The sequence below is a fragment of the Sander lucioperca genome, chromosome 8 (genome assembly GCF_008315115.2).
Source record: "Sander lucioperca isolate FBNREF2018 chromosome 8, SLUC_FBN_1.2, whole genome shotgun sequence".
In the NCBI taxonomy this organism is placed as follows: Eukaryota; Metazoa; Chordata; class Actinopteri; order Perciformes; family Percidae; genus Sander; species Sander lucioperca.
Window position 1 is genome coordinate 38,344,420 of NC_050180.1, and position 121,896 is coordinate 38,466,315.

Sequence of the window (121,896 nt, forward strand, 5' to 3'; positions counted from 1 at the left end):
ATTTGCTATATAAAGTTGGACTCCTTTCATTTGACAAATAATTCTGCGCACTTAATTTGCTACTTCCAGACAGAATTGAGCGGTGTTCAATTTCTAAAACATCCAGATACGCACAAACACAACAGGCTCAACAACATCTTCGCTGTGTCTCTTGTAGCTTGAACCAGGAAGTTCCCATCTTTGTGTGCACCATGGCCTTCCCCACCATCCCCTGCCCACTGCACGTGTTTGAGCCGCGCTACCGGCTCATGATTCGCCGCTCCATGGAGACGGGCACCAAGCAGTTCGGCATGTGCATAGCTGATGAGCTCAAAGGCTTTGCTGACTATGGCTGCATGCTGGAGGTGAGTGTTTCTAGAGTCGGGACAGGATAGTACTACTTTGCTGTATGCGGTCAAATAACAGGTATTTTACCAGTGTAAATACAAGATAAACTGTCTTTCAGGTGCGAGATGTGAAGTTCTTTCCTGACGGTCGTTCAGTGGTCGACACCATCGGCGTGTCGCGGTTCAAGGTCCTCAGCCACGGCCAGAGAGACGGCTACAACACTGCCAAGATAGAGTACCTGGAAGATCAGAAGGTGGGCTGAGAAGATCTTTGCGTGGGTGTGTTGTCTGTTAGAGCTTGTCATTCCGGACACTTTGCATCATGCTGCTGCCAATCAAATGTCACACAAAGTAGAACTTAGGTTTTTGCCCCAAGCCACTCTGTGACAGCTGAGCAGTGAGGGAGAAAAAAAAGCAATCCTGAGTTCCCCTCTCTGGGCCACTGGTAAATTCAGTCTTCCCAGAGGGGAAAAACTATCCCTCTCTGCACTAATCACACATAGGCAAACACATAAGTTTGCTGATGTTAATTAATATACGCCTAGTAGGGTTGGGTACCTTTCGCATCTGAACCAATATCAGTATCGATACCGGTACCTGAAATTCGGTTCCCGGTACCCAACAGTACTTTTTCCGGTACTTTCCCTCTGTAATTACAAAAAAAATATTTCAGTTGTAAAAATAATTCCAAACCTATTTGTCCTATTTACTTAGAACTAGGGCTGTCAGCATTAACACGTTAATCGCGATGCGATTAAGGGCCGAGCATAATGCGTTCATTTTTTTTAATCGTATTAATCGCATGCCGCCATTTATTAATTTATTTTCACCTCACTCGGCTTTGCGTCATGCCTAACAGGCTACTATTTTGCCATACTTCCTCGTAACACATCCTGCTGCTGCAGGAATAGCAACGCAGATTTCGGTGCCTCATTCTGGTGCCACTGATATGCCTGCACTTCTCTCTGATGCTCTGAAACAGACATTACATTGTGGTTATGACACAATCGTTAGCTTATTTTTACAAAAACGTCTGCTACGGAGCCATAACGTGAGGTATGAGGTAATGGAGTCTTTTATACATTGTCGTGTTTCTTTAGAAATAAACAATGGACAAATAGAGTCTTTAAACGCTTCAGATGTAAAGTTATTCGCTGTCAAAGTGGCGCCAAAATGAATGGCAGTCAATGGAATGCTAACAGGGGGTGATGGCTTGGTAGCATCAAAATGGCGCCATAGGAGCTACGCGGTCCGAGGAGAAGCTTACCCCCTTGAGGTATTTCACTGTAGATGATTCCGACACCGGGATGTAACAATCTGCAGCTGCTGTTGTCGGAAAAACACAGACGGTGCGTTCAATGAAACTGGTAATTTACAGCTTCATGGTGCATTCAAAGTTGTTGTTAAATGCCCTTTTCCCATCTGGTGATTGTTTTTGTCATTCAACAGCTATTTACTAGTGAAATAAGTTATTGTTATAGTGATTACATTATTATTAAACATTTAATTTTGACGATATGGCCTTATCAATAAACAAGCCATTATTTAATGTCGCCAACTGTTTAGTACCCTTCTTTTTTTAACTTTCTTAAAAAGTATCGGTTCAGGCACCGTTAAGGCACCGGTACCGTTTTAAAAGTACCGCTTTAGCACCAGTATCTAAACCAAACAATACCAAACCCTAATATTGACTCTAGATTCAAATGTGTGACTAGATTAAATATATAATAAACAAATACAAATCTTAAAATCAAGTTCATAAAGTCATTTTCTTTGCATTCATTTGATTCCCAATCAAGATACACTGGTAAGAATTGCTTTCCATTGTTAATATGTACTTAAAAACAGTTCTGAAATGCAAAATAATAGAATTTTAATCATGTGATAAAACATGCGATTAATCACGATTAACTATAGAAATTCAACGATTAATCAGATATAAATAAATAATAAGAAAATTGAATCGTTTGATAGCCCTACTTAGAACATTATTTATTTAGAATATTTTACACTGACAGAAATTAAATAAAAATAAAACCCCTCCCTCTCTCCTCTCAAACCTGTCTCTACAACCTATTAATTGAATAATTATTCAACTTTTATTCTTGTATTTGTATATTATTATATTTTAGCCTGTTTTATTTTCATGACCGTTTTTAATTGCTCTTTAATGTTTCATGTAAAACACTTTGAATTGCCTTGTTGCTGAAAGATGCTGTAGAAATAAAGTTGCCTTGCCTTACAACCTCAGCCCTGTCAGTCAGTCCCCAGGGCATATAAACCACTGTTGTGCCTGCTTGTCTCACAGGAAGTGTAACGTCAACAGCACAGCAACTGCTTTCGGCTCGCCATTGATAACATATCACAGTTAAAGGTGTCTGCGTGAAGTTTTAAAAAACTGTAACCACAAAAAAAAAAAAATAATAATTCACCTCTCTATCCTATCAGATGGAGGGGGAGGCGCTGGAGGACCTTCTGAAGCTGCACGACTCTGTGTACGAGCAGGCCAACAACTGGTTCACCTCCCTGAAAGACAACATGAAGAGCCAGATCCTCAGCCACTTCGGACACCTTCCCAGCAAAGACCCCGATCCACAGGTCAGCAAACGCCTGTTAAGCACACTTTCACCACGTTTAACACGATCACTACAGATTTAAACATAAATACATGATGAAATAAGATGCCCATTTGCAGGTTAAAGGTATAGTAAATGATGTTAATCCAATACACTTTTTGTCAAATTCAGTGAATATTTCCTCACGGTCACTCAGCTCTCCATTTTGCGTTGAAATTTTTTTTTATTAATTAATTAATTAATACACAGCCCTGGCTGTGTAAATGAAAAACAAACGGAAAGGTGCGCAAGAGCCACAAAACACTATTCCAGCCAATCGGCAACAGGCAGCGACAGTTGATGGTAGGGGCGGGAGGCGGGGAGGCAGCATTTGAATATCCCAGCCAGTAGTTATCTGTCTGTGTCTAACTGCGTGTCAATCACTGCTCATGCACACGCATTCATTCTCCCTTGTGGGGGGAGGGGCTTAGGAGACTGTTTTGGGCTTTAGCAGAAAGGGGGGAGGGACTGAGAAGTTGTCAATGTTCAAATTTTGGCTAAATCCTGGATCTTCCCAATCCTACCTACAGCACCTTTAATGTGTATGCTTTGTGAGCAGTTCAATTGAAGAGGTTTTTTTTTTATTTTTTTAGATATGCATAATTCTTAAATGCCTGAAGAGGAATTTAAGTATTGTACAAAAAAAAGAAAATGAAAAGAATTGTGCAGCCAATTTTTCTTTTTTTTCTTATATCTTACCCCAGTAATCATCTCGCCACCCCCTGCATGAAGGTAGTCTCACATATAAAGCTGAGCACTTAAAAGAAACATGTTTTTGTAAGTGCTCTAGCCACTGAAATCAGATTTTTCTTTTAAAGATGCTCAAGAAAGATTGTCCAGAATGTCCACACAGCCTTTCTTAAGCCCTGTGAGCAGTGAGCGATACACAGAGATCAACCGTATATATCTTTTCTCTCCTGCAGGGCAGTCCCAGTGGTCCGGCCTGGTACTGGTGGCTGCTCGCTGTCCTTCCGTTGGAGAATCGAGCCCAGCTCACCATCCTGGCCATGACCTCCCTCAAGGACCGCCTCATCGCCATCCGCAGGGTTCTCATATTCGTCACGCGCAAGAGGCCGCGGTGATTGCCCAGCTGCTCGGGTTCATTTGTTAATTAGGTCACTCATTGACTGATTCATTCAATCAGTTACACATTTTTGTTTACTCTTTCATTTACTTGCCCCATACATTAGTTAATTCTCTCAGATGCCCATGAGCTCCTCGCTGTTTCATGTACATGAGTACATGTCAGTTGTGTTGAGAGTGTCAGCTGGGCCAGGGTGCTGGCGTGAGGGCATTCCTGGTTTCTCATCTGTCTGTCTGTCTGTCTGTCTGTTCATCCAGCCATCCTCCCCACCTGCATCGTCTCACTGGATGAATTAAGCTACATCCCGTCACGATTGACCTCTCTTGTTCTTTGTCGAGGCCGGGGATAAAGTCAGGTCAAGCTGCTTTACTTCCATTCAGATCATTCACGTAATTTACCCGTCTCTCTGTTATGAAAGGAACAAAAACCTGTCCTCACAAAAGCTGTGTGAGCGGAAAGGATCAGGTTCAAGAGGATTTCATTTTTCTTATATATACTAAGCAGTATTTCACATAAGCTGAAACAGCAGTGTGCCTGCCACAGAGCCATGTGGCCCAACGCATCTACAAGTGTGACAGTTTGTACAGGTACAGTCAAAACAAAAACTCAACTAAAATATAAAGCAAAAACAAAAACCCTTGCTTAGTGGCAACACACTAATGTGAATGTACTGGTCCGGCTGTAGTATGTGGATGTTTTTCTTTCTCCTTACTACATTTACAGAATCCGTTTGGCGAGGTGCACATGAGGTCAGATATCTGTATGTGCACCAGCAACAGCTGCTACACTAAATCTTCCTGACTGAGCCAAAATTCACGTGCAAAAACCTGGAGCTTTCTATCTGCTACCTCACCCGGTGGTGGGCATGTACCTCAGACTGTCTGATAGAAAGTAAAGGGCACCATGGGAGTCGTTGTATTGAGAGGAGCCCAATTATGCCCATGCTAACACTAAAAAAAAAAAACACATACTACACTGTGTGAGAACAAGTGCAACTGTACAATTTGTTGTCAAATGAGATTAAGATTTAAACATAAGTCTGTCTATCACACAAGTTCTAGTTGTATTTAGGAAAATGCACATAATACTTCTTCCAGATACAGTTGATCTGGAACTGTGTCCTATTGTAGCATATCTCTGACAACTTTAAATACAGACTTAGGTATAGGGGTTGATTGTATATTTTCTTTTATTTTCCGTTTCTCTCTCTGCTATGCCCTTAAGTGTACGTGTTTGAAATCTTAAGTTGGGTGATTTATATGTATATCAATGTAACTGAGGCCTTTTTGATGTTTTATTTAAGGAACATTTCACCCTTTCTCTTCCTTTATCTCGTTCTCTGTCAGTACATTTACATGCACACGGTTATGCAAGTACAGAACATAAAGTTGCCATGTGAAGTTTTCTTGTAAACAACTATGTTTATATTAAATGTTTCTCACCAGAACACATTGAGCCTATCCTTGAGGCCTGACAAACATGTTGAGTAATGTTCGTTTCTCATAAACATTTTTGGAACTTGCATAATTTTTTTACTGGCACAATGAAAAAAAGTCCCTCGGCGCATAGCATCACCAACCATTGATCAATTAAGGAGCTTGAAACTGTTGACAGGAATATGTTCTCTCCACAGCGCTACTAGTGGTTAAAAACTATGAAGGAAAATCAACCCTCTGAAGATGAAAGACGCACCGGCGCGTCCACACGATGTTTGACAAAACTCCTACTCAAAAAGTGATATTACTAAATTTCATTTAAAACATTTATTTACTATTTTAATCATATGTAACCTAAGATTTTGGTAAACTCCTTTCAAGCACCGAAACAATTCGTACAACACATCATAATTTAAGGTTGGTTTTCAAAAGAGATTCGAGGACTTTCAAAAAGCCAACATTAACGCCAAATTATCTCTTTACACATTGCTCTAGAAAAAAATGTGGGCGTCACTATACGGAAAGCTGAGTTTGTTTTGAAAATTTTGATAGGAAACACATGGGGACTAGTTATATGCAAATACCCTTAAAAGGTCAATTTAAGGGCGCCTGGTTAGCTCACCTGGTAGAGCGGGCACCCTTTGCTGCATGCCATTCCCCCTCTCTCTCCCCTTTCAAGTCCAAGCTGTCCTATACAAATAAAGGCCTAAGATTCCCAAAAAATAATCTTTAAAAAAAAAAAAAAGAAGGTAAATTTAAAAAGATCTGTGAACATGTCCTTAGAGCTCAAGAGGGTTAATGGGAATTGGTAAAATGTTGTACAATAATGACCATGTAGCCCAAATGTAAAAGTTCTGTTTTAAACAATGGGTTCCTGTTTTGTTTGCACAACAGATGCACACAGATGACCCAATACAGGTTCCTGACACTTCCAAGCACTGATCAACGGTTGGTTGTGATAACAACTGTGCCAGTAAAATGCAGGAAAGAAGATTGGTAGGTGATGTAAAAAAAAAAAAATGCAGGTTTTAAAAATATTCAGAACAGCAGCTTTGCAAATGTTTTTCTCAGGATTCAAATTGTTTTGGTGAGAAACACTGAATGTAAACCTGTTTGTTTACAGTCATATTTGACAGCATACCTTAAAAGGAAGGATGAATTGTAATAGGAAGTGTTGATGACTTAAGTGTAACTAATTTTGCAAGTTATAAAATGAAATCAAGTTTTTACAGTAACTCTCAAAGAGTGAGTAACAGTGTAAGTCACATGCTTGACTTTAAGCTGGTTAAGTTCTTTTAATATGACCACTGTTGTGATTGCATTCTTAGAGTGCATTTAAATGCACCGTTTCTCTGTATAATTCTGTCCTTCCAAATGTCTGAATCCTATGCAGTCACTTGCTCTCCGTACGGTACCGGGGCTCACAATGTGCTGCATTTCCCTGGTACATTTGTAAATTGAGATCTTATACCTATTTTTTTATAGCAAATAAAGAGAAACACATTCTGTCCCGTTTCTACCTGTTGTTAGTTTGTAGCAGCTGATTTTATATTGTAGTTAAGAAGAAAGAACACTACACTTTTTTTGTTGATTTATTTCCATTGGAAAGTGAAGAAGATACACATTCCCATACAGGAGCAACATCCTCATCTACACATATCACACTGTCGTGCTCACAATTGTATAGGTTATTACGTGGATGCTTGTGAATTATCAAACCGGTAAGTTCACGAGGTTTGTAATGAACTAAACTACTAAAAGTTTAAAAAAAAAGCAACTAAAAATGACTAAACTAAAACTTTTTTTAACTTAATGAAAGCTTAACATGTTATTTATCAGAACTTTGTTAATGCTGAACTCTTCCTACACAAATTGGGAGGGTGGGAAAACACCTGGCCAAAGTCAAACGAGAATGTGACTTGCTTTAAGGCACCCTGGCAGTGTTTTTTGATCTGTGAGCCTGACTACCATCAGATGTTTGTGTGATAAATCCAATCAGGTGTTGATCCAGTGGTAGTTAGCTGCATGGGCAGTTTGTAAATTGTAAATTTAAATTAATTTCACATGGTGAGGTGCACAGTTAAAGGTGCAATATGTAATATATTTACTGTATTTCATTAAAAAAAATGACCCCAATGCATCATCATTTATTAAGGAAACATGCTAAGTTGAAATACTATCTTTTCTGACAACAATGCTAATGCAAGTATTTTCTCCTTTTGAAATTTCTGTTCCATGACGGAATGTCTGTGTTTTGGCCTGTGTTTTGTTATCAACTGCCCAGTTTGACAGCCGGGCCTGGTTGCCAGATATACCTGTAAACACGTAAACCCAGCGCGCTACAGCTGTAGTACAGCCATGGAAGCAGCAAAGAAACAATATACCTGTCCATCAAAATGAAATGCATCACACGACTCTGCTACAATATACCTTCTATTTCTCAAATCTTCTCTTACTTTACAAGAGAAAGAAAAGTTGCAATTAATACACAATACCCGGGGTCAAGATTAAATATGGTGAAGTTACATGCCTCATTGGATGGTATATAAAGAAGTTATTAAAGAAATATGCATACAGTATACCACCCTGATGAAGGAAAGATTGTTAAAAACATTTGGGGAATAAAGCGTAGTATCCTGGGTAGAATAAACGGTGAACATTGTCAACATTAGAAATTGTATATATTTCATTAAACAAGAAAAATAAACTCGCCCATGTGAAATCTGCTCAAGATAGGTTTTCCATTAAAGTGGAAATTGTGTTGATGGAAGATTTAGGAACAGAATTAAATATGTACTGCATGTGCAAGCATGAATGTTGTGGCCAGATGCAGGTACAACCACATGCCATTTGATTTCTCAGAGGGAAATGCATATGCACTACATGTTGCCTAACCTGGTTTGAAACTAGATCATTTCAGGTCTAAGAGAGAAAAGTAGGCCTGAAACGTCTGACGTGAACTGTCAGGATGCACCACCCCATCACCAACATGCTTTAAAAACTTAAACATGTCAGTGAACAGGGAGGGAAAACACTGAGAAGACTCAGGTGCTCCTTTTACTTGGCTGGTGTCTGTATCAGCCACTGTAGTCTAGACAATAAGCATCTTCCAGTTTTTTCTCGTCTCAGGCTCTGTCACTTTATATAGAAAGCACAGTGTGACTGTTGCTGGGCAATGTGAATGTAGGAGGGTTTTTTTTACATTTCTCTCCTTCTCTCTGCTTGGCTGTAGGACACAGTAGAATCTGTTGGCCACAGAGGGGCAGTGTTAGTTAGTGAAATAGCAGGTGAGATGAATTGCAGGGGCATTGAGTTCATACAGGGTTCATACTGAGAGGGACGACATTCACATTCATGAACAACATCCAGCATATTTTGATACCGTTTTGTTTGTGTAAACTGAGCTCTAGTCAACATCCTCACAACATTGTCATCAGAACTTTCTATCATTATCTACAGCAATTAGTAGTCACACACATTTGTAAACACACAGTATGACACCGTTTCTTAGTATGATTGATCAAGGAGCGTACACTCAAACATATCTTCCAAAATATTTACTGGACTTTCATTTTACTTTGCTGTATGTTTAAGGGTTGCTGTGAGGTAAGTTTCCCTTGAAGGAACAATGAGTTGAAGTAAAGTTAATTTATCAGAAGGTACCAGGTTGTGTTGTTAATCCGTCTTAACATTAAGTTTCTTTTACTGCATTCTGTTAATGTTTTTGTGATGAGAGTGAAGAAGCCAGAATTTAGTCAGCAACAGCGTGGACTGCATTTGTCAGGTGTGCATTTTTTTCTCTTTGAGATATTGTTTACTTTACTACTAGTAGAACAGATGTTAGGAGCTTCTGAATGGCAAATATACTATCATTTGAATTATTAATGGCGAGAGAAGAAAGATTGAACTACAACTTACTCACCTTCTTCACACACACACACACACACACACACACACACACACACACACGCACGCACACACACACACACACACACACACACACACACACACACACACACACACACACAGCTTCCTCTGATGGGTCCAGAGTGAAGCATAAAAGAGGAAGCCGTTGCATATTTAACACAAACAGACAGTGTTTGCTCATTATTTGAACCCAACCAAACACAGAACACCCCACACACACACTTGGACACACACCATGGAGTCAGAAAAGAAAGAGGAAGCAGACAAGAACATTCATTTGATTATTTTTCCAGAACTAATAACAATACATAAAGAGGAGGAAAAGTGTGTTAGTAGTAATATGCATGTAATCTACTGTCAACTGTTTTTATTGGAACTATACTGTATTTCTTTGATAAATAAAAATAAAAATAGTTCCAGTGAGAAATTGCATTGGGTTTAGAATTCTCAGAGACAATTATTTCAAAACCTCACACATATGGCTGGAGGGTAAATAAGAAAATGTGTGTGTTATTTTTATTTGCCTAAACATACCTTTAAACCCTCAAACTGCCCCAAGTGAGAACCATCCGGAATGTTCTAGGTGTAATATAGTGTAGGCAATATAGAACATGATATAAATTATAGAATAATAAAATAGGAAATACAGAGTACAGGATTTACATACAAAAAGTGCAAGGTTTACATTCTTTCTTTCTTTCTTTCTTTCATTTATTATACAGGAAAGTTACAATATAAATGGGCCTGACTCAGTTTAAAAACTGGTTTCCAGCAGGTTCCTGTTCTGCAGAAACATAAAACACTGAACACAACTTACAGTACATAAGGACAGAAACATTTGTACAGGACATCTGGATGGACTAGACAGATACAGACAACTAAATACAACAATATAGACAGTGCAAACAAGACTTGGACAATACATGAACAATCAATGTGTGCAATACTGAAGCAATCATTAAAACATTAAAGTTTTATGTTCATTTTGCCGTAAAATAAAGTAACTTCACATCACTTTCAAGATACATTGGATTGACTTGCAGGATTGTGATTGGACTCCTATGATGGCTACACACACACACACACACACACACACACACACACACACACACACACACACCAGTCGGACAAGCTAGCATTAGCCAGTAGTGGATAATACACTCAGTTTATTTACTGTATAATCACCAAAGGAACTGTAAAACCATCTATAATCGTATTTATTTAGTTATCTATTTGTTTGTTTGTTTGTCTGTTTGGTGGATGTTCATACACATCACCTCTCACACTTGACAAAGCTACCAAGGTGTGGATGCATGGAAGTGGGTGTGTTTGTAACAGAGATTAAGCAGCATTGTTGTATTTTCAGGTTCAGCCAGATTGCTTACACTGTTAGAAATGAAGCAACATTATTATTCATCTGGATTCTTGTTTTGTTTTTTTTCCCCGACAACCTGATCAATCTAAGTCTAATATTACCTTTCCTTTGAGCTCTCTTTTTGGTCTCCACCAATCCCAAGGGAAATATCTGTTTATTAATCTTCTGCCATGTTCACCAGTTAGTTGCTAACGTTGTCTGTCTGCTGTTTGGGGCTAAGCAGGTAGCGTACTGTGTGTTTTTACAGCTTTTCCTCTGAAAACAGCAAACAGCTGCAGCTCAAAATGACACCAGAGAGCGATGAGAGTGAACCAAAACAGTAAAATTGCAGACCATAAAACTAAAACAATGAACTGAAAATGCTGTAAACCTCCACAGAGCTGAGGAGACCTGCAGACATGGGTACAGTGTGAGTTACTCAATGAGCTGCACAGAGCCACTGGGAGTGTACTCTCCAGGTCTAGAATAAACTCAGTAATTTAGATGTCCATACAGCCTGAAATCCTTGAAATATCCCTTCTATAGATAACACATAAAAGCCGGGCACACCCAGTGGGTGATACTTTGATGTGTGTGGGTCGTCCCCCTCCATCATTTTCAAAGGAAAGACTCACTCAAGAGTACAGACCAAAGCACAAGTTTCAGGGCAGTGAACCAATTTCTTTTTTTATCCCCAACATGACATAATACAGCAGTTCTTTCCTGGAAGCTTTAACATAAAGCAAAATAATGTATATTTAACTGCTTTAGTCAAAGTTACATAAAGCAATTAATGGCATCTAATGTCTTTATATTTTACTTTGTTCAATGCTTTTGCTTCTTAAATAGGTTCTTTCCTATTTTGTTATTATGTGGTGTTGTTGTTGTTGAGTGTTTGCAAAATCTGTGAACCATGATTGCTTTTCAATAAAATAATAAATAAAAGGGGTTTGAAGTCCTTTTACAAAAAACTACAATAATAATTCACTAAAGGTATGTCTGTTTGTTATTACCCATACTGTATAAAAAAGTAACACTGATGATCAGCGTGTGTATGTCCTGCTCTTATCCAGTTTGATGACTTTGAAGTCCTGTGGTTTCTGTTCCATGTGTGCCAACAGATGTTCATTTTTGGGCATTTGTGGATAGCAAAATTAAAGTGAGTGAGGCAGTGGAATAAGCTCTAACATCTGGATAACCAACATCATTAACAGCCAATGGTAAAACTGTGTTAGAGAGGGGCATACATTCCTGTGGAAAAGAAAAATGAAAGCATTGACATTACAGCAGAAGACGGGTTGAGAGCAAAGAGTGTTGGGATGTAGGAAAAAAAAATCTCCTGTGCATAAATGCATTAAAAACAGAACTGAAAGGGGTGCAGAGCTTTTAAGACATTGAGGGCAGACACAAGTTTTCACAGACTGTGGAAGGATGAAGAGGAGGAAATGGGTCTTTGCAGTTAGGTGAGACAGTTTATATTGCTGAAACTTGGATATTTGCTTGTCATTTTATGCCAGGTAGATTTTTTAATCATAGTATATACTGTAATATAGTACTATAGTATAGTACATTTTTTAGCCACACTAGCAGCTCTATGGATGGCTCTGTCTGTCGGTTGGCCCACCATTTTGGTCCAGACTGAAATATCTCACCAACTATTGGATGATTGCCATAAAATAATTAATTGTAATAATACATTTCATCTGGAGCCACCATCAGAGAAAAGTTGTTTTTGTCAGTTTGGTTTATGACCAAATACATGCAAGACTAACTAGCAAATGTTAGCATGCTAACACGCTAAACTAAGATGGTGAACATGATAAACATTATACCTGTACTGTAAATCAGCATGTTTACATTGTCATCGTGAGCATATTGATGTTCGCATTTAATCAAATCCCTTTTGTGCCTTGTTTTTCAGTTTACATATCACAAATGCATTATCTGAAAATCACTTATAAAATGTTTTCTTTTCCACGTGATAAATGGGAAATGTGTTTCACATGTGATACATTCACATTTGCTTCCGATGGCTTTTACGTTTTCAAGATACTTGTTTGTTTTCTTCCCAGGATAGGCTCCACCTATTTATAGAAGCCACTGAAGATTTGTTTTGCCACATCGGCAAACTTAATAAAAATCAAAATAATGCATTCAACTAATTCATCACAGAATTCCGAATTGTTATGTTTTATTAAAACAAGAACGTTTCGGGACCTTCTGGACCTTCATCAAGATTCTTTTAAACAATTCTTACAACATTCATCTTAAATAGATAATGTTCCGCCCATTGATTAAATACTTAGAAGAGAAAGTCTACTTGATATTTAATTTGCAAAACTCTATCCCCCATGGAATAAACAACAAGATACCATGGCATGTCATGCTCTAAGGGGCCTTGTAGACCTGCTTATGGAACACTCAATATACTAGTAGTGCATATGATTACACAATTTTGAATGATGTATAAAAGCTGCAAGACATGCAATTTCTGTAAATATTCTTGTAAATAGACTGTGCTGTGCTGTGTCTAACTTGTTCCTGTTTTTCTCTTCTTTTTCTTATATGTGGAATATAATGTGACAGACTGTACACATGTTGTCAATTACTGAGAGACACTGCCACAGAAGAATAATTGTCCCACACCTGTGCACACAGAATGGGCGGCGCATTATCTATTTAAAATACTCTTGTTGAAGTAAGTGAAAAAGGTCTATTAGTACCTTTCTAAAAACACTAGTTCCTGTTATCTCTTATCCTGGTTTTAGTCATAGTCAGGCAATTGACCATCTGTGAAGGAGTGTCTCTGACGCCTCAACATCATAGTCCATCTGTCATTTGTGTTTTTAACGTGCAGATATGTGACTATACCATACTATATAATACTAACTTTACTATTATGTAGAAATTGTGATGCTGAGCAAGAACTGTGTGCGGGATCTTCTTTTTTCTCGAGTGATACTTTCCAACCCACCTGCATCTGAGATAGTTGGATGTGCGAATATCTCTTTTTAAAAAATTAAAATAAGAACACCATATCTCTAGGAGACTGCTTTTAAAGAACATTAAAAGTGCAAAGTAACTGTGGCCGCGTTGGCTCAGTTGGTAGAGCAGGTGCACACATATGGAGGTGTATGCCTCGACGCAGAAGGTCCAGGGTTTGAGTCTGACCCGGACGATTTTCCTGCATGTTTTCCCCCTCTCTCTCCCCTTTCATATCTAGCTGTCATTTCCATTAAAGGCTCAAATGCCCCAAAAAATCTTTAAAAAAACCCTGCAAAGTAACCTCAAAAGGTACCTTTACTTACAAAGAGTATCTGCATTAGCCTTCAACATCAGGGGCCAGCAGGCCGACCTGATATTTGTACTGTTGGATGACATTAAGTTGAAGAAATTAACACTCACACCAGTTCACACAAAAATTTAGAAACCAGAGTACTGAAATCACTGTCACATGATGTGTTATCAGCATTTGGTTCTAGTGTTTTTTCTTTTAGTGTTAGCCAAAATCATGGAGGCAGATGACAGGTAAGAGCGATGGCAGCAGGATATAATGCAGCCTGTCTGGATATCATACCTGCCAACAGAACAGCAGAGCAGTGAGAGCAGTACTGAAATATTTATCACTGTTTCCATTTCACATGCTCTAATTGCCCTGCATCTATCTGATGGAGAGACGGAGGGAGAAGTACAAACAGAAGCTGAGAGAGAGATAGAGATGTGGAGAGAAAAGAGGAAGAGAAGATAGTTATCAGATATATTTACATTGTAGGATTCACTGTGCATGTTTTCCAATATTTCACTATAGAACGAGATTTGTGAATTCCTTTTTCACAGCAAAAAAATGCAGATTTAGTTCCTAAGTTTAGCTCTTGTGGGTTTATACTGGCTGAAAGACAGTCATGGGTTTGGTGTATTCAACTTGCTTAATGTCCTGACCGTCAACAATCATAATCGACATCTGAAGCAGGAAACACCAGCAGCTCAATTTCACCAATCACAGTTTTTCCACATGTGGTCAGGGGAGTTTCTGGACATTTTGGTGCACTAGGCTAAACTGCCACTGGGGGACTTGAGGGGATTGATTATATTATTATATTTTATAACATTTATAATACTTGTCCAATAATTTTCATTTAACATCACTCACGTTCTGCTCTGTCATCAACATCAACTGTCGAATGATGACCTTTTTCACAGCAGCTATTTTGACATGTCATAGCAGGAAAAGCACAGGTGTTGTTGACACAACATTAAAAACAACTGTATTCTATTTAAGTGAGCTACTTCCATGGTCCCTGGTGTTGTGTATGCTGGCTCATTGGCATTGCTTATTAGACCATTATTAAGAAAGTTGGTATTGCATTTCTGAAAGTAAAGTCGGAAGTTCGAAAGTAACAATGCTTGCTATGGTTGTCTGATGTTAAAGTCGGAAGTTTAACATTGTAACTTTGTATTTGCAAAAGTTCAATGATTTTTAAGAAAACAAAAATGTTGTACTTTGCACTTGATGTATTGTTTCGGGATGTTACATTAAATAATATACATTTTTGGATGGAAAATTGTGAGATTTAGTCTTGGTTATTGTTTTATGTTTACCTTAAACTAAGGCAAAAAGTGAATTTTCCTAATAGTGAGTGCATGTATGTTTTTTAAGATGTATTTATTAGGACAATGCACATTATTCAACTTTTCTGTAAATGCCCAGGTGTTAGCAAGCTGGCTAATTTTCTACTGTAGTCCTGAGACCATCGTTAACAAAATGTGCATCACCTGGGCTTTTCCTGCTTTGACAAGTCTGTCTTTCTCCTGCAAACACTGCTGCTCGCTGTCATGTAATTTACTAAAACTAACTGACATTTTGTTTTAGATATGTTGTGGCTCAGTCACTCGCTCACAACTCTGCAGTAGCACTCAGGCGAGCGCCTATCAGCATGTCTAAATTAAAAGGGGCCCTGCACATGGTATCTTTGTAGCTGCCAGAGCTCCAAAAATGTACCTATGGTGGCTACATGTGTAGGTATTAGGCTACCTTAACACACAACTAGCCTATATAAATGCATTTTACAGGAATGTTAGTGGATTGGTCAATTTACAGTTCCCCTTTTTCAGATGCGAGGGGGCATTCAAATTCTCTTCAGGGCCCCAAAAAGTATTTAGGGCTGTTCCTATTTGAGAGAGAGAGTGAAGGGGCGGAGAATGAAGAGAGAGAGGGAAAGAGAGATGCGGACAGACTGGGCAAGAGAGAGGGCGGAGAATACAGGCAGAGAGACGTACACACACAGGGGAGGGAGAGAGAGAGAGAGAGAGAGAGAGAGAGAGAGAGAGAGAGAGAGAGAGAGAGAGAGAGAGAGAGAAGCCTAGAGCAGACAGGGCTCCAGCAGTTGGTCGGTATGTAGCAGCAGAGCTGACCGTCTGCCCGGGATTACAAAGAGGAAAAACGCGCCTTGGATAGAAAATATCACCAGCAGGATTAAAAATAAAACCACCCGAGGATGAGACACATACCGTCCGACTAAAGGAGACTGAAAACACGCCGATATTTCGCTGATTTAACACCGTTTTTAACGAAAATGGCGAACGAGTCCCCGGCCAAAAGTCTGGTGGATATAGACCTGGCATCTCTGAGGGTAAGTGCGTGTCTCAAAGACATTTTCAGAGTGCATTTTTTTTTTTCGTGCTCAGAAATAAAAACACAACCATGTTGTAGGCAGTGCTGTTGTTGACACAACCCTGCGGTGGCTTTTCTTTGTCTAATATCCGCTGGCATAGGAGGCCAGCCAACCGGGCGCAGCCGGCTCCTACATCGAACGAACCCGATTGTAAATAGCTACAGGCAATCAATCAATCTAGTTTTTTTTTTTTTTTTTTTTAATTTTTTTTTAACATTTGTTTTTTATGCTTTTTAATTACAGGATCCTGCTGGGATTTTCGAGTTGGTGGAAGTGGTCGGAAATGGCACCTATGGACAAGTCTACAAGGTTGGTGTGAGCCTCCATCTGTGTATCCTGTGTGTGTGTGTGTGTGTGTGTGTGTGTCTTAAAGCCCCAACCGAGAGAACAAACGGACGGAAACTGGAGCACAAACATGCATTTATGTATTTTTCCCCTCTCACGGGCTCAGGAACACGTTTATTATAACATGTCCCCTCCCCTCATTGGGACCGGTGCAGTCTGGACTGGATTATCTCTCCGATAGCGCTTTGGCCTCTCACTGCTTCACATCCACATTCATTATGTTACCAAAAGAGGTCCCTCCTCCTTTCACCCACACCCCAGTAAAAAGATTCCCTGCATACTGCAAGCTTTCCAATGGTACTGATCAGGCCAACCCCATCCGTGCATGACAAGCCCTCACCACGCTGACCGACTTGTGCGCCATTGGGTGGGCGGTGTTTCTTTGCGCATTTGTGCACACTATTGCCCAGCAGGCCTTTTGCTGGAGTGGCTCTGTGCTGCATTTATGGTGATAGGCCTGTTCATCCCAACACACACACACACACACACACAGGAAAAGGCATCTGATGGAGACCCAGTTGCCCCATCAGAGATGAGCAGCGACATCATCCTGCTCTTGCCTTGTAGAAATGAGAGCAGAGGAAAGAGGAGGACATAGTCAGAGCTGCCCAGGCTTTTACTATGATGTTTAATTTGGAAGTAATCTGAGGAAATGTGAATTTTGTTGTGTGTGTTTGTTTGAAATGATGTCATGTGAGACAGAAGGCAGCTATAGGTAATATTCCCATGATTATTATGACTTGTGAGCAGTCAGATAACGCTACTCGCAGATGTTGCAAGACAAACTGCAAGTCAAAGCTGTGTCCAGCTGTGATTGACTCTCATTAGCTTGTGGCTAGAAAATATTGACCTACGTGCTGTTTTTTCCTGCTGTGTTGCATTGCAGCAACGGAGTTACAATTCCAAACTCCTTTTGGAACATATCCAGGTGAAATTGAAGTCGTACTGAAGTCACTGATCTGCTAGGTAGCTTTTATGGAAACCCAGTGAAAGTTCTGATGTTCGCAAGTTCCTACATCGCTTCATTTAGGACTATGTTCTCTACAGCTACAGAGAAAGCGTGTTTTAAGGCTCTGGCACATCAACCCGACGACCGACCGTCGGCAGAAAAGGCAGTCGGACTGATCATTCTCCGTGAGTTGGTCAAAAAAGTGCCTCGGAACACACCGAAGCGACGCTGACTTGAGTGTACGTTCTGCGAGTGCGCGAGACGTAATACGTCTCCATAACAGCAGGCAGCACTAATCTGTATTGTCGCCCCAAAAAATGAAAACCGGCGGCTGATTGGACAAACGTGTCACGTGGGTCTGGCTTCTTCCGAATTTCAAAACAGACCATAATGGCGTCTCGTTCGGAATACAATCTCATATTTTACGAAAATAGTTCACTGAAACGTGTTTCTGAAAACATTTAAAGCAAGAAATAGGCCGCGCAGTTGCTGAATCTGTCTTCATTTCAGATCGACAAAAGTCAGTTTAAAAGATTTTCGTCAGATTTTGAGAGGCGTTCGTCACGCTCATCCTGCTCGTCATTTCCGGTAAATGGTCATTGAGTCCGACTATCCACTGGCCGATTCAACAAGTCAAATCAGCCCAAATGGGCGCAGACGGATCCTCCGACTGACGAACGCACGGAACACACTAAACAGACTTGGGTCACTGACCTCGCCAGACTGTCCGACGGCCGATAATCGGGTTGGTGTGTCAGCGCCTTTAGTCCCCGTTTGAATTATTAAGACAGAGAAAACTGTACAAATATATACATTGTTGAAGATGTGCCAAGTTGGCGTCCGCTGAGCCCCTGACAGCCCCGGTCCAATTAAACCCCTGGCTGTATGTACTGCTAAATATGCCAACCTCTTGTGACACTGAAAGCTGCATTAGTGAAGCAGAGCCAAAGGTGATTCTGTCACTTGAATGTCATGAGAATACACACCTGCAGACAAGTCGATTTTGTAGAGGTGGAGAGCAGCAACATCTGTAAATGACAAAGCTCCATCCTCAGGCTTTCATGTTACTTCTGCTGCAGATTCTCTACCCTAAATGCTGGTGTTAAAAGGGTTACATCAGCCTTGAAGTGGAAATTTCTTATGACTGCTGCTGTCTGACATGTACTAGACATCATAAGGTAAAAAAGTCCATGTGGACTTGTATGGCATACACTTGCTATTGCTCTGCAGTTTATTGGGCGAGGCTCATGGTAAACATAACACAAAGTAACTAACATACAGTATGATGTGCTCCAGGAAATCATAAAGTATATATGAGGAGCCATTTTGGGCCTTGAAGGGATGTCTGAGAAAGCACAGCTGACGGGGATGTTACTCACCTCAATTGCTGCAACAAAATGAGGTTGTAAGACACTGAATCATCACTTGACTCTAAGCTCATGCACATCAGTGTCTTTCTTTCATGATGATCACAGTTAGTCGGCATAAGGAGTTTGAGCAGGAACCTAAACAGTTGGCATTGGCTCTCACATAGTATTGTAACAGAACGCCAATGATTTCTAGATTTGATTCTGATTTACAAGGTTCTGATTTGATTACATTTATTTTTTGGGGGGCATTTTTAGGCCTTTATTTTCACAGGACAGATGAAGACATGAAAGGGGAGAGAGAGGAGGAATGACATGCAGCAAAGGGCCGCAGGTTGGAGTCGAACCCGCGGCCGCTGCGTCGAGGAGTAAACCTCTATATATGTGCACCTGCTCTACCAACGGAGCTAAACCGGCCACTGTTTGATTACATTTTTGAATCAATGTCAATTAGGTTAGGGAAATTTCAGTTACAATACCAGTTTTGCTTGGATATAAAAGAGATTCTCGGAACTTATGCTGTACATTGTACAAGCAAGAAGCAGCCCTCAAATATTTTTTATAATGCACCAGGTCAATGTTAAAATTAAGAACTGACCCCCGAAAAGTTAAAGTTAAAGTACTTTTTACTTAACAGGACTAACATTATATTAACCTAATTAACATATTAAAAGATTGATTTCAGGATTTTATTTATCGATATCAGATCACTCAAACAAAGATTGATTTTAATTGGAGAATCGATTATTTGAACCCAGCCCTACTTTGCACACAATATGGCATCTGTGTTCACAGAACAATCTAAGGTCTACTGTATCTCCAGTTCTGCCTCTGAGGATAACACAAATGACCAGCAGCATTGAATGATTCTGTTGCTGAGACGAGTGTCACTTTAAATCAGATTGTGTGGTCATGGACAATGAGTCACGCCCTAGGGCGAACCTCAGTGAACGCCGGCTCTGCTGTTACCTCACAGTGTGAACGATGAAACGTCTCCTCATAATTGAGCACGGTGACGGCCATGTAGGGTGTGTTTGGTCATACCTTTTTGTGCTGGGAGTAAACAATACTGCTGAAATCACATCATGATTTGCTTTGAGGTTTTTTTGTGGCTCGGGGGAGGATGGCGGCTGCTGTAAACGTTTTATTAAAGAAGGGGACAAGTGGTCGTGGAAATGCTCAGATGCACTGGAACACAAATTAACCTTGACATTTTGAGTTTAGTTCCTCAGGATTCAGTGAATCATAACTATGTGTGCCATGCAAGTTTGAGGATGAACCAAGCTCTTTTTTTTTTTTTTTTTTTTTTTGTCTGCGCTGCCTTGCCTCGCATACATCTGACCAAAAACCTGTGTGTCTGTGTGTGTCTTTATTTGGGTCGGCACATGTGCACTTGGCGATTGGTTGGGCTTCCCATGCCGGCGAATAGCTGCACAGCACACTCTGCAGCTATTCGCCAAGGCTTTTTGCAGCTGTGTGCACCGACAACAGCTGTTGGGAAGGAAAAATAAAATAGGGGTGGCCGTACACAAGAGAGAGAATTACTCACCCTTTAATCATCAAAGTGTTTTAATTATATTATGCCTAAAATGTCAGACATCAAGGTGGTATTCATACACTATCCACTAGACTAAAATCTGTTAGTCTATGATTGAGTTCTAAAATGTTTACTTTTAAGTGAAACATCTGTCAGCATGTTTTCAATTTCACTTATTTTCCATGCCATTTTTTTGATACTCGTGGTGATCAGCCTTACTCTGACAAAAATAGTAATAAATATTTCTAGAAAATGCACCTGGGGAATTTATCTAGATTTATCTTAATGTATATATCTCATATCTCAAAATGTTCCCCTACGAAAACGTTAGTGAGCTAGCAAATAAAAAGCACTTTGTCAAGGATAAACATCCATATAATTGTCTCATGACAGCCATTGTAAAAACCAACCACTTATGACAGTTGAATGTAATGTTAACACATAAAGCTAAATAGTCTCTTAAGTTTGATAAGGCCTGCTATGACACATTTTTGACAGGTTATATTGTCTAGGTTAATTTCAAGTTGTCATAACAAAGACATTGACAGGTTATATTGTCTTTCTTAAAGGTCCCATGGTGTGAAAATTTCACTTTATGAGGTTTTTTTAACATTAATATGAGTTCTCTTAGCCTGCCTATGGTGCCTCAGTGGCTAGAAATGGCGATAGGCGTAAACTGAGCCCTGGGTATCCTGCTCTGCCTTTGAGAAAATGAAAGCTCAGATGGGCCGATCTGGAATCTTCCCTTTATGACGTCATAAGGAGGAAGGTTACCTCCCCATGAGAAAGAGAGAGACATCAAGGCTTGCAAACAAGGGAAGAATGGCAGTATTAAGTATTGTGTATGTGGAAAATTGTCTTTGGTTTTATGACAAGGCATAAATTAAAAACAAAACAAGGCGGTAAATTGAGGACATTCATCAAGAACAAAACATCCTGTGACTGAAAAATAAAAAAACAAATATGAATTCCAAAAACACACACAGATAAGGTAAAATAACCCAAACTACATTAACAACAACCAAGCGTAACAAAGAGGTCAGAGGTCACGTGTTTTTGTTTCCATTAAACGGTGGGAGGTAGAGGAAAAGTTCAATCATAGCTGAAGGAATTTTTAAAACTCTGGGGTAATACCACACTCAGCATGTGGCGCTGGGAATCCCCCTTTCTGAGGAAATGGTTTAACCCACTTAAGACTTGCTGAATTACTGAGCTTCTCTCCTTCAACCACAGCTGTGATTGTTTCAGCCTTGCTGAGGCAGGCTGCCTTTTTAAGTTTATAAAATGTCCAAGATGAGCAAACAAATCAAACTTTGGGGACTTTTTTTTTTTTTGCTTTATTCTCTAAAATAGAGAAAAGATGGGGTTTGTTGGTGCGGGTGTCTGCAGAGAGCACGACTGGATGTTTGTGAGGAAGTAGTGAAACGGCGGAAGTCATCAGTGCAGTGTGGAGAAGTTGGTGGCTTTGTTGTGATGGCCAGATTAAAAACCACAGCCCTGTTCCTGTCGCTCTTTTTGATGTACTAACATGAAATGTCTCAGCAGTTTGGAAAGTGACAACATGAGGCATACATCCTGCTGACTGGGTGATGTGGGATGTAGAAATGCAATGCAGATAAAGGTGTTATTCAGATGCTGATCATTTGTGTGGATGCTGTTACCGTTAAAATTGATTGAAGAGTGAAAAATACCCATCACTCTTTTCCAGATTCAAAGGGTTTTTGATGGGCTTGATTTTTGCTTGATTTGCCCGACCAACAGTCAAAAACTCCCAGAAATATCAAATTACAATCAACAGAGAAAAACACAAAATCTGTACATTTTGGAAGCTGGAAATATAGAGAATATGAGAATTATGAACATTGTTGATCATTTATTTTCTTTCGGATAAACTCAAAAGCTTTACGTCGTCACATGCACCGGATATATTATTTAGTTACCATACTACTGCACAATCTGAAAATAAATGTGTACATTTGCATGTGAAAATAATAACAAAAAACGAAAATAATGAGCTATATTAATGAGACTCTAAAACTTTTCACTGAAACCAGACAGACAACTTTATCACTCTTTAAATTAATTATTAATGTCAAATGAATGGAGATAAAATGTGCTAAACAGTCAGAGCACTGCACCATTTTCTGTAACTGATTAGGGAGAACCCTTAATCGGATCAGTTTCTCACTCTGATGCACTGTATTGTAATTTCCGTTCCCTAACTGTCATTTCAGTGGTATGTGAGGATTTCTCTCGAGCCTTCCTCCCTTTTTACCAGGGAACTTCCAGTGGCGATATCGTGCAGTGTAGATAAAGGTTGTTCCATTTCAAGCTAATGTTATTCCTGTTTACCCTTTAGATCGGAGGACGTAAAGCATCAGCAGGAGGGTCGTCCCCTTCGTAGCGCTGTCTTTTCTTTCACATATTTAACTTCCATCCATGCTGTACATTCTGGGGAAAGACTAGAACTAGACTTATGAGATGACATGACAGGTAACCAGTGTAGAGAAGTAAGAGTAGGTGTGATATGATTTGACAGCCAGACAGCAGCATTTTGTATCGCCTGCAGGCAGGAAACATGTATATTTTTTTGTAGGGTTGCAACTAATGATTATTTGCATTATCTATTCATAAATTAATCTAGGCCTCAAGACGATGTCTTCAAAATGCTACAAGTTGCGGTCCAACGCCCAAAGGAAAATCCTCACATGAAATTTGTGTATAAAACTGATAACAAAAACAGCCCTTCAAAGCCACTTTACAGCTTCTCACCATCCTGACATTTTAACAGGAAAGATGTTAGTTTTTTTTCTGTTGCTGATAAAGTGAAGCTGGGTGTGGCTCTCCAGCAGCAGCCTGTCATCAGCAGGGCACAGCACCATCACTGCGAGTTCCTCAGAGGAAATGCACCGCAGCAATTCACTGAATACACTGCAGATCTGTCAGATGCCATGCTTTTATCCTCCTGTTAATCCACATCTGGAGCTTAAGAAACGTACACATTTCCTTGACTTGTTCATATGCGGGTTAACGGTTCACACATCTGCTTTATCAAGATAGTACTGGCCTTCTATTACAACACTGGACATTGACCAGTTAGTTCTGGTAGCTACATAAAAAGACTGTAAAACATGCAATGAAATTTGATTTCCTTATTTTTACTAATAAATTGATAAATAATCATGTTTAATTTAAAGCAGTAGTGTGTCCCGTTTTCTCTACTATGGTGGATCATTCTGGCTTTTACAAGAGCTGCAAACACTGAAAAAATATCACAAGTCCTAAATTTTAGTGTCCCATAATGGTGTAAATAAGGGCTGCAACTAATGATTATATTATTGAGTACTCTCTCAATTATCATTAGAAATGTTATATACTAAATTAGCAAAATAGAGTCCAAGGCGATGTTGTCCGATAGCTTGTTTTGTCTGACCCCAAAATATTTTTTATTTATGATATAATACAGAGAAAAGCAGCAAATTCTCCCATTTATTAAGCGGGAAACAATGAATAATTAGCATTTTGCTTGATAAATTACTTTTTTTGACAATTAATTGATTAGCAAAAATGTTGTTGATTTATTTAGTTGACCGACCATTCAATAAAAATAATGGCTTCAGCAATAGCATCTTCCATCTTGACAAGAACAGCTTTCTAGGGAACGCTGAATATTTAGAGTAGTTGGCATGTGAAAAGCTATTCTTAAATGCATTTATACTTAAATATATCAACCCAAATAATTGTCCATCAAGTCCTTTATCTTAAGTCCTCAGAAGCATAGTATTACACACCTCTTAAATGTCTATTGTTTTATACTTATTCCAGTTCTATGGGGAGCTATTAATAGGCCGGTCCCTGCTCTGTAAAGTGGAACTACAAAGCTGTCAGAAGGAATAGACTCATGCAAAGCTGGCTCACAGACCTTCCGGCTATTCAAACTGGAATGTTAGTCGTGTCTGCGGTGACCTTTCACAGCACAGGAAGTGAAGTACGGCCGCGACCAACAACAACAGCAGCAGCAGTAAAGCTGTGTCTCCACTGGGAACTTTTCTTTACAGTCAAAACTAGTGTTATCTACCGTGACCTTTCCAATCAGAAGAAGTGGAAGCTCTGCCACTGATAGCAGCAACAGGAACTTGACTTTGTCACGATTTACGATGGAGAAGTCGTGCTGCTTTGTGTTCCCAACCAGGGCTGCACCTACTAAGCATTGTTTTCAGTGTTGATGAACAAATACCGAATCTTTCAGTGTAAAGGCTCAACCACAAGTGACCAAACACCCAATACACCAGAGCCCGAAGGGACTTCTTTAAACTGCTGTTTTTTAAGAGCTGTTGTCTGATAGTCTAACCAGGACATGTCATACATGCTAGCGGCTTTTTGAGGCTATTTCTCTAATTAACATGTCCCTAAAAGCACGAAGAACTTGAAGGACTAATTGCTACAGTACAAATGGACAATTAAAGATACAGTGATTATCCTGATTGGATAATTGTTAATTCCATTCAATATTCTTGATACACTGAGTAAGGTTTAGTATGAAATGTTTCTGTAGTTTTTGCTAGTCAAAGCACTGCCAGTACACCTATATGGCAATTAACTGTTAAGAATACTGAAGCAAAGATTATACATTGATGACATATTAAATGAAATCACAAGTGGTTTCAAAGAGTAATTATAGAAAGATTTTCTTTATTTTACACAAAGGTGACATTCTTCATACTGCTGTTAATGAGTCTGTTAGCAGTGACCAGCTCTGCCTGCTAGCTACAGTTTAGCTAAAAATAAGACCCACTGCCTTAGACAGTATCTGGGTCGCGTTCCTTGATGCTCACTGTGTGCACTGATGCAGTGACCGTGCTGCTGCTTCATACATCAGGAGCAAGATTTCTGTGCCTTTGTTTCATATTTGTTGGCTTTTTAACACATTTGTTGGCATTTACTGCTGCAATTTTTTTAAACAGTTGCCTTAAGAACAAGAGAGGCATCTTAAACTCGGGTCCGAACCTCTTGCAGAAATCGCAGCTTAACTGCCCCTTTTTCATAGTCCAGATAGCACTTTGTCAAGGATAAACATCCATATAATTGTCTCATGACAGCCATTGTAAAAACCAACCACTTATGACAGTTGAATGTAATGTTAACACATAAAGCTAAATAGTCTCTTAAGTTTGATAAGGCCTGCTATGACACATTTTTGACAGGTTATATTGTCTAGGTTAATTTCAAGTTGTCATAACAAAGACATTGACAGGTTATATTGTCTTTCTTAAAGGTCCCATGGTGTGAAAATTTCACTTTATGAGGTTTTTTTTAACATTAATATGAGTTCCCTTAGCCTGCCTATGGTGCCCCAGTGGCTAGAAATGGCGATAGGCGTAAACTGAGCTCTGGGTATCCTGCTCTGCCTTTGAGAAAATGAAAGCTCAGATGGGCCGATCTGGAATCTTCCCTTTATGACGTCATAAGGAGGAAGGTTACCTCCCCATGAGAAAGAGAGAGACATCAAGGCTTGCAAACAAGCGAAGAATGGCAGTTGGTCAAGGCCACACCCCCACCCTCCACCTTGCCCCCCCTCTCTCCTCCTCAATAGTATTTAAAGCTACAGACACAGAAATGGCACATCCTAAGGAAAGCTCATTGTGGGACTGGCTCTAGTGGCTGTAATTCTGCACCAAGGCTGAATTTTGGGAAAGAGACTTCAGATACAGTATTAGGGGACCACTAAGGTCTATATAAAAGAGACTTCAGATACAGTATTAGGGGACCACTAAGGTCTATATAAAAGCATCCAAAAAGCAGCATGTGATAGGACCTTTAATGTCAAATTGTCATAACACAGAGATTGTGGTCTTGGTTATTGTCAAGTTGTCATAACACAAACATCTCAGACAATGCTAACTTTGCATTTAAAGTGTCATAAATTACTGAATGACACTTTCACGTTTTTGCTTTATAAATGACTTAAACAAGATTCAACTAAATTGAGAATCAAAAAAGTTTTTAATAAACTTCGTGGAGATCAACGAATCAATTAATAAATAGAATAATTGTTTAAGTGCTGCATTTATCATAAACTCTAGAAGATGAAGTCTGTGAAAGTGAACGCTCTCATTAACTGAGCACTATCAAACCCTGTTTGCTACTGCTGCTAACCTGCTCTGGGTGCAAAACACAAGCTAATATTTCCCTTCATTTTCTGCGTTTTACTTTTGACACCACACATGTTGTTTTGTCAGGCAGCAGGGTGTGAATTCACAGAGGCTGTGACAAAGATCATGACACTGCAAGTTCACAGAAAGAGTTTGCTGGCCTGCCGAGACGAACTGTTAAACATGAGTTTTGTGGACAGAAGAAGAGTTTCCTTTTTCCTCCTCTGCCAGCCCATCCAGCCACAGGCCCATTCCTGAACCTGGATGAAGATGGAAAAAGCTATTTCTTCCTCTTCTCTGGCTACTTAGAGCCCATCCTCGATGAGGAATGTAAGGGTCAGGGTGCACCCACAAGAGGAGAAAGAAGAGAGATGTTTGAATGAAGCAGAGTAGGTAAAAGGCTTTGAAAAGGGGGGGGGGCAATAGCAGAGGAAGGTTGGTGGTTCCTGAGCATCCCATATTGAGGGGGGTTTGATGGAAGGCACCATGGCTGTAATCCCTCAGCAGGAGATGCGTACGCTGAGAGGAAATGAAGGGAGTCATTAGGATAAAGAGCCAAATATTATATAAATCATTTACTAGCTGCTCTTCGGTTTTCCCTCTTAAAAATGTAATTGCTCAGTTTTTTATGTCACAAGCTACTATTTGGTCCCTTGTATCTGACAGCGATGATTCCTCTGTGCTGTACAGTTTCTTGAATGAGTGAAATTATTATTATATACACTTCATGAACGTACTGTTGTCATGGCACGATCCTGCTTTATCTCAATGCGGTCACCCTAACTGTTACCTTATAGTCACATCATATTGTTGGAAATTAAGAGGCCGCATCAACGGTATGTTTGTCTCACTGAAACTACTATAAAAATCATCATAATTAACAAGTTACCACTTTTTATTGCTTTGGTTTTGCTCGCTCCTGCAAGCATATATAATGCATTATATAGTGCAACTACAGTATGTGTTAATGTGGTGCTGGGTAGAGCGACGGATGCATGCAGACATTGCAGACAGATGGCTTGTTGTAGCGGTGAGGCAGTGATGCTGAAGAGACACAGAGATTATTAACTGTATCTCACTGTTGTGTCAGGTGCAGCTGGTAAATTTTCTCAAAGGAAGAAACAAAATAATTTTTTTTTTATTTTGAAAACCAACCCATTGTGTACTTATCCGCTGATCAGAGAGTTTATGATCTGAATGACAATTTTTTTAAATTTTATGCTGTCATTTATTTTGTATTAAAACAAAGCAAGGTATCAAATAAAGTATTTTCTTATCAAAATTGAACAAGAGACCACAGTATTTAAAATATCAAAATAAAGTTTAGATTTTTCCCGATGAGGGCTGTCAAAACCAGTTTAAGTCTTCAAATTTAATTTCAGTATCCCAAACTGCTAGTCCAGTGATTTAATCTCTTCTTCTTTTTCCTTCCTCTTCCTCATCTTTTTTTCCTTTTTTGCTTCTTCATCTTCCCTCTTTTTGTCTTCTTAATGTTCCTCTTGTCTTATTTCTAGTCAAACAACAACTCAAATATTCCAGGACTGCTTTATTTTAAAAGTCAGACACCAAATAGTATGTTTTAAAACATTTTTTCGACTCACTTTACATCCATGAGTAAAACAGATCCTTAAGTCTGCCAGGCCTTTAGGTTTAAACATCCAGTGGATTCATTTCTACATTGTGTTAAGTTAGTCTTGGTGGTGTCTGGAGGTAAACTGTGGTTCTCGTTGTTAATCTAAGACTAAATGCTAAATGGCTGAAATGTAATGTAATGTTGAAAGCTGAGGCTGTGGGGTTTGTTTCTGTTTTTTGTTGCGTGAAGAGGCTGTTGTGTGACTTAGACGGAAGGCGATTTGTGGTTTATTAGGTTGATTATGTGTCCTGTTATGGACAGACGTCCCTTTGTGTTTTCTCTTCTGTCCTCGGCTGTAGTCACACTGACAAGCAGACATGCTGATAGACACAATAATGTAGGAGAAATGTTTTAGTTTGAGTTTGCTTAATATTTTCTGTATGGTAAATCAATCATGCTTCAATAACTGCTGACGAGCCACAACGTCTAAATACGCGACGTCCATGCAGCCAAAACTAAAGTCCAGATGGAGAAGCAGGAAAAGGAAAATGGATCATCCAGCAATAAAAAAAAAAAAAAGAAGGAAAAAAAAGAACAGATCTATCTGATGTTAAAGAGCCGGTACCACATAACATTTTCAACAAGCATCAGGACATGTGTTGTTATTCAGAAGGTTTGTCATTAGAGTAAATCTTTAGATCAAGTTGACACTGTTGCTAGTACAGTAGAGCTTGGAATTAGTCAAAACGAGAATTCTCAAACACGCACGTTGATAGATTCCCCATGTGGTAGAGTCAACATCGCCATGAACCACAGAGTACATCAATACATCCATCTTTTTTCTTAGACTACATCATGAAAAATAATGTATTTGCAAATTCAGAAGATTAGTAAAAAATACGAGAGTCTACAGCGGCACTGTGCTTTGAGCTAAATACTAATGTCAGCATGCTTAAACGCTAACAGTGACAATGCTAACATGCTGATGTAAAACATTAGTAATAAACAACCAAGGCAGATAAAAATGTCATTAGTTTTGCTGTTATTTGGTCATATATCAAAGTATTGTATTGAACCAGTTGGAATTTTGACCTGCTGGTTGTTCATCCTGAGGGGGACATGAATGTTTTTTTTTTTTTTTTTTTTTTAAACCAATTTCATGCTAATCTGTCCAATAGTTGTTCAGACATTTCACTCAAAACGACAAATGTCTACCCCATGGAAACATCAAAGAAAAAGTCAAAGGGTCCGCAAAGTCTTCAGGATTCATCATCTGGGTAGCATGAACGTCTAAAAATGAGGATAATTTTATGTATTTAATTGGCCCATTAATATCCATATTAATACCATTTAAAAAATAACAGTCCTTTTAAAGAGGAAAATTGTAAACTTTACACTAGGTAACTAGCATTGTATCAGCCCAGCTCTAATATAAGCCATCCTGTGGCTCCTCTTGTTAGCATATGATTTAAACTGTACTATATATACAAAAAAACATCCTAAAGATATGTTTTGTTTATGTGGCTCATTGTTTGTCGACTGGAGGCACTTGTATTTTAAACCAGATGTAAATCCGTAGTATTACAGTTAAAGCTGCTCACCAAAGTAATAAAGTAGGAACTGTTGGAATTTGGTAAGTAAAGACACAATAAGAGTGCAGGCACAGCAAGACTTTGTAGCTGCTGCAGCTGTTGCATTTAAGATGGTTGAAAATATGCTCGCTACGATAGTGTTGAATCTGGTCTTTTTCCTTAGATGGAGACAAATAGTGATTAATAATAGTGATGTCACAATATCTGGCAAGACAATTGGAAATGTATTTTTTCTTTTTGTAGGAATAGAGAAGCCCCAGCAGAAGCCCTTACAAATTATTTTTAGATCATTTTCATAGCATTTATCTTCATAAGGGAGTGAATCAGATTCCCACCTATCCTTGGATTTGAGCTTAGCTAAATGGTCATGAGTCATGAGCACACACACACACACACACACACACACACACACACACACACACACACGCACACGCACACAGTCATATTTCCAAGGTCGGAGGCATCAGTCATGCATGTCTATGGTTTCTAGATGGGTTTCATGCCTCTCTCTCTTCCTTTCTATCTTCCCAGGACTCCACTCTTATTGATTTTCCACAGCACTAGCTAGCATCTTGTACAACGGCCCCTTCATTCTGTTATCTGTGACCTGCTCCTGCCTGATAAAGCTCAGTAAAAGCCTCTCTGTTAAGAGTCCAAACGGGCGCCACCTGGGCGCTGCATGCTCCGAGTTGGGAATGACGGAGCTTTAGATGGTCACGTGTGCTGTTTCAAATCCACCCAACTCGGTTTCTTTAGGTTTAATAAATGAACGTTCATCATAGGGCGACATTTGTGCTCTGATGATTTCATAAAGACGTGATTATCACCTGTTATTTTGCTAGGTAGCTTATTCTGTGTCCTCTCAGACAATTGCCATACGGTCATATACAGTTTAACTAGCTAATGTGAACTGTGGCTTTAAACCACGTTAGGCACATCCTTTGCTTTAAAGCCAGGCCTGCAGCTAAAAGCCACTAAGAAATCAGGCATTGGAAATCCGCTGTGGTGTTTCCACATCTTTGTTCAGTGCAGAAGCCTACTCTTTATCCATCAGGAAGGCGGAGGATTATAATGTAATTCTATCGTAGATGGGGCTGGATGTCTTTGACTTCGGATAGAATCTATCATGATTATATCATCATATTGTGTCCAAATGAATGATTCTGAGAAAACTAGGATAGGATGAATGATTGATCAATTTTTTTTATTATTTTGTGATTTTTGCATGCATTTGTTACGTCCAGATTTTTTTTTCAATGTTACCCAGCCACTATCCGTGTTTTCCCAGGACTTTAATTCATCTGAGAGCAGTGACTGTATGTTACAGTATAGGTTACCGGACTGTGACGTGTGGAATTGTGCACAAATACGCAGTTCCACACAGATAAATCACTGACTGCAATCTACAGTGTCTGTTGTAGGCTTTAATGTATGTGCCATATACCACAATGTTTCCTGTGGACAACTGTTTTATGTAGACTACAGTACACACACGTCCATTACATTTGTTATCCAGTTGAGGGTTACATTTCTTGGGGACCCATCCCTTATCCTTTCCTCGGTTGTTAGTTTGATTCTAGTACCGTCACCACTGCAGGCCTTAGCCCTGTTTAAAAAAAAAAAAAAAAAAAAGTGTATGTGATACAAAAGTCAGTCACCTTTCCACCAAATTATGTAGCATGAAATGATCTTGTGAAATTAAATGTCAAAGAAAGTAGCGACATTCCTCAGGCCACATGTTGAATGCTTTCTCAGTTTATTGCAGACTGTTCAGTTTTTGGAGTTCATGCCTAAAACAGTTGTTTCTTGAATTAAGCACAGTACGGTTAAAGAGATGAATGACCCTGGGAATAACCCTAGCTTTGGCTAAATGCTGATCTAGTACGGCTGAATAAGAAGTGGAATAACTGGCCGGTCAGATAAAGGCACAGCCCAGCATCCCTCCTGTTGGCTTATTATAGCCCCTCCCCCCCTCGACACACACACACACACACACACACACACACACACACACACACACACACACACACACACACACACACACACACACACACACACACGCGCCAGCTAACTCTTAGCGTCTGGTCGAGGCTCTTAATGACGGTTGTTGGCCTGTCTGAGCTTCTTTGGTTTTAACGGGCAGACGTGTGTGTGTGTGTGTGTGTGTGTGTGTGTGTGTGTGTGTGTGTGTGTGTGTGTGTGACTGTATGTGGGGCCATCTGGAGAGGGAATAACAAAGCTGCTATTGGGTGGGGGGGCTGTTTGTTCTGAGTACAAGCTTAAGAGAAGTCTTGGAGAGCAGATTGTTGAACTTAGGAAGAAGTAGAGTTAGTAAGTTTGTGTTTTAGTTCAAAGCAATATAAACGTATCTTCTTTTGAGGAAAAAAGTGTGCATGGTCTGTTAACCGGTGACACACTTACATCCGCCATTTGTCTTTTGCCTTTTTGAACTGAAAAAAACAACACACTCAAAATGTTGCCAAATCACGTCAGGCTATGGAGTAGGGTCCGGCGTAGGTTTGTATCTTCACGTACCTACGTATGTAGCCACGGCGTAGATTTAACGCAGAAGCATAAATCACGCTTTAGTCATCATCTACAGTAAATGTTTGGTGAGTGGTTTACTACCAAAAATGCCCCCAGTAGCACTAAAAAAGGTCCATTCCAGGGGTGTCGGACTGGGGGTGGAAAGGGGACTGAGTACCCAGGGCCCTCATGTGAGGAGGGCCCAAAAAGATGCTATGCAGAATATTTTGCTACGCCCCTGGTCCATTCAGAAAGGACTGCAACTAACTTAGTGCCTTTCTCAAAGACACGTTGACAGGATAAACTGGATGTTAATAGATTAGATTAGATTAGAGTTACATTCCAGTTAGAACCTGCGAAAAAAGGGCTGAGGCTAACAACTTTTTTCATTATTGATTAATCTGATGAATATTTTCCTGATTAATTGTAGTAATAAAAAGCATACTGTATGTCAGAAACTAGTGAAACATGGCCATCACAATTCATTGAATCCCATAAAGATGCCATCCAATTGCTTTCAAATTGTCCATCCAGCAGTCCAAAACCCAAATGTATTGTATTTACTACCAAACAAGATGGAGGAAAATAGGAAATCCTCACATTTGAGAAGGTGGAACATTAGAATGTATGATAACTTGGCTAATCGTTTCAGCTCCAAACAGTACTAGTATGAAGATATTAATGGTAAACACACAATTTTGTTGTTTTGTTTGTTTAGTTGTTGTGTGAGCCTAAAAGGGACAAGGCTTGTCCTGGGAAGTGACTTTTTCTTCTTTCTCGTACCTTTCATTCATTGTGTACCTCTTTGAGTCTCTCTCACACACACACACACACACACACACACACACACTTGTTGCCGTAGTGATAATAAATCCTGTTTTTCTTTCATGGAGCTCTGTAGCTTCTTTCAGTCCTGCACACAGCGAGGCAGCTGGCAGGGACGACTCACAGCCTCATTAGCTTTTGTTTTCATCTGCTTCAAAACACTGAGAGCCACTCTGAGCCGGTCACCTGACCACAAACCCTGCTGCGTGATTGGACCACAGCAATGAGCCTCAGCCAGCTGACTAGAACCCAGGCCTCTGATTGGCCCAGAGTTTCTCAAAGCACTTCCTCCTGTAGCTGGGCAGACTCTGTGCAAACTCCCGTGAGTGCTGAAGGGTTTGAAATCATATCTAAACTGCAGTTAAGAGCAAGACAGTTACAACTAGACATACCATTTTGCACATGAATCCTCTGCAATAAACAGGCAACTATATAGCAGCCAAGTAAAGATTCAGTCCTCTGATTCCTATGAGTATATCAGGAGCTACAAATAGCAGGCCGTTTTTATTCTTTTTGGCTTCATCTTGATGACACTGCAGTACTCGATGTTTAAATGGTGGATTTTAAAGGCTTTAATAAGTTGAGAAAGTGCTCAGAGCTGACGAGAGACAGCTAAAGTGAAAACCTGAGAACAATCTAAACTGTAGATACGTTTTCATCTCACATGTGCTGACATGGAAAAAAACCTCTCAAATGCAGGCGATGTTTCCGCGAGTCTGAGGCTGCTGGTGTTACCAGGCAGATACAGAAAATCAAACAAGTTACTCATGAAGGGAGGGAGAAGCTGCTGGAACTGGAGTTTGAGTTGTTAAAGGAATAGTGTGCCGTTTAGGAAATTTCCTTGTTTGTCCTCAAAGCCTGAATCACAGAAGAAGTTCAATATCAGTTTCATCCAGTCCAAGGAGAAAATACTTTATTAATATTTATATAATATGAATATTTTTTTCCCTCTGTTATTATACACACACATGACCTATGCACATGTATCAAATGGACAGATGTCAGGGCGAGGAGGCTGCCCATCGACAGGGGTTTGGTTAGGGCTAGGGTTAGCAAGCACCGAAAGTTGGCATCTGAATGCTTTATCAGGGCTTGTGTAGATATTCTTTATTCAATTTCTTTATCTAAGTCAAAAAGAAATCAAGAAAAAAACGGAGTTACATTCAATAAAAAATATTGAAAACGAATATCAGGTTCCAAAAACCAGTATTGAAGAAAATTCTCCCGTATCTAATTTTTTCGTCACCTCTTTACGGAGAACTCTCCAACAGATACATAAAATGCCCAAAAATACTTGGAAGAAACACTGCACACACACTAAGCATCCCATTATTTCTGTTATCTGACCATCCGACACAAACCTCATCGCTCACAGTTGTTGCCGGATTTTGCGGAAACTGGCAATCATGCACCCATGGGCGCACACACACACACACACACACACACACACACACACACACACACACACACACACACACACACACACACACTCTGCCTCTGGCATGTTGTCAGCAGCTGGTACACGGGTCACTGTAGGGTCAGATCTGGCATTGATGCCCGCCTACTGCTGTTTTCCGACCAGCCTTTACCACCACCCTCCCTCCGATCATCCTCTGTTCACTAGGTTGCCTTGGCGACGAGTTTGTAAAGTGTTTAGCAATCCAGCAGACTCCTTGAAAATAGGACGGGATCTGGCTAAATGAGCTGCAGTGTCTGATGCTGCAGAGATGAGATTTCTATTGTCATGTGTTGATCAATCGAACAAGACGTCAATGAGGGAAGTTCCAACCCGGCCACCTCAAATGCAGTTTTGAACCATAACTGCAGCACTTGGATGTGTGTTGCACCAGTAGCCACATAACAACAGATTTGTATTTTTTCATATATTAGAACTACGATCTACTCTCCGTCTATTTTGTGCAATTAAGATGCTAAAAACACTTTGAGACTCCAGTGTTTTAAATGACCGCCACAGGGCATTTTTGTCAGCTACTAGTACTGCTCACCTTTCTCTGCATGGTTAGCTCCTGCTTAATGTGTGAGTCACTGAAATGTTACTTTATATCTTTCTGTTGTTAATATTCATAGTGTTCTTGTAAGATAGGAGAGTGGTGATATATTATCTGGTAGACAGAGTCCCATTGTTTTCTAAAATGCTCCCCTCCCCTGATCTGTCACAAAACAGAGAGCATAAAACAAGTGGGACTTCAGGAACTTATTACAAACCCTGACTATTTTTCTTTTGTACATCACCTGCTAGCCACTAGCTGCAGGTTGCAGTGTAAAAAAAAAAAAAAAAAAATAAGAAGGAAAGAGGGAAAGCTGCATGAGGCTTTGGATGTTCTGTGAACCGTAGAAAGCCACTTGAAAACACTTGATCCATAACTAACTCTCTTCTGTCTTCTTAACCCTCACTGACACACCGCCAATCTCAAGAACAAGCCTGGACATGTCTGTGGATAGACATGTATGCAGCACATTTACACTGAGCCTCTACTTTTCCAAAGACTCACCATTAGTAGATAGTGTATGCTTTGCAGTTGAAGTACATAGTATGGGAGTGGGATACAGGGGGTTTGATGGTATATCTCCATCAAACTGTCAAGATTACAACACAGTTAAATTAAAAACAAAGTATAATTTGTCATTGTTGGTATATTGTTACTATATTGTTGTGTATCTGCTCACACCATGTAGTGTTATTGTCCACCGTCATTTTTGTTTTCATTTTTTCGGGGCCATTGTGTGACTTTTGAATTTCTGGCCTTTCCAAAGTTTTTCTCGTGGGTAAAAAGCTAAGAAATGTAACCCTGCAGCTGCATAGGTGTGTGTTTGTGTGTAGGTGTGTGTGTTCTAGTTTATTCTGCTCACTGCCCTTTGGAAATAACTTTGACCCTCCTAGATCTGTTTTGATTTATTCTCCATTTGCTACAATACAGCCCATTTGGGAGTTTCTTTGGTGTCAAATTAAGATATATTTTTACCTTTTGTTGCTCTGCATTCTGCTCTAAACGTTTTTATCTTCTGTACATACATTTCTTTTCACTCTGAGATTATTTATGGAATATTGGCAAGTAATTCTGAGTGACAGAGGTGCATTAATGAGAATATGTTTTTCCAAACAGGCACGACTACTGTGTTAGACAGAATTGGCCTTTTAAACACAGTAGCATGAAAAAGAGTTTTAGACTTTGACAACTGTGTGATTGTCCTTATTATAAAGGAACCGATTTTACAATTTTCACTCTTTCTTTCCCCTTGGAGGGGAGCGTCGCATTGCTGGTAGGTGCTGGTGGGTGTTGAGGGCTCCACTGTGTGCACTCTGCCCTACATACTACAACTCGTCCTACTTCTGACCGCCCGCTGCATTGAGCTCAGCACTCCTTCACACCCCGGAAAAAGTCACAAAAAGCCAAATAAACACTCACAGAAACAACCCAGTGACCATCTGAGAGCTTTTTGGTATGCAAGGCAGAATCTTACTGATATGTGACTACAATTGTCAGAGTTTGTGCAGAATATCCAAACAGTTTTGAATATTTGATACATTACCACCTCTGTTATTTCTATGGATTAGGGTGAAACAAGGATAGAGATAGTGGTGTACACGTTGTAAAGCCTTGTGAAGCCCTCTAGAAGGAGTGATTTCTGTCTCTATAAACAAACTTGACTTGACTGCAAGGGAAAGAGAGTGTGTGTGTGTGTGTGTATTTACAAGCAGTTAAAGCATCCGTGGAAGTCTGGCACTTTGTCAACAGTATAAATGGCAAAATAGAAGGCCTGGATAAACGGAAGATCTGCCTAGTCATAAAACACTCTTGTCACAGACACACACTGTAAATCTCTCAGTCAAGCCAAAGGGCTTGTTGTATATCTTTCATTATCATTGCATTGCTCTGCAGTGGAATCACTCTGTAATCGCTGTCTCTTTCTCCAACTGACTTTTGTCCCGCCTAACTGCCATTACCCCCTCTTCCTCCACCGCCTCCTCCTCCTCTTCCTCCTCCACCATGTGATTAAAACAAACCCTTGGTGTCCACCCTCCTCCCCTGTTGTTTGATCCCATGGTAACTTGTGAGGCATGCTGGGAGTGGCTATTTTTGGCTACTCAGCTGATGAGCTCTGCAAGCCACGGACAGGAAAAGGTTAACTCTTTCAGGAGAGTTGAAGCTGTGTGCTGTTTTCTTCCTGTCTTTTTTGGGTCAATAGCTTTTAATGGTGTGACCCATGTGAATATGTGTCCTGTTTTGTTTGATAGTAAACATAGTCTTTAGGGTTTCAGCCTCCTGTCTGATCAATTTGTAAACCAGATGCTACAGGTTGATTTATTTTTATTTTTTTTTAGGTTTTTGGTTTACTCTAAATAAAGGCCCTGACACACCAACCCGATGGCTGACCGTCGGCAGAAAAGGCAGTCGGACTGATCAGTCGGCTCCCCGAGGTCCAAAAAGTGCCTCGGAACACACCGAAGCGACGCCGACTTGAGCGTACGTTCTGCACGTGCGTGAGACGTAATACATAAAATGAAAACCGGAAATGACAAAGGCGTCACGTGGGTCTGGCTTCTCCAGCTGACGGATAATGGCGGCTTGTTCGAAATACGATCTCGTATTTTACAAAAATAGTTCACTGAAACATGTTTCTGAAAACATTTTAAGCGAGAAATAGGCCGTGCAGTTGCTGAATCTGTCTTCATTTCAGATCGACAAAGGTCAGTTTAAAAGATTTTCGTCAGATTTTGAGAGCCGTTCGTCCCTCATCCCACTCACCATTTCCGGGTTAGCACTCCACCAATCAGATTGGTCATTGAGTCCGACTGCCCGCCCTCCGACCCAGCAAGTCAGTTCAGCCAAAATGAAGGCCGACGGCCCCTCCGACGGACGACGGCATGGAACACACCAAACAGACTCGAGTCACCGACCTCGCCAGACTGTCCGACGGCTGATTATTGGGTTGGTGTGTCAGGGCCTTTACACTTACCACATCTGTATAGCTTCGTGGGGCCCATATGACTTTCAATTTACTCTGCTTGGGGAACCGCATCTATGCCCTTTCACTCATAACTGACAGCCCTTTTTGTTTTGGGGTCGTTCCCTGAATATCTTTCGGTTTTGTACTGTAGGTCGGATAAAACAAGCAATTTACAAATGTACCTTGGGCTTCAAGAAATTGTCCTTGTCACCTTTGTGTGACATTTTATGGATTAAATGATTAATTGATCGATAAAAATAATCGGCACACTAATCGCTAATGAAAATAATCAGCAGTTTCCGCTGTATTTCTCTAGTTTCATGTGTTATACTCACCTGGATGTATGAACTGAGACAAAGGGATTTCAACAGTTAAACAATATAAGTTAATGAACCCCAGAATAAAGTTGGTATTAATTATCTTTTTCTGCAAACCAAACGGCTAAAATAAAAATCTGAGGCGGATTCAGGGAATTGGTATCTTTCTTTTGGACAAGTATGGCACGAGATATTCTCAGACGCTTAAAAACTAAAAAGTTGGATTCACCGTGAAGGGCCCTTCGGCCTTCTGTTGTCGGACATGATGGATACGCCATGCAGGAGCGTAGAGAGCAAATAGATGACATCATTACTGAGGTTAAAAATGAACCAGAGTTAGATGTAGGGAAGATGATGCCTGATGCAAGCCCACATGAGTGGAAACCTGAAGACCTGAGGAGGCTTCACTGTCGCTCTGCCAGGCAGACAACTCTGGCTCTCTCCGTCCGGTTCTCTCCTCCTCTGGTGTAATCCCAACTCTCCTCTCGCTGGCTAAATACAGTGGCGGAGTGGCGCAGGGTTTGTGATGTCAGATGAGAGGAGCCATGCTACAGGGATTATCAATCAGAGCAGAATGGAGGATTTAACAGTTTTTCTTTTTCTCTGGCTTTGTTCACAACGCAGTCCATAAATCTTATGTTTGATTCCTCTTTACACATGAGTGACATTGGATATTTTTTGTAGTGGGTATGAACAGAAAACGACAGCATGAACTCGTTTTCTGTTTCAGCCAGTGTGTGTTTGAGGCTTCAGTGTGTTGTGTACCGAATTACACTTCATCTTTTTTGGTCCAAATTTAACCCCCGCCCTTCTTTGACCAGCTTCAGATACAAAGTTTGATTATATATTACATATATTTTTATTTACGTTCAACGTTCTTTATTCATCAAAATAATTATATTTGCATTTAATAATGAAAATATTGAATCAGTTGCAAGCGACCTTGTCATATCCCTCCTTAGTGTTATGCATCATTTAACCTTGATGCGGACGCCCCGTTCTTTCCTGTCACTGTGCACAGGATCATTCTAGTTTTTACTGTCCGTTTTACAAGAGAGAGAGGACGTTTCCCGGTCTTTTGACCAGACATTTTTCCCCATAATTGTTGTCTGTCTGCAGTCACCCATCTACTGAAGCAGAATAATAACCACATAACAACTGCTCTGTAACTAATATGTCTGGAGGACAGATGGATGTGACTTCCTGTGGCTGCTGATTACTCGCAGGTCTTCTCAACGTTGCTGGCACTTCACATCAGATACGAGTTACGTCTGCAGGAACAATATCATCCGAGACAAATCAGATACATGACCATCAATATTGTCGGAGTGGAGCTTAAAGACCTCTCTGCCCTCATCCCGTTTTTTTATCTCCCCGCACTGCTCTTTCAGTCTCTCACTCGCTGTAGGTTAAATCTCTCTAAGTCTATCTAAGTCTATTTATAGTGTGCAGCGGCAGAGCTGAATTGTGGGTCAGTATGTTGAGAGGGAGGAGAGGCTGCTGTTGCGTGGCCCATCACAACTTACATGGCTTCAAGTCTTTATAGAGGAAAACATTAACTGTCGATTGTAAGAGTCTTTTTGGGGAACTTGTTGCTCATATATTAAAATAGACTATTGAAGGGACTAATGGACTTTAAAAGTGTTTGCCATTATTATTATTTGTATTCATGCTCATGCTGTACATTCAGTGACTGTTTTCACTTAAACACCCCAGCCTACTGTACCTGTGTGTACCATGTTGACAGAAAGAAAAGTTTGGGTGGAGCTGAATCCAGGTCAGCAGGCGATGCACTATTATTAGCACAACCACCAGCCACCTATTAATCACCTGAAAACAAATGCTGCACAGTATCGCTTGGAATAACATCTTGTGAATTTTGGAATATTTGAATTGTAATGTATTGGGAACTTTTCCGCATTGTTTAAATCAGTTTTAATATAGAGGTGGGATTTGTGAGGCAGCAAGGGATTCTGCAGATCATCTGTAGTGGGAAAATACAATGTTTACTGTTTGTAACGGAAAAGCAATATTGGAATACATAACTATCCTTCTCATGAACTGATTGTTCGTGTGTTATGGTTGGCAAGCATAGACCATTAACTCCAAGGACAGAGCTTGTGTGTCTCTGTTTATCATAGCAAAGATAGTAGCTGCAGGTTGTGTGATTAAGAAACAATAAGCTACAGTCTCCTATTCAGGGAGGCGTTTTGATATACTGAATATTAACTGGGTTTATGACTAAGTTCTTTGCGCACTCAGCCTGAGATTTGACCGTGTTTGTTGCGCCTTTATTCACATCAAATTACCAATACACATCACTGGAGAACATTTTAATCTCAGGACAATGAAAATTCAGATGAGTAAAAAAGATATTGACAAAAAAGATCTGTTATACTTTCAGTATATGCATTCAAGTGTATACAGGGTGTTTCTTTTTGGTAAAGCTTCACTGTATTCCAGCCCCAACATGTGCTTGTTTTATACTCGGAAAAAGTTAAAAATAGAAAAAATGAAAGCGCAAAAGATGAACGCTAGTTGTCAGTAGCCTGGTTTTAGCAGCACAGTTGGTGTGTTGGACGTGTGGTTCTTTATCCACCAGCAGTGTTATACTAGCAGCTAATCTGAGCCAAGTCAGCCTCCCTCCTCCAACGGCACAGCTCACCCAGGAGTGAACCAGCGTTTGTGCAGTTACTGTTGACTTTAAGCCTTACTGAATTACCCTTTATTCCTCATAATCCCACAGCTCTGTGCATAGCAGCTCTATGGTGCTTTAAAGGAGCGTTTTCATCCACAAAACTGAACTCTGGGTTGTTTTTGCCCCGTGCCTTGGCATTGCTCTGAATAGTTTTCACTGTGGCTGTTCAATATGTGGTCTTAATTCTTTGTTTTGAATTCCATCAAAGGACTTTTCACTACACTAGGCTTAGTGTAGTGAAAAGTCCCCCCCCCCCGCCAAAAAATAATAATAATACTGTAATACTGTTTGAATGCTTATATGTAATATGATAAAAAATGGAAGCGTCAATGTCCTGTGCCAGAGCCAAAAAATGATGGCAGAAAAGGGGCCATTGTGGCTGGAATTTATGCGTTTTTTGTTGAACTCAATTTGCTATCGTTGTCTCTGCAATTTCACCAGTTTTAGGGTGGAGTATTACCAAGACTTTTTTCAGCTTCTTAAATTGTCAAGTTCTCAAATGTTAAATGTTTTCTAGATACAAAAACTTCCCTAAATTAAAAAAAAAAGGCAAAATTATGATTTCGGTCAGGAACTATTTGATCAAAGAAATTGTAAATACAATTACAAATCTGATGAGACATTCAATGGCAGTTTTTGGTTCTTGACTGTTTTTAATACTCTGTGCTATGGACATTACAGACTGAGCTTTCATACCCTAACCAGGCCTGAAACATTTTAAGTTCACACATTGATCGATTAACTTCTTGCAGATTATGGTCACATTTTTGGATGCACCGATCGGAAACACTGCAGTCCATTCAGTTCTTCTTATAAATTTGATTACTTAATGATGACTCAAACTCCAGCAGAAGCCAAACTTATTCATCCGTCATTGCGGTTCAGGTGAGGTGTTTACTATGGAAGCTCATCTCTGAAGTGCTTCAGTGTCAGCTGCAGAACTAGGATATCTGGAGAGATTTATGTTATTTATTCCTTGTTGAGATTTGGATCAGTAGTCATTTTAAATTGTGTTTCTGTAAGCCCTTTTAAGGATTTTCCTATATCTGTACTTTTTGTCTCTCTTTCTAGCTTTTCATCACTTGTCCAAACAGAATAGAACTGAAAAGTGCTGAACGGAGCATTGGAAGATCTCTCATACAACAGAGACCCAGTGTTATCCAATCCTCAGTCTAAAATTTCCCTCTCTACCCGCCTGCCCGCCGCCCTGCTTTTCTTTTTTCAGCTGTGTGTTTTCACTGGTGGTTAAAACATCTCTGTCTTAATTAAGTGTGCCTCACCCTTCCCTGCGCTGAAAAAAGAGCTGCTCTCTTTTATTACGGCACACTGTGAATGTGAAACCTCCTTCAGACCTCACTCCTCGACATCGCAGGGCCCTATATTTACCAGACACCACCCGCACCCCCCTCATTACCCTCGCAGGGCTTTTGAAGAGGTGAGAAAAATGCCAGTGTAGAAAGTTCCAGTGGTTTGGATATCGCCCTGCCCTTGAGTCTGAAAATGGAGGGTGTAGTTCATCCCTGGCTGCAAGGAGATGTCACTGGCTGAAAAACACCAAATCATCAGATTGTACAAAAAACATCTCTCCATGGCAGGGTCATACCTCAAACCACTGACTCTTTTTCCGTGACTTTGTCTGGCAGCAGCTTCCTGTCTGGAGAGAGGCACAGATGAAGCTGAGCATGACTCTGAATTGTCATGCAGGGAAGCTGCAGAGGTAAACGTGTCCTAGACTTTTTCTGTAAATGACAGAGCAGGAGGAGGAGAAGAGTGATCGTTCTCCTTGGCCTTTCTCTGAAAAGCTTGGCACAGTTTTGCACTCTTTGAAGATCTCCTACCTTCTTTTTTGTCTTCCTTCCCTTTTTCCTTCCGTTTGTAGCCTCCAGAGGATTTTGTTTATCTGCCAGCTCTTCTAGTACACTAAACACTGCACTACGCTATGCACCATTTATCAAAGGAACGAATCATGAAGGGAGCCGGGGTTTGGTTTGGAACTGGGCCTAGCTGTTTCGCTCAGTCAGATACATCTATATATATTTCCCACTGCAGGGGAATCTTCCTCTCTTTCTGTCTTTTCCTGTGCCTGTTTTTGTGTATCATTAGTTTGCATCCTGATGGGGCTGTTCAGGACAGGAGGGTTGCCAGTTTGAATAGCTGGCAACCCATAAAAGAATACCAATTAATATCCACAATCTTTCTTGTGAAGCTGCATAGAGGTGGACAGTGGTTGTCTGGTTTTCCTGGGAAGCTTTTAGGTCTAAATTCATGCAACTTTGAATGTTAAAGCAGGACAAAGATCATGACAACAAGAAGTTACCGCTGCATCTGCTTCCCTGTGAGATCAGTCTTCTGTATTTTGAATGGGGAAGGGTGCATCAGGGTGCAACATCCCTTCTGTGGCTACGTCCAATCCTGCTAACAACCTGCGCCATACACCTGCAGTACTCTAATCGCATCACCATGTGGCTAAATAAAGAGGCTTGTATCTTAAAGTAGAGGGAATGGTTAGCACTGGTTTGACACAATTAGTTTGGCTGAATAATATCATAAACATTATTTATTGGTGCATACTACGTAATCAAACTTCAAGGCTGATTTTGCAGACTGATATGTTTAACTGCTGGTGAAGAGGTGAATAATTCAAGAACCTGCATTGCTTGTCCTTTTGTGGTTTATTTGTACATTTTTGGGGGAACTGAAAGTAGAGCTTAGATCGGCCCAAAAAATCAAGCCTGAACCTACCCGAGCCCGGGCACCGGCCCGGCCCGACACATTAACTGTAATTATGAGCCCGAGCCCGATTTAAACCCGACACTTTTTTAATACGTGGGCCGTTATAACTGACGTTCTCAACTACAATTCAGAGTTGTTTGAACTGCAGAAATCTGTTTAGAATAATGCAACAAGGACGAAGCCTGTAAACTGCGCTGTTTGTTTATTCAGAATGGAATGGATCGCAAATGGATCTGAATGAAGAAACGTAAAAAAAAGAAACAATGATGAACAACATATTGTTGTCACTGCCTAAACTGCTTCCATACCTCTGACTTTCCTCCACACTTGCTCAAAGGTAATTCTCCTGTTTTTCTTTTTTTCTTTACATCTTCAAGCTCCATGTTGCACTTAAGATACACAATACAGCACAGCAGGCCCGGTGTGATGCGTGCGAGAGGAGGAGACTCCGCGCATGAAGTGCTGCATTTTGTAACTGCAGCTTAAATTTTGTACACATTTTGTTACTTTTATATAGCTTATATATACATATTTATAATATTTCTGATTATGACCCGAGGTCGTGTCAGGCTCGGGTCAGGCTCGGGCTCGGGCCGAGAATCTAAACTCTTAACGGAAAGTACATAACTTGGATTTAAGAAATCTTGAATGCACCTTCACTGCTCATTCTATCAAGCCATTGCATACCAAACAGTTTAAAGCACAGTGGAAAATCTTAACCTTATGCACCAGTAGAAATAAATTAAAGCTCCAGCTAATAAAACTTTCACAGTTTTTTGAGTTGACCAATATATCAAGCTGCATTTCTCTCCCTGCATGTTTCCTTCGTGTGTTATGTCCTTCTCTGGCTCTGTTTAAACATGAAATACATCACATTGGGGAAGCCAGGCGCTCTTAAAATGCCATCTGAGTGTGACAAACTGTCTTTCTGAATCGAATTCTTTGATTCAAGAATTTTCGGAAACCAGGCAGGGAGTAAGCATATAAGTACTGTATGCTCACAATTCTGTCATATTCTTGGTGTGTAGGTGTTTCTACCATTTCCGGCGATTGATGTTTCAGAATAGGTGATATAGATTCAGAAGCTAGTGTTCAGGACCTTTGGCCCCTTTTTAAATCACAACGTTGCCTCCCCAGAGTCACAGTTTGCTCTGTTACCATGGTGATGTAGTTTACAGTGCTGCAACTGCTGGAGGAACTGATGCATTAGGGGAATGAGCAACACACACACACACACACACACACACACACACACACCACACACACCACACACCACACACACGCACACACACTAATGAATGCCCTGCAGCCCTTTTTCATATTGGTAAAGGCAAACGTATAGATTCAAGATGGAAAATATGCACACACACACACACACAGGGCTTTTTAAATTACTCAACATTATTGGATTTTCATCAATACAAAATACCAGAATTATGAGAAATATATTATTCATGTGATGCTTTAACTGATAACATAAGGTTTGCATCAGGGGCTCTTTGACTAATGTTTTAAATCTATGTTTAAGGGGCAGCCCGTTTATTTTCATTATAAATGTTGGGATCCCTCATTCACTGTATATAAAAAATAAAATAAATAAAATGGCCAACACAAAATTATTTTTATTTTATCTAACCTTAAAAAAGATGTTGCATTGTTTTGAATATGATGTGAAACACAGAAAAGCAGCAAATTCGTACATCAGAAAAGCTGAAATCCGCAACTGTTTGCACTAATAAATTAGTTAAATTATTAATCAGTTATTATCGTTAAGCATATCTTTTGTGTCTACTGATCAATTGACTAATCATTTAGTTGTTCCAACATCAGTCTAATAATAAATTATTTGCATGTTCATCACAGGTCTGTACACCTCTAGAGCACAGCTGATTCCATAGACATATAGACTGTTTCAGGAGGGGCCATCTTGCATCAGTGGCCGGACGAAAGTAGGCCACCGGCCGCTTTCACCCAGCACAGACAAACGTGGACAAGCTGACACACAGCTGATCTCCACAGCACACTCGTGTCATCAAAACTAGCCGTGTCTGACATGGCCGACCGCACGCACATGCTGCACTTCCACTCGTGCTCCGTTTCCCTCCTCAGATGGAGCGTGCAGCTGAGCGAGCAGTGCGACACCGTGTGATGAGCGGCCGTCTGCCTTTAATATTGGAGTACAGACATACAGAGTACATGCCTTCATTGTTTTAAACTGGAAAACAGCACAGATTTAACAGAAAATCAGGGTCTAATTTAAAATCCCTTCTCAAAATAAAGTTTTAATGGTTCACCTGTATGTTTTACTTTGCATGGGCAGTATAGTTATAAGAGCATAGTGCTATATAAAGAAATAGGCAATTATTATAATAACAGTATCAACAATTTTACTTGTGTTAATAGTGTATGTAGATGTAATTAATAGCACTATCAGAAGTTATAGGCGCAGCATCAGTGAAACTAAAATAATATAAAAAAAATATATCTTTTTTTTTTTTAGGTCATTTCACCATATTCACTTCACATTACATGTGAGTGATGAGTTGAGTTTTTTTTTATTTTATTTTTTTTATAATAAATCTCTTCATCATTTTATTAGACTTATCATTATATATTTAAATCCCTGAAAGGAAGAATATCCTTCTGTCATTAGGAGCATTATAATAGCAGTATAATTTTAACTGACAACATTTCCAGTCTCTAATAATAAGTAAAGAACTGGGTGGTAGCTTAGCTGTTAGCACTACCCACTCAATTCAGAGAGCAGAGAAGCTAAAAACACAGTCAACCCCAACTAACAAGCTAATTAATTTAGCACTTTAGCCTGGTGTTGCCCTGCTCTAATTAAGCTCAGCACTGGTTTCCAGGTTGAATGTAAGCAGCTTGTGGCCCACGTGGATTAGTCAGCCTTGCTCCAACAATGCTCCGACTCAATTCTTTTCCTCTTGTTTCACTGCTAATTTTCACTCACATCATTTACATTTTAGGAGTTTTTTCGAAAAATTAGGCTGCTCGCCTACAGTGGGTAGCGAGAGGATTTAAACGCCAAACTATGCTAAAGAAATTAATAGTTTAAGCTGTTGATGCCTACACAAAGTCCCTGAATTAGAAGTCAAATGTGCTGTTTGATAGTCAGCAAAACCTATACAGATTCAGTGGAGATTTTTGCTGAGTCATGATTTTTCTCATTCTCTGCAAGACAAAGGCTAAGGGACCATACCTACATGCTTTAAGAAGTAGTAGGTTTGGACGTCCCTTAAATTAACTCCTGTTTATAAGCAAGACGTAAACAGTCACAGCCTCTTGTCTGATGTTGAGCCGGTGGGTGGAGGTTTTGCTAAGCCAGGCGGGAGATAAGATAGAGCGTGGGAGTTGTGGGTCACTGAGGGAGCTGCTGAGGGCAGTGAGCCAACCAAGGGATAAAAACAGATGCTCTATAACAGAGTCCTAAACACTCAGGGCTCTGTTTCTGAGAGTTTGGCCTATGTTTAGGACGCCATCTTTCCTCTTCTTCCATTGTTCCTCTCAATATTAACCAAGGAAAGACGCTGTGGACATACAGCTTTGAAATTAAACTGAGATGAAAGATTAGGGTAGAAGAGGAATTTACAGACACTTTATAGACGTTACCTCTGGCCAGAGTATACTGAGAGTGGCTCATCAACAGTTGTATGGGATAACAGACTACAAAAGTAGAATATAATGTGAGATTTACTGGTAATTTTAGATCGAGCTATATTCATTAAGTCAGTTCAAAGTCCAAAAGTCTGAATGATATGGGGTTGGTGGAAACAAAATTTGTATTCATATTAGTCTGCCTATAGGCAAAATAACTTCATTAAACAGTTGATAACTAATACCTGACATTAAACATTAGGTATTAAAAAGCAAGCATGATCTGTGCTGTTTGCACTAAACAATGTATTTTGTGATGTCAGGAGCAACTGCTACAGTTGACATGCAACATACAGTACATGCACTCACAAGTATATTTTGTTTTGCATCCAAAAGACCCAACCGTGACTAAAAGTCTAAAGCCATGCTGTGGCTCTGTGAGGCCAGACAGCTATGCTTTTAGCTAAATTCTTAGTCAAAGTAAGACCTGATGATGGCGCTAGATGAAAAGTCAGAGGATCACCAAAGTCAGTAGGATACATCATCTGGGGAACACGAATGTCTGTACTAAATGTCTTGGAAATCCATCCAACAGTTGTTGAGACATTTCAGTTTGGACCAAATTGATGGACCGATCGACCGACATTGCCACACACAAATATGTCGCCCTTTTCTATGTGATTTAATTGTCTTCTAGGGAGTAGCATGAGCTGTTGTATCACTTCTATCTAACTTCGTCCCAAACCACCCAGCAGGCCTCTCTAACAGGATTTGTTTAACAGTGTTCTACTCCCTGATTCATATCTTTGCAACCCCCCAGTCAGCCAAGATCAACTCTAATGAGCCTTCGTGAGAAAATAATGAGCCTCCAGCAGTGGCTCGACTGTGTCTTCTTCTGGACGAGGGAGGGCAGCGTGTGGAGGCGGAGTTAGCGCTGAATCGCAGTAACAACAGGGGTAATGGCGTCCGACAGCGAGCTAATTCCTCCAGTGTACTCAGCCGCTTCATCTTGGCTCCGTCCAGAGGCTTCAGACCTGGAGACAGAGTCTGATGGAGAACCTAATTTGTTTATAGTTTAAGTATGTGACTAAACACCCCTAGAAGATTATTTTTCTGACATGATGGCATGCTAAAAAGTGACTTAATATAGCTTTGATTAGCATGTGAGTTTTTTGCCAAAGACATTTAGGTATCACTTGTGCAAAACAATCGAGGCTGCAGCTAAAGATGTTGCTTAAACTCAGTTTTACAAGCCGATGCGGCCTGTCTTATCAGCGTCTGTTCAACATACTGTATACGTCTTTGATACTATAGGTGGGAACTGACTTAGATGTTGACAAAAAACAATTCACAACTCTGTGGAGAAGGTGATAGTTAACCCTGATGAGAGATCTTTTTCACACATTTCTGAACAACAAGAGGATTTACCACTCCTTTGGTTAATAAAAAATGGCTTCAGTTTGTTAAACAAACCCGATACAACCAAAACAAGAATATTTTCTGCCGTCCAACTCCATCTTGTTTCTGTACTTCATGTGGCTCTCTCTGCCTTTGTCTCTACGGTTGTGTTGTGCTTTCCCCACTGATCCTCCCAGCTCAGGGGGCTAATGGAGGAATGTCATGATAAAAGGAACGGTGAGAGGACGTCTGGTCCTACCGTGTCTGGATGTCCTTGGATTTTACGCTCAGGGAATGTAGCAGCGTCTCCTCTTGTCTTTGTCACTTTGAACTCCAGCTTGAAGCACAAAACTGCTGTGTTTCTTCTTGTTTTACTAATTTCAAGACCCTTTCAGCTTTAGCTTTATTGTCCCCGAGGGGAATTTTGTGTTGCAGCCAGGTTGCAACACGGATTCATGATACATCAAGTGAAAGCAGGAAACCTACAGTATGCCATCACTAGGGTTGGGTATCATTTGGGTTTTTTCCGATACTGGTGCTAAATCGATACTTTTAAAACTGAACCGAAATATATATAATATATTTATAATGTATATAATATAAAATATAAAAAAGGAGCACAAAACGACAGTTGGCGACAATAAAGAACGGCTTGTTTATTGCTAAGGCCATATGGTCAAAATTAAATGATTGATTAATAATGTAATAACAATAACTTACAATGACTTATTTCACCAGTAAATTGCTGGTAAACGACAAAAACAAACACCAGATGGGAAAAGGGTATTTTACAATAACTTAAAATGCACCACAAGGCTGGCGAGTTTCAAGTGAACGCACCATCTGTGTGTTGTTTTTCTGACAACGGCAGCTGCAGTCAGACTGTTACGTCCCGGTGTTGGAATCCTCTACAGCGAAATACAGTCACACTTTACACCGCTTAACGTAAACTGTCAGCATTTTAACCATTGTGTTAAATCTAGCTACTAGCTAACGGTAACGTAGCGTCCCGTGCAGTGATGCTTCTGAAGAAAAAAAAAAAAGTCAGGCACCGAAATGAGGAACCGAAATTTTCGTTCTTGTTACTTCCGTTTACGTCGGAACCGGTGCCCTATTGGCACCGCGTTTCGGTACCCAGCCCTAGACATCACTAAAACCATCATCATCAGCCCCCAGTAGTTAAATGGGAAACTAATCATTAGTTGGGACATCTTCAGCTTTGTGACAACTTTAACATAATCCTGTGCTGCTTCAATTAAACACGTCGGTTGTAGAACAAATTAACAATATTCCTCTGAATTCAAGAGTCACCTGTTTGACTTGGCTACATCTCAGGAATTACATTTCTCAACTTCTATTCACGTCTTTGGAAGTCATTTTGTTACACAAAAATTTGATATGCAAGTGATCACAAAACTTCTGCTATTGGAGTTTTAGTGAGTCCTTGGTTTACAAAAGAATGTAATCCATTAGGCTTGGTGTGACTTGAATGAATCTTTTGGAGCAGCTGTATTTAAAAAGAACGTGGTTAACTTTTAGTTGTGCTTTGAGTTGATCTTTCGAGGGACTCAGCGTTTTCCCAGCTGCCTCTGCATGTTGTCGGCCTAGTTATAAGCGATATCCATTTCACCGGTGGTCAGTCCTCCCTGTGATAGCCCATTACGTTATGGAAAGTTGCACCAGTGCCCAGAATGTAACCCCTTTACTACTACTAGATCTAATTACAGCAGCTATGCAACACTGCCTGTCTCTCTAACTACCTGTCTCTCTCTCTGTCACTACCTCACTGTGTGTCTGTCTTTAACTCTTTAACTTTACTTCTTCCCCCTCTCTCTGGACCTTTTTAACTCTAAAGATCTTGCTTGGAAATCATTGTGTCGTCTGTCTACACTCTACAGAAATATAATCCCTTAAAAAAGGGACACAAAAAAGACCAAATACATAGTTATCTACTGCTAATCATTAATATAAATGTGGAGCAATCTTTGTGGATATCAAAAGCAGAAATTCCATATTGATCTTTTTCCGTGTGTGTGTGTGTGTGTGTGTGTGTGTGTGTGTGTGTGTGTGTGTGTGTGTGTGTGTTTGTTATCAGAGTGGACACTCCCCTAGTTCTTAGCTGCACCACAGCGATCAATAGTGGTTTATAAGTGACCAGCCTCTCTCTTTCTCTGTCTGTCCCCGTGTCTCTCCCCAGAGTGAGCCGGTTTTCTTGGCCTACTTACATAGAGCTCCCTGTTTGAACACTCAGGCAGAGCAAAGCAGCAACCGAAACTGAGCTTGAGAGCAACTAGGGCTGGGTGATATGGAGAAAATCAAATATCACAATATTTTTGACCAAATACCTGGATATCGATACCGCAACGATATTGTAGTGTTGACTATTGGTGCTTTCACAAAATATTTACACAATGACATTTTTGATAAATAATCATCAGTAATGTAGACATAATGACTAAGTGGGTAAAGGCAAATAATAGAACAACTGTCTGGTAAGTTCAGAAAATGACATCACTTTACTGTAATGCAGCCTTTAAACCAGGAAAAGACAACACTTATACCATATTACGATATCCAAAATCTATGTCGATATCTAATCTCATATCTCGATATCGATATAATATGTCAATTTAAAATGGCAATGGAAACGCTATAGAACTGGTTGTGACTCAGTGAAGCTTTCCTTACTGCTACTGTTGTTGTTGTTGTTGTTGTTGTTGTTGTTGATGATGTTGATGATGATGATGATGATGATGATGATGATGATGATATGTGGCAGGAAGTACAGCATTCAGCAGCTGCTGCTGTCTGTTCGTTCGTTTGGAACCATCTAGAAATATTTGAATTCCTCCTCTGGACCTCATATTTTCTAATATTTTTTATATATGTTAGTGTGTGTCATAAAAGACTTGTGTATTCAGCTTGTTGTGGGTGGATGTTCAGCATGTGAAAAACCTGAAGTGTGGAAACTCATAATTACGACGGTGATTAGCAGTATAGCAGTAAGTACACACATCAGTGGTTCGATCAATGAAGACTTGTTAGTGAGACGATTTTCACACTTGCTGAGCTGCAGAAATAGGAAGTGTGTCTTTGTGTGTCTGTCTGTCTGTCTGTCTTTGGGTGTTTGTCTTTGTGCATCTGTGTGTGTTTGTAAAAGTGTGTGTGGATGTGTGTGTACCAAAGCTTGCACCTGGCTCTGTCTGTGCCCCAAAGACCAGAGGGGTGCAATAAAGAACACCTTTTCCCAAAAACCATTACACACACACACACACACACACACACACACACACACACACACACACACACACACACACACACACACACACACACACACACACACACACACACACAATGCTCAACAGAGCCAGGTGTGTGTCCAGATTTAGGCTTTTAGGCAACAGATTATTACGTGAAAGTATATATTACAAGTTTAAGATGGCGTGTGTGTGTGTGTGTGTGTGTGTGTGTGTACGATGGAAGCCAGATAGATAGAACTATGATGAGGGAAGAAGGGATCTGCGCAACTTCCCCCCCAAGGAAATGCCAGGGGAGTGGAGTCATCTTGGACACACACACACACACACACACACACACACACACACACACACACACACACACACACACAGAGTGGTCTTATCTTATTCTTCCTCTTCTTTTTTAAACCCTCTGACACTGAACCTTCTTCTTATGCTCGTCTTCACTCATTTCTCTTTCTTTCTTTCTTTCTTTCTTTCTTTCTTTCTCCCTAAAACTTCCTGTATTTTCTGGTAGCAGCCTGAAAAAGTCCGGAAAACAGATTTTCAGATCTTGAAGATAAAAGAACAGCAACAAAAATGTTTTTTAAAAGCGGCAGGACAGAAATGTAGCTATAAGATGTCGCTGGTCAATATTTCTTTGGTTTAATGATTGTGACGATTCTCTTAAAAAGGTACCAGAGCAGTAAATGTAGTGGTGAAACGGTCTAACTCTCCACTTTCGGAAAAAAAAGACATTAAATGCCTCCTGTCAAATGATTTGGCCACTTAGGAGCAGTGGAAGATTAACAGTGGTTTATTCACACATCCATCAGTTACAAAGCAACATTATTATTTATTTGAAGTTGTGTTTCTGGCCACCTGATGAATGTAAGTCTAATATTCACTCTGTGTTTGGTCTCTACAAACTCCTGAGGGAAATATCTTCTCTTTAGCTGCTAAATATTCCACTATGATCACCAGCTAGTCACTGACTGTGTTTGTCTGCTTGTTTGGTGCTGAACAGGTAGTGTTCAGTAGGTTTTGGGGGCTTTTGTTTTCCAATTTCAGTTGCCTTCTGCAGCCGAAAAAAACCACACCATGAAATCAGTGAGAGTGAACCAGAACAGTAAAGTTGAGGGCCAGACAGTTAAACACAGAGCTGAAACTATAAAGCTCTGTAAAGCCGAGGAGAGCTGCAGATTCAAGTGATAATTCTCTGTAGGTTCAACACTATAAGCGACCTATTTCATATTGTCATTTGATACATTGTCATTAAAACAATATTGTTTTTAAGCCCTTATGTTATCGTGAACTGCAATTCAGTGTCAGACATTAAAGGATAATTCCGGTGTATTACAACCTTTTTTTGTAAAGTAGTTGTATTTGAACGTAAATTGTTATATTATTAACTATTAACACTTGTTTACTTCGCAAAAAAAATCAGATGTTGCTCTGATCCTTTCAACACGTAGCAATTAAACTGACCACAGATCAGTATCTGGGTTCAGCTTCAGTCTCTTCCACTTTAATGAGAAATCCAGATCACTCCTCTCCACCCCACCCCTGTCGAAGCAACAGCTCAAAGGTTACACCAGCTGAAGGATCATGGGGGTGGTGTACCTTATGAACTCTAGGGTCAGGTCCCAGTAGTCTGAGCAAAGGAACCTCTGCTGCCTTGATGGGTGCTGATTAGAGGTGAAGGAGGCTTTGACAGCCTTTCTAAACGTCCGCCGTCGGGCTCATTTAGGCTCGCAGTCTGTGAAACTGTCAGCACTTAAACAAAGGGTTCCACATGTCTCATGGGCAGCAGGTTAGAGGCTGATGAGTGTTGTAGTGTTTCATCACCAAAAGATGAATAAAGTATTTATCATGTAACATGTAATTATCATGAACAAACCATCACAGAGTGACCTCTGAGTTACGTTTTACATTGTGAGCCACTCTTGGATTTGGAGGAAAATGTGAAGGATTTAAGGATTTATGGCTTCTGGTGAAAGACGGAAAAAAGCAGATGGAAAAAATAATATTCCCACAAAATAAAAACCTAACTTAAAGAACTTTTAATGTATTTCTTTTGGCCACTTGCGAACAGCAGAACAAGCTATAAACACAACATCCAGTCCACATTAGTGATTTGTAAATGTGGTATCTGGGCAATGCTCTCCACTGCGGTCTTTTTACAGTATTTATTAGTAATTATCAGATATTGTACCTTTTTTTAAAGATTTTTTTGTTGTTGGTCATTTTAGGCTTTTTATTTTTATTTTCATAGGACAGATGAAGACATGAAAGGGGAGAGAGAGGGGGAATGACATGCAGCAAAGGGCTGCAGGTCGGAGTCGAACCGGCGGCCGCTGCGCCAAGGAATAAACCTTTACATATGTGCGCCTGCTCTACCAACTGAGCTAACCCGGCCACTATATTGTACCTTTTTAACGTACTGTATTAGAAAAAAAATCATTCAATTTTATACAAAACTGATATACATAAACATAAGTATCTTTGTCTAGCCAACTCAGCAAAATAAAACCCTGCAGTCAGCAGTTGATAAAAAGTGTGAGTGTAAAAAAAAAAAAAGTGACATCAGTGAAGCTGGTGATCTGTGGGGAGCGACGGGCCGGGCAGTGTTGGCAAACAGCGGCTGATTAAAGTGGCTGTTGGCTGCCAGGGGGAGGAAGGGGGTGAGTCAGTGATGCCCTGAAACCAAAGCAGAGTCTCTGAAGAAAAATGCTCCCTGAGCGTATCAATTCTTCAGCACCCACACACGTGACCTCTTCGAGCTCAGAGCAACCTGACAGTCTGCTGACTGAGCAACTGTTGTTTGTTTCGCAATTGGTCCAGAAAGTGGTTAAGACTTTACATCCATTTATCTTATATTTCTCCCTGTCATCTTGCTCTGATAGGAGGAAGACATTTCAACTTGGAATACCCTGAAAATGAATTAATGAAAACTTAACTGGCAACAGTTTGATAGTTGATTAATAGTTTAATTTATCAAGAATATATGGTAAACATTCTCTGGTTCCATCTTCTTAAACATAAAGATTCACTGCTTTTATCTTCTTTTATTTTTATAAAGAGATCAATTGTTTGTCATTTTTTATTAAGCAAAAATGCAGACATTTATTCTCAAATGTGAGGATTTTCTGTCTAATGTGATTGTAAAAATCAGAAATCTGAAAATGGACATTTTGGCTGGACAAAACAAGCAATTTAAAGACATCACCTTGGGCTTTAAGCATTGATTAATTGATTAACTAAAAAAGTAATTTGTAAATTTCTTGATAATGAAAATAATGTTTTAGTTGCAGCCCTAGTGAAGATGTCCTATGGGCTCAGTGAGACTGTGATGGACATGTTTTACTATTTTCTGAGATTTTATAGTCTTATCTTATCGTTAATGCAACTGTATTTTAAATGCGTACACCGTTACATATTCTGTACCTGTATGTTCAGTGCTGTTCTGAAGCTTTATCAACTGGAATAGGCCTATGTTTTTAAGGTCCTTTTTAAATATTCCATCAAATGTCTTGTGCATATTTTTATACATATTTCACCAACCTCACTTATTTGGCATCTTGACAAACTTTGTGATCTTGACCACAATTTAAAATAAAAGTCTTGTTGTCTGAGAAGGACTTGTCTGCAAAATATCTAGATTGTTGACACTAAAACAATTGAATCCGTGGAGAGTTTTGGTCTCCCATGATGAGTTAAAGCTGTTTCCAGCAAGACCAGAATACAATTCCCAGAGGATTATTCAATTTGTTGTATTTGTAAATTTGAATTTAAAGATGATATATAATATCCTAAAACAACGGTTATCAGGGAATTCAGCTGACAAAATAACTGTGATCAGGCTTCAAAAATCCACATGACCGTAAACCAAGGCTGTATTGTTATCTCAGGCACGGTGTAAAGCAGTAAAGTTCCCCCCAGAAATACTAACTTTGCCTCGAGGGCATCTGAAAGAAATGTGTTGAGACCATGTGAGCCTAAAAAGTCTGCACTGAAACCAACACGGATGGCCTCCCACCTCCCGGGCCCTCCAGGCTTTTCCATTATTAAGGGAGACTCCGGTCCAAACGTCCCACACAGAGACTTGACCAAGCACGGTGAAGATGGATCATGGTGCTAGTCATGGGAGAGTCGGATGACAGCAGTATGATATCATGTCTGAATGGAGCGTGGAGCCAGCGGGGAGGTGCTAACAGAGAGTTTCAATAACTGCATTATCTACATCCACGTATATAAAAGGACTTGGGGGGAGAAAAGTGAAGTTTTAAATCTCCTAGATCTTCGGTTTATCCAGTCATGCAGTTGTACTGTAAATAGAACAGCTGCTTTTATTTCCATTTTTGCTTTTATTTTAATTCTTAGAATCATGAAAAGTGGCTTCAGTGAAGAACTTATCCCCCTGGATAATGTCTGGTTAAGGTGAGATGTTCAGCCATCACTAATGAGTCTAGTTTTCTCTGGACCAAGCACTCACTTGACAATTGGACAGTTTGAAATCTTAATGGAAAATCAAGCATCCACACCATTTAAGACGATACATAATGTATCTAAAAAGTAGTGAAAAAACCCAGACATTGCTTAAATCTTAGCTAAAATGACTGATGTAAGGATACTAACAGGGAGTCTAACAGTGCAGGAACACAAGTTGTCAGACAGGTTGTAACATTTAAGGTGCACTTGGTCTCCATTCAAATACCAAGATCAGTGGTTAATTTCTTTTTGGCTTGTGACTGCCCAAAAATGAAGCAATGTCTACCTGCTAATTTTCTTTTTCTTTTGACCCATTTCTTTGTTTTTGTTTGTTCAATGTCCGGTTTTGTCTTTTAACTTCTGGTTGCTATTGCTGGCTACAGTTGATATAAAGAAAAAGTTGTGGTCCTGACCGGTTCACATGGCCTTTCATACATCTAATTGGTAAAACAGTGAAAATAAAACCCAGGTTGTAGAAAATAGCCTGGAATTGTCCTTAAAGCTACAAAAAGCAGCTGAATAATGTCAATGTAATAAATCTTCGGAATGACTGATGAACTGCCCCCTGTCTTTTACCTTTATTTTATGTGTCCAAAATATGTGTGTGTGTGTGTGTGTGTTTGTGTGTGTGTGTGTGTGTGTGTGTGTGTGTGTGTTGTTTCCGAACAAAGGAACCAGAGAAGAAGATGATGTCATCTTTTAACTGTTGTGTGCCTGTCTGTGTGTGTCAACGGTTGGGAGGGAGGGGGGGGATTCTGTAATTATTACAGTCTGCGTTCTGAGGTCACCTTTCTCTCTCACTCACACACACACACACACACACACACAGTCTTTTTGAATGATTTAGACAGTGTCTTGTTGATTATTTCTTTTGGAAAACTGCGTCACTAAAAGAAAAATGGCCAATATTTCTCAATGTGATTGGAAACTGAGAGGATGCAGTACAAATTGCAAACTGTCAGACCACACACCTATGAGTGGTTGGTTTTCACTTCAAGGACTCTTGTGTATTTGATATTCATTCATCAGTGTCTGTCATGATGTCAGTGGTGTTCATACAGCAGCTTCTGTACGTTATGTTAGTTTCTGTGTGTGTGTGTGTGTGTGTGTGTGTGAGAGGAATATGAAGTGTGTGTCTACTGTTTGTCAGTGTATTGAAGTTTGTAGCCCTTAGTAGTGTTTGCAGTTTGTGTGTGTGGTTGGACAAATGATGTTCACCATAAGTGTACGCATACTTCCTCTGTGTGAGATTATAAATAAACCCAGTCAACACACTTTCTTAAGTCTTAACAAAACAACAAGTCAGGGACATTAAAGTTTTCTAAGTCAGCTGAAACATGCTGGTACCCTGCCTACCTACACACACACACACACACACACACACACACACACACACACACACACACACACACACACACACACACACACACACACACACACACACACACACACACACACACACACACACAGGTGCTTCTTGTTCTCTTGAGGTAACACTTTGTTAAACAGGCCTGTGGTCAGCTGAGAAAAAGTTAGTGAGGTCAGACTGAGAAAGCTGGGGGAAATGTCAGGGTTCATATACGTTTTGTGTGTAAATGTAATTGTAAGTGCATTTATTAGTGCTGGTGAGTTTGTGTGTGTTTGCATTAGTATGCCAGAAATACATTCCTGTGTGTGTGTGTGTGTGTGTGTCGTGAGTTAGAAACAGATGACTCAGCATTGCTACAGAGTTTAATGGAGGCTGATGGAGGTCAGCCTGCGTTGGCTTGTTGTGGCTGAAAAGCAGCTCCACAGTTTAAGTATAACCAACTGACTTTTGAATAATTTGGCCAGTTGTAAAAAACATTCAGGTAGTCAATAAGCTAAATAGTGAATACTTAATTTGTTTTTTTAGGCCACTTGGGCTCAGGAGACAGACACCTACACATCTGGCAGATAAGAACAAACATTATCATTCATTTAAAGTGGTGTTTCTGGCCACCTAATGAATCTAGGTCCAAAGTTCACTCTCCATATGGCTCTTTAGCTGCTAAATGCTCCACTATCATCGCTAGGTAGTTGCTATCTTTGTCTGTCTGCTGTTTGCTGCCTGACAGGTAGTTGCCTAATGTGTCTTGAATGGGTTCATACATTGTGTATCTTAAGATAACTTAAAAAAAAGAAACCGTAATAAAGGACTTGAAAGGATTGGGTTCAATAAGCAGATTTGATCAAATGCTGTTGAATCCTAGTTGGATGCTTCCTCCAGCTGTGTTAAATGTTGCAACATACATTGTAGTATCTAGTTGTTGAGAGAATTGCTGTCCTTTCAAATGCTTTTCAGATGCACACACTTTGTAAAGGAATGGCTTTTAAAAGCCTTGGAATAGTTTTCTAAACTGTTCACACACAAATACATATTTTGTTTATGTAATATGCCTTCATTTCGTCCAGTTAAAAAACACTTTCCCATACAGGTACTCTGTCACTGTCCCTTGTTATTTTTTAGTCTCCTCTCTGCACTGAAACAGCTCTGTTTATCTTTCCTTTCCTCTCCCCTTCGCTCCAGTTTGTCCACTCCCTAAACTGTCATCCTTTCCCTTTGTTTTTTTTATAGCTGATATGTTCATCATAATCAGCCCACCTACACTTTGTGTTATGCTGTTCTTCAAATTTCTCTCGGTATCTACACTCCTCTCCCGTTGCACTCTACTGCCAGATTCATATTTCTAACTAACCCTCCTCACATCTCGCAACATCTTAGCTATTTCTTTAATTCTCTTTGTGATTGTTACTTCTAATGAGTTTTGTAATTCCCACAGTAAGGCACAAGCAGAGATTTGTTTCCTTGTCATGTTTTGCAGTTTGCTCTCTCGATCAGCCTTGACCTTTTCACCAACCCCGCCTACACACACGCACACATGCACACGCACACGCACACACGCATGTCCCCTGTGGTTAAACTAAAATGGGTTAATCCCTCATCACTCAAACTGCGGACTGCGCTAACTCATTCAGGATCGGGGGCCGGTGGCTCAGGTGTCGCAGTCCTGTTCCACACAAAGGAAACCAGATCATGTTCAGACACACATGCACAGAGTCAGACATAAGCTACAAACTTGATGCAGACATAAAAGTTGCACAGACTTAGACTCACACTTTCTCTCTATGTCAGTTAAGGTTGTTCCTCTCTGGTTCTCCGTCTGTGAAAACGTTTGAGCTTACGTTGTTAACCCACAGTGGTAACTGAACCTGTCAAGTGATGCTGTAGAGTGAAAATGGGCTTTCTCATTAACTTGGGTTTTGATGTTCACTCTGTGCCTAAAAAAAGAGGAGAGTTATGTTTTAATTTCTTGCACCAAGCCCATATATTTAAAACACTGTGTTCAGTTTGTTGAGGAATGCTGAAGGTTTGGACTATCATCTGTAGTTTTCCACACTATTGTAGAGGCAAATAACTTGTAATGAATGTGGTTTTTGTTTTTATGACCAACTGAATCGCAGTGTATGTTTACTGAACTCGTCTGGAAAGCTTTTTGATTGCACAGCCATGTGCTTGTCTGTGCTGTAAATTGGTCACTTTTTGGCTTCTTTTACCAACACTGAAAAAAGAAAAATAGCATTGTCATATTGTGCTCTTAATTGTCTTATAATTGACTGTTTATACTTTAACAATAGTCACATAAATGACTATAGACCATTTCACAGTAGTAAACATAAACATTCTAAATGGCCCCAAGTTGATTTCCTGTTGCAGTGTATGTGAATGACATTAACTGACAGGAAGTTATCAAGGGGCCAGGCTGTTGCCTAGCAGTGTAATTCCATTGAAAATGTCTTATAGACTGCTGTGCAGGCTGCTAAAAAGTTTACCTTTCCCTTATCTGTTCTCTCTTGTGCTTTTCTCTCCAGGGCCGACATGTCAAGACGGGACAACTGGCGGCCATCAAGGTTATGGACGTCACTGAGGTCCGTAAACACACCTTCTTTTAATATTTTGTTTTTATTTGCCCAGTTTCCATCCAAATTCTGTGAAGATTTAAATATTGGTAGTTGAGTGCATCGAGATAAACAGCTGGTGGTGCTTATTCTCCAGGTGGATGCCATTAAAGCATTGCAGAACAAGAGGACACAACGAGAGAATTAAATGAGCTGTAGTCAAACCTCAAACGGTGAAAAACAATGTAGAAAACGTGATGGAAATATGGCATTTATGTTTGTTTGATGTAGTAATTTAAGGAAGGTTACAGTCTTCTTATCGCTCCACAAAGATCTGATGTTCTTTCTGCTGCCGATTTTAGTCTCCGATTTTAGTCTCTCTTTCAGTGGAGCACAAACTTCAGTGGAAATTTATGTACGGCATGATTTATTGCATTTTTCTTTTATCATCACACCAACTTTGCCACTTAAAAAACACCTCAATATTTAGAGTTTTTTTCTCTCCAAGTTTTCAGCATTTCCCCTCAGCTGGATAGAAAATTGATTATTGTTGTCAGTGTAGGAGTCTTTTTTTAACTGCATGCTGGTTAAACTGCGGCTGCACTTTTGCAGGATTGTTGAATTCTGTAGAAAATCTTTAGAAAATCTTTCTGTTATAAGTAATGGTTCATGAAGTAACATGCTTCTTCTGTTGACTCAGTTGTTTGAGAGATAATAGTTTGGTTTTACACAGCTTTCAAATATATTCAAATATTTCCACTTTGAAAAGAGACTTACTGTAAATATTGTAAAATGGGATAGATGCATGAAAGATGCATGAGGTGAGACTAATACATAGCTGTAGCAGTTACCAGACTCACCTTAGCAGCATGCAGCATTTGCAGATTTGGAATTTATCCCAAATTTAGTTTGATTGCATCTGTTGGACTATATCAGTTCTAATTCTTTACTCAGGCGTTCAATATAACAGTTAACAACAAAACAGTTTCTCTCACTCCTCTCTCTCTCTCTCTCTCTCTCTCTCTCTCTCTCTCTCTCTCTCTCTCTCGCCGCTCTGCTCCCTCATGTCAATAATTTCTCTTCAAAAATAGTAATAATTTTCAAGCTTATAATCACATGGCTTTCAACCCTCATAGTAGTTTTGTTCTTCATTGGATAAAGCTGAGTTTGTGTTTGAAACTCAACAGATTTTCAATTTCCTAAGGGATATTTTTGGCCAGTACTCTTAAAGATTGAAGATCAGTAGTCTTAAAGATTGAAGGGGTGTGTGTGTGTGTGTGTGTGTGTGTGTGTGTGTGTGTGTGTGTGTGTGTGTGTGTGTGTGTGTGTGTGTGTGTGTGTGTGTGTGTGTGTGTGTGTGTGTGTGTGTGTGTGTGTGTGTGCGCGCGCACGTATGTGTGTGTGTTTTGGAGCCCATGGGTGCATTATCGCCAGTTTCCGCAAAGTTAAGTTAGGACTCAGAGGGCAGTTTCTGTCTGTGTAATTGGAGCCAGTGTTTCTTTGTGTGTACACATGCAGAAATGTCTTATAAAACTGCATCTCATTGTGTCGATGGTGGTGGAAGTGAATGCTTTTTTTTCCTTCCTTTTGATTTAGTCATCATTGAATAAATAACTAACTGAGACAATGGGAAAAATATTCACAAACACATATTTGAGGTCACTTGACCACTTCCTGCCCAGGCGCCTTAAAGAGGAATGACTATCTTCAAGGCTGTCACATAAAATCCTTTAATCTGGGTCAACAGTTACACTGAAGAGGATTGTACTGTCGGCCTTTAGCTGTATGTCTAAACCCCTAATACTTCACATTAAGTCCCATTTTTAGGATGAGGTATGTAAGGTCCCATTTAAAAGAAAATCTTTGGTTGCAGTAAGGCCTGTAACAGTGTCTGAGATATCAGTTTGGATGGAATTAAAATGCAGATGTATATCAGTAGTGTCATAATAATGACGTCTTAATAGGGTTTCAGATCAATTGGGATTGGCTAATCATGGCAAGGCTACTGGTTACCCCATGAAGCAAAGCCTACTTGAGACCCCTAATGGCCTTATTGTAGACATGTTTCCTTTTCACATTGTTTCATTTGAAGGATTTTTAGGTAACACTTTCCTTAAATGCCCCCCTATTTAGCATTTATAAGCAGTTTAGAAACTGTATTGTAGTGTTTATTAATGTATTTTTAACAACTATAATCACCTGCTGGTGGCTAAAGTAAAAGTAAAGAGGCCTGAAAAGCTGAAAGTATCCAATATTTCACAACTAAAAATGGGAGAGAAGTAAACCTAATTTTGTGTAATAGAATCTCCCTTTAAGCATCTTGTGACCCCTATTTATCTTCTGTCTACTAATGGAACCGCTTCTATTTTAAAAACAACCCCCCTTAAAAAGGGTGATGGGACATTCTGGCATGTTTTGAATAGTGTTTTGTATTCTTCCTCTTTGCAGCACTTTATTTTTAGACTATTGAATATTTGCCACCTCTGCAGTCTTTTCCCCCTTTTCACACCCCTCATGGTTTTCTGTGGCTGCAGTCTGACACACCCCTAAAGGAAAGAATGACCACAGCAGTTTGAGTCTGTCAGGGAAATAAATCCATTATTAAAGGGACAGTTTGGATCTTTTGAAGTGGGGTTGTATGAAGTACTTATCCATAGATGGCCGTCGGCACGCCCCCAGTTTGGAGAAGCAGACAGGAGTACCAGCACAGAAGCTAAGCAATGGATCGTCACTATGGGCGGCAACTTTCACATACAAGAAGTGAAGCGACCTATGTAGGAATATTGATTCTAGACACTTTAAAAGCTTTTTCCACCTTCACTGAATATACTAAAGAAAGGTTTAAATAATTCAGTATCCTCTATGATGATTAGTTAGTTTGCTTTAGCTGTCACTATGGCAGGTAACATTTTGGAAGTCCTAGTTCCTGGTGAAAAAGAGTTTGGGAGTGTACCTCTCATTGCAGCCTGCAGGCACAAATCTCCATTTCCAACTGTGCAGATTAAAGAGAGGACATGAAGGAGGATCAGGAACATTTGATGGGAATATGTTTATGTATTCATACGAGCAGAATGACTGAAGAGAAACACACGTGTAGGGAATATTCAAGACGTGGTGGTACATCTTTTTTTTTTTTAACCCTCCGAAATGTTTATAGTGGTCCTTTTTCACATGGTTCAGCCGTTTTCTAAAATAAACACTTTGAGTTTGTCTGGATGCTCGCCAAGAATGACAGTTGAGTAGAGAAAGCTTGAGATATTCACGTGCACATACACGCATACACACCAATGCCATGCAATGTTTATTTGGGTGTGTGTGAGACCTATGAAGGGAACCACAGGAGCTTTCACGGATGTTACTTCCGTGACGAACGTGCGTCACTTTGTAACACGCGTTGTAATGCTTGCCTAGCTGCTAGCGTGGCACGCCCTCATACTCTGCTTCTGACTGGCTAGTAGTCCTTACCTAGGTACTGCACATGTGCGACTCCCAACAAAGATGGTACAGAAGTGAGATGTCTCACTCTGTAGCTAAAACAGAGAGCTCAACACACAGGGTGAAAAGAGGAGCTGCAGCAATGTGCAGTACAACAAATATATTGTGTTTCCTGAAAATTAAACCACATAAACCTATTCTGGTACAACCTCTAAATACAATTATGAACCTGAAAATGAGCATAATATGAGCACTTTAAAATGTCCTAGTATGAGATTCAGAATATGAATTGGAGGAGTGTGCATCAGCTCCTCTGCGACCTACAGTTAGCGGGAATTCAGACCGTAAAGCGCCCTGCGGTAAAACAACTCAGTGGTCTGTGTTGGTGTCCCTGTCTTGTTTAAGGTACTGGTGAGACAATGAAATACGATCCAGGAAATCCAGTTTGAGTAACTGATTAATGCGTTTAAAAGCTTATCAGATGCCAAAACACTGCACAACGGTTTGTAATACTCAATTCAATTCAATTTTATTTATAGTATCAAATCATAACAAGAGTTATCTCGAGACACTTTACAGATGGAGTCGGTCTAGACCACACTCTATAATTACAAAGCCCCAGCAATTACAGTAATTCCCTCAAGAGCAAGCATTAGCAGTGGCTATTGCAGCAGTGGCTATTGCGACAGTGGCGAGGAAAAACTTTCAGGAAGAAACCTCGGCAGACCCAGACTCTTGGTAGGCGGTGTCTGACGGTGCTGGTTGGGGGTGTGATGAACAGTGGCAATAATAGTCACAAAGATAATGGAACAGTCACTACAATGGTAGTCGTAGTAGTTTGTGTCATAGTAGGGCACAGCAGGGCGTTACGGGGTGTAATGTGGCACAACAGAGCATGGGTGGACGCAGTGGACGTGGCAGGACGCAGCCGGACACTGCAGGGAATTGCAGAGCGTAGCAGGGTTTAGCAGGTCCATAGCGATGGAAAGTTATCACGGCAGCAACTATTTCATCTTTCATTGCAGCTATTAGTGCCTTGCTGGATAACGCAAAAGTTGAGCATGGTTCTACTTTTTTGACAGACCCCGTGCATTTTTTCACTGAGGGCCTCGAGTCGGTCTGATCATTTATCATCGTTTTTTTTCTTAGGGCAATGCTGCTCATTCCAGGGGATAAATGTAATTGCTGGTGGATGTGACTAAACACTTTCCCTCTTTGTGCTTTATTAGATGTTTTTGTGACTATTGTCACACTTGTTATTTTCTGCACCAACACTTACGTTTCCTCTGAAGGAGTATTCATCTCTTCCATCTTTCTAATTAACATCTGATACAAAAAAATAGCTTGTGCTGTGTTGAGCTAACTGAACAACAATCAGGGTGGTAAGAGAAGAAGATGGAACGGCAGGAAGTGAGCGAGTGAAACCTGAGACGGAGAGCGAGAGAGCTTAAATAAGAAGTAATCAGCAAATGTTTTTTTCCTTTTTTGAGAAGGTTCAACTGAAGTGAAGTGGGATTATAGGAGGGGCTACCGCTGCTCGCCTGCATCTCTTTACCTCCATCTCTCACATCCATTCGGGCCCTCTCTTCTCCTTTGTCCATCCATTCCCTCCCTGCCTTCTATGCGATTTTTTTAATGCCTTCATCCAGATTCTTGCCTGTTTCCTCCTTCTCTTCCTTTTGTTTGGCATGTACCCTGCTTGTATTCGTCTTGTTTCAACCCCTCCCCATCTTTCTTTCAGTCGCCGCATCTGCTTTCTGTGGGGAACAAGATAGAGTAAGAGAGTAGACATGGAGAGTGAAGTCATTCTCATCCCTGATATGAAAACTGGAAAAAAAGGAGAGAAATGGAGGCAGAGAGAGAGAGAGAGAAGTGTAGCAGCAGAAGCTCAGCATTCTAAGTCTCTCAGTGCTGCTGTTGACTTGGATGTAATCCAGAGGGAAAATCAATCTTGATTAGTGGAAAAACTCCACAGCAAGCATCTTTATCTCTACCTTACTGTTCCCCTGCGGAATGAATAGCTTTTCTCGTCATATTTTCTCACTTGCTATTTTTCTTTCTGTGAATTTTGCACATGAAACAAACTAGACACATTAAAGCAATTCAACTCTCTCTCTCTCTCTCTCTCTCTCTCTCTCTCTCTCTCTCTCTCTCTCTCTCTCTCTCTCTATCTCAGAAGGTGGGAAGGTGTTGAAGGCATGGGATTGTATGTTTGTCTTGAAGAATAAAATAAAAATCTTCTAAAGCTGTCCAGCCATGTCGAAGCAAATGCAAATTTTAATTTTGGGCCTATATCCCTGCAAAGTCTGCTTTTCTTGAACAAAATTGCAGCGTTGTAGGAATTGCAATGTCACTTAGCTGGTTGGTGCAGAGTGAAACATCTCTGTTGGATAGATTACTATGAAATTTGATCCAGATATTCATAGCCCTCCAGAGAATGAGCCAAAGTAGGGCTGCACAATTTTTTTTAACCGTCATCGCGATATCAACTGTTTAGAGAGAAAAAAAGAGATTTTTTTGTGTTAGTTGAAAGAAAATATCACTAGAAAATGGCACTTTAAAATGTCATTCTTTTTTTAGTGGTGCAGTTCATATTCAATTCAATGTTCAATTAGTTTAAAAAAAGAAGAAAAGAAGAATGTTTGGTTGACTTTTCCTTTTATTTGTTTTAAAAATAAAGCAATTTGTTGTATTTTGCTTTTAATACTGAAAGCAACAAAACTGAGTACACTTTAAAGTAATATCATTATCACGATATTCAACGTATTGCATATCACATATTTTCCTCATATCGTGTAGCCCTAATACAAAGGACTTTTCAGGCCACTTGTAGTGCCACCAACAGGTCAAAGTTTTCAGTTATGCAATGAAATATTTAGAATATCTATCAAGATGACTGCACATTTGGTACAGACACTGAGGATGAATTGTAATAACTTTGGTCATGATGTATGATAATATATATTATTATAATATATACAGTAATATATATATATATATATATATATATATATATATATAGTGCTGCTCATAAGTATTCATACCCATGGTCAAGTTGACTAAAAAGTGGAATAAAAAAACCATCTTTTGGAAATTGATCTTAATGCCTTAATTCAAAAAAGGAGGAAAAATCCGACTTTTTAAGGACACCAATTTTTTTTGTGAATTAATAATGTATTGTAAATAAATGTTCTTCCTTAAAATACAGGGGCCATAATTATACATACCCCTATGTTAAATTCCCATAGAGGAAGGCAGATTTTTATTATTAAAGGCCTAGGGGTATGTATAATTATGGCCCCTGTATTTTAAGGAAGAAGATTTATTTATTTACAATACATTATTCATTCACAAAACAAATTGGTGTCCTTAAAAGGTCGGCTTTTTCCTCATTTTTTTTATTAAGGCATTAAGATCAATTTCCAAAAGATGATTTTTTTTATTCCTTTTTTTTAGTCAACTTTAGCATGGATATGAATACTTATGAGCAGCACTGTGTATGTGTATATATATATATATATATATATATGTATATATATATATATATATATATATATATATATATATATATATATATATATATATATATGGAGGGACTTTTTTCATAGAATTATTTTAAACACTTGCTGCGCATGAGGCTTCATCAAATATGACAAGAATGCAGCGAGTGTTTAAAATAGTCCCTGAAACAAGTCCCTCCAGGTTCCTGGTTGCCTGTTAAAGACATGTCAACCTTTCTTGGCCTTTGTTGAAGCCAAAGTCTCCCTCCTGCTCAGCTTCCATTTTCCCTTATGCTTCCATTTTGCGGCTGTCTGCTCCCCCAGGGGTCGCGGTTCTGTTAGCTCTGCTCACATTGTGTGCTGTAATACTTTAGCAGCAATATGGCCGCCACCGAGTCTCCCCACCATTTCATGCCTAGGAATGATAATGAGTAGCTTCAGGATGCCTTGTTTTGAACGACTGACTGTGGATGTGTATATATAAATCAGGGGGAAAGTGAGAGACAGACAGACAGCGAGAAGTGAGGTGTCGTTAATGATGGGATACATGAGCATGAACATGGGGCTGAAGTCATTATTGGAGACAGTGATGGAAAATGATGCTGCAAGGACGAGAGTGATGGAGACGATGAGTGTCCAAAATAAATGGACAGTGTTCAAACGAGAGTGTGTGTGTGCGCGCTTCTGTGTTGTCTCTGTTGAATCCTAATGATGCTTTCTGAAAGACTGACTGTGTGGCTGGTCGAGCTCCACATAGAAAACTGTCAGGCGCTTAAAACTGGCGCCAACAGCTGGGCCATATTCCTGTGTTGAAACAATTCAATTACTAATTGGAACTAATCAACACCAAATTTGACATTTTGATCAATTGTTTAAGTAATTTACCAAATATTCTGTTTCCAGCCTCTCAAATGCGATGATTTGCTGCTCATTTTTTATTTTATTTTGTATCATTGTTAATTAGTCTCTTTGGGTTTTGGACTATTGGCTGAAAAAAAACAAAGTATTTTTCACCATTTTCTGACAATCATAGACTATATGATGAAAAAAATTTACGTAGACAAATAATTATCAGAATAATCAAAAAAGAATCATCAGGTGCAGCCCTGTCATAATCTTAGTGTTATTCGTCTGACATTTTGATCAGATATTTCCTGATTTTCCTGTTTAATTAATAGTTTTGATGATTGAAATTTGTTTCATATTCAGCCAAAGGTCTTGGATGGCGGATTGTGTTTAGAAACACCTTGACACTGTTGCATTTTAATAAGTCTGACTTGTTTTGTTAAATTAAAAAGGAGGTAAAACTTTGAAGTTAGGTATCAAAAAAGTATAATTTTATAATTGTTAAGCAAAGTCGCTGTCATCATCTTTCTACTGGGCCCATTTTTCCCATTTTTGTCCACCTCTCAGCCCATGGTGTAGTTCTTTCTGTCCAGTGATTTAAGATTGATGACATCAGTTTGTTTGGCTCTAGAAGTCACATTTTCAAACTTTTTTTGGTTTTTCCTATTTGCCACACGTTTCTCTAATGTCTCAGAACATAATGGATTGTAACCATTTTTATGTTTTCTCAATAGAGGTGATTCTTCTCTTCCCCTCTTTAAGCTGTTATTTTCAAACTTTATTCGTCTCATGAGTGAGTATGTAAGAACGTTCATGCTCCTCCACTCTGTCCTCAGCATCTGTAATTACACTGACTTGTTCCAAAAATGTTCACATGACCAACAATTTGTGGGCGATGTTCTGTTGACCATAAATGGTACTGTTTGTGCGTGCGTGTTGACTTTATGTACATCTTTTAGTATCCTGTCAAGTCTTCTGTGTGTGCCTGAAAGGTTTCACCGAAATATGGTTTAAATATGTAACTGAGTTGGTGACTGACTGGTTGACTGACAGGTCGACAGGCTCACCTGCTGGGTGCCTGGCAGGATGACTGCTGATGGTCTGCTGCTGATGAGTGGATTAACAGAAGGCCTGGCTGGCCAGCAGTCTGGTTTGTTGGCTTCCTGGCTCATTGGTTGGCTAGCTGCCTGGTTAAATGACTGGCTGCCTGGCTGAAGCAGTAACCAACTGGCTGGCTGACTAACTGTGACTCAAGGGATTGGCTGACAGGCTGGCTGACCGACTGACCCCATCATCTTCACAGACAGTTAAAACTCCTGCTGAACTCTCTAAACAGCCTCAGCAGATTGAAGCAAAATGGAAACCATTTTTTTGCGGTGCTTGCATGTGGCGATGTCCTCTCATGAAAACCTGCTGCTTTCTTAAACATCTCATGAGAAAACAAGCATAGCATGTATAAACTGAAAGCTGAAAGCTGTCTGCTGGACTCTAACACAGGCTTTGCTTTTTAACCGTAGCAAAACAGCAGGAAATATACGTTTAATGTCCCAGTAATAACAGCTTAAAGTGCAAAGATAGTTCGAACCTAAAAGAGTTTTGTTCCAACATGACACCTCTACCATTTGAAAATACTCTCCAAATGACTGGCAGCATAAAAATCATTGCTTTTTATATAAGCAAGTTCAGTTGTCAGTTGGCCAAACATCCGGTTAACTTGGTGTTCTGTGTTTTAGAGATAGTGAAACTGAGCTGCAGTTTTTTATAGACAAGTTAAATTCTTCTTTCATCTTTAAATGCTGAAGTTTCGGCTGAATTGCCCTTTAACCTCTGGACCAGACGCAGAAATGTCAGCAGTCGTTGCCTGTCTGTCATGTGTTGCTTCTGCAGCTGCAGTGCTCGATAAGACGCGTGTGTGTGTTTTCATTTCATCACACCAATCATTTTCTGTATAAAAATACAAGTTGTACCTGTTTTGACAGCGAACAGAATAAGGTAGCTACCTGCAGCGATAAATATAAAGGTTGAATGTCTTGGCAGCCATCATGCAGTATTAACTCACCAGTATGAGGAAATATTTATTCTACTTGCATTTAAACATGTTGTTAATGTGCCTCTAACAGTTAAGACTCTTCTTATATAACTTTAACTACAGTTTGTTGTCATTTCTGTGATTTTGCTCCACTTTGAATATGTTGTTAACAATCTTATCTAACTGTTTTTAGTCCCATTGAATGATACAGTATTTTCTTTTCAGGACAAACTAAAACAGAGGCTTGGCTATGCTTGTGATTGGTCCAAAGAGTTTCTTGGTAAACTGCAGTAGAGCTTTTTTTGTTCAGCTGCTTTGTGTTTTCTCCTACAGTATGTGTTTCTGCTGCTGGTGCTGGTTTGTTAATAACGAAGACGACCTAGGGAAGGTTGAAGAAAGGGTGTATATAAGTACTTTGGGTTTTAAATGAATGCAATCACATCAGCGTAAGTTTTTCCTAGCAACATTTGGTGGTGGCTATTGATCAACGGCTTTGTGTTGACAAAGAGCGGCTATTTGTGTCTTCAATCCCCAAGGGTTACAGACCAGCTTTCTTTTCAAACCAGTTTTTGATTTTCAATTCACGCACATAGTTATAAGTTGAATGATAGATATCAATTATCATTTTAGTTTAACACCTTTTTACATTCTGTTAGACCCCCAAAGCCAACAGCAGTTAGTAATGTCTGCTAAAAGTTGCTGGTTATATGTTAAGATTTTTTAGCCATGCTAGCAGCATTGGCTCTTGGGATGTCTCTCTAATGTCCACAGACTGAAATATCTCAACAACTACAGGATGGGTTGCCAGACATTCATGGTCTCCAGTAGGGCTGCAACTAACGATTATTTTAATAATCGATTAATCTGTCGATTATTTTTTCGATTAATCGATGAATCGGATGAAAAAACAAAAAAGCATTAATTTACATCAACTCAATACATACTTACATACTTGTTGTTTTAGTTAATAGTTGTGTAAAGGTAAGTAACCCAAAGAGCAGATACAGACAACACACGCGCACACACACACACACACACACACACACACACACACACACACACACACACACACACACACACACACACTTGAAGCTTATTCATTAAATTATTACCATCATTGTAGTAAGTGCAAGTTAAGTTCATTTGTACACCATATTTAAACACCGCTTAAGATGACCAAGTGCTATAAAAGAACTTTAAAATGAAATTAAAAAGTACAACACACACAAATATATTTGTCAACAATAACTGATATGGGACAAAACACAGAATATATACATGACAATAGATTGAAAAATTAATGGGCCAAAAAAGGCGAGTGAATAAAAACGTGTCTTTAGTCTTGCAAATTATACCACCCCTGCTTTACTACTGTTATTAACGAGATAACGCTAGCTTGTCATGCTTGTCAAGCTGGATAACGAGTAAATACCACACCAGCACCAGAAGAGCTACTGGAGGGACATTACGTTCCTCACTTCAAAACGGAACAAAAGTAGGATTCTGTAGTGACTTTACCCTGCTGTTGAACTCCCTTCCTCCTCATCAACGACTCCAACATGTTTACGTTTTAGGTGCTGAATCATCACTGTGGTGCGCCCGTGCCATGCCATGTTGCTTTTACTTATCTTGCAATTAACACGCTTTCGATTTATTTAGTGGGAAATGCTCCCACACCTTGGATGACTTAGGTCATACTGATTTCTCTGCCTCCGCCATGTGTTTCAGAACAACGTTACGGGTCTCTCCGGTCTCTCTCCGTATTTCAACCCGGTCTCACGGCAGTTCGTGTAAATGTCATGTTATTTTTAATCTATTGATACATGTTCACGGGGACGTTTTTCTCGTGGTGGCCAGCACGAAATACCCTACGGGGAAAGGACGCCTCACACGCCGGTAGACGGCCGAAAAGGACGCCTCATATGCCGGGAGGCGGCTGCGGCTACGGGACTGGGCTGCGTATTTCCTCTACCCCCGCTCTGCTCTTTTTTCTTTTCTTTTGCGCTGCGCTGCTCCGCGCCGCGCCGCTCTGCGCTCAACTCAATTAATTTTTTTTATCTCCGCGACTGAGTGGCATATTGATACAACGAATCAATAATGAAATTCGTTGTGATGATGTATCCTACTGAGTTTTCCCTCTTATCACGTGAGGCTGACTTTTGTGGTTTTGAGTGAAATGCGAAATTTTTGTTCCATGAAATTTGGTGCAGAGACATTCCCCCATGTCCCCTTCATGTTGAGTTATAAAAACTTTGTTGATCCTCTGACCTTTCATCTAGCACCATCGTCAGGTTGAAATGTTCAAATGTCCAAAAAAATCCTCTTTTATGACCAGATACCTGCAAAACATCCCACAAGCCTGAGTTTTACTTTGTGTTTGGTGGTAAATAGCAAATATTAGCACACTAAAATAAGACGGTGATTATGCTAAACTAAGCACGTGCTAAGCATCAGCATTTGCATTGTCTTTGTAAGCATGTTAGCATGCTGACCTTAGCATTTAGCTCAAAGCGCTGCTGTGCATAAGTACGGTCTCTTGCCATCAATACTCTTGCCATGAATGATAACAGCTGCTACTACGAAATGCCAAGATGTCTGTTTCAATTTGAAAAGCTAAACAGTTTCCCTCTCAGTTCCTCAGAGCTTTTCCTCTGTGGACATACGAGGTTGCTGCAGCGCTCAGTTTGCTCAGAAGCCCGAGCTGCAGCCGCCTTTCCAGCTCCTGCTTATCGACCGGCCGTAATAACAGTGAAAATGTCATGTCAGCCGCAGTCGGCCCGCGGGATCAGATGCACAGGCTCGGCTGATGCAAAGTGCTCGCAAATAAATGTCACACCGCCTCAGTGTTGCTCCAATGATTGAGAAATAATCGCTTGATCTTGTTATGCGTCTGTATGCGTGTCTGAGTCTGTACTGTAATATCCTGAGTGTGTGAGAGGGAGAGACGGTAATTTGTTCGACTCTGTTATCATTTCCAGTTCAGGCTGTGTCTGTTTTTTTTGGAGTGATATCCGTTTATTAGACTGGTTTGGACATTGTTTCCTTGGTTGGCTTTTCAGCACGTCTTTCATAGATGGACTCAAAACAGCCTAGGAAGTTCCAGTTTGGTTTGACTTTTTACTGGTTTTATTTTTACTTTTTACTGTTTAGGTAACAAACATGGTTTTGTTTTTTATTCATTTTCGTCTTTACATCTCAAAGTGTCCCACACTGGGGGGAGGGCCAAAGCTTTAAACATTACACAGAGTGTGTAAAAAACATTGACTGGTTCTTCTAAAACACAGTGGAGAAAATCTGAATAATATTAGAGAAAATGTGTTTTCTAATAAGTTTACCATTTTACATGCTAGCAGGGGAAATTCCACTCTCCACACTTTCAGTTGAGCTGCTTGACATCCAGCAGGAAAGACTATGGCTGTACAGCTCTCAGCCTTGAATATGTTTTGCTGTTTGTAACCCTTACACAACATAAGGTGATGCTGTTAAAGATACAGCACAAACTTCCAGGGTAAACACAGGCCAAAAACAATATTCAGAGCTGCAACTAATATTAATTCCTGTAGATTAATTTCTTAATCTATATCAGAAAGTAGTAAAAATCCCCATTGTAGTTTCCTAGAGCCCAAAGTGATGTCTTCAAATTGCTTGTTTTGTTTGACTAAGTCCATAATCCAAAGATACTAATAGAGATTTACTAGAGTAACTCACGTGTAAAACCAATAAAGATGAAAACAAGATGATTTTAAACGACTTCACTTTTATTAATATAGCTGAAAATTACTGAAATACTGAATGCCTTTTAAAAATCACCTGCCACTGCCAATCACAGTCATCATCTTTCCAGTTGACCTGATCATGAAAATCAATAACTGTTGTTTATCTGTCAGAGTGTCTCGGTGCTAATGCATCCTTCCTCTGTGTCTCTGGCTTAAACAAGCTCACCAGGAGTAAAAAGACTTTATATTGTTTGTTTTGATCTACTCTATTAGTTCATATAATTCCTTCCTCGCTAACTCACAGGTAATAAGAATGTGCCCTGCTACGCCCTGCTACACCCTATTACGCCCTGCTACGCCATGAACTACTACAACTACTATTTCTAGTCTAGTTCCATTATGTTTATTGTGACTATAATTGCCACTGTTCATCACACCCCCAACCGGCACCGTCAGACACCGCTTACCAAGAGCCTGGGTCTGTCCGAGGTTTCTCCCTAAAAGGAAGATTTCCTCACCACTGTCACACTAAATGCTCGCTCATGGGGGAATTACTGGAATTGGGTCTTTGCGAAGAGTGTGGTCTAGACCTACTCTATATGTAAGGTGTCTTGAGATAACTCTTGTTATGATTTGATACTATAAATAACATTGAATTGTATTAAAATTATTAAATCCACGCTGATGAGAATCTCTCTCTCTTATAGGATGAAGAGGAGGAAATTAAGCTGGAAATCAACATGCTGAAGAAGTACTCCCATCACAGAAACATAGCCACCTATTATGGAGCATTCATCAAGAAAAGTCCTCCAGGCCATGACGACCAGCTATGGGTGAGTCTATTTCTACCATTATAATGATGTGATGTCTTGACAGCAATGTGTTGTAAGTTAAAGGGTAATTTGGGTATTTTTCAACCTGGATCATATTTTCCCATGCATTTGTTTCTAAGTGATTAATGTGAACAAACCGGGCTGCAATGTAATCCTATGGGGCAGTAGCGGCCGTCAATATACGTCCACTAAAAATAAAAGTTGTTGCCACTTGGATTGTTATTATAAGGTCTGATTACATTTCCCCTTTCGCCTGAAACCTTGTATAGCAATAATAATTCTTCAACTAGAATTACACAGTTCAATGAAGCTAAAATTCACAAGCAAGAGAAAAGTCAAATAAGAGCATGTGCAGAAAATGTAGCAACGAGCAAAGGGGGACAGAATGAGATTAATTTAGAAATAAAGAGGAACATCTTTAAAATGATTTTGTTCCTAAAATGTTTTATTGTCTGTCCTCCATGAGGTTTTAAACCAGGCAGCATCAAGTCCAGATTCTGGACCAAACTTCTTCCTTCTGTTGGGGCTGTATATGGAGTTAATATGCACACACCCCATCTGTTCACACACTTTGCTTGCAAACAACAACAGCTAAAAATCAAAAACTGTTTTATTGCCAAGTAGGTTTGCATATACAAGAAATTTGTCTTGGTGTTTTGGGGCATAACGATAAACACGGTGCAAAAGTCATGCGATATAAAATAAAATATAAATGTCAGAATGATGGAGTGTGTGGGTGTGTGTGTGAATGTCCACAGTCTTCTCAGTATCTCCTGTTCTCTCCTCCAGCTGGTGATGGAGTTCTGCGGTGCCGGTTCCATCACGGATCTGGTGAAAAACACCAAAGGCAACACACTGAAGGAGGACTGGATCGCCTACATCTCCCGAGAGATCCTCCGGGTCAGTGCCCCTTTCACAGCATCTTCGTGACAATTTCCTATTCACAGTCAAATATACTATAAGGGAAAACTCAAACAAGAATTTTTAGTTAAGGCTGAAAGTGTGACTGTTATGCTGATGAATTGCAAATGTTTCACAGACAAAAAAGAGTGGGGCGGAGTGTTGAGTGTTTGACAGAAAAGCGTCATGGACAGTATGTTATATGTTGCTTTTTTTCTGTCCCGCCCTACAGGGATTAGCTCACCTGCATGCTCATCATGTCATTCACCGTGACATCAAGGGACAAAACGTGCTGTTGACTGAAAACGCTGAAGTCAAACTGGGTATGTGTTGATTTTATTTTGGTTAAATTATGAGTTCAAACTGGGCCTGTAGACTGGGAGCACGGCCTACACTGAGGTTTGGACGACTGCACTGAAAGAACACTGTGCTGCAGAACCAGACTTGAGTCAGCACCGTGCTGGTGCCAACTAGAGCTTTTTCATTACCAGGGTTGTTTTGTCATGTTTCATACGATTGCACAGTTAGAGCCCTTAATAAAAGTTTCAGCCAGTAATGTAAATCCTTGTCAAAACTGAGTCAAAGTTTTGCATTCACTTAATTTTACTAGAAAATAACCGATATCTTTTGATCATCTTGTGGCAAATGATCCTCACACAGACCCATGACAGGGCTCTAGGTAGATATTTTCCCACATCATATTCATTTAATGATAGACAAAAGAGCCTCTAAATACTTTGTTCTGATTGTGCGTGCAGGAGACCAATAGCAACCATTGCCACTACTGCTAGCTACAGTAGCCAGGGAGCTCATTGTCTCGTAGTGGGCAGGAAGTGCTGATTTTAGCAACAACCTAAATGAAGTTCAGTGAATTAATCATTTTTAATTGGTCAATCCATCCATCCATTTCCTGCTGCTTATTTGGGTCCAGTTAACATTAATATAATTGATTATATCAGTAGGAATTATTGTTATAAACTACAGGAAAGTACTGAAATACTGTGAGATAATAATAAATAATTATCCTTCATACTTTGGCTCAGTATGACTGTGAAACCAGTGTTAGAAATTGCATTCTGTGTGCTATTAAAAAGGTCTTAAATTAAACTCGATGAACCCTGCAGAAACCCTGGATCTCATCTGCACTTCATTTTTGTTGCTGTTTTTCTGTCACTCTTTTTCGGGCTCTGGCGTAGGAAGATAACACTGCTGTGCTTAAATCTGCCTGCAAAGCTCTTATTGGCTCGGTTGATTTTCTTACCAGGGAAACCGCTCAGTCAATGAGCAAAACTCCTGACCTTGATTGAATTCCTGGAAAAGTTGTTGTCGACAATTCAGTGGCGGTTTTAGGATTTCACCTCAGGGTGGGCTTAGCATCTCAAACAAGAATACAAGGGGTCATATTCAAAGCACAAGAAAAAGAGTGAGTGCTGGACAGATGTTACTCTTCGTCTTTCTTCTGATGACGCAAAGCAAACAATAAAACGTAACTCTACGATACATACATGTCAGAGGATGTCACTTTGTCTGAACTCCTCTCCATTTCACTTTATAACACTTATTGGAATGGTGCCTGAAGAAAAAGGAGTGTAACTAACTTTTCTCAAGATTAATTTTAAGTATACCTTTATTCATGATCTCTAAATTAAAATAGCCCTCTTTGTTTGAATTTTACACTCATTAATCTTGTTTTTATATCTTGAACTCTCCATGATTAGATAACTATATGTAATCAGATTGAGACCTCGTTTGTTGCTGTCCTGTGACACAGTATAAACACATGTCTCCACTGAGGCCACAATAAAACACTTTGTAGTTTAGCTATAAGGAGGCGAGACAGAGCCTCGTAACAGAGCAGCAACTTGGCCTTTACACTGCGAGTCAGGATCCAACACGGACTGTAGACTGGAGTTTGGTGGTTTTAACATGACAAGACAAGTAACATTTTATTTAACAAGGCGTTGCAGATAGGAGACTGAATCTTTTATTTGGCACAAGGGCTGAAATTTAAAAGACTGCTCTGACAATGTTAGTCTGCCTTTACAGGATCTGAACCGTTTAAATTTTTCTTCAGTTTTAATTTGCAACTGGAAATGTGTTTTTATTATAAACCACAACTTGAACATTGTTAGGATGTTCCCAAACTTACTGGATGTTTTTTAGTCACTCTTTTGGTTCTCAGATACTTTATAGAAATTATGCTGTTAGTGAAAATGGTTTGAACCAATAATAATTGATGATCATTTTCTATTTCCCAGTGGACTTTGGTGTGAGTGCTCAGCTGGACCGGACGGTAGGTCGAAGGAACACCTTCATCGGGACGCCATATTGGATGGCTCCAGAGGTCATCGCTTGTGATGAAAACCCAGATGCTACCTACGACTACAGGGTAAGGAACTGGATCTACTGTTTTCCAGTGTATCAGGTACTGTTTGAATAGATTTTCAGACAACTTATCAAGGTGAAAGTAAAAAAAAGGGTTCTCAGAACAAATAGAAGAAAAAAAGATGAAGTAAAATAAAATTGCCCCATCTCCCTTTGAAAGCTGCAATTTTCAACCAGTTAATTAGGACTTACCCAGACAGTTTTGGTAGTGTGCTTGCGCGTGTGTTAACTGTGTGTTTCTGGCATTAAAAAACAAGATGTGGTTTAACCTTTGAGATGCCAATTGTGTGTTTTAAGCATCTCCTGTACTGTGGGTATCTGTACATAATGAGAAGGACAGTGCTGTCAAACAAATAAAAACACATTTTTCCACAGATACATAGCTAAGGGTTCTGCTGCCACCCTGGTACAATGGAGGTGAAAATCCCTTGTTTTGTGGTAGATCCGCCTTTGAGAGTCGTTAGAAGTGGATTGTTGAGAGTAACTAGGACACTGTCTCTGGTATCAAATATGGTTGTAAAATAGGAGACTGTCAGAAATCACAGTTTGGTATCAGATTTCAATGGTCTGTTCTTGCACGAACTCCTTTAAAAGGTTTTAGAACCACCGCTATCTTAGATATAACACATTCACGTGTTATGGAAACGTGCACACAAACTCATTTAACTAATCTTGTCTTCTGTCTGTCAGAGTGACCTGTGGTCCTGTGGAATCACGGCTATAGAGATGGCTGAGGGAGCTCCCCGTAAGTACACATCGCACCTAATGGTGGTTTGTGTGTCATTTTCAAAACATTATATCATTTAAATAGGAATTTGGAGAAATTGATATAATTACTTATACGGCACAAAACAGGAAAAGAGTACAGTTTTTATACAACTTCTGCAAACAAAGCTAAAGATTGTAGAGTTTCTGGTAAGAGACCGCAAGCAAGTGGTGAACAAGTGGTGTAAGACTGAAGCTATTGGTCAAATCAACCATGGCCTTATCTGGTTAAAGTGATCATACTTATCTTCTTCTTACAATGACATATTCCATTTTTAACCTTTGAATTTCAGCTTAACTTTGCCTTTCTATTTAACTTGTTTATTCCTATGTTCAGTCTAACATGTATGGCTTTGTGTTTTTTTGGCTCTCACCTGTCTTCTCTGTTGTTTCCTCCAGCTCTGTGTGACATGCATCCAATGAGAGCTCTCTTCCTCATTCCCAGGAACCCTCCTCCTCGACTCAAGTCGAAAAAATGGTGGGCTTCAGTTTTTAATCTCTCTTCTTTTAATCTTTTAGATAAAGAATATAATGATGATCTTTATTTATTTTTCTTGTCCTAAAGTACATTGTTGTCTTGTTATATATTGTCTGTGAAAAACTGTATTTAGAAGAAGAAGAAGAAGAAGACATGCCTTTATTTATCCCGCGAGAGGAAATTCACAATTTTCACTCTGTTAGTACAGTTGCACACACATTAAACACAGGCCTGAATTACACACATGCTCAGGAGGAGGCTACTTGGAGGAGCGCCCCGAGCAGTTGGGGGTTCGGTGCCTTGCTCAAAGGCACCTTGGTAGTGCCCAGGAGGTGAACTGGTTCCAGCTACCAATTAAAGCTTAGATCGGGCCCAAAAAATCAAGCCCGACCCTACCCAAGCCCGTGCACGTTGTGTCCGAGCCCGGCCCGACACATTAACTGTAATTATGAGCCCGAGCCGAATTAAACCCATCAATTTTTTAATACGTGGGCCGTTATAACTGACGTTCTCAACTACAATTCCTTTTACCTGTAGGTAACAGATCAAGGCCGCAACATAATCAAAGCCCTGGAACCATATAGCCTAGGAGACTTTCTTGTCTCGATCACCTAATTAATACTGTCCTTCGCCACGGTCTGCATGCCGACGCACTGGCCAACAACACACCAGATATAGGGGAAACCATATCTGCTGCTAAAGGACTCGTGAGATATCTGAAACAATCTGGCCTGGTTGCGCAATTATCGAAGACAGTGCTACAGATGGGGGAGACACGATTTAGCACAGTTTACCTCACACTCAAGTCAGTGCAGGACATCTACCCAGAGCTATGGGAGAAGCTGGAGAGGCATATGGCGTTTTTCCATTACACGGTACCTGCTCGACTCGCCTCGACTGTACTCGCCTCGACTTGACTCGACACACTGTGCGTCCGTTTTCCATTGCAGATTTTAGTACCGCCTCAGCGTGGCTGGTCGTTATGCCGTATCGATGCACACACCAGCGCACAAGTATAAACATCAGGCCACTTGAGTTTGTTTTACAGTTCTGTGGAGCCTCCACGCAGAGCTTTCGCCGTAGCCTGTGTAGCCTATGTAAAAGTGGCCTGATGTTTATACTTGTGCGCTGGTGTGTGCGTGGAGCCGGCCATGTGTGTGTGTAGTTAGGCTACGGCGAAAGCTCTGCCGGAGCCTCCGCAGAACTGTAAACAAGCGGCGCCGTAGTAAACTACTGTGACCTAACGCGACACACACACACAGAACGTCAAAGGTGTGTGTTGCCAGAAGACACATTTAGTTTCAAATTAAGCTGGAGGCAGCAAAAAAAAACAGCTGGCTAAACTGTTTAAAAATAGCGGGTTTGTTCAGGACATCACCGTCTGTCGCTTTCACGTCACCTTTTCGGCTCGCCTCATCTCGCTTGGAACCTCGACTGAGGAGGTACTAAAAAAAGTACCTGTTAGCAGGTACCAGGTACTTTTTTTCGTAATGGAAAACCAAAAAAGGCGAGTAGAGTCGAGGCGGGTCGAGCAGGTACCATGTAATGGAAAAGCGCCAATAGCTTTCTCCCCACCCAATTAGGCTAATAAAGTAATGATTCAAAAAACACAAATGCTTGATGAAGGGCCCGTTCGGCCCGTTCGGCCCGAGGATAGTGGTGGGACATATCGGCCCGACCCGGGAGTTTGGACTTGGGCAGAGAATCTAAACTCTACTACCAATCCACGCTCCGTATTTTTGGTCCGTACTGGGACTTAACCGCCGACCCTCCAGTTCCCAACCCAACTCCCTACGGACTGAGCTACTACAACATACTAATGCATGTGATTGTATGCAGCTGTTGTCAGCGCTTCTTGCCCAAGACAAATTTCCTACGGGACAATAAAGTTTATCTTACAGTACCAGTCAAAAGTTTGAACATGCTTTTTCATTCACATGAATAGGAAAGCGTGTCCAAACTTTTGACTGGTACTGTATCTTATCTTAAAATGGCTGAATGTCATCTCATCTCCAAACATCACATTTAACTTTAACCCAACAGGTCGAAGAAGTTCTTCAGCTTCATTGAGGGCTGCCTGGTGAAGAACTACACTCAGCGTCCTCCCACTGAGCAGCTGCTCAAACACCCCTTCATTCGGGACCAGCCCAACGAGAGGCAGGTCCGCATCCAGCTCAAAGACCACATCGACCGGACCAAGAAGAAGAGGGGAGAGAAGGGTGAGCCCCGAGATAGCTCTGATGGTGTCAGTGTGTTTATTTATGTGTACATAGTTTCATCCAATGAACAATAGCAGTGCTGCTCTTAATGAGCCAATGTTTGTTAGTATGGGGGGAAAAAAGAACTTATGGATAAACATCTGGAATAGTTCAGTAGCTGCAATACAAAATGTGGAGATGTTTTGTGTCTTTGTCAGGGGGAAAGGAAACGGTAAAAGAACAAACTTAATATTACCTAAAAAAGGGACATTTCTGAGTTATTGGTAATTGAAGTTAAACATACATGATTTTATGATGATTTTATGTATTTATATTTTATTTATTTAGTTTGTCACTTTGACTCTTAGAAAAGAAAGTCCTAAAGGTCCTATGACATGCTACTTTTTGGATGCTTTTATATAGGCCTTAATGGTCCCCTAATACTGTATCTGAAGTCTCTTTTATATAGACCTTAGTGGTCCCCTAATACTGTATCTGAAGTCTCTTTTATATAGACCTTAGTGGTCCCCTAATACTGTATCTGAAGTCTCTTTTATATAGACCTTAGTGATCCCCTAATACTGTATCTGAAGTCTCTTTTATATAGGCCTTAGTGGTCCCCTAATACTGTATCTGAAGTCTCTTTTATATAGACCTTAGTGGTCCCCTAATACTGTATCTGAAGTCTCTTTTATCTAGGCCTTAGTGGTCCCCTAATACTGTATCTGAAGTCTCTTTCCCAAAATTCAGCCTTGGTGCAGAATTACAGCCACTAGAGCCAGTCCCACAATGAGCTTTCCTTAGGATGTGCCATTTCTGTGTCTGTAGCTTTAAAGCTCTATTTCCTCATGGGCGGGCCAAATTCTCTGGGCAGCTGTGGGCGGCGGGCAAAGCAGAGAAAGGGGAGGTAACCTTTCCCCCTTATGACGACATAAAGGGAAGATTCCAGATCGGCCCATCTGAGCTTTCATTTTCTCAAAGGCAGAGCAGGATACCCAGGGCTCGGTTTACACCTATCACCATTTCTAGCCACTGGCGGACCATAGGCAGGCTGGGGAACTCATATTAATGTTAAAAACCTCAAAGTGAAATTTTCATGCCATGGGACCTCTAAAATATTAGCTCATAATAAAACATTAACCCGCATGTACATGGTGTGTTCAGTTAAACAATTTCAGTTTAACATTTTAACGACTTTTACTTAGCTGTTCTATTCTTTTCCCATACTATCCTCAGATGAGACGGAGTATGAATACAGCGGCAGTGAAGAAGAGGAGGAAGAGGCATCTGAGCAAGAAGGAGAGCCAAGGTGAGAATATATTATCACAACGCATATGGAACAGTACAGTGTAATACCAGTATACAGTATATTTGTCTTGTCAAACTGCACTAAAAACAAGCTAAACATGATAACTTCTCCCAGTACAAGAAGCTAACCACTACCATGTTCTATATGAGTATGCACGAACCACAGGCCAGAGCAGAAGGGGCATGTACCTAGTTCTGATGGAATCCAGAGCAGAGCAAAAGCTAAATATGAAATCAAATCATGTAAAACAATTACAGAAATTCAAATTTAGAGCATATAAAATCTGTAGCAAACATTTTTGTGTTTTTCCCTTTTGTCATTCTTCGTGATTAGAAGTGTGTGGCTTTGGCAGAAGGAGCTCAACAGCAGCTTTCCAGTGATATGTAACTGTTATTTTCAAATTTTTACAAACATGTTGGTGATGCCACACCAAATCATCAGCATCCTCATGTCGAAAATTGACAATTTATTTACATCCTACATTGAAAAACTTTCATCACCTATTCTTAAAAACAATGTAATGAGCTAACATAGCAGCTAAAGCCTCTTGTTGCATCCTCCGTGTAGCTCCATAGTCAACGTGCCAGGCGAGTCGACTTTGCGCCGCGACTTCATCCGGCTGCAGCAGGAGAACAAGGAGCGCTCGGAGGCGTTGCGCCGCCAGCAGCTCCTCCAGGAGCAGCAGCTCCGCGAGCAGGAGGAGTACAAGCGCCAGCTACTGGCCGAGAGGCAGAAACGTATCGAGCAGCAGAAGGAGCAGAGGAGACGGCTGGAGGAGGTGAGCACACAGGCCTCAGAAATGACTGAGTCACACAGTCTGCAGTCACACACAAGACTGACATCTGACACTTTGTTAGGAAAGAAAACAAATAGAGGTGGATGTGGACACTGCAGTGCATGATTGTATTTCAAAAAAATATATTGAGCCTAAGAAGATTATGCATACAGTATTTTGTTTGTGTCAATGCTCATTTCCATTTGTATAAAAGAATTATAAAATTATATTCATGTACATTCACAGATATAAAGCAAATGATATGCATAAATAGGATTGTATAGTTAAATTGGAACAGTATCCAAAATAAGCAAATTAAAAAGAGAAAGGAATATTTTCAAAATAAAAGAAATAATTAAATTTAAAATTGACAAAGATAAAAAATAAATGTGCATATATTAAATAAAAGAGAGACCTAAAATAAATCCAAATCTAAGAATAGGAACATAACTCAGATAAGGCAGTCCCTGAACTACAGAAATCTGTTTAGAATTATCTTAATAAATACCAGTAATGCAACAAGGACGAAGCATGTAAATTGCGCTGTTTGTTTATTCAGAATGGAATGGATCGCAAATGGATCAGAATGAAGAAACATAAAAAAAAAAAAACCTCGACCCTAGCCCCCTCAGCCGAATAGTGTGGGTAACAGCTCAAGGCAGCAACATAATCAAAACCCTGGAACCATATAGGAGACTTTCTTGTCTCGATCACCTAATTAATACTGTCCTTCGCCACGGTCTGCATGCTGACGCACTGGCCGACAACAGTGCTGCAGATGGGGGAGACACGATGTAGCGGTTTACCTCACACTCAAGTCAGTGCAGGACATCTACCCAGAGCTACGGGAGAAGCTGGAGAGGCATAGCTTGCTCCACCGAATAAGGCTAATAAAGTAATGATTAAAAAAACAGGCGGAAAATATCAGCTGGTCCAGCTCGGGCAGAGAATCTAAACTCTAGCTCTCACTCATTAACTCATGAAATAAAAAAAATATTTTGGATGCATTTACTTTTCTTTGATTTTACAAATAATTGAGTTTAACTGTTTAAAATCTGAATATCTCATCACTTGTATTGTTGTAAAGCTGTCCTTAAGGGCTGCCTTGTGCCCTCTCAGCTATTTAAATGTTAGCAAACTCTAAAGCAGTGATGTCCCAAACAAAACCAGGTTGAAAAAACTGCTCTTTGCTTGAACAGTCACTGTTTAATTGAAAACCATATCTAAAGTTTATATATTATTTATGAAGCATCACAGCATCCCTCCCAGGAGTTACACTGTAAGTTAGAATAGGACTAAAAATACTTCTGTTTCAGAGAACGTGAGTTATTTATGAAGCTTCTTACACGCATCCTCTACATCGAGGAGAGGTTCTCCTTCCAGAGTGAATGATGTCACCAACACCGAGAAGCTTTAGATAAATTTGTTTAAATACTGACAGGCTGATCCAGGAAATATGAAACATTCCCAAAGATAGCATGTGTTGACAAGCTAGTGTATTTACGCCCAGGTAGAGGGAACTTCCAAAAAAAAATTTCTGGCATAGGTGAAAAATCGCTCAAGCCAGAGTGATTTTTTTTTCCCCCTTATGCCTTTTGATTGGTATTTCTTTAAACCATTCACAACCATCCTAGGAGCGCTTAGCCCCGATAGCAAGAGGTGAAGGAGACGCGTGTGATGTCAGGCTTTAATCCCAGCAATGTACTTCCTTTGAGCCAGACTAATTGATCGACAACATTAATCAACAACAGTCTTTAGTCATTTATCAAGCAAAAATGCTAAATGTTTGTTGGTTTCAGCTTCTCCCTCTCTTATATATTAATATATCATTGTGAATTGAATGATATAAAATAGGTAAAATTTTGGACATATTTTGTCCTGTTGAACAGAGCAATTAAACATATCACCCCGGGGTTTCTGGGACACTTTGATGCTCTTTATTATTATTTTTTTAACATTTTATTGACCAAACTATAATTGATTATTTGTATATATATAATATATATATGTATATACTCACAGATTAATGATCAGTTGCAGCCCTAACCCAAACACACATTATGGACCGAAGTTTTCCATTTCATCAAGCTTTTTCTTCTCTCCTCTAAGAAGGAGGTGATATGTGTTAGGAAATACTGTTGGAAAAGCCGTCTTTGCTCAGTGTGAGTAGCCAGGGGGACATAGCCAGTTAATCAGGTGCAGTTTATGCATGTAATAAGATTAGAGACTTTAAACTTGGAGGTTTAGTGGTCAGATCTTTGATTGATAAGATTATATACGAGACTCCAAAATCAATTTAAGGCTGGTAAGAAAAAAAATGAATTTGTGTCCCCGTAGGTACTTTTTGTAATTATCCTTTATCTCTTTGAGCTGTGGTCCTCTTCTATTAGTGTCTGTGTGAGCTCTGCTGCGTTTCCTCTTCACTTCTCTCAAAGGAGAAACATCGTGAAAGCAAGAATACAAAGAGACGATTATAAATTTGGACAGAAGTGGACTAAACCGGGCGCCCGGGTAGCTCAGTTGGTAGAGCAACCGCCCATATATAGAGGTTTACTCCTCAACGCAGCGGCCGCAGGTTCGACTCCGACCTGCGGCCCTTTGCTGCGTGTCGTTCCCCCTCTCTCTTCCCTTTCATGTTTTCAGCTGTCCTGTCAAAATAAAGGCCTAAAATGCCCAAAAAATAGTCTTTAAAAAAAAAGAAGTGGACTAAACCAAATTATCTGGAACTAGACCTAAATATTATAAGAGGGACCGACAAACAAAGACATGAATAGAATGAGAAAATGTAAAATGAGGCGTGAAGTGTGCATTGACTTTTTTGCTCATGTTTTCTCAGCAGCCACAGCTCCAGGCTGTGTTTCTGATTCATGACAGTGCTAGATGAATCAGACCATAGAAGCCACAGTTTAACCTAAGCCACGTCAGACAAATACCACTGCACATGTGATCTCCTGTTGTGATACATTACCTCCTGTGGAACCCCTAATGTTGAGCGCTGAATTGATATAAACACGACGCGTCATGATACTGCAACCAAAACTGCTGTCCTGCAGCTTTCCCTGCACCTTCACAACACGCTGACTGACAGAAATCAGTGTAATTTCTATATCTGTCTGCTTAGAGAGCCAAGTATAAGATAAGTGCCAGGCAGACTTAAAATATTACTCTAATTTAGTCTTAATACAGGGCTTGAAATGTTGACATTTTAATTTTGTCCTGTCACTTCAGCTCATCTGTATTTATATGTCCTCCACTTGAACAGGTAAATAAATACCTAGCCTAACTATCCTGGTGTCCAGAGTTTGGAAAATGCACAGAACACACATCACAGTTTGCATCAAGGTTGCTTAAACCTAATCTTTATTTAAGCCACATACCGTAGTATAGCCTTGAAAATCCCTGACAACCTGTGGATTTTAAGTAAATAGCTTATGTCCTTGAGCAGATAGCCTTTAATGTACTGCATTTCTTATTAGAATATACACTCAAAATGAGTCTAGATGCTCCACTGCTTTGAACCTAGCAGCAGTTTTTAAATCAATGTACGACTGTACATACAAAATATTTTCATTATCGGTTAATGTTTTTTTTTGACAAATGACAAAAGTGAAATTATCTGTTTTGTCCAACCAACAGCTTGAATTCCCCAAATATTCCATTTACTTCAATATATGATAAAGAAAAGCAGACCTTTTCAAATTCGAGAAAAATGGCTTAAACAATGACTAAGTTGTCAAAATAGTTGTCTGTAAGTATAATGTCTTGTCAAAATCATGAGAAAAAAGGGAGCCTCTTGGATGTCTTACTTAGAACAAACTATAGTGAACCACATGATCAGTAATCATAACTAATTGTCTCGATGGTCTAATTAAACCATTTTTACTTTTGGCATAGTATCATCTACATTAGAGCTCGTTTTGGGCTCTCATTGTAGCTGTCTATTTATTATTTCTTGTCTCTTTCTGTTCCCTTTCTTCTTTGCATTTATAACAATGTGCCTTTTGAATGGAGCTAACCATATCAATGTCAACATGAGTGACTTTCTTTGCATGCTGTGTCTTGTTGTTTATACTAACGCTGCTCAGTCGAACTGTGGTGGCACCAAAAACACGTTTTTTTATTTACCTTACAGGAACAACAAGCCACCGTAGCGTTCTAATAGAAGTTGCATGAGGGTTACGCGACTCAGGATCTGATTTGTACAACTTATCAGTGCCCTGGAAATCATAATAAAAACTTGAGCTCTGTGTCAAATACTGTATGACTAGACAAAAAGTCAGAACTAGGACAGCGTCTGATGGGACATGAACTGGTTTCTCTGTTAACTCACCTCCTTGTGTCCACCGCCAGCAACAACGGCGTGAGCGCGAGATGAGGAGGCAGCAGGAGCGCGAGCAGCGCCGACGTGAACAAGAGGAGAAGCGGCGCGTCGAGGAGATGGAGCGACGCCGCAAAGAGGAGGAAGAGCGCAGGAGGGCCGAGGAGGAGAAGAGGAGGGCCGACCGAGAACAGGTAGGAGCCAGAATCACACAGAGAAGAAACCGCTGAGCGTGCTGTTCAGACCTTTTTCAAAGTAGTTGAACATATGGACGTGGCTAAATTAAAAGTTAAAAAGATATCTTATTTATACCATATGTTCATTTAAATGAATGTGAATCAAAAGTAAAGAGATGGATTTAGTGGGATTTGTAATGTTTTTGTGACTACATAGTTATTAGATCTACAACCATTTCAATATATTTTGTCATTTAGTCCATCGAGGATCTCATAGCTAGTTTTTGTGTTTTTGCTTTTATTGCGGCACTAATTTAATTACTTGCTTTGGGGTAAAAAAAATAACTAAAAACGCAAAAATTTGGGACCAATTCTTTTGCAATTGCGTGTGAAAAATATTTAGCTTAAAAAGAAATTTCAAATCAAAATTTGCTTAGCAACCTCTTTGATTTCAGGAGGAAACAATGTCCTTCCCACCATAGTTATCAAGAAGTTGGATTGTTAAGATTTAGGCTTGATGTTTTTTTGATAATATTATATTGATATTTGATATTCGTTGCCAAATAGACCTAATGGGGACTGTGTTTGATTGACAGGAGTACATCCGCCGCCAGTTGGAGGAGGAGCAGAGGCACCTGGAGATCCTGCAGCAGCAGCTGCTCCATGAACAGGCCATGCTGCTGGTGAGTGTTTGGCTGCCACGTCTAAACCCGGGACATCACATTTACATTTGAGTTCATTTTCCCCTGCATAATAGACAATGGAGTGTTGGCCCCTATTCTCCCTACTACCCTTATTTCCTCTGTGTCTTTCTTCAAATAGTTTCTTCTTTTTCTTTCCTCTTGCACCCCTAAATCTACAATATTTCCATAATGTTATTTCCATCAGTTTCTGTGTCCCAAGTGGTTATTTTTTTATGTTTCCACAACTCCCAGGTTGTTGAACTTCATAATGCAACTACTTATTATTTCTCCGTTACACAAACTTTCCTGATTGAGTTTTCCTTTCCGATCTGAACTGCATCAAGTTTTTGGGACTAACTTTTGACTTTTGTAGATCCAAGGGGAGCCGTTAACGGTAGAGGTCCAAACGTAATAAGTATTCTCAGGTTTTTGCTGGTGAAGTCGGGATGTTTACAGAGCCCTTAAAGATGGTGATGTCGTCACCAGGAAACTAGTCATCCAACTGGAAGAGAGGGCTTCCCCTGTTTTTACTCCAGATGTTCCAGGTCTTGCACAGGTTATTTTCAGGGGTTTGTATGACTTGTTTTTCATTTTTAAAGGATTCTGCTCTTCTGGGAGGTTACAGAGGATACTCAAATAATGAAAGGATATGATCACTCATATCCCCACTTCCAGGCCGCACACCATCACTTTATCATTGGCTGCACTCCCAGGTCCTTACAAAGTCACCATTGTGAAAAAAACTAAAATCATGATTGGCTTTCACGCTTGAAAACTGTTAGAGCGGATTTAAGTTATCCAACACTTGCTTTGGCCAGATTTACGAGAATATATCTTATACACCTCATTTAACAACCTCTTGATAGTTTAGCTGTGGTTTCTGGCAATGTGCACAAGTATTAAAACTCATATAAATCATTACTGTTTTAATAGTTTAACCGCTCCAACAGATGTGCAGTTGGACACTTAGGACATCTGGCCCACAAGCTTGCTGTTGCCTGAGTTTGTTTAGTTTAGTTTGTTTTAGGGGGTGAGCCTAATGCTTGACATTTACAGTCATATGAAAAAGTGTGGGCACCCCTGACAATTTCCATGATTTTCATTTATAAATAATTGGGTGTTTGGATCAGCAATTTTATTTTGATCTATCAAATAACTGATGGACACAGTAATATTTCAGTAGTGAAATGAGGTTTATTGGATTAACAGAAAATGTGCAATATGCATCAAAACGAAATTAGACAGGTGCATAAATTTGGGCACCCCAACAAAACAAAACCACATCAATATTTAGTAGAGCCTCCTTTTGCAAAAATATCAGCCTCTAGATGCTTCCTATAGCCTCTAATGAGTGTCTGGATTCTGGATGAAGGTATTTTGGACCATTCCTCCTTACAAAACATCTCCAGTTCAGTTAGGTTTGATGGTTGCTGAGTGTCAGGGACCCAGCAGTTAGGCAAGAGGAGTCACAAGAGGATTTCAAAAAAGGGTTTTTTTATTTTACCCACAAAATCATTACAACAAAATAAAGATAAAGTTTGGGCCCTTAAAAGAGGTCAAACAAACAAACCGAACTTAAGCTCTGAACATAACAAACTCAAAAATACAACTGACCTCCTATAAGAGAAACAAAAGGGACTTATATACTGGCTGATCAAACCAGATTTGACACCCAGGGGAAGACTAACAATAACACTAATACATAAACTACAAATAACAAAAAAAACAACTAAACACTTATTCCAAAAGAAATGTAATCTTAATTAACATTAACCGAATAAATGTACTAGATACAACACAAATCAAAACTCATATCTTGGGAAAAAATAAAGCTACACCCCCCCCAGACATAAGTAGTGGTAGAGTCCAATTTGGCCACCACCCCTTTAAAGCTGCTGTTGTTCCAGACGCTACCCCTTTGTCCCAGCAGCCTGCATGCCTCACTCCAGGGTGTGGAATCCGCAACACTGGTAAGCTCAAAAGAAAACCGTTATAGCAAAAAGACAATCCAAAACTAATAAAGTATATATGTAAACCAAATCCAGTGTCTTGTACATTATTTAAACTAAATAACTGTTTACAACAAAATATATAATGTGTCTGAAAATATATAGAAACCAATCTTAAGGAAAACAGCATAAACTAAGATAAATGTTAGTGTATGAAGTTACCGCCTTTAAGATGGCTGTGTGGCCACGGCTGTGGCCATCACACTGAGCATGGACAGCCCGCTTCAAATCATCCCACTGATTTTCAATGATATTCAGGTCTGGGGACTGGGATGGCCATTCCAGAACATTGTACTTGCATAAATGCCCGAGTAGATTTTGAGCAGTGTTTTGGGTCGTTGTCTTGTTGAAATATCCAGCTCCGGCGTAACTTCAACTTTGTGACTGATTCTTCAACATTATTTTCAAGAATCTGCTGATATTGAGTGGAATCCATGCGACCCTCAACTTTAACAACATTCCCAGTACCGGCACTGGCCACACAGCCCCACAGCATGATGGAACCTCCACCAAATTTTACTGTGGGTAGCAAGTGTTTTTCTTGGAACGCTGTGTTCTTTTGCCGCCATGCATAATGCCCCTTGTTATGACCAAATAACTCAGTCTGTGTTTCATCAGTCCACAGCACCTTATCCCAAAATGAAGCTGGCTTGTCCAAATGTGTGTTTGCATACCTCAAGCGACTGTTTGTGGCGTGTGCAGAAAAGGCTTCTTCCGCATCACTCTCCCGTACAGCTTCTCCATGTGTAAAGTGCGCTGAATTGTTGAACGATGCACAGTGACACCATCTGCAGCAAGATGATGTTGTAGGTCTTTGGAGGTGGTCTGTGGGCTGTTTTTGACCGTTCTCACCATCCTTCGCTGCTCCGATATTTTACTTGGCCTGCCACTTCTGGCCTTAACAAGAACCTGTGCCTGTGGTCTTCCATTTCCTCACTATGTTCCTCACAGTGGACACTGACAGCTTACATCTCTGCGATAGCTTTTTGTAGCCTTCCCCTAAACCATAATGTTGAACAATCTTTGTTTTCAGGTCATTTCAGAGTTGTTTTGAGGCCCCCATGTTGCCACTCTTCAGAGGAGAGTCAAAGAGAACAACTTGCAATTGGCCACCTTAAATACCTTTTCTCATGATTGGATGCACCTGTCTATGGAGTTCATGGCTTAATGAGCTCACCAAACTAATTGTGTGTTCCAATTAATCAATGCTAAGTAGTTACAGGTATTCAAATCAACAAAATGACAAGGGTGCCCACATTTTTGCATAGCCTATTTTTCACATCTGATTTAATTTCATACAACTTAATATTGCTTCACTAAAAATCTTTGTCTGGAAAATAACCCAGTACTCAGCTTTTATTAGAAAATGAATGGCATGCCACTGTGATCATTTTCTGTGATGACAGAGTAAATTATTATGCAGCCTCAGAGGGGTGCCTAAACTTTTTCATACCACTGTAAAAGCAAGACCCTCCCCAAAAGTATTAATATTTAGTTGGGACCTTGTTTTTGACTTAACTGTTTGGATCTAACTATCCAATCTTTTTTACAGTAAAACTTGCAAGAAAAGGATAAAATAAACAAATCTGAGACGTGACTAAATTAAAGACCCCCACAGTACCCTCACTTCAGCAAAAAGAAAGAAAATACACAACCTTTCCCTTCTCTGAGGCCATGCTCCCTCCCCCTAATCATTTTTATTCAGTTCCTTAGCAGTTTAGGCCTGGCATCTCATAGCTTACAATTTTGTGCTGACCACATCAGAGGTTTGGAAATTGAGCTGTAATGTGAAACAGTGTTACTCCTGATACTTTTCAGAAAGAAGAACATGTTTACTTGCAGCATTTTTCTCATGAAGATCAGATGGGCTTGAGACTCTAAATGGGGATCCCAGACGGAATTAAAGTTGCTAACTTTTCATCTAAACAGGCCCCTAAAGAATAAAGTTGTTCTTTTTTTAAACATGTTGTGGAAACAGTACAACTTGCCCAATGTCTTTCTGTCAAAGGTTTTGGTTTACTTGCCCCTTCCTGTACTCAGGAGTATAAATGGCGGGAGCTTGAGGAGCAGCGCCAAGCCCAGAAGCTCCAGAGACAGCTGCAGCAGGAGCAGGCCTACCTGCTGTCCCTCCAACAAAACCAGAACCTGGATAGTAACAAAACAGCCCAGCAACAGAGCACCAAACCCCCACAGAGCGTTGAACAGGACAGGATAAAGCCCCTGCAGAGCCCTGAGCCGGATACAACAGAACAGAGTACTGACTCTGAAAAGACAAGTCAAAATCACAGTCTGGAGAAAACTACAGAACCCAAGCTACCTGTCGCTGACCTGCAAGGCCCCACCCCTGACTCTGAGCCAATCAGAGAGGTGAACCCGTCCCACTGACTGCTGTAGAATGCTAACTTTGCTTGTGTGTACTCACTCCCACTGTTTCGGGTGTGCAATGTGTACATGGTGATGGCTAGCTGCTGGTGTGGGATGTGTGGACGCTTTGTAGACGAACTAAACGACTAGAATGTATTAATGTCTCTTTCTAAACTTGTAATAATTAAACAGGTTCATGACGCAAATATACTCCAGTAAAACTGGACCAGCAGCAAAAGGCCTCCTTGATAGACGTTTCTACTGCAATGAAGTCGACATAGACCCAAATTAAAACCACAAAATAATATATAAAGACTTTTCAAAGGCAAAATATCAGGTAACCCACTCATATGTTCATTTCAGCCCGTATATGTAGCTTCAATGCACTGTATGAACTTTTGATAACTCAATATGGGATGTTTTCAGATTTGATTACGTAGGGCAGAACTTGAGTCAAAAGATGCACAAGGAAAATTACAGTTTATGCATTCAAACTTGTGCTGCATGTGTGCTTAATTCTATTTCTGGGCAGCACATTCAGTTAATTGTAATCACTTGGCTGTCACAGCTGAGCTCAACTCTGAATGTGACCCTCAGTTCTCAACGGGTTGATCGCTTTTCATTTTCTTTATTGATTTAACCATTTTATGCAATTAGTAGGTAAAAATACCAAACCATTTCTGGGTTATTGGCTGCAGATTTCACTAATTAAAGTCTGGGGCTCTAAACCCTAACCCTCAAATTGAAACTCTTTAATTGTTGAGTTCTGAGAATAGTTTGACTCCATTTTTGGCCTCCCATTTAGCTTTTTTGCCTGTCTGAACCACTTTGGAGAAAGAGTTTACTTTGACCAGACCAGCTCCCCCCCCCACCCCCCACCCAACTTAATGGAGATGGTTGTATTGGTAATGGTGTATTTTCTGACTTGGGTCATCTTTTCAAACACAAACAACTCAAATCGAACTTTTCGACCATCATCATTCAACAATCCTTAAAGGGAAGCTCATCAGGCTCTGTGTCGCTGCAGCGCGGCCAGTACCCGCTGGAAAAAGTCCGCAGAATGATCAGAGCCGGTTGAAAATCGGCATTTTAGAATAAAAAAAACACTCTTTTACAAACAAACAAACCCTCAGATTTTACTGTGAATAAGTGTCCTGGACCTCGGTGTGTGTCCTAACCTTTGTTTTCCCCGTGGATGTTTTTCGCTCCACATGCATGACACTCTTTGCTGGTCGTAGTGCCGTTGTCTTACTAGCAGGGGATGTGTGGAAAATTGTGGCAACATTAACACTGCTGCCCTTGAGGAAGTGCTTGGTTGTTCCTGCTGGCGTGCCTGTATTAGCAGATGACTTTCTGATGTGCTTGTACCACCGCTAGTAAAAAAACGTCTGCTCTGCAGCGGGAAACTAACAAACTGTAGTGCCTAATGGCTTCTGTCCACTTACTCTCCCCTTAATGTCCTCATACACGTTGACCTGTACTCTCAAACCACTGCTAATGCTGCTGTCCTTCATTTGTGTGCGTCTGTCCTTTTTAGGCTGATGAGCGATACCGGAAGAACATCCAGGGTTCTCCTCAGGCAGCTCAGACCAAACCACAGCAGCCTCCAGTGCCACCGCGCTCCGAGTCTTCCTACCCCAATGGGAACTCGGCATCTGAGGCACCCGCCATGCACCCGCCTGTCATGCACCCGCCTGCCATGCATCGGCCTGTGGAACCACAGGTAACCATTGATGTCTTCAAACCCTTTCCCCGTCCTCTCGAATTATTCTGTCTTCTTTACTTTAACAGCTGTTGTACACAGGCAGCATTTTGAGTTGTTGTCAAGTGGGTCATTTGCCACTAGTTACAGTCCGCTGGTGCCTTTTCTCTTGCAGGATTTAGCCATGTTGTAGCTTAACGATCAGATCGAGTCACTAAAGCTGGCTGTAAAGTAAAAACAAACAAAAAAAAAACAGTATGGGCCCTTCAACTCCAGATGTTTGTTTAATTATGTCCACAACAGAGAGAACAAGTTGTGAGACTCAGTGGGAGACACAACTCAAAAGCTCCTCAAACCTAAAGTAAATATACATGGAGTCATATAACAGGCTTGTATGTCATATGATTCCCATCAGCCTTCCTGTTTTCTTAAAACCACAAGATCTAAACTTAAGACTTCCTGTTGTGGCTTTCCACTGGCAGGTTGTATCGTTAATATAAAACAATATTGTATGATATATTTGGCACATGGTACTTTAATGTCGTTTGATGACTCGACATCTGATTGGAGTAGCAACTGCAATTTTCTTGACGGAGACTGAACTCAAGTTCAGCTGGCCAGGCTGCACACTGTGGCAATCTTTTCTTTTTGGTTGTAAATCTGCCATTTCCCTATGTGAATGGGACAAATTTGATTTTGTTTTGAGGATGCTGTCGGCCTTACACTGCCAGTTGTGTTGGCTCATTTCCTGCCAGGACTAGCCTTGCTAACAGTTAATGAATTTATGATGCATTCATTTTCTTGCCAGCATTCACTGCATGGTGTCAAGTGAACTGAAAACCTTGTATCTCCAAAATGCCAGCTTATTGGAAAACAAGAAAACCAGCCTTGTTTGTAGCTTCACCTTCATGTGGCAGTACCTCCTATCTCCATTTACTCTGGATGTTGCCTGTGTATTTGCATTTAATACCTTTTTCTCAATCTCTTGTTAAGTTTCTCCCTTTCAGGTGATTTCAAAATACTTGTCTATGTTCTTATGCTCTGGTGTGAACGGCTTATTAGTATTTTTTTAATATGTGAGATGTGTTCACTAGTTGTGCTGCTTTTCTGTGATTTCCTCCTTCCTGGATTGTGTCTTTAGCTCAACTCTTTCAGGATGTTTCCTCTGGATAATGGATCCAACTATCCGCTGTTGTTGAACTTCTCTAGACTCTTTTCAGCTTCAGGGTTGTCATCAATTCTATTTTCAATTTTATTGTGTAACTTGTGAAACTGCATTAAATCTTCAAGTTCAGCTTGAAGACAGCTCATTTTGACACAGAAGAGCTCTTTATGAAAACACAAAGCAAGTGGTTGTTTGTGAAGGTTTTATTATTTTCATCTAAAAGACATCTCCCTTTTTGCTCAACTTTTTGTGGAATGAAAATGAAATGATCACAACCCTGATTATATACTCTTCTCCCATGATTAACTCTTTGATTGACAGGTTGTCCTCCCACTCGCTAAAGCAAACAAAAGCACTTTCACCAAATGTCTAATTATTTCAGAGTCACTTTTTCCATGTGTGTGTGTGTGTGTGTGTGTGTGTGAACATGAGAATGATTGTTAGGGGGTTTCTACATCTCTGCTGCACATACTGTACCTCCTCATTGTGTGCTGGTGATTAAAAACATCCATAATTCATTAGCACCCAGATTTGCAGCAGGGTGACTCAGACAGTATTAGTCATCTTCCCAGAGAAGGATTCAACCCACTAAGCACGAATAATCACAGTTCATTGAAGTCAATCTGTTTTGAATATGTCGCACGGATTAAATTATACAAAAATGATGCTGTAACTTCGTAAAATGGGGGTGATGATGTAATTCACTGGTGCGTTATTAAGCATTTGGCATAATGTTAAAAGTGGATTAATCAAGTTTCTCTGATTAGCTGCGAGTCATCGGGCTCAGTTGTGGCGTTGTGTTTTAACATTGTTGCACGTGCATACTTCACTGCGTACTGAATCAAACTTGGATGGATTCATTTTGAGCTGTTCTGATTAGAGCTAATTTAATTAAAAAAAATTTGACTTTAACTTCCAAACAACAAGAAGCTGCAGTCATGGAGTATTCTCTGTTCAAACATAGTTAAGGTCCGGTTACGTTGAAACAACTCCAGCTACTTGTTTAAGGTAGATCATGGATATTGTGAAAGAAACCAAGACGGGATGTGGACCGCAGTGTCAAAGTCATAAGCTTTCTTGCCTCAGCCATGAATGCTGTAAACCTGTGCGCGGTTCTGTCTACATGTATGTTTGCATGCCAGCCTGTGTTCATGCCTTATAATACAGTTCATCTTCATGCTTGGCACTAGTGGTGAGGCTGAATCCTCCTGAGGCTGAAAATGGGTGAGACTCAAGTTGACTAACCCTAAACATTGACACTGTAATGTCTAGTGTTGATGTAAATACATCTGCATTGGAGACTAAAGTTAAAGCAGGACATATACCGAGGAGCCTCTCTTTTAAAGTTTTAATACAAAATAAATATCTCACCTGAGTAAAAGATTGGAGATTTGTACAGACGTCTTAAATCACTTGTGAATTCAAGGCCTTAAACTGTCTTGAAGTTACACATAGTGTTTCATGTATTGAGCTTTTGGTGAAATTAAAAGAATGTAGTTTCTAATTTATATTGAAAAGAGGCTCCTTGTTATTAGGGATTTGTATTCTATATTCTTATCACTGCCATATTCCAATCAATTATTCTAAAGATGCAACAAGTTGAATACAAAAATGACATACAATAAAACCAAACCAAATAATTAACGATGATCATAATTTAGGAAAGTTTCCAATGAGTCAACAGCAAGAGTCTGACCAATATTTGTCTCAGGATCCACTTCGTCTTTCCATTCACTGCCTGTGCTTTTTGTTTTATTTTTGTTTTTGTTATCTGTGTTACTCTCATAAATCAAAAGTATGATATTATACCTTTTGTTGCTCAGGCTGCCAAATAAGTCATTAAAATATGATTAGAATATCTCTTACAGTCGAGTTAACTTTGCCCTTTTACGTCCCTCCTGGCCTCCTTTCTGTTCCCCCCAAAAGGTGCAGCTTCAGTGACAAAATGTTCAACGTACATGTGCTTTGATTTTGAGAATGTTGCTTCTGTCCTCTGATGGCACTCTAAAAATGTGGGTTCTTTATCTTTAGGGGCTCTGCTACTATTTGGAGCCATACCTTTCGGCTACACTACACTGTGCTAAAAGGTTCTCATAGGTTTTCCTGAGGTTAAAGGTTAGGTTTTATTAGGTTAATTCAGCTGCTCCAGTGTTGAGCTGATACACAGCTCAACATCTAAAGCCAGTGGTTCTTAACCTTTAATCCTGCTTTCAGCGGTGGAGGACTAAGATAATGCATTAGAATTACTTTGAAGGAAAAAAATTCCACAAAAATCGCTTCTACCCCCTTTCAGACATGGACCTTGTTCCGTAAATGTGATGGCAATGTTACAAGTCGGCCTCATGTCTGAGTCACATTTACATAAAAGTCATGATGGCAACCTTACTGACCTGTAACATTTCCATCACCTTCACCATCAACATGGAGCGAGTTTGAATTGAATGCCGTCAGATTAACGTAGAGGCTGCAGCAGTATGAACTTACATACACGAAAGAGATTTAATGTACGTCTTGTTCCTTCTTCTTAAGAGATATGTAATAAATCTATCACTTAACTATAATCTCTACATTTTCATCCATGCCAACTGCAGGGCTAATATTTATGAATATCCAGCCAAACACTTTAGATACAGCATGTTAGCAAATAGGAATTAGGCCCAACGTAATGTCTTGTCATTCAGTGCTCAGTTGGAGGCAGGATAATTCACTCTATAAATAAGATTTATTTGTGGATTCACTAGTGAGAGCGGTGCAAGAAGTTATCTATTATTGAGACTTAAATGTCAAAGTAAGTTTTAAAATCCATTACTGATGCAGCCTGTGAGAAGACCGGAAACACTCATTCTTCCTTAATATCGTTACTTTCCATCTCACTGCTGGAACGGCTCTCTTTTGCAAACTAGCCGCCAAATATCGCACAAGCATTGTAGCTGTTTCTGTTACAGTGCTGTGGTGTTTGAAAGAAACCATAACAAAGAGCTATTTTTGAATGACAAAAAACATTCACATTAACAGATAGATGAAGCTAGTGATGCTACATATTCCATGTCTGAAAAGGGATAATGTCAAAGCTGCATGTCAGTGTTCCTAAAGCTTTTTGGAACAATTTATGCTCCCGTATGGCTCCAATCATACAAACCCCTAAAGATACTTGTCCTTGTTAGAGTGCACTGCATGCAGACTGACCCGTCCTCCCCCAATGTGTTTTTGTTGTCTGTAAGGTCCGTTCCCATCTGGCTGCTTTAAAGAGCAGTGGCAGCGTGGCAGCGTCAAACTCCTCCGCTACCACCCTGCCTGCTGTGTCGCGGTCACACTCCTTCACTGAGCCGCTCGCCCCTAGCTTTGAAAATCTTCACCTTCGCAACAGCCAGGAACACCCTCACTCTCCATCTTCATCACCATCCTCCTCATCATCAACACCTGCACGCACTGACCCACAACCCCACTCCCAGCATAGGCCATCACCCCGTGAACCGGCCCCTTCAGAGGAGGTCCCGCCCAGGGTAAGGACAGGAAGAAAGATCCCTGGTGTAGTCTGGTCGTTATCCTGAACTTATTACTTTAGCTTCCCACCATCTCCCTGATTCTTTATGCTATCAATAATTCATGTATTGGATTTTCTCTTCTCGTGGTGCAGAAAAAAGATTGTAGCGCAATTATAGATGATTTAACTGAATCTACATTGAATTAACATAACAGTTTTGAAATACTGTAAGCAGGTTTCCTGAGAAAATCACATTGGTGTTAAACTATTCCCCCTAATACACAGAATATCCAGATAAAGACGAAGTTAGCATCACTCTGTGTGGGGTGAATCAGAGTTGACATAAAGAGAGGTAGCTCGCTGTTAATATGAACCACAACAATCAGTCTGTGTCCTCTTGATAACCCAGTCCTTGGTACTGTGACAATGCTAAACACTAGCACAAGTTAAGACAATTTCTCTCACGTCGCTTTCCCTTCCCTCACTAGATTAACTTAGTCTTTAACTTTACGGCCACAAAAGGACATAGAAATAACTGCAGAAGGAGAGAAAAAATAAGCAGAGGAGAGAGTTCTGCATTTAGAAAACAGTTTTTCTCACCTGAATGTATAACGTGTTAGACGCTATAGCTAAATATAGGGAAGACAGGAAAGCTATGAGGTAAAACCCACAAATGTGGGTAGTCAGAATCCAAAAGACTAAGACAGACCTAAATTCAGTCCACAGAGCCAAAACCCTGAGTTATAAACAGAATTGCTGCCAAGCCTGAACCACAACCCTGTCGTTCAACAAGACGTTGTGTAACTGTAGAACATAGTTTTTAATACAACATAAACGTCTCCACAAGCATCAGGTAAACAAGGGTCACAACATGAGTCATTTCAGTCTAAAAATAAAGGAGAAGCATGTTACCAAGGGAGGATTAACCTTTCATTAACACCAGACCATATTGTTTCCATTTTGCCCCTAACTTAAACTTCTAAACAAAGCAAAATAATGTTGGCTGCTGTGACTGGAAGTTCTGTTCTGCTCTGCTGTGTTGTGTTGTTTGGATGCTCCCAAATGTTCTGCATTGGCTTTATTGAATTTACATGTGACTCTGAAAGGGGAAAAGGTATGACTATAGGTGTGACCTGTGACTACTGGTGTGATAGCTTTGTTTTACAATGGTGCTCTGGGGTGTGGAAAGCGGTTTAGTTGGTGGAGGACATGCGTTTTGGGTGGAATTGAGTTCTGCATTCTCTTGGTCTACAGATTCACTCTGCAAGCAAGTATTCAGGTTTTGATAAGACAGTGTCCTTCTACATTTAGTTAAAAGTGCAGCCATGTTAGACATCCAAAGCTCATTAGAAGCAGTGATTAAATGAATTTACATAGCTCAATTGTGTTTTTGATTGGGATAATTTCATCACTGACTTTTGAGTTCGAAAATTAATGTTTCTCTGTTTAATATGGATTGTTTGCTAAATAAGCTAAAAGCGTTAGCCACTTCTTGAATGGTCTTGAGCAGGATAGTGTCAACTAGAGTTGTTGAAGGTGTTATGATAGGTCACAGTATGTTTTGTGTATTTTATGTATTCGCTGCTCTTTTCAAGCACATTCCTGCACAGAGTGTTTATGTGTGAGCTGGTCACTGTCTTTATCACAAAAGGTTCCTGTAAGGACTACATCAAGGTCCCCGGTGTTGTCAAGGCGAGACTCGCCTCATCACCATGGCAACGCCTCACACGGCAGCCATGCTGTGCACCGCCCCTCTGCCAGGTAAACTGACATACCCCTCTGATTTGTATGATTCTGTGTTTCTTTGGAAATTAGAATGGAGTTTGTATGGTGTAAATGCCTGATGTATGTTTGATTATAAAGGATATCAGTGGAATTATTAAAAAAAAATAACACTGTATAAAATGTATAAATAACTATTTGATGAAAATATAAATGGTTTGGCATATGCGTTGATAAGAGATATAAAACAAATCAGTATATTTGCAATATCTTATTAAATATGTACATTCATTGGTAGTTCTGATTAATACATCTACTGTTCAAACAATACAGTCTGTAACATAAAACTTTACATTACTTATGAAAAAAGAAAGTTTATTGGAGTATAACTGGGCCCTGATTATTGCCTTGTGGGACTCCGCTGGTTGCATCTTTAGAGGAGAATAAGTGCAGCTACTATATGTTTACAGAGAACGTTTTATTGGAGCTGAATCAGTCCAGGGCTCTGAAACCTTCAGGAACTAAAGCAAAATTGAAATTTGTCAAAGAAAGTTATTTGCAGGCAGCCTTCAGGAGAAAGGTCTGAGTGCTGTGAAGCAGTATGAAACCAGGCTGCTGTTTTCAACTATGTTATTAAAAATACATGAAAAAGAATGACTTTCTCAATGACTCTGCAAAACAAACGCTTGCCTTGTTTGGAGATAGATTTAACTCACACACAGGATCGCCTTCACTGTCTGTCTGGGCTGCTATAGTCCTTGTTTATGGAGTTGTGTGGGAGGGTTTATGTACTAGTGCTAGCTGTCTAACCTTGTGATACAGTTTTCGATTTGCAAACCACAAAACATCTCATGAGATTCTCTGTGTGTCATCTCTCACCCTGTGGTGCTGTATTTAATTTTATCTCAAGAACATATACTCTGTTCTTACTGTACTATTACTTATTTAGCATATGTGTATTCCTCATCATAGACTTTAAATATAATCTATTGACATTATTAAGTAGGTTTTTCTGTCTGCTATTTGTTAATATTCATTTATTTCCTGATTTACAGCTCTTTCGTACTGGCTCCCAATTTTTGCTTCACTTTAAAATAATTTAGGGACATTCTGAACAATGAGCCAAGAAAATTTGAATATCAGCCCAAAATATTCGCTATTAACATCATGAAAATATCGGTTTCTGCCAGAATACAGAACCTACCCACTTTTTAAAAAATCTGATTACATAGTACAGTCACTGGTGCAACAGTGCTTCTGCAACCCTACCAAGTTAAAAGTCGTTATCTCTACAATGGCTTCATCTCTGACTTTGTTGGCCCTACAGCGCGGCGGAGCCTCGGCTGCTGTGGGAGCGAGTGGAGAAACTGGTTCCTAGACCAACCAGTAACAGTGGCAGCGGAGGCTCCAGTTCCTCCAGCAGCTCCAGTAACTCAAGCTCTAAGCCTGGTTCTCACTGCGGCTCTGGAGAAAGATTCAGGGCCCGCTGTGAGTCCACACACACTTCAAATCCGCACTAAGAAACATACAGGAGGTGGACAATATAACTGAAATGGCACCATAAAAATGTTGTGCTAAGTAAATTCCACTTTAGTTAAGGAGCTACACACTCGGGTGAAAACATGCATACACATTTGGATTTTTTCATCACTTTTTTAGAATAAACTGAACTTTTCACCTCCACCTCCTTCAGCCTCCTCCAAATCAGAGGGTTCTCCCCTCCAACGGCCAGAGAATGCTGGGAAAAAACCAGAGGAGAGGAAGGACTTGGTCAGGCCAAACAGACCAGCGGTGAGAGTTGACTCAAAGCCGACTAGCCAGTACTGTAGCTCGCTAGCTGGGATAGATCTAGAACTCTGTGTGTGTGTGTATAGTCATGATTACATGATGGTATGACGCTTTGGGTTTGTTTGAAAGCTGGAGTTTGCGTGATGATTTAGCGTGGCCTGATGGGAGATTTTTCTCCTTGTGTGAATGATAATAAACTGGCTCATTTGGACTGTGTCATGTAACCTGCACATCATCCTATAGAGTGAAGTGATAACACTTTGTGAAATGGTTGTTTCATCTTTGGATTGCGCTCACTGGCTGAAGGGTTTTCTTCACTTATCGCTTGCTTTCTCTCCACTGGTCTTTCTGCCTAAGCGGTGGCCATCTTAACTCATGCCTCCTCTAACCTAAGTATACTGTTATACGTTTTCATCTTTGCAGCTCTAACAATTGTCTCATTATTCAAATTAATTCACTAACCTTACCTACAGTAGCTTGAAGAGCATCAGCTGTACGATGTTTCGTTCCTCGCTTCATCTCTTGGCTTTGCTGCTCTCACGTTGGCTTCTCATTGGCTGGCGTACCTCTATAACCACTCTTCCTTTCCTGCAGCTTTCTGTTTCCGGCTTTATTTTTTTCAAAGGAAGATTAACGGAAATCTTATGACATCCTAGCTAACACCTCGTATATAAAATGCCCAGATGAATGGAAAAAATTCCAACAGAGGGTGAAAAGTAGAAAACCATGAGATAAAATGACATTTGACCCATGTTTTTACCTTTCACCTCCTTTAGGACCTGACGGCTCTGGCCAAAGAGCTACGTGCAGTGGATGACGTTCGCCCCCCAAATAAGGTGACAGATTATTCATCCTCCAGTGGTGAAGATTCAGACACCACTGATGAAGATGACGATGAAGAGGTAGACCAGGAGGCAGGCGAAGAGTCAACCTCTGGCCCGGAGGACTCCAAAGCTGTGTATGTACACAACTTTAACTTCTGGTCTCAAACACACTTGGTATAGACACTGTAACATGAAGCAGTCTGTAACAACAAAATCCATTAGAGAAGGGCAATGGATAATGTCAAATTCCAGTGTGGAACAAGATATAACTAGAAAATGCTTGTGAAAACTGAAAAGCTAAATTGCTAAAGCTAAACTGGATTGCTGGCATAATTGCGTAAGAAGTGGGAATGATTTTAATTACCGGTAGTACAAATTTCATTGAAATGTTGAATAATACCAATAATTTATTAAACAAAAGTGGAATATTTTAAGGTTTAAGGTTAAGGAAAAAAGTCATAGTATAGTTTATCAAAAAAGGGATAAAAAAGTAACAGTATAGTATGTCGAAAAAATGATAAAGTCATAGTATAATTTGTCGAAAAAAGTAATGAAAAAGATATAGTATAGTATGTCCAAAAACTGATAAAAAAGTCATAATATAGTATGTCGAAAAAAGTCATTGTATAGAATGTTGAAAAAGTCATTGTATAGCATGTCAGTATAGTAAATCCAAAATTGTCAGAGTATAGTATGTTGAAAAAATCATTTAAAAAAAAAAAAGGCCATTAAAAAGTGGTATGGTATGTCGAAAAAAATCATAGTATAGTTTGTCAAACAAAAGTCATAGTATGTCAAAAAAAGTTATAAAAAGTCATAGTTATAGTATAGAATGTTGAAAAGAGTCAAAGTATAGTATATCGAAAAAAGTCATAGTATAGTATGTCTGTATAGTATGATAAAAAAGTAGCTGGTAGAGCGTTCACCCCATGTACAGAGGCTCAGTCCTTGCTGCAGCAGCCGTTAGTTCAATTCCAACCTGCGGCCCTTTGCTGTATGTCATTCCCCCTCTCTATCCTCTTTCATGTCTAAGCTGTCCTATCAAATAAAGGCCTAAAATGCACCGAAAAAATCCTAAAAACAAAAAGTCACAGTATAGTATGTCGAAAAAAGTGATACCCAAGTCATAATATAATATGTCAAAGAAAGCCATTTAAAAGTCAAAGTGTAGTATGCTGAGAAAGGTCATAGTATTGCATGTTGAAAAAAAGTGTCAGCCTGAACTGGGTATCGAACCTGGGTCAGAGTGTGCACTGACTACTTGCTGGTTGCCTGTTGGCAGCCATGCTAACCACTGAGCCACCAAAGACGTTAAAAACCGTTAAAAAATCAATTAAAAAGTCATATTATGGTATGTAGAAAAAAGTCACAGTATAGTTTGTCCAAAAACTTAAACAGTCATAACACAAAAACTGTAAAAGATATCAAAAAGCTGAATCATTTTCTAATAGCTTAAGGTTTTGTAAATAGTTTAAAGTTTGTATGACGTCTGTAGTTGAAAGTATGTGGGAGCAGTAGCATTTAGAAGTTTAAGAAGCCTGAAGAGGATTTAAAGATTGCTCCATTGACATTCAATGTAAAAAGAAAAAAGCTTAATATTTTAAAAACTATAAATGGTGGAGAAAAGTTGAATACAAGCAAGAGATGAACATTTTGATATTTTAATGGTTTTTGTAGCTGAAAGTATGCAGAAGTAGTAGGTGACCGAAAATCGTACGGAAGAATCTGAAAACATTACTGTGATAATCAGCATTCACACAATTATTTTCTGTCGAAACAGAATGTTTGTGTTGAATAGCTCTCCTTCTCTCCTGCAGTTCTTCTAGGCTGAGTAATGGTGAAACAGAGTCAGTGAAAACCATGATCGTTCATGATGAAGGCGAGAGCGATGCAGGCTCAACGCCTTGCAAAGACAGCACGCTGATCGTCAGACAGGTACTGGCTGAAAAAAAAGAAGAAAAAAAAAGAAAAAAAGACAAACACACCAATCATCTACTACATACTTTAAGTTGTTCAGTTGTGTATTTTTTCATTTATACCCCAAGTGTTTTTTCCATTTTGTTTGTATGTTGTGTTGATCATGTTCTGTTTTTGTATACATTTTGGCCAGTAGTGAGTACCTCAGTGCTACAAAGGGTAGAAGCGTAGATTGGGTATAAAACCTCAAATAGTTGAATTATGCCTACATAAAGACCAGTAGCTAATTCAATAATGGGGATTTATTACATTGATAAACACTTATTCAGGTTTTGTTACATTTTTAATTCATTTAGACTTTGAAAAGTTATAGCATCACTTACATTTAGTACAAATAAACACCAGAAAATTACCATATTATCTTACAAAATAATTGACTACTAACAAGAGTTTTATTTCCGCCTATAGAGTAGCCACTGTAGTTTGCCCTTTGCTCTAGCTAACACCTTCCCTTCCCCTGAACTCATCAAGAACACATCTAGACCCACAGTCGTCTACCCCTCTTTCTACTTCCAGAGTGCAGGTGACAACAGAAAGCGTCCGAGCCCTGGCCCGGGCCAAGCTCAAACCCCCGGGCTGCTTGCAGGCTTTGTCCCAAGTCCTGGCTCGGTATCGGGCCCAGGCCTTGGCCACCACACCCCCAGCCCCCATCATCATCATCACCACCACCACCATCACCCACCACAGCACTCGGACAGGAATGGCTTTGCTGGACGCATCCACCACCTCCCAGACCTGATCCAGCAGAGCCACCATTCCTCCCCCTCCTCCTCTGCATCCAACTCCCCTTCCTCTTCCAGCCTTGCCAGCCCCTCCACCATGTCCCCTCAGAGTCCCCTGGACAAGCTCAGCATCCTCATAGAGGTATGTCCCCCAGCCCCAACGTGGACACCCGCTTGCCATTTCTTGTGTAATCTTGAATAGGAGGAGCAAAGAGAGGTCGAAATCATCATGGCCTGCCATAATTAGGAACACAGGTCTTCAACGTTTTTTAAACCAAAGGACCCCTTAGCTGAAAGAGAGACGGATCAGGGACCCCTACTACTAATATTGTATAAAATTAAGTTGCATATTAAACTGGGTGAAGGGCAGCCTAAAGCCTTTATACATACCTTTTTTGTGCATAGAATACTAAGCTATTAAAAAAAAATTGTGGCATGATTTTATAAATAATTTTCTAATGTTACACATACATGTGGCCCAGTGAATCCTTTAACTGTAGATTGGATTAACTGGATTAACTGTATCTCTGGATGGCTACCTTAGTGACTACCTTACCTAATATATCATAATTTGGCTTTAATTGACTTTGAGGACCCCTTAGGGGTCCCAGACCCACTGTTGAAGATCTCTGCAGTAGAGTATAAACTAGTTTAGCTAAATACCCGCTAATAAGGTGGCACAAATGTGTAAGTTCAGAGCTTCCCTAACGGCCACATGTAAGCCGCCATCTGCTGGTCACCATTGGCACTGGTGATCCTTCTCTAGCCCTATATGGCCCCTTCACCATTTCTTGTTTTGCTTTGTTCTCTCTACTGACAAACTTTCTAAAGAGAAATGGTGGTGTTGGTGAATAGCTGCATTTTAAGGATAATTTGGAAGTATGATTGTAGGACAAAGCTGATTGGTTTGCCCTGTGAACACCCCGTTGAGTTTATTGTATGTATTTGTAGGTACTTAAATTTAAAAAAACTACAAACTTACTTCCAGCTGTAGTCCCTTTGTTTCTCAGTGAGTTTTGTATTTATGATCACAACAGACGTGTTATCTCTGGTTTAGAGCTTTTTCACTAAAGCGTCCTCACAAACGTTCCCCCCAAACATTTTATTCCTTGATGTTGCCTATTTTCAGCAAACGAGTCATATTCTCACATTCCCCAGACAATAGATCATAGCGAACAGGGCAGTTAGGAGCACAACGGCAAGTATGTTTCCCATGGAAATACTTTTTTTTTTTTTTACTGCATTTTTGTTTCCCCCTTTTGTTCGTTTTGCAAACAGCACTCCATATGTTTTACCCTCCAGCATTGGTTTTGCCTTTTTCCTCAGTATTTATAGTTTTACCCTCCAAATTGAATGCCCTTTGTATTTGCATGCAACACATACAGAAGTACCTCAGTTTGCCTGCTTGTTTGACAGCATTATCTTGTTAATTGTTTACATTCATTTTTATTTGTAGGCATCCGGTGCTGTAGATACATTTTTGATCTGTAAAAAATAGCACATTCAGAGTTGTGATATTCTGGCTAAATCACTAAATCTTATTTTATCTCACTGTAGAGCCAGTCTAGTAACAACATGCAGAAACACAAGTCTTCCTCCTCCTTCACTCCGTTCATCGACCCACGCCTCCTTCAAGTCTCTCCATCCACCGGCAGCGCCCTTAACAACATTGGTAAGTCCCGTCCCCCTTTGACTGCTGGGAAAAATCTGATGTGAAAAGGTTCACAGCCACAAGAGTTTTAGGTACTTATTTATAACTTCCATCCCAGGCCTCCATAGGCCTTTCCATCCAAAGTTCCAGCAACTGGAGGAACCAAAAATTCAGGAGCTACGAATTTTAGGAACTACAAAAGGTCCTTTTAGTATGTTTAGCGGCTTTCCATTTGCACCTCAGGCTCAGGAACATTAAGTTTTAGAAAATCAGAAGTTAATAAAACTAGGACAGTAAGGGTGGGCAACAGCAATAACAGAATTTACCTTCATTATTAACTTTATTTATTGTTGCTTTAATTCAGTTCTCACACAATATTCAAAGATGCTATCTTAGGACACTTTACATATAGTACAGTAGTGTTGATTGTTGCAAACTGCCCCAGTAGATTGGAGCTGTCACAGCTCTTAAACAAAGCGTTCTTATCAAGGCAGTCCTGTTCCCATCATCCCTCAGAGGATCGGCCATCATCAAGGCCAGATCTTTCCAGCCTTAAGGACTTTGGTATGCTGATCCATTACCTCACCTGATGCAGCTGGTGACCAGCCATTGACCTCTTACGATTGTTCAGTCTGCATTTAATCACTGATTTGATGAGTTTAGATTTTCCTACAGATGTTTTAAGTCCAGCTGGCAACTTAAGAGAGGCAGAGAGAAGAATGATCCACTTTCTGACACAGATACCATGATAATATGATGCAATAATATAACTATTATTATTAATAATATGAAGCAATTATTCATAATAATATGTGGCAAACGAAGGAGATCCATCCATCCACCTTTCTAATGTTGACCATTTGACTGACCCCCACCCTGCCCGGTAAATTCTACATCCTACACCGTCCTACCTAAGCCCTTCCCTTTGACCTTTTAGGCTACGGGAACGACGCCCGGCTAGCAGAGGCGTTGAGGGCCGACCCATCTCGGAAAGGCTCCGTGGTCAACGTTAACCCGGTCAACACTCGTCCGCAGAGCGACACGCCAGAGATCCGCAAATACAAGAAGAGGTTCAACTCTGAGATCCTGTGTGCTGCACTATGGGGTAAGATATAGATTGCAACGATAAGTTAGTTTTAATTTTTCATCATTATCTAAGGCTGCTATATATTTTTTTTTTTTTACAGGTTTAACATATTATATTACCTTTTTTACTACACAACGTGCCAATAATGAAGTCATTTGTAAAAACTATTATATTCAGGGGCGCCTGGGTAGCTCACCTGGTAGAGCGTGTGCCCCATGTACAGAGGCTCAGTCCTCGCCGCAGCGGCTGCAGGTTTAATTCTGACCTGCGGCCCTTTGCTCCATGTCATTCTTCCTCTCTCTTCCCTTTCATGTCTAAGATGTTCTATCAAATAAAGGCCTAAAATGCCAACAACAACAAAATCTTTAAAAAATACTATATTCAATGTCCATCAGAAAAGCTTGAGTGTTTTTCTTAGATGTCATATTTAAAAATGTCTTCACCACCTGGTGGCAGCAAAGTCCTGATAAAGCTACATACTGCATCTGGTTGACCACATTGGATAAAGTGTTTCCAGCTGTTTTTCAGTGTTGGTGTTCTCCTAAGTGTGTGTGTGTGTGTGTGTGTGTGTGTGTGTGTGTGTGTAGGAGTAAACCTGTTGGTGGGGACAGAGAGTGGTCTGATGCTGTTGGATCGCAGCGGTCAGGGGAAAGTCTACCCTCTGATCAACCGACGGCGCTTTCAGCAGATGGACGTCCTGGAGGGACTCAATGTCCTGGTCACTATATCAGGTACCCACACACAGAGACACACACACACAAGAGCATGCACACACATTTTAAAGATAGGTTTATTACACTTCATGCAGACAAATTAGTCCCACTGGGATGAAGAATAGGTCAATGAGATTGAGACACACACACAGATGCTATTACAATGAAAATGTATACAAATCCTGCATGCAGATGCTTGTGCATACAAATAAGTTAATTATGAAAATGAAAAACAGTTTCACTTCTGTTTATCCTGCTTCGTTAGCTCATAGTGTACTGTGACTGTTTTGTCTGGTCAACTTCTCCTTCTGGCATTTGCACACACGACCACACACACCTGCAAATACACACTAAAACCTGGTTCATCTGACGCATTCTCAGACAAATTGTGCGTGTCTGCATCTGTTGTTGCATAAATATGTTTACACACGCACACACACACACACACACACACACACTTGAGTTCCAAGATTTCTCAGATTGAAAGTGCATCCACGTTCTTACTTCTCTTTCTCAATTTCACATACAAAGGCTGTGTAGTCAGTGTGTCACAACAGAGATATTTTTGAGCTAAACGGATGTTGAGTAAATCTCAGCTGGTTGAGACCATGATGTGTGTACAATATGTAACTCTGACACACACTTGAGCTTTCCATGATGGAAGTAAATGCCACAGAGCAACATGCGTCGATTTCCTTTCATGAAACGTGGTTGTGGTGCCGACATGTAAAAAATACGCCACATCCTGACAGCATCTCATCTTTTGTGATCAGATTACTAGGAGACACTCTAAACAAAAGCCTCAACAATAAGATTTAAGGCATCAGTGTCATCAATTTCCTAAAAATGCACAATGTTGTGCACAGTGGCAGTGGTTGCAGGGGACCAGGGGTGGGCTGCCTCAGCTGCACGAAATCCCAATGCAAGAATGCATGAATAAGGGGTACTCTTTTTATGCTCCTATCCTTACAGAATTTCTTTTGACTTGACTGATTGTCAGAAGACACTACCAACAGTGGCGCTAGTTTAGTGCGTGTCCCAATATGTGATTTAGGAATAAGGGGCCAATAGAACAATTCTACAAAAGATTAAAAGGAAGTAGGAAACAACACCAGATTCATTCATGTCAATAGTTGCCTTTTGTAAGAAGGTGTCTTTTCCTGATGCCTTTTGGGTTTAGTAACACATAGATGGATAATGGATGGCTTAATATTACAGTTTCAGATCAAATTCAGTGCTTGAATTCAACCAGTTCTCATCAGTATAAAATACTAGCATGTCATAACCATATATTGTACATTCAAGTTTCAACTGTGAAGGTAATTTACTGGATTTCATTATTGTAGAAAACTTACTTGCACAGTTAGCTTTTTTTTCCCCCACTTTGGGATGAACAGTGGTCATACCAGTAAATGTTACATTAAAGCCTAGTGGTTTAGAGCACTGGCACCTTTTTAAATTCCAATTCAAGCTCAAATCTAATTTAATGTCAAAGTTCACTAGCTTAAAGTATATGTGCATAATGTTTAACTAAAACAAAAGTTGGGTAGAAACTAAAGTGTTGAACTTGTTTCATAATGACAGTGGCATGATATGGATAGACTGGTGTAGGCAAGGAGCTCAGATAATTCTTTATTGACTGTACTACTGACTGAAAAGTATTACTTTATGTAAATCTACCAAAGTATCAACAAACTAGTAATCAGACCATTCTTATATCATCCTACCGCTCAACAAAGCAAATCTCTTTTCTTTATTATATGGAATTATACACATAGTAAAAAGAGGGACAGCTGGCCATTTGTTTTTCAGTCTATATGTATGTGTGCATACGCGCACACGCGCGCACACGCGCACACACACACACACACACACACACACACACACACACACACACTTGCAGTGTTCCTTTGCATGTTGTTCTGTCCCAACTTGACCCACAACTTCCTCGAAATGTTGCAAAACACTGCAGACATACAGCATGGAGGAGAAAAATCCCACCACAGTGTCTTCGAATATATTAAATGTATTATTTCTAGACTGATTTTAGCAGCAGTAAAGATGAGAATGCAATCATTCAGACATATGTTAAATAAAAAATTGAGAATCATTGCAGACTACAGTAGAACAAAATCTCAGCCAGCACTCAGCCCAGCCAATAAGGACATTCTAAGTTGCTTTTAGGGTTACTTTGAATAGTCAAAGTCTAAAGAGGCCAAAACTCCTGCAACACTTGTAGTATAAAGAACAACTTTATTGAGAAACCAACGCGTTTCGGTTTGCAGCCTTTATCAGGTTATGCGCAGACTGACCATATCCACATTAGCACATTAAAATCACAAATGCAAACGTGTTAATAGCAAATACAGGATTTAGGAGAGAATTTATTTTTGAATTTTAGAGAAAAACCAACAGCACATACATTTTTTGTGCCTCTTTGTTAAGAAGTTTGTTGATAAAGTAGATATTAAAGCAACACTAGAGAACTTTTCCCACTTCGGTCCCCCCTACAGGTTGTCTCATTCGATCTGGCAAACTTGCATAATGTAATGTAATGGACAATTCCGCTTCCAACCTGTAGGGGGACCGAAGCGGGAAAAGTTCTCTAGTGTTGCTTTAACTCGATTTCACCTCTCTCAATCTACGACAGGTAAGAAGAACAAGCTCCGTGTGTACTACCTGTCCTGGCTGAGGAACAAGATCCTGCACAATGACCCTGAGGTGGAGAAGAAACAGGGTTGGACCACCGTAGGAGACCTGGAGGGCTGTGTCCACTACAATGTTGGTAGGTCACATACTCACAGCCTGTTAATAAACAGCAATATTATAGGAATTTTGATTTATGAGCACATATAATGCAAATGGTGACTTGGATGAAGGCCTGATATGGTTATGTTTGGGCATCCCTGTGGCCTAAGATGCATACCATTATTGGCAACCTCCTGGTTCAGTTCTGGCTAAGAATCTTTCTTTCATGTCATGTCCCCTTCTCTTTCTTTTCCATTTCTTCTGTCTGTCTCTGCTGTTAACTATCAAATGAAGGCAATCATTTTAAGCATTAAGCCTTGAGAGGGTTCAGTTTATGTTTATTGTTTAACCGTTGTCTTTATCATTCATCACTAATCCATCTGATTGTTTTTATTTTGAAATGTCGACTTTTTAGCTTGAAAACAATGGTATCTGCTCAGCTAACTGTCCCTGCTTTGTTATGAGTGCATGTTTCCCATCAGAATTAAACCCAGTTACATCTGAATTCAAATGGGGGACTCTTTAAGTTTACAAACTTTACAAACTCAGTGTAGATACAAGAGTGAGTGCAAGCGTACTAGACATGCATGCCACAGATAATGGATGGAATTAAAGTCTAGGAAGGAAAGTCCTTGATTAAGTAATATTGCGGTAAGGATGACCGAGGAGACCTCTCTAAAGTTCAGAATGTCCTAATGGTAGTACCACTGAGCAAAGACCAGCACTTCCTGTTGGAAATCCCTCAACATTGATCAGAGCTGTCAATCGGGAAATCCATTTCCATTTGTATTTCCATCGATTTCTTGTCAGATTAAAAAATTTTGAATCACAGCTGGCAGAGTTTGAACAACACTTGTGGAAAGTACAGGACATTCCAAAGAAAAAAATTATCTGTGAAAACTCTGCACACTTTTCTGTGACTGTCACTCACTGATAGCTCTTGGTTGAGTTTTACTGCACATTAGAAATACTAAACTCTTCAATTATAACTTCTTCAATTAAATGATTCTCAAAACTCGCTCTTGTACAGATGTTTGGTCAAGGTGGAGCAATGTAGGGACTTTTTGAAATCGAAGATACATTTTCAGATACACAAAAGTTCTAAATGGCAATTAGTTGAACCCTTTCTTTTCCTTTAAATCCTCTCATATTAACAGTGTACAGTAAATTAATCATTGATACCCGAACAAACCAACCATTTACAGTAGTGTGCAGCTGATGCTGGTTTACGATCCTGATGCCAATTATACTCTTTTGTGTTCTAATATTTTGTTTTGATTTTTGTTCCCCAGTGAAATATGAGAGGATCAAATTCTTAGTTCTGGCTTTGAAGAACTCAGTGGAGGTCTATGCCTGGGCACCCAAGCCTTACCACAAGTTCATGGCCTTCAAGGTGAGTCAATCAACTGGCGTAGCTTGTTAGCTGAGGCATGTATGAACTTATCCTTTGTTGTTAAAGGACAATTCCGGCGTAAAATGAACCTAGGGGTTAATAACATATGTGTGCCTAGTCGAACGTTCTCTGGGACATGTTTTCATGCTAATCGAATGCGTCGCTAGCTTTTAACAAGCTACCGCAGAACCGGTGGTTAGCCGCTAACACTAGCTTTCTGGGCATGGGGTAAATCACTATTTTATACCACTAACAAGGCTCAAAATAGTACCACACTTCCACGGTAGCATAATAAGGGTCCCTACATGCAAACTGAAGCATTGAGAACTTTATAAGTGTACAGACAGTTAATTAAAAAGATAGATTATAAAGACAGTAGCATTTGTTTTTTGCATTTGGCCGCCATCTTGGAAAACAGTCATGAGCAGTCGAATCACGAACGCCGTGCAACCAGTAACATAGCTCAAACACAGCGTCCGTGGTTGGTAAAAGCTAGAGACACACTTGATTAGCATGAAAACAGATCCCAGAGAACGTTCGACTAGGCACACATATGTTATTAACCCCTAGGTTCATTTTACGCCGGAATTGTCCGTTAATGATGACAAACAGTTTTACATCTCTAAAGTTGTTTCAGTGAATTTAAACTTTATTGTGTGTGCGATGTATTTCCACTTGAATCTATGTATTTTCTTTGTGCTGTTTTATTATCCAGAATGCATGTTGAAGCCAAGGTTTAAAATGGGTCAACAATTAAATTCACAGTTGCATTATTCATGTGTTGATTAAACTACAGAATAATAGAAAAACTGTTAGTACAGCTTGCTGTCAACATTGATAACCTCCGCCCTGGCAAATATTTACTAATATGATGCTCAAGCTTCTGCTGGCTGGCTAAACGAGAGGGAGAAAAACTGTTTTTCTGACCTTTGTGCTTTAGTCTTTCGGTGACCTGGTGCACAAGCCCCTGCTGGTGGACCTGACTGTGGAGGAGGGTCAGAGGTTAAAGGTTATCTACGGCTCATCTTCAGGCTTCCACGCGGTGGATGTCGACTCTGGGGCTGTCTATGACATCTACCTGCCTACACACGTAAGAACATGCGTGCATAATATCTCACGTGCATGTTTGCTGGTGCCTCAAATGATATTTCAGTTCTTTAATGGCAAGATTTTGTCAAGTTTCTCAGACAGACAATTTAATTTTCACTGTTACTATATTTTTCAGGGCCTGAATTACGAACTTTGAGTTTCCAGTAGGGCTTTTATCGTTATCGCGATATCAACTTGCGCAATAAACACATCGTGAAAGACACTTAGAGATAAGAGAGTATCAGTAGAAAACTACAATTCTCATTCTTTTTTAATGGTGCTTTTCATGTTCAATCAAATGAATTTTTTTTTTTTTTTTGGTTTTTCAAATTTAACAAGCAATTTGCTGTATTTTAGAAGAATACTGAAAGCAGCAGAAATCCAGAACTGAGTATACTTTAATATCCATTTATCACGAGCGATATTCAACAACTTTATTGCATATAGCATATTTTCCTCATTTCGTGCAGCACTGAATTATGAACTTTTTTAAGTTTCCAGGCATTAATTAATATAAATTCAACATTTTGAAAAGATGTATTTTCAGTTATCTTGTGTATTGCTCTGCTGCTGTAGTTGATCATAGATGCCAACGGTGCAGTTAAATCATTTTCTAAAATGGTCTCAAAGAAAGTCCTCAGCAAACACCATGTTGGTGTTATGTGTCCCTGCAGATCCAGACCAGTATTCAGTCTCACGCCATCATCATCTTGCCCAACACTGACGGCATCGAGCTGCTGGTGTGCTACGAGGACGAGGGTGTTTACGTGAACACCTATGGACGCATCACCAAGGATGTAGTGCTGCAGTGGGGGGAGATGCCAACCTCAGTGGGTGAGTCAGGGGCAAAAGTTATACTAACACATAGCTTACAGTTTTTCTTCAAACATTTGTCTATGCATCACAACTCCCTAAAATAAAGTAATGTCTACTTGCCAACCCTCTTCACATCTCGCATGCAACATATCAATCAGTTCCAAAAAGGTTAACTAATTTAGCATTTCAGGAAACAAAAAGAAAGATAAGAAAAGGAAGAGGAAAAATACTAATTAGTCCTGTGTTTTTCTTTTTTCCCGATCTGCGTGGCCCCCTCAGAGTTATCTTGGGACCTCTTAAAGAGGACAAGACCCTCGGGTTTTAAAGCAACACAATAACAAAGCAACAATGGCAAACATTAAAGTGCTGATTTTCTATTATGTAATAATTTTACTATGTGTTTGTTTCTTCCTCTAATATGTTAACTGTATACATTATTTATTGGTTAATATATCCCTGATAGCTAACACATGCACGCAGCTAATGTGTTTCGCCTACACAAGCCACTTTAATTAAGCATTAATCTCTCTCTCTCTCTCACACACACACACACACACACACACACACACACACACACACACACACACACACACACACAGAGCTTTAGAGCATTCAGTGTATTGATTAACTCAAATATCTCTTTGTAGCATACATTCGTTCCAACCAGATCATGGGTTGGGGAGAGAAGGCCATAGAGATCCGCTCAGTGGAGACTGGCCATCTGGACGGCGTATTCATGCACAAGAGAGCCCAGAGACTCAAGTTCCTCTGTGAAAGAAATGACAAGGTGAGACCTCCATGTATACCTTCAACAACACATTCTGAGCTGATCTGTAAAGTGGGACTAGTTACTCATTACTGGCATCAATGACTTTACCTGAGATTGGGGGCAAAAACACAACACGTTAAAAGTTTAAACCATCCACTACACATTAAGAGATTTTTTTGTTTTTTGATCCTGATGTTTAACTCACTGTAGGGCATTTAAGAGGACGCAATGGATCCAGTTCAAATATCCCCTTGCCATTCAGATTGAATTAGATTATAGATTTGAAGCTAATGCTGCTACTCTTTTTTTGTTTAACATGAAAATGGCTATATCTGTCACAAAAAAAGGGGGCGCCTTCAATTTCTATTATTAAGTGGCTTATTAACCATCCAAACCGCAAAGCAATTACCACTCAGAGCTTGTCGGATGCAACTATAGGTAAAACTCCTCCAGGTCCTCGAAAGTCTCTGTGGAAGTAACTTCAAACCACTCTAATATCTCTTCTCCCTTTGACTTTGCTGGCCAATGAGAGAGGAAATTTGTTCTTCTCTCTGTGGTTCTTTAGCTGTGCTTGTACAGGAAATGATTACTGTAGCATATGGGAATAGGTTTTCTTTCCAGAAACATTTTAAGTATGCCCTTTCTTAGTCAATTAGTTGACTAATCTGTTGAGTAGGTTTGTTCAGCTAAGACATTTTTAGTCAATTTCAGTCAATATAGTTTTGGGAAATAAGCTGTTGGTCATTAGTGGGCAATGTAATATAAAAAACACAACTGTGTTGAGAGGTCCTTCTAATTTACATGACTGCATTCATTTATTAAGGCATGTAACACTGGAGATCATTATATTCATTCATTCATGCAATTATTTTGTGTAAATCAAACTCCTGGTTTTAAACCCATTTCCCAAGTGTCAACTCTTTTCCCTAATCCAAACAAAGATGGGAAGGGAAATTACATATTTCCTTGCTCAATTCACATGACATGAACCAACATTTCTTTTATTATCAGTTAAATATTGTCTACATTAAAGCTGCAGTGGGTAAAATGCTAGAATTTGAAGTAGTGTCTTCCTGCAGCTCTCCCTCTCCGTGACACGGGCAATGCACGCACAGAACAGCCAATAGGAACGCGCTCTTTCTCTGAAATGACCTGTGATTGATCAAAGTCTCCCGCCATGCTAGATTATCTAAAGCCTTAAACAGAGCCAAGAGGAGGTGCAGTTTTTTTTAGACCACTTGAATTACAATATGCTGAAAGATTATCATGGAGTTTCTGCCCAACGACATCAACAATAAAGTACCTACCTTTAATAATAACAGTACTTTACATTATTTACCTACCCTCATTGAGATCTAGATTTACTTTCAAGACAGACATGAGGAAGAAAAAAAAGCATTCATAGACAACCACCATATGAGAAAAAATGTACACAGGTTTATTATATATTTTTTAGGGCTGTCAATTGATTAAAAAAATCTAATCTAATTAATTACATACTCTGTGTTTAATTAATCTAAATTAATCGCATACATAATTTTTGCCCAGTGCCTTAACCGATACTTTTTAAGAAAGTTAAAAAGAAAAAAAAAAAGAAGGGTACTAAACAACAGTCGGCAACATTAAAGAAGGCTTGTTTATTGCTAAGGCCATATGGTCAAAATTAAATGATTTAATAATAATGTATAACTATAACAATAACTTATTTGACTAGTAAATTGCTGTTGAATGAGAAAAACAACCACCAGGTGGGAAAAGGGCCTTTAACAACAACTCTGAATGCACCACAAGGCTGTAGGTTACCAGTTTCATTGAACGCACCGTCTGTGTTTTTCCGACAACGGTACATTGCACATTGCATCCCTCTACAGTAAAATACAGTCAAACTTTACACCGTTTAGCGATAGCTGTCAGCATTGTAATCATGTTTAATCCAGCTACTAGCTAGCAGTAGGCTAACGTTAGCTGCTGCGATGTTTCTGTTTCCTGTAACGTCTGTTTCAGAGCATCAGAGAGAAGCGCAGACATATCAGCGGCACCGAAATGAGGCGCCGAAATCCGCGTTGCTATTCGGTCTGGTAGATGCAGGTCATAAAGGCACCTGTGCCATATTAGCACCGGATTTCAGTACCCAACCCTATTCAGGAAGAAGATTTTTATAAGTAAATGATCCAGGCAGCACATTCTCGTCTCCCTCCTTCATTTTACGATCGAATGGTGGCTAGAACGGCTCCGGGTCAAACGTCAATATGGAATGAATTAATCTGCGTTATTTTTTTTAACACATTATTTTTTCTCAGATTAATTAATCGAAATGAACGCGTTTGATCAGAATATCATTAGTATTGCCACAAAAAAATGGCTGGTGTATTAATTAAGGTTTCCTTTGTGTTCAAATTCAAACTGCACCTGAAAACGAGTGAATGGAGACTGTGAGAGTGTTATTGTACCTAGTAGTGAAATCTCCATCTGTCTGTCCCTCCTCTTCAGGTGTTCTTCGCCTCCGTTCGGTCTGGAGGCTCCAGCCAGGTCTACTTTATGACTCTGGGCCGAAGCAACCTGCTCAGCTGGTAGAGGTCCACACCCTGCCCTCTTCCTTCTCCTCATTGTCCTCCACCCTCGCTAACACTGGATCTCAGAACCCACCGTCGATGTCTTGTCAGCCCTCGGACAACCAAAAGAGAACAAAATCAACAACGAACCAGCCCTCTGAAGCAGTCAACAGCAATGACTTCACCTTTCTTCTGGAGCTGCAGCCTTGCTGCATCAGTGCTCCGGGGCCACCTGTGACGCAGCGACAACCGGTCAAGTCACGCAGTCATCGCCCCCTGAAATGCCCGAAGTGATGACATCAATGATGAATTAATATATGAAAGAAAGTAAAACATAAATTAAATGTGAATTTAGGTAAAGGGGGCAAATTACTTTTTGCTTCCCTCTCCGTTTTCTTGGTGCTTATCAGATTGCGATAAGATAGATTTTTTTTTTTTTCTTCTTTTTTACTTCTGCAGCATTTCCATGCTCCTGGGCAGGTCAGTAAGCGTAAGGTCTTCTAACTACTAGTACTGCTACCACTATTATTACTACTGCTACTACCTTCTGCAGGTCTGCCTCTTGTAAGAGAGTTCACCCTCTGCCCCATGTTCCTGCCCTCCGCCCTTTCTTATGAGCGCTTTATGGGGCCGGTGGAGTGGGAGTCTGTTGTATTAATGCTACAGTAGTGTGTGTAAATGTACTTCTGTTTGGTCCAATTACTGCTGACATGCTGGATAGAGGTTGAGACTGTCAGCCAGGGGGAAATTGTAAAATAAAAAAACACCCGGAGCCAGTTGGACTTGTCATGGTGACAAGCGGGGGAAAGAGGCCTAATAGTTTGAGGTTCTACTTTAAGTCTGATCGATGGGACTCGACAGGTGGGTGTGTGTGTGTGTCGTTGAAGTATTGTGTTGTTTGGACATGTGCTTTAAAAAAAAAAAGAGGATTATAGAAAGACGCTGAAGCAGATGGATCTCAGAATAGTATTTTTTGAATTATTACTATTATTATTCCTTGAAGATAAGTGTAACTATGTGGAGTAAAACATGTCTTTTACCTTGTTTTTTAAGATTTACGCACATCCACCCACAGTTTGCTTGCTTTTACTCTGAACCCACAGAAGTGCAAGGTGTGTTTGTCTAAGAAAAATGTGACGTGGGTGTGGTCCAAAAAAATAAAAGGTGTCTATGTACAATAAAAAAGTTCACTGAATCTTCCAGATAGTGTCAGGGGTCATGTTTTTCCCCCACCCGTTCAAACATGACCACCTAAACACATCTCGGGTAGGGAGGTCAGCCAATGTCTCTCAACTGGAGAAACTTGAACTGCTGTGAATACTTGGATATAAAATAAGAAAGAATATGATAATGAAGCGATATGGTAGAGAAGAAAGTTCAGTATGTGTGTGTGCGCGCGGTCGGAGAGTTCAGTGTCATCGACAAATTGGATTTTCGTGGCAGAGAGATAAACGCATGGTCAGCAGGTTTGGTTCAGCAGAGGATTTTTTTCTGGAAGGCGTTTTTCTATCTTCCATTTCGTTATTTCAAAACATTTTTCATTTGTATGAATGCAATGCACTAAGTGTTAAGAATGTAGAAAGACTTATTACTGTGTGGTGGTCCAAGGCATGAGATGATGTTTTTGCTTTGTATCTTGTCACAAGTGATCAATCCTAGATGTTCAATTTCGAGATATAGACGATTGAAAGCTACAGCAGTGGAGCCTCTACGTCAGGTGTAGATATTTTCCGGGGGGAGGGGGGCATTCTGCACTTGCAACCTTTCCACAGCAGTGAGAATCTGTGCATCAGAGCTGAGGAGGGTTTTCTGGCGCGTACGTCAGGCACTCTTTCCTATCAAACACGGACGTAAACCTTATCAGTACAACACGCAGACTCTGGATTTCATTGTTACTGTGATAAAGTGTCACAAAACGAGCAACACGGAGCAAAACTTTTCCTCACTCGGCCCCCCCAGACACACACACTTCCTGCTACAGCTGTTATTTAAGTTGTCTGTATATGTGAAAGACTGGGCAGCAAACTGCAGCTTCAATGTCCTTCAGGCCTTCTGCTGAACTGGATTTTCCTCCATTTCCACAGCGACTCTGAAAGATTGCACATTGTTCACTGAAAAAAGGGGCAAAGGAGAGTTCAATTTGTGCTCTCACTTCATGTCCAAACAGATCACAAACAAGATTACCTTGGGTGTGTTTTTCCTCCGACGATAATTACACACGTGAGCAGTGTTTTTGACGTGAAAATGTCAGTCAGTCAGTAACAGTTTCTGTCAAACTTTTATCCCTCTTAACAGAAAAGCCGTGTGGACCCCCCAAT

At 40.0% G+C, this 121,896-nt stretch overlaps 2 protein-coding genes and 1 long non-coding RNA gene across 17 annotated transcripts in view; 2 read left to right on the plus strand and 1 right to left on the minus strand.

Annotated features, from left to right (window-relative positions):
- Positions 1 to 5,549, plus strand: part of LOC116064272 (LON peptidase N-terminal domain and RING finger protein 2) — a 22,831-nt gene extending 17,282 nt beyond the window's left edge. Inside the window, exons 9-12 of the mRNA XM_031319397.2 lie at positions 158 to 344; positions 446 to 580; positions 2,775 to 2,924; positions 3,865 to 5,549. Coding sequence (XP_031175257.1) covers positions 158 to 344; positions 446 to 580; positions 2,775 to 2,924; positions 3,865 to 4,023 — 631 coding nt within the window. The 3' untranslated portion in view covers positions 4,024 to 5,549. The remainder of the gene's footprint in view (positions 1 to 157; positions 345 to 445; positions 581 to 2,774; positions 2,925 to 3,864) is intronic.
- Positions 5,550 to 16,060: 10,511 nt separating this feature from the next.
- On the plus strand, positions 16,061 to 121,098 carry LOC116062943 (mitogen-activated protein kinase kinase kinase kinase 4-like). 15 transcript variants are annotated; one of them, XM_036004634.1, is made up of 32 exons: positions 16,069 to 16,372; positions 16,658 to 16,723; positions 60,631 to 60,687; positions 74,891 to 75,016; positions 75,806 to 75,916; positions 76,149 to 76,239; positions 78,175 to 78,305; positions 78,992 to 79,046; positions 79,466 to 79,544; positions 81,588 to 81,763; positions 82,979 to 83,051; positions 83,619 to 83,829; positions 88,177 to 88,338; positions 88,917 to 89,003; positions 93,053 to 93,379; positions 94,914 to 95,099; positions 99,465 to 99,746; positions 101,379 to 101,488; positions 102,777 to 102,937; positions 103,143 to 103,240; positions 104,014 to 104,195; positions 105,879 to 105,996; positions 106,447 to 106,902; positions 108,318 to 108,432; positions 109,328 to 109,516; positions 110,086 to 110,229; positions 112,862 to 112,996; positions 114,252 to 114,352; positions 115,293 to 115,442; positions 116,116 to 116,275; positions 116,905 to 117,044; positions 119,517 to 121,098. In XM_036004634.1, the coding sequence occupies exons 1-32, from the start codon at positions 16,316 to 16,318 to the stop codon at positions 119,598 to 119,600; spliced, it is 4,620 nt and encodes a 1,539-aa protein (XP_035860527.1). In that variant the 5' UTR covers positions 16,069 to 16,315; the 3' UTR covers positions 119,601 to 121,098. The 15 variants fall into 15 exon arrangements, with proteins under 15 accessions (XP_035860537.1, XP_031174136.1, XP_035860527.1 ...); XM_036004635.1 differs by having other exon boundaries at positions 16,070 to 16,372; positions 109,349 to 109,516; XM_036004636.1 differs by having other exon boundaries at positions 16,071 to 16,372; positions 106,555 to 106,902.
- LOC116064223 lies at positions 82,810 to 103,933 on the minus strand. Its single transcript, XR_004108497.2, has 4 exons — positions 103,705 to 103,933; positions 103,128 to 103,187; positions 100,699 to 102,913; positions 82,810 to 82,852 (listed from the first exon to the last, which is right to left on the minus strand). It is a non-coding gene; the product is annotated as an uncharacterized LOC116064223 (long non-coding RNA).
- Positions 121,099 to 121,896: the final 798 nt, after the last annotated feature.

Coding starts and splice junctions, on each gene's coding strand:
- LOC116062943 (XM_036004634.1), top strand. CDS start 16,316: ATGGCGAACGAGTCCCCGGCCAAAAGTCTGGTGGATATAGACCTGGCA. Junction 103,241..104,013: donor TCAGGCCAAACAGACCAGCG/GTGAGAGTTGAC, acceptor CACCTCCTTTAG/GACCTGACGGCTCTGGCCAA. Junction 104,196..105,878: donor CCGGAGGACTCCAAAGCTGT/GTATGTACACAA, acceptor TCTCTCCTGCAG/TTCTTCTAGGCTGAGTAATG.